The sequence below is a fragment of the Paralichthys olivaceus genome, chromosome 6, assembly GCF_024713975.1.
Source record: "Paralichthys olivaceus isolate ysfri-2021 chromosome 6, ASM2471397v2, whole genome shotgun sequence".
Classification (NCBI taxonomy): domain Eukaryota; kingdom Metazoa; phylum Chordata; class Actinopteri; order Pleuronectiformes; family Paralichthyidae; genus Paralichthys; species Paralichthys olivaceus.
The window spans coordinates 2,149,185-2,285,478 of NC_091098.1; the positions used below are offsets into that span (position 1 = coordinate 2,149,185).

Here is a 136,294-nt window from a genome sequence, read left to right on the forward strand (position 1 = left end):
AACATTGTTCATCATAATTTCGGCCGTTTCTTTGGCTGAGGGCAATTTGGGCAAAGCTATAAAGTGAACCATTTTAGCGAATGTCTACGACTGTTAAAACCGTGGTGTACAGACAAAGTCCATAGAAATTTCCGCCCACGGCCGGGACGGAATAGGAAGAGGCTGCAACAAGCCTGCGCGGGTTCTGGAGGAGTTCTTATTCCTGGCACAGACTGGACACGCCTCAACGTACTCCCGCACTTCCAGCTCCATGGACGGCCACCAGAACCGCTGTGTGATGGCGAATATGGTCGTACGCCCGGATGACAGGTGAGCAGAGACGAGTGAGCCCAGTGAATCACCTGTGGGCGCAGATCAACAGGAACATACAGACGGTTCTCAGGGCACCCACTAGGTGGCGGGGTCTCACCATTCGCTTGCTTCACCTCGGCTTCTATGTGCCAGGATACCAACCCCACCACACGGATAAGTGGAAGGATAGGCTCGGGATCCGTGGCAACAGGCTCGGGGCTGAATAGGCGGGACAGGGCGTCAGGCTTAATGTTTTTGGACCCCGGTCTGTAAGATAAGGAAAAATTTAATCTGTTAAAAAACAATGAACAGCGAGCTTGACGGGAATTTAATCGTTTAGCTCCTTTTATATACTGCAGGTTATCAGTCCAAACCAAGAACGGGTGTTGTGCCCCCTCCAGCCAATGCCGCCACTCCTCCAACGCCACCTTCACCGCCAACAGTTCACGATTTCCAACGTCGTAGTTCCGCTCAGCTGCCTTCAAGCGTCGGGACAGGAAGGCGCAGGGATGCAGCTTGTTATCCACCTCGGCTCGCTGGGATAAGACGGCCCTGATCCCCTCGTTAGATGCATCTACTTCCACCACAAACTGGTGAGAGGGATCGGGAAGCGTGAAGATAGGCGCCATGGTGAACCGCCCCTTCAGCTCTCGGAACGCTGCGTCCACGTCAGCGAACCAGCGGAATGACACCTGCGGAAAAGTGAGAGTGTGGAGAGGAGCTGCTATTGCGCTAAAGCCTCTGATAAACCGCCTGTAAAAGTTAGCGAAACCTAGGAATTGCTGCACTTTCTTGCGGCTATCAGGTGTTGGCCACTTGGCTACAGCGCTCACTTTAGCTGGGTCCATCTTAACCCTTCCAGGGGCTACGATAAAGCCCAGGAAGGAGATGGTATCGGCATGAAATTCACTCTTTTCTGCTTTCACATGTAACTTATTAGCTAGAAGATGTTGCAGAACGAGCTTAACGTGTCTCTGGTGGGTTTCCACGTCGGGAGAGTAAATAAGAATATCATCTAGATATACATAAACAAACTGATCTAAAAAGTCTCTTAAAACATCATTAATCAAAGCTTGGAACACTCCTGGGGCATTGGTGAGACCAAACGGCATCACTAAATACTCACTTGGTGTGTTGAAACCAGTTTTCCACTCATCCCCCTCCCGAATGCGGATAAGGTGGTATGCATTTCGCAGATCCAACTTGGTGAAGATCTGCACTTGTTGTATTTGATCAAACACTGACGTCATGAGGGGGAAGGGTTATCTATTCTTGACTGTGACTACGTCAGTCGGAGGTCACAAAAATCAATATTGATTTGGTGTGTACATATGCAAAGAGAATGTCGGACTCCGTAATTTTTCTCTGGACCCCTGCCTAATGTTTCCAGTGATGACATGTACAGCCACATGTCATCCTTTCACCGCTGGCTGTCAAGGTGGTGTCCAAATAACAACGTGGGCTTCGTAGATAATTGGCGCACTCTTTGGGGGAAACCTGGTCTGATTCGGAGATATTGTATTCATCCCACTTGGAATGGAGCAGCTCTCATATCTAGAAACATGACAACGTTTGTTAGACAGTCCACACCGTGACAATCCAGAGTTGAGACCAGGAGGCAGAGTCGCAGTCTTACACCTTTCTCTGCGCTTCTATTTGAACAGTCATCCTCACAATATCCTATAGAAACTGTGTCTGCCCCCGACACCCTAAATTCATTAAATCAAAAGCAAACAGGACAGGAATAATATATTCAAACCTAATAAAAGTTAACACAGCCAATATACCTGTAACAAAACACAGAATTATAAAAGGCGGTTTATTAAATATCAGGTCACTCAATCAAAAATCATTACTTATTAATGACCTGATTACCGATCACCAAATCGATCTATTATGTTTAACAGAAACCTGGCTGCAAGATGGAGAATATGTAGGCTTAAATGAAACGAAGCCCCCAACCTATACTAATACTCATACTTCTCGAAGCACAGGCAGAGGTGGAGGGGTTGCAGCAACCTCTAAATCTGACCTATCTATCAACCCTCGACCGAAAGAAAGTTATAACTCCTTTGAAAATCTTATAATCAGCCTCATCCATCCAAGCCTGAAATCACATAGAAATTCTGACTAAGGGGCAGGCGGACGATATATGATAACTAGATGAATTGGTTTATCTGAATTCTCTGAATTTCTATCAGAACTAGTTCTTAGGACAGATAAAATAATTATAGTAGGTGATTTCAACATTTATGTAGATGTTGCCAACGACAGCCTTAGTTCAGCTTTCAAATCAATAATAGCGATTGGTGTCATTCAACATGTGAATAAACTCACCCACTGTCTGAATCACACTCTTGATCTTGTTCTGACATATGTCATAGACATTGAAAATGTAATAATATTTCAACAGAACCCTCTTCTGTCCGACCATTTTTTAATTACATTTAAATTTAGAATTACTAATTACACTGATTCTGGACAGAAACTCTATTATAGTCTGTGTTTATCTGATAAAACTGAATACATTTAAGAACTGCTTCCTTCTACACTTACCTCTCAGCCATGTGTCACTACAATACAGGAAAGTTATCAAAACTTTACCCCCACACTAGTTGATAACTTAGTTAATAGTACAGCAGCTTCATTAAAAACAATCCTTGACGCTGTCGCCCCTCTAAAAAAGAAGAAGGCAAATCAGAGGAGATCAGCTCCGTGGTATAATTCTCAGACACGTGTTCTAAAACAGACATCACGGAAACTAGAGAGGAAGTGGCGTTCCACCAATAAACATGACTTTTACCTAGCCTGGAAGAATAGCTTGATATATTACAAGAAAGCACTTAGAAATGCCAGAACCTCCCAGGTTTCTCTTCAGCACTGTAGCCAGGCTGACAGAAAGTCACACCTCTACTGACCCATCTATTCCTCTAACCCTGAGAAGCAATGATTTCATGAGCTTCTTTACAAATAAAATTATAACCATCAGGGATAAAATCCACCACCTCCTCCCAATGAATAGCACATACGTAGAAACATTGTCTGGTCCTGAAACCATAGAACCAGATTTATGTTTGAACCAATTTTCTTCTATTGACCTTCCTGAAGTGACCTCATTAGTTTCATCATCTAAACCAATAACTTGTCAATTAGACTCTGTCCCAACTGGACTTTTTAAGGAAGTTGTCCCCCTGATTGACAGTTCCATATTAAATGTCTTTGTTGACAGGCTATGTACCACAAGCTTTTGAGGTAGCTGTTATTAAACCTCTGCGTAAAAAGCCTACACTTGACCCAGAGGTTTTAGCTAATTACAGAGCCATATCAAACCTGCCCTTCATTTCAAAAATCTTAGAAAAAACAGTTGCTAACCAGCTGTGTGATTACTTAGATAGTAACGATTTGTTGGACAAATTCCGGTCAGGATTCAGATGTCACAGTCAGTCACCCATCCTCCCACTTCTCAGTCAGTCTCCCATCCTTCCACCTCTCAGTACTTTTCCATGGACTCCGCCTCTGCCTCATCTGCCAGCCAAGCCACACCCTCTCACAATCCAACACAGCTGCTCCTCATCACCTGCAATCAAGCCCAGTATATATTCACCAGCTCCACTCTCAGTCAGTGCCAGATTGTTCTACGCCTTCATGCAAGACTTTCCAGCAGTTATCTCCGGACTGATTCTTCGTTGCCGACCCTGCCTGTTCCTGACTAACCTGCCTCGTCCGAAACCTGGTAATCACCTCTGCCTTCCATCCCTGACCAAGTCTTCTGCCTGTTACTATCTGACCAAGTCGTCGGCCTGTTGCTGTCTGTATTGCCTGCCACCTGATCTGCTAAGAGCTGACAATAAAGACTGTTACCAACTGTCCATGCTTGTTGTGCTGCATTTGGGTTCAAAACCATACCCGTTACATTAGAATCCATCACAGCACAGAAACAGCACTATTGAAAGACCTTTTTAAGGCATCAGATGATGGACTTGTCTCTGTGCTCGTCCTGTTGGATCTTAGTGCAGCATTTGACACCATAGATCATAAGATCCTGTTATAGAGACTAGAACAACATATAGGGATCAGAGGAACTGCACTAGACTGGTTTAAATCATATTTATCAGATAGATTTCAATTTGTTAATGTCAACAATGACCCCTCCATGCACATGCAAGTTAGTCATGGAGTTCCACAAGGTTCTGTCCTTGGACCGATATTCTTCACCTTATATATACTCCCCTTAGGCAACATCATGAGAAAGCACCACATACACTACCATTGTTACGCAGATGACACCCAGCTGTACATTTCTCTGAAGCATGATGAATCTAATCACTTAGTTCAACTTCAGGAATGTCTCAAGAACATCAAGGCCTGTAATTCCTTATTATCAGGATGCCCCAGGAAGACTGTAAAGTCTCCAGTTGGTCCAAAATGCCACAGCACGAGTGCTGACAGGAGCTCTAAGGAGAGATCATATTCCTGTCTTAGAAAATGTAGAAACAAAGAGAGATAGATTTTATGTTTTTTTACAGTATTCACTCTGGTACCTTATTCACATTAAATGAATGTCTTTATCATTGTGACTGCCTCTGCCCTCCATCAGCATAACTCTCTCTCTAGCCGAGCAGAGAACGGTTTTATCTTGAGTAAAGGTCAGCAGGTAAGCCAAGGTGAGATGTCTGACTGAGGACAGAGGCACATTTACATTTGACATCCGTTAGCTGTAATGCTAAATTATATAATTGATGCTTTGCGGCTCAGAACATCTTCACGTAATCTTTAACTCACATTTACACACCTTGCTTTTCAGCTCATGAGTTCGTCCCACTGCGTCACTTACCGGTGTGAGTTTTACTGTTTATAGAAACATATGTGCTACACATAAAGTGCATTGGTGCTAGTAGCAAATCTCTACTGGCTACCGTAAGCTAGTTTAGTTAAGTTAGCCTTGACAAGAATCCAATGCTACCTGATTTGGAAAACATACTTACCGAGGTGGCCTGTGGTAGCCCTGTGGCGGTTGCTGTTGCTGTTGCCGTCGATGTGGAAAAATTTTGGATTGCTGCCAGAACGGCTCTGCCGATATTCTCCGCTAACGCCGATTCATTCATCGACATGTTTGCAGAGCGACCATGGCCGACAGGAGAGTGTACCGGGTGGAGGCGGGCGAACATGACAGATCAGTCAAAGTGCGCCCCCTTGTGGCTGGCTATAGTGGCTACAGGTCATAAATCCCGCATTCTTCATAAAAGTGACACTAAAAACTCAAAGTACTCTTCAAATAAAGTTTCTCCAAACATGTTTGTTATTTTATGTAGTTATTAACATGATATTCCATGTCCAAGAGTCCATTTCCCCGGATAAGTTGGGTTTTATTTGTTATTTGCCACTATAAACACACTCTGACCTCCTCGAGCTTTTATTTTGGTACTTCCTGTTACCGGCATTTGAATTTGCATATTAGTTAAATATTTAGTTTCACCCGAAACATTTAGATTTAACATTTAGATTTAGATTCAGATTTAACATTCAGATTTAACATTTTGATTTAACATTTAGATTTAGATTTAACATTTAGATTTAACATTTAGATTTGGATTTAGATTTAACATTTAGATTTAGATTTAGATTTAACATTTAGATGGCAGATTTAGATTTAAATTTAACATTTAGATTTAGCATTTAGATTTAGCATTTAGATTTAGCATTTAGATTTAACATTTAACATTTAAGTGTAACATTTAACATTTGGATTTAAATATTTAAAATATCTCTAAGTTGACAAATATTGTTGTAAATGTGCAAAAAAGTGACTCTCAAAAATTCACACCAGTTTTTTAAACATGGTTTGAAGCTAAATGTGACAAAATGTTGCTGTTATTTTAAGCGTGAGCTGCTTTACAAACGGCACCCCATATCTAGAGGGGCTTGATTTTACATGCCTACAGTAGTATCAAAACTCTTCCTGTCGTAATGACAAGGTTCATGTTCTACATAACACCTGAAGGGCAAACCCTCCATCTGACCTCAGGGACCAAAGTGTATGTGTGGCTATGGCTGTGGCTGAGGAGAAGAGCGGTCGTCCTCCAACCAGAATGTCATTGGTTTGATCACAGTCTTCTCCATCTGTATGCCAAAGTGTCCTTGGGCAAGATACTGAACCCTGAATGGCCCCTCATATGAATGGGTAAAAGGCAAACTGTCCTGTAAAAGCTCTTTGAGATTGAGCCAGCTGCCGGGTTTAAACAACATATCGCGGTGTGACAATGTTTTGTGTCTGACGACAGGCTAACTGTACCGGTCAACTCAGCCAAGTTAGCTAGCTAACACTTCAGTGTCCTTACTGAACTGCTGTTAGCTACAAGTTAGCTGCTACTTCACTGATTCACACAGGCCAAAAGATATTTTAGATTAAAAATAAAGGAGATTAGGTCGTCAATTATATTCAATCTGAAGTGGTTCACCAGAGGTTAGGTTGACAGATGTGATGGTTCTTTACATGAGAGGTAAACAGCAGTGAGGAAGTGGAGCTCTAACGCAACGTAAACTTGGCAAACACTCCTGAAACACCAGCTAGCTGAGGAGCTACACTGACAGCAGTGTATAAACACGGATGAAGCTGGGTGGTTACAGACTTAATGGAGGTATACGGTGTCATGTGAGAGAACGCCACCCACTAAACCTCTACATCTGGTTTGACGGGATTTTATTGAGGCACAGTTTGAAAGCTGCTGTCAGAGATTATATTCGGAGATTACCATTTCCTGCTCTGGATGAAAATTGGCGACAGTCATAACCTAATAACTTCAGACTATTAAATTGGTTGATCTTATTTTATCAGCATGTAAACACCAAATCCAGAATGCAATCCAAGGTCTCAGTTTTGAATTAGCTGGTTTGATACTAGTCGTTCTGGAAATGATCATGTTCGAGTGTTATTGTCATGACTTTTTCTTCTAATCAGAAATGAGGCCTCACCCCACATGTTTTTTTCCATGCACTATGTTATATCATACCTATAGTGTTTCATTTGTTTTATGCCAGAAACTAATTTGAAAGTCATTGTTGGTCAGTAAAATGCTTTGGCCCTAAGTGAAACATTGTAAATATCTGGTGGAGTACACTGAAATACTGGAGCATACCCTGAATACAGTTTTTCACATGTCCATGATGCCACAACTAGATCTCTTGTACCTCTTGTCTAAAGTGCACACACATAGCAACTCGTGTTGGGGAATATCATTCGATACAATCTGACACCAGTGGCGCACACGCACATATAAATGCAGATACATTAGACAGATGAAATAGTCAAAGTTCACTGTCTGATTGGCAGATGCCCCCTCTACCTCGTTTCTCCCTGGGAGCTTCTCTTTGCAGGAACTGTTGAGTTACTCTATAATTTTGTCAGGTCTCAAACTTACTCTGTAAAGAGCCATGGCATCATCTATATTGTGAATTTGCATCATCAAGCAAACATTTCTGGTTGATATTATTTTTGTCAAAAGGAGTTTAATTCCACATATTGAAAAAGCAGGAGATGAAATGATTGTGGCCATAATAGGTTTCCAGAGTTTTGTTAAGTGTTTCCTGACAGTGTTTCATGGATCCATACCTCACACCATCTTAAAACTATCATCCTGTCCTATTTCATCATTGTGCTTGTACACCAATCAAGCTCCTCACCCTGCAGGGTTGTTTTTGCTCTGAATGCACAGAATCAATAACAGAGTACATGTCTTTCTTCATTCTTTCAAATGGCTGCAATCAGAAAGAAACTAGTGATAGTCGGTGATGGAGCCTGCGGCAAAACCTGTCTCCTCATAGTGTTCAGCAAAGATCAGTTCCCTGAGGTCTATGTGCCCACTGTGTTTGAAAACTATGTGGCAGATATTGAGGTGGATGGTAAACAGGTAAGCTGTTTATTATAATGTCACATTTCTTTCTTTTTGTCATGAGTCAATTAACACAGCATAGGGTGTGTAGACTGAGCCTCGGACCCTGAAGGTTTGTTTCATAATATAACCTGCGCTGCACTTGGTTTTTAAGGATGATACTATATTGGACAGTTAAAAACAAAAAATGCTAACAATATATCAAATGTTAGTAATATGTTTTAAACTAATGCTTGTGCAATGCTTCATCTTTTTTGTCAATGATATATGAACATAGAGACGCTATTTTTAAATGATAAACTTGTTTGTGAAATTCTGTCATTTCATCTCACTTATCTCTAAACATGTACACTGATACCAACACATCTGGAAGAAGGTAACATTGGGTTGTATATTGGCCTGGCGGATTTGTACATAGACTTAATTTCCCTTCGGGGATGAATAAAGTAATCTATGAATAAAGTAATCTATCTAGACATATATACACAGTATGTAGAATCCACATTGACCGCTGGATCGAACGTCAACGTTGCCATCCAATTGGGCGAAATATTTTCAAGAAAATGTTTTAAGATTAAAAGTGCCTCTGGATTTTAGTTTAGTTGTATTTCAAAGCTTCTCCCTCACCCAGAATCTGCCTGATGTCTGAATCTGAATACTTTTCCTGATTTTGAGCCATGGCTTTTAAACCTGATAATAAATCACCAGTTTGACATTTTGATGGATTTTTAACAAACTGAACAAAGCTCAATAATAACTTGTTTAACCTGTACATCAACAGAAATGGAAAATTGACTGTTGTGTACCGGAACAATTTTTTGTCAAACAACTGTTCTATCCAACCTTTCTGCTGTTTTCCTGGTTGTCTTTGAATCTATCTCATGTTGTCAGAATCTAGGGCACAAACCTTGTAACTGAGCCCTGTAGCATTTAATTGTGATGCAGATATGGTGGTGTTGTGAAGTATGTAAGCATTAATGTCCTCGACCCCTGTAGGTGGAGCTGGCTCTCTGGGACACAGCAGGACAGGAGGACTATGACCGGCTGAGGCCTCTCTCCTACCCAGACACAGATGTCATCCTCATGTGTTTCTCCATCGACAGCCCCGACAGCCTAGGTGAGATTTCTTTCCTGCCATTGGTTTTGACAAATGTACCATTTGCTCCACATTCAACATGGACACTTTGTGCCCGATGCAGAGAATATTCCAGAGAAGTGGACTCCAGAGGTCAAACACTTCTGTCCCAATGTGCCTATTATTCTGGTGGGAAACAAGAAAGACCTGCGGAATGATGAACACACCCGTCGAGAGTTAGCCAAGATGAAACAGGTGAGTGAGGCCTGTACTTAACTGTGCTCATTCTGCAGCTTATACAAATTCAAACCTATGGGGGTTTGTTTAGACTGAATTTCATTATAATCCCAAAGGTTACTTATCTCAAAATGCATCAAATTGACTGAGTTAATCATGGGAAACTGTTTGTGAAACTGTAAGAGTGAGGAGTCCTCCATTTTCTGCACTTTTGGTTCTCACTGCAAAGCTATACAAGATAGTAAATGTTTATCTGCACACTCTAGTAACAATCAGGTTTGACAAGGTGGAATATTCTCACCAGTCCACTTCACTCTGTATATGGATGGTCTCTCCAAACAGTTAATAGAGTTAAGGACTGGCTGTATGGTGGGGATAGCATTGTTAACCCTTAGGGCACCTTGTGGACATCTTTGGCCATTTAAGTTTTCTTTTTTTGATAATTCTCACTGTGTTAATGCATATGACTCGGGACTTTCAAAAGATGTGTATTTTCTGCAGATTTTAAAATTTGTGTAAAAAAATACAACCTTTTATCACCTTTGTGGCACAAAAAAAAGCCCCATTGGAACCCATTATAACTGCTTTTTATCTCTTTGCCATGAAACCATAAAATCATGCATTACACATTTTTATTATTTCATTCTGAAGTCCTGGCTTCAAAGTTATATTTTATATTTTGACCCATTTTCCATCATTTGGCATAAAGGTAAAATACATAGTATTTCCTGTAGTGGCACTATTTCTGTATAATGGAACCCATAAACCTAATGTATGCAAGTGAAATGATGTGTGAAACCTACATTTTGCTGTGAATATCTGTATGAGTTACAGCATGCTAAGCTTTCACTGTAACTGTGTATGTGTAAGTGTGTTTGTGCATCTGTGTGTGTGTGTTGCTAATCAGCAAAATAATTATGCAAAAATAATGTTAGTGAACATCAGTGACATATGCCAGGCTCTGTTAACCTTCCAAAAATAATGACATTATCATGTAGTCAAGGGAAAATATGACATTTTCTGTGTTTTGTTTTTATATAGTTAGCATAAAAACCGATGGTGTCAAACTGGAGTTGAAATAATAAAAATGAATGAATATTTGGTATTTATGATCAGGGCTGATGTTTAATACAATTAATTCATTAAAAGGGAAAAAAATATTTATATATATGTAAAGTTTATAACAGCATTTTTGGCCACGAAATGATTTAGTTGTCTTGTCTCCTCACAGTGCTGGTTTACAGCAACTGTACAAGCCTATGACATGTTTAAAAAGAGTGTTGGATCCAGAGACTTAATTTTCTCTCATTCTATTGAACAGGCCGAGTCCTAAAGAAAGAACCAAGTGAAATATCTAGGTCACATCATTATGAATGATTTCTGTGATTCTGACGAGGTGCAGCATCGGTGCTGTAAACTCTATGCACAAGCCAACATATTCACTGCATGTATCAGCTGCTAGAAAGATAGAAAGATGTGAAGAGATCAAACCATCAAGTCATCCCATTGAACTTATTTTCTTTTTTGATTTTGCCACACAGGAACCAGTGAAGTCTGATGAGGCGAGGGAAATGGCTAACCGGATCAATGCTTTTGGTTACTTGGAGTGCTCGGCCAAGACGAAGGATGGCGTGAGGGAGGTGTTTGAGATGGCCACCAGGGCAGCACTGCAGGCCAAGAGACGAGGCAAGAAAAGCGGCTGCTGCCTTTTATAGAGTGTCAGGTGACGCAGGATCAGGAGGGAAGGAGGGAAATAAACACGGCTAAGAAAAACATCCCTGTGGCTGTTTCCACCAAGGTAGGCACAGTTGACTGGGGAGTTGTAGGGATGAAACCAGGCTAAAGAAAAAAAGGAAGGTCAAATGCTATGGAAAAGGGGAATACATGTATATACATTTAAGTTCGACATTATAGCTTTTAGCTTTCAAATAGAAATACTGTAATCTCGAGTTTAGGACTCAATAAAGCTGAAATTAAGAGAACATGACGAGAAGGGAACATCTCTCCTGCTCATACTCTTACTCCAGTACAGTAAGCTCCTCTGTGGCTGGTGGTCGAAATCAGACGAATGCCTGCCTAACTAACTGTTGGAAGACTTCCGTGGCTTGCAGTGTGACTGTGCTTGTCTTTCATTCTGTATGTTTTTCACTCTCCTTAAATTCCAAAGTTAGAACTAACAAACTTTTTATGGACTCGCTTTTCTTTTTTATGAACCTGTGATATTTCATACAATTTTCAATTAAAAAGCAGAGTTTAATTGTTTGCAGTATAAAAACATAATGAGACCAACGACCATGAGTGTTTTATACCTGCTTGTTAATTAATAAAAGTTGACTGAGTTAACTTGGCCTTAAAGTGACAAAACTGTGATTGAAATAAATCAAAGTGTACTGTCAAATACGCTGTATTTGACTGGGGATTAAAGGGTAAATAAAATATTATTGTCCTTTAGAAAGTTACTGTAAATTCTGAAATGGTAACAGGTCTTAATTTCTAACTGCTACTGGGGCAGAGCCTTTTTTAAACAAGCGGAAAAGACTTGATTCCTAATTTCCCCCGTTTTCTGAAAATATTTCAGAATTTAAGAAGAATCCTCCCAATTTTACCATGTGATCACTTTCAATTTGCTGTTAATGCAAACTGAACCCTGTCTACCTGACAAATTCAGTATATTGCACATTTCTATAGCAAAGTATCCTATACCTATGCTATTGGGTAGTTTCTTTCAAAATAAATACTGTTTTCAGTTACTTTTTGTGAAATTGCTTTTATTTACCAATATTTTATGTTAATAGGATAAATTGCTAGCTGCCAGTAGGCTTTTAATGTGAAACATTTGCACAGGGCTTCAGTCACTTGTGGAAGTGAGTGAAAACAGTGTTTGTGTTGGAGAAGTGACACTTGAGGGATAGTTGATGGAATCAGTGCCATGGGACTGTCATCTATAGTGATGTTCATCTGCAATATACAGGACAAGTAATTCCACACCTTTGGTCTTCTCTGGAAGTTAGACATTGACAGTGTTTTTCCCCACTCTGCCACTTCACTCATGTCTACAGCTGTTATTTTCTGCTTTTTACTCTGTTGTATGTTATGTTCACTTTGTGATATTCTACTGGCTTTTGTTGTTTTATTTGCACACAACTAAAATCAAGAGGTCGGAGTGGTTAACACTTTTTAAAATATATGATGTCAGATTATTAAATCCAAAATGCAAGCAACTCCTTATGGATTGGACATTTGTAATATTCTTTTGTATACAAATGTATCCTGACATTTCTCCAGTTGTATTTTGTAATGTATTCTAAAGGAAATAAATTGTAACCGAGAATGACCAAATTCTGCCTCTGGCATCTTGTGCTTTCTCTCTTAACACCATTTCAGTTAACGAATCATGCTATTGTCCATCACTCATCCATCAAGATCCCAAAGTTTCCAAGGTACCCCATGTGTCAGGCTCATACCCATTTCCATTTAATTGTTTGGTACAGCCATATATAGCTTATGGTTATGAAAAGCTTCATTAAGTTTTGCCAGTTGATTGTTCAATTGTTTTGACCTTCATACTGTAACTGTTGGTTTTGCAGTTATACTGTTTTTATACACGTATCTCATGTGCACAAATTAATTAAAATGTGGTTACAAACAGTATCTTAGACACATGCATCAGTAGTACCAGCAGTCAATGAAGTAAAACATGGCCTCGATATATGTACTTTTCTATCTGACTCCCCCGGTGCTCTGTAGAAAAGACAGGGACTTGGATGTAAAAATAATTAACACATGGACACAGAATTAAAACTGAGAAAATGTATTTTTCATTTCATATGCAGAGGTTGGTAGAGATGGGTTAACATTCTCAGTTTTACAAGCAGCATCACAATGTTTTTAAAATCTATTAGCTGTGTTAAGAGAATTCTGTGGGCACAGATTCCTCTGTTCTGACTGAAAGATCAAAGCTCATTCTCGTAATGAGTGACAGTATGTGTGACAAGTGGCAGAGATCAAACATTTCCACCCAGGCTTTTCAAACCAGTTTTGGTGAGTGCAGTGCAGCACCAATCTATGAACCCTCTCTTCACCACTTACTGTCATGTGCAGAGTTCTTGTGTCTGTAGAGGTGAGTTGATTGAGTCTTTATATCTCTGTCACTAATTAGTACAATGTTATTTAAATTCACATTTCTAAATACTAAGTTAATATTGTAAAATTGTTAAGATCACATTATTGTGCTGACATACACGTAAATAAAACCATTTTCAGACATGACCTCTGGAGGACGTTCGCAGAATTGGGTCAGACTTTCTGCAGTTTTGTCTTTTCACATGCAGCAGATTCTCCGCTCAGACGTATTCACAACAACACATACATCTTATAGAGGATTCAGGTGAGGGGTGGAGCAGCAGGCAGACCCAGGATATAACGTTATTTTCAGTCTGTCGTGTGTTAGAAACACCATCAACACCCCCACTCACATTCGATGAATCCTGTGGACGATCTCCTGCTGTGTTCTCACATCAGTTCCTCTGGACTTTCTGCAGACTTTATACTAGGGGGCTGGCCAAAGCAACTCTGGAAAAAGTCCGGAGGCTCTCACTTGCATATTTGCATTCACACATACAGCCCCTCCGGAGGAAGTCTGGAGGATCTCCAGAGTTCAGTGCACTTCTGAAAGCAGCTAAATCTAACACAGTGGCATCACTGGCGTCAGTCCTCAGCTCCGCTCTATAGTGTCCGATGGAGTCCTGCCACTAATTCCTGATAGTATGGCTCTGAGAGGGGATGAAATACAAAGACTTTTAAAGTTGTAAACAGATTTTACAATTTACTCTCACAATGGAAATTGTCTTCAGAGTCACAAACCTGTGTCAGGCTCAATAAATGAATGTCTAATGAGGAAGTCCAAGACCACCATGGCTGAGTTGGGCTTGAAGTCATCAGTGGCCAGCAGTTCTTTCACCTGGAACCATGACAGGGTGGTCACAAAACTCTCCTCATATTTCTTCTCTGGATGTTAGACATATATATATATACATCAATTAATATATGAAATGGACTAACTTGAAATGTAATGTGAATAATACCTTGTTTAAATATTTTTCATCATTTGGACAGTGCTGTGTTGCAAAATGCGGTGATTGTGACATAACACAGTTTGCCTCTACTTGTGTTGCATGGTTGTGTTTGGGTATGAAAAGTCTGACAGGGACCAGATAACTGAACTTTGCAAAGTTGTCCACAGATTGGATCAAATCACCACTAACCTCCTTCACCACCATCACCACAATCATGAGGTGAGACCAGGACATGTGTAACATCCGGGACACGTGGGCTGTGTCTGAAATCAATCACTGATTACTAGATAGTTCACTATATGGTGAGTTTGCAATTTTGTAGTGTTGTCCCGAATTTTAAGTGAACATCTTTATACCCTATATAGTGGAATCGTTGTTTCCCACAATGCATTGAGAAAAGCAGTGTACAAACAATTGTCACTATCAAGCAAAATATACCATCATGTATGAAACGCTTTACCAGAGGATCTCAGACTGCGTCCTGGCTCGTAAGGAGATAAAAGTTCTGAAATATAGGGAGGAGAAGCCTGTCTGGCTTTTTAAAGTAATTAAAAGTATTTTTTAATCAATCCTAAAATAAACAGGCAGCCAGTACATGGGTGCTTAAATGGGGGGTGATATGGTTACATTTTTGGATTGTGTTAGAAGCCGAGCTGCAGCATTCTGGACTCACTGTAGACGGTGGATTGATTTCTGAGTAAGACCACTATAAAGGGAGTTACAGTAGTCGAGGTGAGAGGAAATAAGGGCGGGAATGAGTCTTTCCAGGTCTATGTGAGGGATACACGATTTAACCGTGGCTATGTTTCTTAAATGATAAAAACATGATTGCACAACCCTCTTAATGTTGAGACAAACCACATCCAGATTTCTAGCTGAGGACTTGGTAAATGGTTCTAGCTTACCATTTTGCCATCATATCATTCTTGCTGGAGATGGGACCAAAGACAGTTACACTGGATTTGGACAGGTTTAGTTGGAGAAAGTTGTTTCCCATCCAGTCTTTTATTTCAGCAGAATGTTTTCTCGTTTCATGTTTTTTGTATCAATCAATCACATTTTATTTTGCATAGCCAATATTCACAAATCACAATTTGTTTCATTTGGGTTAACAAGGTGCAATATCCTCCAGACTATATGAATGGACTGTATTTAGATGGAGCTTTTCTCCTCTTGATGACCACTCAAAGCATTTACAGTAAAGTTACCATTCACCCACTCACACACACATTCATACAGTGCATCTATGTGCAGCACTTCGTCTATAAGAGGGCCGACCTTATGGTTAGAGGATGGCCACTTTACCCCCTAAGCCACAGCTGCCTCACCTCTTGCTTCTTCTCAGAGAACTTCACTTCCTGCCCCGTGTTCCTCCACCTTTTGATCACCCTGATTATTTCCACCTTCTAAAAAGTAGGTAAACACAGTTATGACCATCACATTCATAGAGCCTCACTGAATGTGATAGTACACCTGTGTGTTACCTCTAGACTAGATTACTGTAATTCCTGATTATCAGGATCCCCCAGGAAGACTGTGAAAAACCTCCAGTTGGTCCAAAATGCTGCAGCATGAGTGCTGACAGGAAGTAGAAGGAGAGATCATATTACTCCTGTCTTAGCTTATCTACATTTGCTCTCTGTAAATTTCAAAATAGTTTTCAAAATCCTGCTCCTCACATTTAAAGCCCTTAACAATCAAGCCCCTTCATATATCAAAGAGTTCATAACACCATATTATCCAAACAGATCACTTCGTTCACAAAACACAGGCTCTCTTGTGGTTCCAAGAGTCTGTAAGAGTAGAACAGGAGGTAGAGCATTCAGCTACCAGGCTCCTCTCCTGTGGAACCAGCTCCCACTCTGGGTTCAGGAGGCAGACACCATCTCAGCATTTAAAGTTAAACTTAAAACGTTCCTCTTTGATAAAGCCTATAGTTAGTTCTGGATCAGGTGAGTCCTGAACCATCACTTAGTTATGCTGCTATAGGTCTAGACTGCTGGGGGAACTCCCATCATCCACTGAGGACCTCTCCACTTCTCTCTGTCTCTCTGCCCCCCCACATTCATTCATTTATTTATTATAATACATGTCAATGACTAGTTCACTTTGTACTCCCATAGTCTCTCTCTCTCCATTTTTCTCTCTCATTTCAGATATCTCTGACCCCCGAACCTTAGGACAACAACTTTACCATTATTACTATTATTAATTACAATATCTCAGTAATTCATTATAATATGAATTGTGTCTGTTATCAATAATAATTAAATGTCTTTACACTGTTGTTTACTTTTTAACTAGTCAGATCTAATACCTGATGGTGCTCAAGTGTTCCCGGTCTTTTATCGCCGCCCTCCCCACTATCCCTCTCTCTTCTCTCCCCTCTTTTCCACCCATCTCTCCTCTCCTCCTCCTTATAATTATTTATTTAATTATTAATCACAGTTCCAAATTTGTAGTCAGTAATCTCATGAGACTTATTCAATAATTTGGCGATCTTTTCCCTTCCTTTGAAGGGTGGTGCCCCTATTTATCTTTTATCAATCCAATTATTATTTAATATTAATATTTTTAATATTAATATTTATCTGATAGCCACATTTATTGAGCGCCCAAAAGCACAACATTAAATGGTGCCACGTTTAATGAGTACATAATCACAACAGTGATTAAGTGCAAGACTTTGTTTTCCTGGTTCTAATAAAGAGCCGGAGGAAACGTCTCAGCAAAGACGGTTTCTTTGATTTGCTCTCTATCACCTTCATCATCTCTTCTAGGATTGTTATTCTCCTAATCATTTCCTCGCTCCACTTTACTTTATCCTCCTCCATTGCCTCCACAGCTTGCTTAGTGGTGTTGAGAGCCTCCTGAAGTGTGGACATTTCTGACTGCCACTGGAGTCTTTCCTTCCTTCCTCCTTCCTGTTCCTGTAGCAGAGCTGCCTTGAGCCTGGAGGTTTCCTGACTATGTGTAGCCAAGATTTGGGACTTGTCATGCTCCCAAAGGCATCTTGACTTTTCCAGTTGGTCATGGGCTTGAACCAGGGAGGTTTGGAGTTTGGATGTTTCCTCAATCTCTCTGGCAAGGCATGTCTCTGCCTCCATTCTTTTTTCTCTTTCAGTGTGGACAGCTCTCTCAAGGTCGCTGACCTTTTGGCTACCACTCGACTGAAGAATCCTCAGTGCTGAAACTTCCTTCCCTAGCAAACTGTTCCTGTGGACTGAGAAGTCGATGCCTCTGCCTGTGGAGATGGAGCCTGAAACACTTTTGCCTCTTCCTCCATCCCCAGGAAAGTCTGGTCTTCAATTGTCTCTTTCCTCAGGGCAGTCTGGTCTTCAATTGTCACTGCTGACTCTGTCCTAGGGATAATCTTTCTTCATATATCTCTTCTGACTTTATACTCAGGACAATCTCGTCCTGAGTCATCTCTGCTGAGTCCACCCTAAGGACAGTCATGTTTGTTGCCTTTGTTTCCTGACATGCTGGAAATGGAAGGCTGGTGTGTACGTCCTCATGATTGAAAATGCAAGGCTTAGTTTAGTAAATTTGTCTTTGCTGCATTTGTTAGATTGGCATAGAGACTTCCAAAAATGAATTTACAGAGCCTGATAAATTATGTGACACACAGAAACAAGATCTTCTAAACAACTGACAGAAGATCTGAAAATGAATCCATTTAATGCTACAAAGCAGGGGAGAATATAATAATAATAATAATAACTGCATTTGTATAGCACTTATCTAAACAAAGTTAAACAGCTAAACATGACTTTCACCTAGCCTGGAAGGATAGCTTGATATATTACAAGAAAGCACTTAGAAATGCCAGAACCTCTTATTATTCATTATTAATAGAAGAAAATAAGAACAACACCAGGTTCCTCTTGGGGAACCTGGGAAGCTGCTCCATTCCAAGTGGGATGAATACAATCTCTCCTAATCGGACCAGGTTTCCCCCAAAATGTTTGCCAATTATCTACGAAGCCCACGTTGTTGGACACCACCTCGACAGCCAGCGGTGAAAGGATGACGTGTGGCTGTCATCACTGGAAACATTAGGCAGGGGTCCAGAGAAAATTACGGAGTCCGACATTGTCTTTGCATAAGTACACACCGAATCAATATTGATTTTTGTGACCTCCGACTACGTCAGTCGGAGGTCATTACTGCCGACATGAATAACATTCTTACTGTACTTACGCTTACCCTTAGCCAGCTGTTTTAAATAGGACTCTATGTCGCCGCGATTCAAAATGGCTGATCCTCGCCTCCATCCTGGCAAATAAGTTAAATTTAACACACATACTGTTATCGCTAAAGGAGGCAGAGGAGTGAGTGAACATCAAGCACACTGAGCAGGAGAGAGCAGGGGAGGGGGAGGGAGAAGCCATTGTTAGCTGCTAATGCTATGTTGCTAAGCTAACACGGGTAGTGTGTAAATCACAGTGATTTAGCAAATGAGTCGCTAAGAGAGGGAGAGGTGAGTGTAAGGAATAGTAAAACTGTGAGTGTGACTCAAAATTAGCTTCAGTGAGTCAGATATTAGCAGAATAGGGAGAGACGAAAAAGAGAAGAGTTCAAAACAAGGAGGTGACACAATACGCTCACCGCAATACGTCAGCACGTCAACAACGCAACACGTGTTACTTGTTATTTGAAAGTTAATGTTAGTTCTGTTAGGCTTTTCATTTTTTTTTGCATGCATCTAACTACTTTCTTTAACCTGGCACCAACACCTCACACACTCATCTCCACAAACTTAACACACACATGTGATCTCAGCCACATGGTCCCACCACTCCAGGGGGCCTTTTGTCTTCATAGTGGCCAGCTGCCATTTTGAATCTCAGTCACACACACACACACACACACACACACACACACACACACACACACACACACACACACACACACACACACACATCTGTATATAGTAAGTACACCTTTTGTTAGTTTGTGTGTTTATACTTTTATTTTTTTCATAAATGTTGCATCAGTGTGAATTTTGCCAACCTCTATACTGTCAAGAAAGAGAAGAGATACTTTATTGATCCCTCAAGGGTAAATTCTTTTTACACTCGTTTTTTTAGATGCACTTTTTTTTAACCCTGAAAAACAATCCCACACACACAAAGGGCTCATAGACATGCACATTTGGAGAGAGATGGTGGAATGATGAGAACTCCATATCCTTCAACTTTGCTAGCTATTGATGTGGTAATTTTGGTTATAGTTATTTATTTAATTATTAATCAGAGTTCCAAATTTGTAGTCAGTAATTTCATGAGACTTATTCAATAATTTGGCTATCTTTTCCCTTCCTTTGAAGGGTGGTGCCCCTATTTATCTTTTATCAATCCAATTATTATTTCATATTAATATTTTTAATATTAATATTTAATATTTCTCTGATAGCCACATTTATTGAATGCCCAAAAGCACAACTGTGGAGGTGAAGGGGCTGGGAGAGCACCGTCACCTGCACCACAGAGGATCAGTCAGCACAGGTGAGAGCTGTTAGCTGATTGATCCTCATGCTTGAAAAGGCAGCAGCAGAGCTGCCTCGTGGAACACACTGGGGAAGAGACTGGGCGAAGCTAAAGGTCCAGCAGAAAGTGCTGGACCCTTTAAGTTAAGTGTTCTGTCAGTTCTCTTTGTATTAAATGAAAAGATGTTGCTGAGCACCCAATGGTTGGACTGGTTCGTCTCTGGCTGTCATGGTGGGTACCCCGTGGCATGGTCGACTGCCACAACACCATTTAATGGTGCCACGTTTAATGAGTACATAGTCACAACAGTGATTAAGTGCAAGTGTTTGTTTTCCTGGTTCTTTTAAAGAGCTGGAAAAATCGTCTCAGCAAAGACGGCTTCTTTGATTTGCTCTCTATCACCTTCTCCTCCATTGCCTCCACAGCTTGCTTAGTGGTGTTGAGAGTCTCCTGAAGTGTGGACATTTCCGACTGCCACTGGAGTCTTTCCTTCCTTCCTCCTTCCTGTTCCTGTAGCAGAGCTGCCTTGAGCCTGGAGGTTTCCTGACTATGTGTAGCCAAGATTTGGGACTTCTCATGCTCCCAAAGGCATCTTGACTTTTCCAGTTGGTCTTGGGCTTGAACCAGGGAGGTTTGGAGTTTGGATGTTTCCTCAATCTCTCTGGCGAGGCATGTCTCTTCCTCCATTGTTTTCTCTCTTTCAGTTTGGACAGCTCTCTCAAGGTCACTGACCTTTTGGTTTCCACTTGACTGAAGCATCCTCAGTTGTGAAACTTCCTTCCCTAGACCCACTTTAGTGGCATAAATTTCTACAATTTCTCGCTCCACATCCTTTGCCTTTCTGACGAGGTCATCATTTTCATCTAACTGAGCGATCATTTTCATGTGCTTCTCATACAGGAGCTGATTCAAGAGTTCAGAGTAGGCATGTGTAGTCAAATCAATCCCACTGCCAGATTCAAACTTAGGCTCAGATGCAGACACAAATGCAGATGCCTCTGTGTGTGCAGAAACATCAGCTGTCCCAGCAAACTCTGTTCCTGTGGACTGAGAAGTCGATGCCTCTGCCTGTGGAGATGGAGGCTGAAACACTTTTGTCTCTTCCTCCATCCCCAGGACAGTCTGGTCTTCAATTGTCTCTTTCCTCAGGACAGTCTGGTCTTCAATGGTCTTTGTTGTGTCTTTCCTCAGGACAGTCTGGTCTTCAATTGTCTCTGCTGACTCTGTCCTAGGGATTATCTTTTCTTCATTCATCTCTTCTGACTTTATACTCAGGACAATCTCGTCCTTATTAATCTCTGCTGAGTCCACCCTCAGGACAGGCATGTTTGTTGCCTTTGTTTCCTGACATGCTGGAAATGGAAGGCAATTTACAACTCCCTTTTTTTTCTTTGGGGGAGACTGCACTTTCCTTTTCACTTCAAATGCAGATGCCTCTGTGTGTGCAGAAACATCAGCTGTCCCAGCAAACTGTGTTCCTGTGGACTGAGAAGTCGATGCCTCTGCCTGTGGAGATGGAGGCTGAAACACTTTTGCTTCTTCCTCCATCCCCAGGACAGTCTGGTCTTCAATTCTCTCTTTCCTCAGGACAGTCTGGTCTTCAATTGCCTTTGGTGTCTCTTTCCTCAGGACAGTCTGGTCTTCAATTGACTCTGCTGACTCTGTCCTCGGGATAATCTTTTCTTCAATTATCTCTTCTGACTTTATACTCAGGACAATCTCGTCCTTATTCATCTCTGCTGAGTCCACCCTCAGGACAGGCATGTTTGTTGCCTTTGTTTCCTGACATGCTGGAAATGAACGGTGATATACATGTCCCTTTTTTTTCTTTCGGGGAGACTGCACTTTCCTTCTCACTTCAGGTCTTAAGACGGGAATTCCATATACAACTTTTTCTATTATGTTCTTCTTCTTCTTTTTAGATGTAGTTGGCTTATTATTCTCCCTAATTTCACTTCTGTCTGGTTTATAGATCTCTCTTTGTAGTGGTGGGAAATTAATATCATACATTGATTGATTGAACGTTAGAAGCGGTCCATTGCTTTCGGTCACTTTATTCCAATTCATGCTGAGATTTCTACTCGATCCTCTTCACTGAAATGTCTCTAAGTAAATATTAATGATAAAACAATGTGAGGCATTATACCTACTATGGGGAAAATGATGCTTTGTAAACCCTAACATCAAAGCACATTGAAGGCACGAAAGAAGAATGCCTTTACATCAAAATCAAAGCCCCAGAGAATGGTGTCCTTTGCATCAAACTCAAAGGATGGAATATTGATAGAACAAATGATCATATATGTTTGTAATAAAGACATCTGTCTAAAATTGGCCTCTTACATCATTATGTGTGCAACTGTGATCTGATTTCCTGTTGAAGTTGACAAGTCTGTTAATAGTAGCACAAAGAGAAAAGAATTGGTTGCCTGGCTGAGAAAACTGAGATGTGTGGCCTGTTGACTGCACCTCTTCATCTAACAGCTCACTAGGGTTGCTCCTGACTGTTCCATTTCTCCCTGCAATATCTCTAACTAATCCCTGGTTGAAAAAATACCCCAAATAACTGTTACCTTGGTTTGTAAACATGTTACATAGAATAATGCAAATGTTAATAGTAGTGAGACAGAAAAACTCCAGGGCAACAAAAATAAAAAAAATATCGTTTGCGTGTTGGACGTAGTGTGCACAGCTTTTTATTAACAGTCTATGATGTAGTGTTACGTTTTCATTCATCCTACCTGGTTTATCTGCATAAAGATTTTATATTCAATATTTACATGAGATGAAACAGAATTTGCTTATTTACTGTTCACGTGTGTGGCTTTGAATAGGTTTGAATGATGTTATTTTTACATACATAACACTGCGGCTATTTCAGGTCTGTTAAGCCATTGACACAACCTTCAGGCCATAGTTCACAGCTTTTTGAAATTCAAACATCAAACTGCATCAAAACAAAAACATTTAGCTTTGAGGTCAAATTGATAAACAGGAAGTGATTCTGTGAATATACAGTGTCACAAAGAAATGCAATATGTCACCTTGTACTTTACATATACATTACATATATACATACCAGCCACAAAATGTTGCCTTTTTAATTCTGTGTTCAAGTGAAAAATAAAAGAGTAAAATCCATAAAATAAATGTTATTATTAAACTGTTATTAATTATTATTAAATAATTATTAAACTGAATCTCCTCTCTCTCACTTCTGTCCTGTTTGGAGATGCCTTTAGGAAGTGATGCGAAATTAATTTCATCCACCTTCGGCAAGGATTCACCCTCTGCTTGGAAATGCATTGTCTTCTGAGGGTTGACTGTTGGCAGCTCAGTTTATTTTATTTTGAAGAAATGACACCACGACTTGAAACAATACAATTGATGATCAAATATAATCTATTTAATGTGAATGTGGACAGCAGTGACATCATAGAAATCATTTTTTTAATTGGCTGGTGTGTACGTCCTCATGATTGAAAATGCAAGGATTTGTTTAGTAAATTTGTTTTTTCTGCATTTGTTAGATTGGCATAGAGACTTCCAAAAATGAATTTACAGAGCCTGATAAATTATGTGACACACAAAAACAAGATCCTCTAAACAACTGACAGAGGATCTGAAAATGAATCAATTTAATGCTACAAAGCAGGGGAGAATATAATAATAATAATAATAACTGCATTTGTATAGCACTTATCTAAACAAAGCTACAAAGTGCTTCACAGGAAAATTATAAAATCCATGGCTAGAAGAAGAATACATTTAAATTAAAAAAAAGTAATTCAGTCAAATTTTTTGAGCCACAGAACCGGTTGTGGTGGTTGTTGTAATGAAAATATTAACTTAAATTGTACCTTGGTGTAATCAAGTATTCAGGCCTATTAATCTGAACAGCGTTGAGAAAGGCTAAAAGTAAATCTGACTGGCTACTGGCAAGTATGGCAGTGCTATGAAAGCCATGTGGCCCACTCAGTAGATCAGATGTCATTACCTCAGTGCCTTTTTTATTCTCTTTATTTATTCATTTGTTTTCAAACTAAATTGAACTAAATACCTACTCTCATAGGTTGCAGAGTCAGAAGCTGCCATATTAGCCCATTGACGACTGTGGAGCTGAAAAACTCCCTCTTTAACTGGGAGAAACCTCTGGCAGAACCAGACTCAATGTGTGACAGTTTCTGACCCAACTACACATACTGTTCATGTACAACCATTACAATAACTAACATCCATAACAATAAACATTTTATTTTCATTTTCTTTTACTCTGTGTCAATCTGTTCATAAACTAATGGCCACCTTGGGCTTGCAAACCTCTGACCAGGGATGCCACGTCAGGTGTGATGGTTGTGACAGCCAGCCTAAAGTCCTGGTAGACATCGAGTCTGTTTCGGGCTTTTGTTTTTATTGTGACAAGGGCACTGCAGGCTGTCTCAGACAGGTAGGTAGTACTAAATGGGAGAATAACCTTTGTTACTGTGTGTTTGGCCAGGGTGTGAGCGACAGCGTGTCCTTTGACGATCCAAAACTGTTTGTGTCCTTTTTCCTGGAAATATTTTTTTGACACAGAATCAGCTTGCAGGTCAAAGTTCATCTTCACAGCCGAGGTACGCCACAACCTCAAGGCTGGAAATGTAGGGATCCATCACCCACATTTCCTTTGACATTTAGTCGTCGATGTCGGCAAAGCGGCTCTTAATCTCCTCACGGAGCAGCTTCATGTGCCGGGTGAACTCTATGTGTAAAGACGCACTGCGGTGCCATCAGACTGTTTCAGCAGAAGTGGAAAATGCTGCAAGTCCCCATTTGACATTTTTGCAGCTCTGTACTCCAGTTTGCGCACAAAAGCATCCAGAGTGTCTTTGCACTGCATGACGTTTGATTCGGGTCCTTGCATTCGCTTGTTCGTCTCATTGTACATTGTGAATGTGTCTGCCAGGTAAGCCGCTTTGATCCAAAACGCATCAATGAGCTGTTCACACAGTGGTTGGTTGTGATGTTGCAAGAATTCTTTTATTTTTTCTTGCAATCCCATAAAACGCACAAGCACTTGTCCACACGACAACCATCTCACCTCCGTGTGAAGCAGTAATGTTTGATGTGCCTCATCCTCACACAGTTGGGCCAAAAGTCTCTTATTAGTAGGGCGAGCTTTAATAAAATTTACAACTTTAACAACAGTTGACAGGGTGTTGCTGAGGTCTTCTGAAAGTTGTTTACTGGCCAATGCATGGCAACGCAGCATGCAGTGAAAAATCGTGCACCCTGGGGCTTTTGTTAGGCTTAGTTCTTGAGTTGGACCCCAAAGCAGACGCGGACAGGAGGTTTTGCGGTTTAACAGAGTTTATTTATACGAACACAAAACAGGAGCAGGCTGGGGTGGCAGGGTGCAGGCTGGCTCGAAGATCCAGGGTGAGACGAGGATGAATGGAGGAGCAGCGAGGCGCACGGAAAAGGCTGGGTAGAAGGAAGGAGATACGAGTTGTTAGTGAATATCCATGAAAACGAACACGGGAGTCGAGGACATCGATAGCACATGAAGATACCGGACGGGACGGAATAATCTGGCACAGGAGTGGAGTCAGGACCAGGCTTTTATTGTGGGGATGATGAGGTGATAGAGATCAGGTGCGCCTCGTCGCTGCAGCCAGGAACCAGCCACGCCCCCTTGCCACACACACAACCTGCGCTGAGAAAACAGAAAAGGGGAGGGGGAGAGACACCACAACAAAACACCAAACAGAAATCACCACAGTACCCCCCCCTCAAGAACCGCCTCTTGGCGGTCTACCTGGCTTGTCCGGGAAACGAGTATAAAAGTCAGTGAGGATAGTGGGGTCAAGAATAAAAGCACGGGAAACCCATTGACGTTCCTCCGGCCCATACCCCACCCAATCCACCAGATATTGGTAGCCCCGCCCTCGCCGACGTACATCCAAAACTGCCCTTACCGTGTAGGCCGGATGGTTATCTATTACCAGGGTGGGTGGAGGGGGCTCGGCCGGAGGGCTTAGAGGGCTAGAGGACACTGGCTTGAGGAGAGAGACGTGGAAAGCAGGGTGGATCCTTAATGAAGGGGGAAGCTTGAGTCTCACCACACATGGGTTAATGACCCGATCGACCTCATACGGTCCAATGTACCTGGGGGTCAACTTTCGGGACTCCGTCTGGAGGGGTAGATCCCGCGATGACAACCAGACCTTTTGACCTGGCAGGTACACAGGAGCAGGGGTGCGATGTCGATCGGCCAATCGCTGATTGTGGGCGGTGGTGCGGATGAGTGCTGCCCGAGCCTCGCGCCAGACCCGACGAGCGCGTCGGAGGTGTGCCTGGACGGATGGAACTGCCACGTCAGTCTCCTGGGCTGGGAAGAGTGGAGGCTGGAAGCCATTGGCAGCCATGAAGGGAGACATCCCTGTGGCAGAGCAGACCAGGGAGTTGTGGGCATATTCAACCCAGGGAAGGTGGATGGCCCAGGAAGCCGGGTGTTGTGCTGTCACGCAGCGCAGGGCCGCCCCCAGATCCTGGTTGGCCCGTTCTGTCTGGCCGTTGGTCTGTGGATGGTAACCCGACGATAGGCTAGCCGACGCCCCCAAAGCCTGGCAAAACGCCTTCCAGGTCCTGGCTGAGAACTGTGGCCCCCTGTCCGACACGATGTCCACGGGGATGCCATGTATCCGGAACACGTGACTGACTAGTAGGTTGGCGGTCTCGAGGGCGGATGGTAACTTAGCGAGCGGCATGAAGTGAGCTGATTTTGAAAAGCGGTCCACTACGGTCAGGATAACAGTGTTCCCTTCAGAGGGGGGTAGACCCGTGATAAAGTCCACCGCTATATGCGACCAAGGGCGGTGAGGGATGGGCAGGGGGCGCAGCAATCCCGCAGGAGCCTGATGAGACGCCTTACTCCGGGCGCAGACAGAACAGGCGGCGACAAACGCCTTGGTATCCGCCGCCATGGAGGGCCACCAGAAGCGTTGCTGCAGCAGGTTCAGGGTACGGCGACATCCAGGATGACAGGAGATCCGGGACGAATGTCCCCACTGAAGGACTGGAGATCTGACAGACGGGGGAACAAACAACCTGTTTGGTGGACATCCTTCTGGGACAGGCTGATCTCTCTGGGCCCCCTGGACCACACCTTCAATCTCCCATCCCGCTGCTCCCACCACACAGGAAGATGGTAGTATGGTGCTCCCAGATGTGTCCTCCACTGGCGGGGAAAACTGACGTGACAGTGCATCGGGCTTTATGTTCCTCGACCCCGGACGGTAGGTAAGGGTGAAGTCGAACCGCCCGAGGAACAACGCCCACCGAGCCTGGCGCGAGTTGAGCCTGCGGGCAGTGCGCAGGTAAGTCAGGTTCTTGTGGTCGGACCAAACAATAAACGGGTGAGTAGAACCCTCAAGCCAGTGCCTCCATTCCTGCAGGGCCAGGACGACCGCCAACAGCTCCCGGTTACCCACATCATAGTTTTTTTCCGCCGGGGAAAGCTGGCGGGAGAAAAAGGCACAAGGGTGCTGCTTCAGGTCCGTGGTAGTGCGCTGAGAGAGCACGGCCCCCACCCCGGAGTCAGAAGCATCCACCTCCACAATAAACTGCAGAGCAGGATCTGGGTGAATTAATACAGGAGCAGAGGAAAATAATGTTTTGAGTCTGGAAAACGCCCCCTCGGCTGCCTGTGACCAAACAAAAGGAACCTTCACTGATGTGAGCTTGGTGAGGGGTGTAGCAACTCTGCTGTAGTCTCGGATAAACCTACGGTAAAAATTGGCAAACCCGAGAAATCTCTGTAGTTGCTTTCTTGATGTAGGAGTGGGCCATTCGGCCACTGCCTTAACCTTGGCAGGGTCGGTCCTGATTTGCCCCTTCTCCACAATAAAACCCAAAAAGCTCACCGAGGATACATGAAAAATACATTTCTCCGCTTTGACATATAGTCTGTTTTCCAGGAGTCTTTTCAGTACAATGTTCACATGTTGAATATGCTCCTGGGTAGAACGTGAGAAAATCAGAATGTCATCAAGGTAAACAAAAACAAAACTGTTGAGCATATCTCTTAACACATCGTTAACGAGGGTCTGAAACACGGCAGGGGCATTAGTGAGGCCGAAAGGCATGACCAAATACTCAAAGTGTCCCAGGGGAGTGTTAAACCCCGTCTTCCACTCGTCCCCCTCTCTGATTCTCACTAAGTGGTAAGCGTTGCGAAGGTCCAACTTGGAGAATATAGTAGCCTTGTGCAGGGGACCGAAGGCTGAGTCAATGAGTGGGAGGGGATACTTGTTTTTGACCGTGATATCATTGAGGCCCCTAAAATCAATGCACGGGCGAAGTGATTTGTCCTTCTTCTCCACAAAAAAAAACCCTGCCCCCAATGGTGAAGAAGAAGGACGAATAAGTCCTGTAGCCAATGAGTCTGTGATATAGGTCTCCATGGCCTCTCTCTCCAGTCTAGATAAATTATATAGCTTACTGGATGGAAAGGGGGCGCCAGGTAACAAATCAATGCTGCAGTCGTAAGGTCTATGGGGAGGAAGAGCTACTGCTAACTCCTTATTAAACACTTCCTGGAGGTGATGATATTCTGCCGGAACCAAACTGAGATCCACCGGCGTGGGTGGAGAAGGTGCGGTAGTCAAAGTGGAAGGAACGGCGGAGTGTAGGCAGTGGGAATGACAAAATAAACTCCAATTAGTGATGGAGGAGGAGGACCAGTCAATGTGAGGATTGTGAAGTTTTAACCAAGGGAGACCTAAAACTACTGGGGAAACAGGAGATGGGATAACGTAAAAAGATATTGCTTCGTGATGATTTCCGGAGAGCTGAAGGGAAATGGGAATAGTGCGATGAGTAACCTTAGCTAGGAGTCTACCATCCAGGGCGAACACCCTCTTAGGCTGCGGCAGGAGCTGAGAGGGAATTTTAGACTGGGTAACCAGTTCGGAGTCAATAAAATTGTCATCTGCCCCAGAATCAACTAAAATAGACAACGGAAGGGAGGTCTGATCCCAAGACACAGTACCTTTCAGAGACAGGCGAGGAGGAGACGAAACAACAGCAGAATGGCTCACCAGTGCTCCTCTTGTGGCTGGTGAGCCCCCCCTTTTGGCCGAGATGGGCAGAGTGTAATCCGATGACTGTCCAGGCCACAGTAAAGGCAGAGTCCACGGAGATGGCGACGTTGACGCTCCGTAGGTGTGAGTTTCATCCTCCCCAGGTGCATTGGTTCCTCGATGTCGAGGAGAGCAGGTGTAGATCCCGGAGGAATCCTGTCGGAGGAGGACGGCGGCAGCGGAGAGGGCGCAAGCCCCCGATGGTGAGGGCTCCTTGTCCGCATCACGGGAGGGGTATGGCTCGCCCTACCTGATCTCTCCCTGCGCCGCTCGCGGAGACGATTATCTAGACGTATAGCTAGCGAGATCAAATCGTCTAGAGAGGTCGTCTCGTCACGAGCGGCCAGCTCATCCCTCAGCTCGTCCCTTAATCCCCGGAGAAAAACCCCTTGAAGCGCTCGCTCATCCCAGCCGCTATCGATCGCTAGAATGCGGAAGTCGATCGAGTGGTCCGCCACGGATTTCTCTCCCTGACAAAGAGAAAGGAGCCGGCTACTGGCCTCCTTACTACGCAGAGGGTGATCAAAAACTTTTAGGAATTCCTCGGTAAAAGAGGAAAAAGAAAAACAAATCGGCGAATTACTGTGGGAAATGGCAACAGCCCAAGCCGCGGCTCTCTCCGACAATAAACTCATGACGAAGGCAATCCGCGACTTGTCTGTGGAGTATGTTAACGGCTGCTGATTGAATACGAGGCTGCACTGATGGAGGAATTGTCTACCTGAGCCTAACTGCCCTGCAAACCTGGCGGGTGTGGGGATGAATGGTTCCCGGGGCTGTGTGGGAAGAGTGACCGGAGAAGCTGCTGGTGGAGATGCTGGAACTGGAGCTGGAGCGGGAGCGAGCGCCGGAGTCGTCAGCGTGGAGAGGTGAGTAGTGAGCTGTTCCATGCGGCCACCGATCAGTGCCACGTTGGAGGTAAGGTTCTGAAGAGTCTCCATAACCTCGGTCAGGGCTCTCTCGTGCTGCCCAACACGAGTTCCTTGGGACGAGAGAGCCAGTCTGAATTTTTCCGCATCCGCGGGGTCCATTTTTGGCCAGATTATTCTGTTAGGCTTAGTTCTTGAGTTGGACCCCAAAGCAGACGCGGACAGGAGGTTTTGCGGTTTAACAGAGTTTATTTATACGAACACAAAACAGGAGCAGGCTGGGGTGGCAGGGTGCAGGCTGGCTCGAAGATCCAGGGTGAGACGAGGATGAATGGAGGAGCAGCGAGGCGCACGGAAAAGGCTGGGTAGAAGGAAGGAGATACGAGTTGTTAGTGAATATCCATGAAAACGAACACGGGAGTCGAGGACATCGATAGCACATGAAGATACCGGACGGGACGGAATAATCTGGCACAGGAGTGGAGTCAGGACCAGGCTTTTATTGTGGGGATGATGAGGTGATAGAGATCAGGTGCGCCTCGTCGCTGCAGCCAGGAACCAGCCACGCCCCCTTGCCACACACACAACCTGCGCTGAGAAAACAGAAAAGGGGAGGGGGAGAGACACCACAACAAAACACCAAACAGAAATCACCACAGCTTTTTCCCTCAGGCGGGTGTTAAATCCCTTGTTTTTGCCCATCATCGCTGTGCAACACACGGCCAGGTTTTCATAGGGCAGACTGTGCGATGAGAAATATGAGTCAACGGCTAAAAATATATCCTGGCCCGTTGTTGTTGTTGTTAGATTTGTAGACCCCACCATTAATATACTGGACATACAGGATGAGCACGGACTCCTCTGCCACTGTTGTTGTTTCATCCAGCTTAATGGTGAAGGGAGAAGTCTTAAGCTTCTCATGCAGCTGGTTTTGGCAGTCGTTCGCCATTTTATCAATTCTGTCTTTGACAGTGTTGTCAGACAGCGGGACAGTTCTCACTTTATCAGCCACCTGTGGTCCACACAGCCGCTTCACAATTTTCAGGCAGGCGGGCTTGATAAGCTGTTCTCCAATATTGTGTGGCTTTTTAGCCTTGGCAATTAATAGTGAACACTCAAATGATGCCTCCGTGGCTCTGTGTAAATCACTACCTGCTCTTTCAAAAGCTCTTCTAATGTCCATAGATCTTCTTGATAGTGCCAGCTATCGTCTTTCACCAGCAGTCTCGGGGTGTTTAGTCTCCTGGTGTCGTTTGAGTTTGCTTGGCTTCAGGCTGTCATTAGCTAGCCTCTCACCACAAATGACACATTCTGGCCGAAATGTGTCCTGGCTTTCCATAAAACCCAAATCGAGGTAACTGTCCTGATATTGCCTTGTTTTTGTAACAGACTTCTTTTTTGATACAGAGGACGTATCATCACTTTTTCGTTTCCCCGACATTTTGTGTGATGCTAAACAATCGACCCGGTAACGTAGCCGGTAATCCTGACGAGACTGAATGGAAGTTCAGAGGTCACAGGCGAAAAAGAAAAAAAAAGGCGAAAAATATGTTTTAATTTTTTAAAGACTTTTAAATATCAAATTGAGTGTCTTATTGGGATTTTTAAAATTTAATACGCACAAATATATTTTTAATAACTTGACAACTTCAGAACAGACAAAGCTCTGTGTACCCCTTGCTATCTCTGGCGCCCCCCTGTGGGGGGCGCAGACCCAAGGTTGGGAACCACTGCTCTAAGGAGCAGTGTGGTTTTTCTTTTATGTTGTTTCTTTTTTGCGTATGAAAGCGTAATGGAAGTGTACCAAGTGTGTATGGGGCTTCTTACCTGGGGAAGGGGGCATACGGTTTTTTTTTTGTATGTATGTATAACTTATTATTTTGTATTAATGGATGTGGGGCAGTGTCAGCGATATCCTGTGGATGCTTTAAAAGCAGTTAATTCCCTGTCTACCTCTGATTATGGTTAATTCAGTGCTGACCAGGAGTAATGATGATATTACAGTGAACTGTATTAGTTGGAACACCAAAGGAGTCAATCACATTATCAAACGTAATAGAGTTTTATCCCATTTGAGAAGTCTCAAGGTTAATATCGCTTTCCTGCAAGAAACCCATCTCATGTCTTCTGACCATAATAGACTTTGTAAAGGGTGGGTGGGGCAACTATACCACTCCAATTATCAAAGCAAGTCTAGGGGAGCTGCAATTCTTGTTAATAAGAATACTCCTTTTATTATGCAGACTGTCACTGCAGACCAGCGAGATATGTTGTGGTCACGGGTACCCTGTATAACATACCTATAATTTTGGCTAATGTATATGCACCAAACGGAGATGATGCATAATTTCTGAAGACTTTTTTATCCTAATTACCCAACTTAATCACACACAGGCTTATTCTAGGGGGTGACTTTAATTGTGTATTACACCCAGCTTTAGACTGCTCCTCTAGCTCTACCTACAATATAACAAGATCAGCGAAGACTATTACTTCCTTCATTCAAGCATATAACATAACTGATCCCTGGCGTTTCCTGGACCCCGATCTAAGGCATTATTCTTTTTTCTCCCCTGTGCATCACTCCTACTCGTGCATTGATTATTTTTTAATTGATAGCCAATGGCTGACCTCAGTCAGAGAATGCAGGTATGAAAGTATCTTCATTTCTGATCATGGGCCTGTAGTGTTGCAATTATCCTTCCCTAATAAAGTTACTCGGTGCCCATGGCACTTTAGCAATGCTTCTCTCACTAACAAAGGGTTTGTTAACCATATAAACACACAAATAAATGTTTTCTTGTCCACGAATTATACACCAGATGTTAGCAAATCCACTATTTGGGAATCGCTTTTTGAGAGGAGAGATTATTTCATACACCACCTGGGAGGACAGGAATAGAAAACAGTGCATTAAAGATCTTACAGACCAAATTCATCAGCTGGACTATAAATATTCAACTGCTCCCACCCCTGAACTTTTAAAGGAGAGGTCAGCTCTGCAGACAGAGTTCGTCTTGACCACCACCCATTATACAGAGCAACTACTGCTTCAGTCTCGCTCTAATCTGTATGAACACTCACATAAGGCAGGCAGGACTCTTGCTCAACATATTAGGCAGTTCACAGCCTCTACCCTGATCACAAATATCCGCAAACATGACGGTCAGATCTCCAATGACGAGCAGGAGATAAATAATGAGTTTAAAGAATTTTATTCCTCTCTTTACACCTCTGAGGGGATCCATGACCCTTCTAGGCTAGAGTCATTTTTTCAGAGTATGGATTTGCATATATGGCATTTATGGAACAATTGGAAGAACCTCTGTCTTTGGAGGAAACTAGATCTGCTCTTTACAGCATGCAGAATGCTAAACCTCCAGGACCTGATGGTTTCAAGGTCGAATTCCTTAAGAAATTTGGAGATAAGTTGCTGCCAATTTTACTCACTCTTTTTGAGGAATCGTTTGTCGAGGGCCAACTTCCACCCACATTCTCTCAGGCTTCTATCTCAGTTATATTGAAAAAGGGTAAAGATCCCCTTAGTTGTGGGTCATACCGTCCGATATCACTCCTGAACGTGGACTGCAAATTGTTGGCCAAGGTCTATTAAAAATTGCCTCGCTTTCTTTAATATTTGTCGGCTTTTGAATATCATGCAGAACGCTGATCCCAATCAGCCATTACCCGAAGTAATTACGTGGTATAATTCTCAGACACGTGTTCTAAAATAGACATTGCGGAAACTAGAGAGGAAGTGGCGTTCCACCAATAAACATGACTTTCACCTAGCCTGGAAGGATAGCTTGATATATTACAAGAAAGCACTCAGAAATGCCAGAACCTCTTATTATTCATTATTAATAGAAGAAAATAAGAACAACCTCAGGTTTCTCTTCAGCACTGTAGCCAGGTTGACAGAAAGTCACACCTCTACTGACCCATCTATTCCTCTAACCCTGAGAAGCAATGATTTCATGAGCTTCTTTACAAATAAAATTATAACCATCAGGGATAAAATCCACCACCTCCTGCCAATGAATAGCACATACATAGATACATTGTCTGGTCCTGAAACCATAGAACCAGATTTATGTTTGAACCAATTTTCTTCTATTGACCTTCCTGAACTGACCTGATTAGTTTCATCATGTAAACCAACAACTTGTCAATTAGATTCTGTCCCAACTGGACTTTTTAAGGGAGTTGTCCCCCTGATTGACAGTTCCATATTAAATCAGATTTACATGTCTTTGTTAACCGGCTATGTACCTCAAGCTTTTGAGGTAGCTGTTATTAAACCTCTGCTTAAAAAGCCTACACTTGACCCAGAGGTTTTAGCTAATTAAGGAGCCATATCAAACCTGCCCTTCATTTCAAAAATCTTAGAAAAAACAGTTGCTAACCAGCTGTGTGATTACTTAGATAGTAACGATTTGTTGGACAAATTCCGGTCAGGATTTAGAATCCATCACAGCACAGAAACAGCACTATTGAAAGACCTTTTTAGGGCATCTGATGATGGACTTGTCTCTGTGCTCGTCCTGTTGGATCTTAGTGCAGCATTTGACACCATAGATCATAAGATCCTGTTATAGAGACTAGAACAACATATAGGGATCAGAGGAACTGCACTAGACTGGTTTAAATCATATTTATCAGATAGATTTCAATTTGTTAATGTCAACAATGACCCCTCCATGCACATGCAAGTTAGTCATGGAGTTCCACAAGGTTCTGTCCTTGGACCGATACTCTTCACCTTATATATACTCCCCTTAGGCAACATCATGAGAAAGCACCACATACACTACCATTGTTACGCAGATGACACCCAGCTGTACATTTCTCTGAAGCATGATGAATCTAATCACTTAGTTCAACTTCAGGAATGTCTCAAGAACATCAAGGCCTGTAATTCCTTATTATCAGGATGCCCCAGGAAGACTGTAAAGTCTCCAGTTGGTCCAAAATGCCGCAGCACAAGTGCTGACAGGAGCTCTAAGGAGAGATCATATTACTCCTGTCTTAGCTTCTCCACATTGGCTAGGCAATTTCAAAATAGTTTTCAAAATCCTGCTCCTCACATTTAAAGCCCTTAACAATCAAGCCCCTTCATATATCAAAGACCTAATAACACCATATTATCCAAATAGATCACTTCGTTCACAAAACACAGGCTCTCTTGTGGTTCCAAGAGTCTGTAAGAGTAGAACAGGAGGTAGAGCATTCAGCTACCAGGCTCCTCTCCTGTGGAACCAGCTCCCAAAAATCGTTTTAATCACCATTATATTAAATTGTTTTAATTGGTTTTGTTCATTTTTATCAGTTGTAGAACCAACACGGGACAGAGCAACCGGGTCCCGTCAGAATAACCCCGAGCCAAAACAGCAGGACTGATTCCAGGGGGCGGTGGCACTAGACACGCCACACCCCTGCCTGCATCCCTTTTCGGTGCGCCGATGGGCAAGAGTGTTGCGACCACGACACGGAGACGCTGCGGACAGAAAGCGCACCAGCGACAGTCAGCAGAGGACCCAGCGACACAACAAAACCAAACAGGCAGATAACGCCAGCCTACCTGCGGACACGAACTACAACCCCAACAGAGCTCCAAGCGGGACCGCCGATATAGTCAGCCACTTGTGGTGCTGTAAGAGTTGGAAGTCAGTGTCACCACTGTGCACATTGCGCTGATCATGGATGAAGAGGAAGTGCGCTACCGTACCTGTATGTATGGGGGATGTGCGCTTGAGCTTACCACACCACGCTGCAGCCACCACCTGAGGGATCAAAGGGTGGAAAGGAAAGAGCGTGGTGTGGCCGCTCACCTGGTTATAAGCGGTCGACTGGCGCCGCCCAGCAATTAACCTAGCGCCACACCGTGGCCGGGAGGAAGAATACAATTCATTAAAAAAGAGTGTTGGATCCAGAGGCTTAATTTTCTCTCATTCTTCTCAGTGAAATATCTAGGTCACATCATTATGAATGATTTCTGTGATTCTGACGAGGTGCAGCATCGGTGCTGTAAACTCTATGCACAAGCCAACATATTCACTGCATGTATCAGCTGCTAGAAAGATAGAAAGATGTGAAGAGATCAAACAATAAAGTCATCTCATTGAACTTATTTTCTTTTTTGATTTTGCCACACAGGAACCAGTGAAGTCTGATGAGGCGAGGGAAATGGCTAACCGGATCAATGCTTTTGGTTACTTGGAGTGCTCGGCCAAGACGAAGGATGGCGTGAGGGAGGTGTTTGAGATGGCCACCAGGGCAGCACTGCAGGCCAAGAGACGAGGCAAGAAAAGCGGCTGCTGCCTTTTATAGAGTGTCAGGTGACGCAGGATCAGGAGGGAAGGAGGGAAATAAACACGGCTAAGAAAAACATCCCTGTGCCTGTTTCCACCAAGGTAGGCACAGTTGACCGGGGAGTTGTAGGGATGAAAACCAGGCTAAAGAAAAAAAGGAAGGTCAAATGCTATGGAAAAGGGGAATACATGTATATACATTTAAGTTCGACATTATAGCTTTTAGCTTTCAAATAGAAATACTGTAATCTCGAGTTTAGGACTCAATAAAGCTGAAATTAAGAGAACATGACGAGAAGGGAACATCTCTCCTGCTCATACTCTTACTCCAGTACAGTAAGCTCCTCTGTGGCTGGTGGTCGAAATCAGACGAATGCCTGCCTAACTAACTGTTGGAAGACTTCCGTGGCTTGCAGTGTGACTGTGCTTGTCTTTCATTCTGTATGTTTTTCACTCTCCTTAAATTCCAAAGTTAGAACTAACAAACTTTTTATGGACCCGCTATTCTTTTTTATGAACCTGTGATATTTCATACAATTTTCAATTAAAAAGCAGAGTTTAATTGTTTGCAGTATAAAAACATAATGAGACCAACGACCATGAGTGTTTTATACCTGCTTGTTAATTAATAAAAGTTGACTGAGTTAACTTGGCCTTAAAGTGACAAAACTGTGATTGAAATAAATCAAAGTGTACTGTCAAATACGCTGTATGTGACTGGGGATTAAAGGGTAAATAAAATGTTATTGTCCTTTAGAAAGTTACTGTAAATTCTGAAATAGTAACAGGTCATAATTTATAACTGCTACTGGGGCAGAGCCTTTTTTAAACAAGCTGAAAAGACTTGATTCCTAATTTCCCCCGTTTTCTGAAAATATTTCAGAATTTAAGAAGAAGAATCCTCCCAATTTTACCATGTGATCACTTTCAATTTGCTGTTAATGCAAACTGAACCCTGTCTACCTGACAAATTCAGTATATTGCACATTTCTACAGCAAAGTATCCTATACTATACAGTTGGGTAGTTTCTTTCAAAATAAATACTGTGCTAGCTGCCAGTAGGCTTTTAATGTGAAACCTTTGCCCAGGGCTTCAGTCACTTGTGGAAGTGAGTGAAAACAGTGTTTGTGTTGGAGAAGTGACACTTGAGGGATAGTTGATGGAATCAGTGCCATGGGACTGTCATCTATAGTGATGTTCATCTGCAATATACAGGACAAGTAATTCCACACCTTTGGTCTTCTCTGGAAGTTAGACATTGACAGTGTTTTTCCCCACTCTGCCACTTCACTCATGTCTACAGCTGTTTTTTTCTGCTTTTTACTCTGTTGTATGTTATGTTCACTTTGTGATATTCTACTGGCTTTTGTTGTATTATTTGCACACAACTAAAATCAAGAGGTCGGTGTGGTTAACACTTTTTAAAATATATGATGTCAGCTTATTAAATCCAAAATGCAAGCAACTCCTTATGGATCGGACATTTGTAATATTCTTTTGTATACAAATGTATCCTGACATTTCTCCAGTTGTATTTTGTAATGTATTCTAAAGGAAATAAATTGTAACCGAGAATGACCAAATTCTGCCTCTGGCGTCTTGTGCTTTCTCTCTTAACACCATTTCAGTTATGACGAATCATGCTATTGTCCATCACTCGTCCATCAAGATCCCAAAGTTTCCAAGGTACCCCATGTGTCAGGCTCATACCCATTTCCATTTAATTGTTTGGTACAGCCATATATAGCTTATGGTTATGAAAAGCTTCATTAAGTTTTGCCAGTTGATTGTTCAATTGTTTTGACCTTCATACTGTAACTGTTGGTTTTGCAGTTATACTGTTTTTATACACGTATCTCATGTGCACAAATTAATTAAAATGTGGTTACAAATAGTATCTTAGACACATGCATCAGTAGTACCAGCAGTCAATGAAGTAAAACATGGCCTCGATATATGTACTTTTCTATCTGACTCCCCCAGTGCTCTGTAGAAAAGACAGGGACTTGGATGTAAAAATAATTAACACATGGACACAGAATTAAAACTGAGAAAATGTATTTTTCATTTCATATGCAGAGGTTGGTAGAGATGGGTTAACATTCTCAGTTTTACAAGCAGCTTCACAATGTTTTTAAAATCTATTAGCTGTGTTAAGAGAATTCTGTGGGCACAGATTCCTCTGTTCTGACTGAAAGATCAAAGCTCATTCTCGTAATGAGTGACAGTATGTGTGACAAGTGGTAGAGATCAAACATTTCCACCCAGGCTTTTCAAACCAGTTTTGGTGAGTGCAGTGCAGCACCAATCTATGAACCCTCTCTTCACCACTTACTGTCATGTGCTTGCAGAGTTCTTGTGTCTGTAGAGGTGAGTTGATTGAGTCTTTATATCTCTGTCACTAATTAGTACAATATAATTTAAATTCACATTTCTAAATACTAAGTTAATATTGTAAAATTGTTAAGATCACATTATTGTGCTGACATACACGTAAATAAAACCATTTTCAGACATGACCTCTGGAGGACGTTCGCAGAATTGGGTCAGACTTTCTGCAGTTTTGTCTTTTCACATGCAGCAGATTCTCCGCTCAGACGTATTCACAACAACACATACATCTTATAGAGGATTCAGGTGAGGGGTGGAGCAGCAGGCAGACCCAGGATATAACGTTATTTTCAGTCTGTCGTGTGTTAGAAACACCATCAACACCCCCACTCACATTCGATGAATCCTGTGGACGATCTCCTGCTGTGTTCTCACATCAGTTCCTCTGGACTTTCTGCAGACTTTATACTAGGGGGCTGGCCAAAGCAACTCTGGAAAAAGTCCGGAGGCTCTTACTTGCATATTTGCATTCACACATACAGCCCCTCCGGAGGAAGTCTGGAGGAGCTCCAGAGTTCAGTGCACTTCTGAAAGCAGCTAAATCTAACACAGTGGCATCACTGGCGTCAGTCCTCAGCTCCGCTCTATAGTGTCCGATGGAGTCCTGCCACTAGTTCCTGATAGTATGGCTCTGAGAGGGGATGAAATACAAAGACATTTAAAGTTGTAAACAGATTTTACAATTTACTCTCACAATGGAAATTGTCTGGAGAGTCACAAACCTGTGTCAGGCTCAATAAATGAATGTCTAATGAGGAAGTCCAAGACCACCATGGCTGAGCTGGGCTTGAAGTCATCAGTGGCCAGCAGTTCTTTCACCTGGAACCATGACAGGGTGGTCACAAAACTCTCCTCATATTTCTTCTCTGGATGTTAGACATATATATATATACATCAATTAATATATGAAATGGACTAACTTGAAATGTAATGTGAATAATACCTTGTTGTGTAAATATTTTTCATCATTTGGACAGTGCTGTGTTGCAAAATGCGGTGATTGTGACATAACACAGTTTGCCTCTACTTGTGTTGCATGGTTGTGTTTGGGTATGAAAAGTCTGACAGGGACCAGATAACTGAACTTTGCAAAGTTGTCCACAGATTGGATCAAATCACCACTAACCTCCTTCACCACCATCACCACAATCATGAGGTGAGACCAGGACATGTGTAACATCCGGGACACGTGGGCTGTGTCTGAAATCAATCACTGATTACTAGATAGTTCACTATATGGTGAGTTTGCAATTTTGTAGTGTTGTCCCGAATTTTAAGTGAACATTTTTATACCCTATATAGTGGACTCGTTGTTTCCCACAATGCATTGAGAAAAGTAGTGTACAAACAATTGTCACTATCAAGCAAAATAAACCATCATGTATGAAATGCTTTACCAGAGGATCTCAGACTGCGTCCTGGCTTGTAAGGAGATAAAAGTTCTGAAATATAGGGAGGAGAAGCCTGTCTGGCTTTTTAAAGTAATTAAAAGTATTTTTAAATCAATCCTCAAATAAACAGGCAGCCAGTACATGGGTGCTTAAATGGGGGGCGATATGGTTACATTTTTGGATTGTGTTACAAGCCGAGCTGCAGCATTCTGGACTCACTGTAGACGCTGGATTGATTTCTGAGTAAGACCACTATAAAGGGAGTTACAGTAGTCGAGGTGAGAGGAAATAAGGGCAGGAATGAGTCTTTACAGGTCTATGTGAGGGATACAAGATTTAACCGTGGCTGTTTCTTAAATGATAAAAACATGATTGTACAACCTTCTTAATGTTGAGACAAACCAAATCCAGATTTCTAGCTGAGGACTTGGTAAATGGTTCTAGCTCACCATTTTGCCATCATATCATTCTTGCTGGAGATGGGACCAAAGACAGTTACACTGGATTTGGACAGGTTTAGTTGGAGAGAGTTGTTTCCCATCCAGTCTTTTATTTCAGCAGAATGTTTTCTCGTTTCATGTTTTTTGTATCAATCAATCACATTTTATTTTGCATAGCCAATATTCACAAATCACAATTTGTTTCATTTGGGTTAACAAGGTGCAATATCCTCCAGACTATATGAATGGACTGTATTTAGATGGAGCTTTTCTCCTCTTGATGACCACTCAAAGCATTTACAGTAAAGTTACCATTCATCCACTCACACACACATTCAAACAGTGCATCTATGTGCAGCACTTCGTCTATAAGAGGGCCGACCTTATGGTTAGAGGCTGGCCACTTTACCCCCTAAGCCACAGCTGCCTCACCTCTTGTGTCTTCTCAGAGAACTTCACTTCCTGCTCTGTGTTCCTCCACCTGTTGATCACCCTGATTATTTCCACCTTCTAAAAAGTAGGTAAACACAGTTATGACCATCACATTCATAGAGCCTCACTGAATGTGATAGTACACCTGTGTGTTACCTCTAGACTAGATTACTGTAATTCCTTATTATCAGGATGCCCCAGGAAGACTGTGAAAAACCTCCAGTTGGTCCAAAATGCCACAGCATGAGTGCTGACAGGAAGTAGGAGAGATCATATTACTCCTGTCTTAGCTAATCTACATTTGCTCTCTGTAAATTTCAAAATAGTTTTCAAAATCCTGCTCCTCACATTTAAAGCCCTTAACAATCAAGCCCCTTCATATATAAAAGAGTTCATAACACCATATTATCCAAACAGATCACTTTGTTCACAAAACACAGGCTCTCTTGTGGTTCCAAGAGTCTGTAAGAGTAGAACAGGAGGTAGAGCATTCAGCTACCAGGCTCCTCTCCTGTGGAACCAGCTCCCACTCTGGGTTCAGGAGGCAGACACCATCTCTGCATTTAAAGTTAAACTTAAAACGTTCCTCTTTGATAAAGCCTATAGTTAGTTCTGGATCAGGTGAGTCCTGAACCATCACTTAGTTATGCTGCTATAGGTCTAGACTGCTGGGGGAACTCCCATGATGCACTGAGGACCTCTCCACTTCTCTCTGTCTCTCTGCCCCCCCACATTCATTCATTTATTTATTATAATACATGTCAATGACTAGTTCACTTTGTACTCCCATAGTCTCTCTCTCTCCATTTTTCTCTCTCATTTCAGATATCTCTGACCCCCGAACCTTAGGACAACAACTTTACCATTATTACTATTATTAATTACAATATCTCAGTAATTCATTATAATATGAATTGTGTCTGTTATCAATAATAATTAAATGTCTTTACACTGTTGTTTACTTTTTAACTAGTCAGATCTAATACCTGATGGTGCTCAAGTGTTCCCGGTCTTTTATCGCCGCCCTCCCCACTATCCCTCTCTCTTCTCTCCCCTCTTTTCCAACCATCTCTCCTCTCCTCCTCCTTATAATTATTTATTTAATTATTAATCACAGTTCCAAATTTGTAGTCAGTAATTTTATGAGACTTATTCAATAATTTGGCTATCTTTTCCCTTCCTTTGAAGGGTGGTGCCCCTATTTATCTTTTATCAATCCAATTATTATTTAATATTAATATTTTTAATATTAATATTTATCTGATAGCCACATTTATTGAAAGCCCAAAAGCACAACATTTAATGGTGCCACGTTTAATGAGTACATAATCACAACAGTGATTAAGTGCAAGACTTTGTTTTCCTGGTTCTAATAAAGAGCCGGAGGAATCGTCTCAGCAAAGACGGTTTCTTTGATTTGCTCTCTATCACCTTCATCATCTCTTCTAGGATTGTTATTCTCCTAATCATTTCCTCGCTCCACTTTACTTTATCCTCCTCCATTGCCTCCACAGCTTGCTTAGTGGTGTTGAGAGCCTCCTGAAGTGTGGACATTTCCGACTGCCACTGGAGTCTTTCCTTCCTTCCTCCTTCCTGTTCCTGTAGCAGAGCTGCCTTGAGCCTGGAGGTTTCCTGACTATGTGTAGCCAAGATTTGGGACTTCTCATGCTCCCAAAGGCATCTTGACTTTTCCAGTTGGTCATGGGCTTGAACCAGGGAGGTTTGGATTTTGGATGTTTCCTCAATCTCTCTGGCGAGGCATGTCTCTGCCTCCATTGTTTTCTCTCTTTCAGTGTGGACAGCTCTCTCAAGGTCGCTGACCTTTTGGCTACCACTCGACTGAAGAATCCTCAGTGCTGAAACTTCCTTCCCTAGCAAACTGTTCCTGTGGACTGAGAAGTCGATGCCTCTGCCTGTGGAGATGGAGCCTGAAACACTTTTGCCTCTTCCTCCATCCCCAGGAAAGTCTGGTCTTCAATTGTCTCTTTCCTCAGGGCAGTCTGGTCTTCAATTGTCACTGCTGACTCTGTCCTAGGGATAATCTTTCTTCATATATCTCTTCTGACTTTATACTCAGGACAATCTCGTCCTGATTCATCTCTGCTGAGTCCACCCTAAGGACAGTCATGTTTGTTGCCTTTGTTTCCTGACATGCTGGAAATGGAAGGCTGGTGTGTACGTCCTCATGATTGAAAATGCAAGGCTTAGTTTAGTAAATTTGTCTTTGCTGCATTTGTTAGATTGGCATAGAGACTTCCAAAAATGAATTTACAGAGCCTGATAAATTATGTGACACACAGAAACAAGATCTTCTAAACAACTGACAGAAGATCTGAAAATGAATCCATTTAATGCTACAAAGCAGGGGAGAATATAATAATAATAATAATAACTGCATTTGTATAGCACTTATCTAAACAAAGTTGAACAGCTAAACATGACTTTCACCTAGCCTGGAAGGATAGCTTGATATATTACAAGAAAGCACTTAGAAATGCCAGAACCTCTTATTATTCATTATTAATAGAAGAAAATAAGAACAACACCAGGTTCCTCTTGGGGAACCTGGGAAGCTGCTCCATTCCAAGTGGGATGAATACAATCTCTCCTAATCAGACCAGGTTTCCCCCAAAAAGTTTGCCAATTATCTACGAAGCCCACGTTGTTGGACACCACCTCGACAGCCAGCGGTGAAAGGATGACGTGTGGCTGTCATCACTGGAAACATTAGGCAGGGGTCCAGAGAAAATTACGGAGTCCGACATTGTCTTTGCATAAGTACACACCGAATCAATATTGATTTTTGTGACCTCCGACTGACGTAGTCGGAGGTCATTACTGCCGACATGAATAACATTCTTACTGTACTTACGCTTACCCTTAGCCAGCCGTTTTAAATAGGACTCTATGTCGCCGCGATTCAAAATGGCTGATCCTCGCCTCCATCCTGGCAAATAAGTTAAATTTAACACACATACTGTTATCGCTAAAGGAGGCAGAGGAGTGAGTGAACATCAAGCACACTGAGCAGGAGAGAGCAGGGGAGGGGGAGGGAGAAGCCATTGTTAGCTGCTAATGCTATGTTGCTAAGCTAACACGGGTAGTGTGTAAATCACAGTGATTTAGCAAATGAGTCGCTAGGAGAGGGAGAGGTGAGTGTAAGGAATAGTAAAACTGTGAGTGTGACTCAAAATTAGCTTCAGTGAGTCAGATATTAGCAGAATAGGGAGAGACGAAAAAGAGAAGAGTTCAAAACAAGGAGGTGACACAACACGCTCACCGCAATACGTCAGCACGTCAACAACACAACACGTGTTACTTGTTATTTGAAAGTTAATGTTAGTTCTGTTAGGCTTTTCATTTTCTTTGCATGCATCTAACTACTTTCTTTAACCTGGCACCAACACCTCACACACTCATCTCCACAAACTTAACACATACATGTGATCTCAGCCACATGGTCCCACCACTCCAGGGGGCCTTTTGTCTTCATAGTGGCCAGCTGCCATTTTGAATCTCAGTCTCACACACACACACACACACACACACACACACACACACACACACACACACACACACACACACACACACACACACATCTGTATATAGTAAGTACACCTTTTGTTAGTTTGTGTGTTTATACTTTTATTTTTTTCATAAATGTTGCATTAGTGTGAATTTTGCCAACCTCTATACTGTCAAGAAAGAGAAGAGATACTTTATTGATCCCTCAAGGGTAAATTCTTTTTACACTCGTTTTTTTAGATGCACTTTTTTTTAACCCTGAAAAACAATCCCACACACACAAAGGGCTCATAGACATGCACATTTGGAGAGAGATGGTGGAATGATGAGAACTCCATATCCTTCAACTTTGCTAGCTATTGATGTGGTAATTTTGGTTATAGTTATTTATTTAATTATTAATCAGAGTTCCAAATTTGTAGTCAGTAATTTCATGAGACTTATTCAATAATTTGGCTATCTTTTCCCTTCCTTTGAAGGGTGGTGCCCCTATTTATCTTTTATCAATCCAATTATTATTTCATATTAATATTTTTAATATTAATATTTAATATTTCTCTGATAGCCACATTTATTGAATGCCCAAAAGCACAACTGTGGAGGTGAAGGGGCTGGGAGAGCACCGTCACCTGCACCACAGAGGATCAGTCAGCACAGGTGAGAGCTGTTAGCTGATTGATCCTCATGCTTGAAAAGGCAGCAGCAGAGCTGCCTCGTGGAACACACTGGGGAAGAGACTGGGCGAAGCTAAAGGTCCAGCAGAAAGTGCTGGACCCTTTAAGTTAAGTGTTCTGTCAGTTCTCTTTGTATTAAATGAAAAGATGTTGCTGAGCACCCAATGGTTGGACTGGTTCGTCTCTGGCTGTCGTGGTGGGTACCCCGTGGCATGGTCGACTGCCACAACACCATTTAATGGTGCCACGTTTAATGAGTACATAGTCACAACAGTGATTAAGTGCAAGTGTTTGTTTTCCTGGTTCTTTTAAAGAGCTGGAAAAATCGTCTCAGCAAAGACGGCTTCTTTGATTTGCTCTCTATCACCTTCTCCTCCATTGCCTCCAGAGCTTGCTTAGTGGTGTTGAGAGCCACCTGAAGTGTGGACATTTCCGACTGCCACTGGAGTCTTTCCTTCCTTCCTCCTTCCTGTTCCTGTAGCAGAGCTGCCTTGAGCCTGGAGGTTTCCTGACTATGTGTAGCCAAGATTTGGGACTTCTCATGCTCCCAAAGGCATCTTGACTTTTCCAGTTGGTCTTGGGCTTGAACCAGGGAGGTTTGGAGTTTGGATGTTTCCTCAATCTCTCTGGCGAGGCATGTCTCTTCCTCCATTGTTTTCTCTCTTTCAGTTTGGACAGCTCTCTCAAGGTCACTGACCTTTTGGTTTCCACTTGACTGAAGCATCCTCAGTTGTGAAACTTCCTTCCCTAGACCCACTTTAGTGGCATAAATTTCTACAATTTCTCGCTCCACATCCTTTGCCTTTCTGACGAGGTCATCATTTTCATGTAACTGAGCGATCATTTTCATGTGCTTCTCATACAGGAGCTGATTCAAGAGTTCAGAGTAGGCATGTGTAGTCAAATCAATCCCACTGCCAGATTCAAACTTAGGCTCAGATGCAGACACAAATGCAGATGCCTCTGTGTGTGCAGAAACATCAGCTGTCCCAGCAAACTCTGTTCCTGTGGACTGAGAAGTCGATGCCTCTGCCTGTGGAGATGGAGGCTGAAACACTTTTGTCTCTTCCTCCATCCCCAGGACAGTCTGGTCTTCAATTGTCTCTTTCCTCAGGACAGTCTGGTCTTCAATGGTCTTTGTTGTGTCTTTCCTCAGGACAGTCTGGTCTTCAATTGTCTCTGCTGACTCTGTCCTAGGGATTATCTTTTCTTCATTCATCTCTTCTGACTTTATACTCAGGACAATCTCGTCCTTATTAATCTCTGCTGAGTCCACCCTCAGGACAGGCATGTTTGTTGCCTTTGTTTCCTGACATGCTGGAAATGGAAGGCAATTTACAACTCCCTTTTTTTTCTTTGGGGGAGACTGCACTTTCCTTTTCACTTCAAATGCAGATGCCTCTGTGTGTGCAGAAACATCAGCTGTCCCAGCAAACTGTGTTCCTGTGGACTGAGAAGTCGATGCCTCTGCCTGTGGAGATGGAGGCTGAAACACTTTTGCTTCTTCCTCCATCCCCAGGACAGTCTGGTCTTCAATTCTCTCTTTCCTCAGGACAGTCTGGTCTTCAATTGCCTTTGGTGTCTCTTTCCTCAGGACAGTCTGGTCTTCAATTGACTCTGCTGACTCTGTCCTCGGGATAATCTTTTCTTCAATTATCTCTTCTGACTTTATACTCAGGACAATCTCGTCCTTATTCATCTCTGCTGAGTCCACCCTCAGGACAGGCATGTTTGTTGCCTTTGTTTCCTGACATGCTGGAAATGAACGGTGATATACATGTCCCTTTTTTTTCTTTCGGGGAGACTGCACTTTCCTTCTCACTTCAGGTCTTAAGACGGGAATTCCATATACAACTTTTTCTATTATGTTCTTCTTCTTCTTTTTAGATGTAGTTGGCTTATTATTCTCCCTAATTTCACTTCTGTCTGGTTTATAGATCTCTCTTTGTAGTGGTGGGAAATTAATATCATACATTGATTGATTGAACGTTAGAAGCGGTCCATTGCTTTCGGTCACTTTATTCCAATTCATGCTGAGATTTCTACTCGATCCTCTTCACTGAAATGTCTCTAAGTAAATATTAATGATAAAACAATGTGAGGCATTATACCTACTATGGGGAAAATGATGCTTTGTAAACCGTAACATCAAAGCACATTGAAGGCACGAAAGAAGAATGCCTTTACATCAAAATCAAAGCCCCAGAGAATGGTGTCCTTTGCATCAAACTCAAAGGATGGAATATTGATAGAACAAATGATCATATATGTTTGTAATAAAGACATCTGTCTAAAATTGGCCTCTTACATCATTATGTGTGCAACTGTGATCTGATTTCCTGTTGAAGTTGACAAGTCTGTTAATAGTAGCACAAAGAGAAAAGAATTGGTTGCCTGGCTGAGAAAACTGAGATGTGTGGCCTGTTGACTGCACCTCTTCATCTAACAGCTCACTAGGGTTGCTTCTGACTGTTCCATTTCTCCCTGCAATATCTCTAACTAATCCCTGGTTGAAAAAATACCCCAAATAACTGTTACCTTGGTTTGTAAACATGTTACATAGAATAATGCAAATGTTAATAGTAGTGAGACAGAAAAACTCCAGGGCAACAAAAATAAAAAAAATATCGTTTGCGTGTTGGACGTAGTGTGCACAGCTTTTTATTAACAGTCTATGATGTAGTGTTACGTTTTCATTCATCCTACCTGGTTTATCTGCATAAAGATTTTATATTCAATATTTACATGAGATGAAACAGAATTTGCTTATTTACTGTTCACGTGTGTGGCTTTGAATAGGTTTGAATGATGTTATTTTTACATACATAACACTGCGGCTATTTCAGGTCTGTTAAGCCATTGACACAACCTTCAGGCCATAGTTCACAGCTTTTTGAAATTCAAACATCAAACTGCATCAAAACAAAAACATTTAGCTTTGAGGTCAAATTGATAAACAGGAAGTGATTCTGTGAATATACAGTGTCACAAAGAAATGCAATATGTCACCTTGTACTTTACATATACATTACATATATACATACCAGCCACAAAATGTTGCCTTTTTAATTCTGTGTTCAAGTGAAAAATAAAAGAGTAAAATCCATAAAATAAATGTTGTTATTATTAAACTGTTATTAATTATTATTAAATAATTATTAAACTGAATCTCCTCTCTCTCACTTCTGTCCTGTTTGGAGATGCCTTTAGGAAGTGATGCGAAATTAATTTCATCCACCTTCGGCAAGGATTCACCCTCTGCTTGGAAATGCATTGTCTTCTGAGGGTTGACTGTTGGCAGCTCAGTTTATTTTATTTTGAAGAAATGACACCACGACTTGAAACAATACAATTGATGATCAAATATAATCTATTTAATGTGAATGTGGACAGCAGTGACATCATAGAAATCCTTTTTTTAATTGGCTGGTGTGTACGTCCTCATGATTGAAAATGCAAGGATTTGTTTAGTAAATTTGTTTTTGCTGCATTTGTTAGATTGGCATAGAGACTTCCAAAAATGAATTTACAGAGCCTGATAAATTATGTGACACACAAAAACAAGATCCTCTAAACAACTGACAGAGGATCTGAAAATGAATCAATTTAATGCTACAAAGCAGGGGAGAATATAATAATAATAATAATAACTGCATTTGTATAGCACTTATCTAAACAAAGCTACAAAGTGCTTCACAGGAAAATTATAAAATCCATGGCTAGAAGAAGAATACATTTAAATTAAAAAAAAGTAATTCAGTCAAATTTTTTGAGCCACAGAACCGGTTGTGGTGGTTGTTGTAATGAAAATATTAACTTAAATTGTACCTTGGTGTAATCAAGTATTCAGGCCTATTAATCTGAACAGCGTTGAGAAAGGCTAAAAGTAAATCTGACTGGCTACTGGCAAGTATGGCAGTGCTATGAAAGCCATGTGGCCCACTCAGTAGATCAGATGTCATTACCTCAGTGCCTTTTTTATTCTCTTTATTTATTCATTTGTTTTCAAACTAAATTGAACTAAATACCTACTCTCATAGGTTGCAGAGTCAGAAGCTGCCATATTAGCCCATTGACGACTGTGGAGCTGAAAAACTCCCTCTTTAACTGGGAGAAACCTCTGGCAGAACCAGACTCAATGTGTGACAGTTTCTGACCCAACTACACATACTGTTCATGTACAACCATTACAATAACTAACATCCATAACAATAAACATTTTATTTTCATTTTCTTTTACTCTGTGTCAATCTGTTCATAAACTAATGGCCACCTTGGGCTTGCAAACCTCTGACCAGGGATGCCACGTCAGGTGTGATGGTTGTGACAGCCAGCCTAAAGTCCTGGTAGACATCGAGTCTGTTTCAGGCTTTTGTTTTTATTGTGACAAGGGCACTGCAGGCTGTCTCAGACAGGTAGGTAGTACTAAATGGGAGAATAACCTTTGTTACTGTGTGTTTGGCCAGGGTGTGAGCGACAGCGTGTCCTTTGACGATCCAAAACTGTTTGTGTCCTTTTTCCTGGAAATATTTTTTTGACACAGAATCAGCTTGCAGGTCAAAGTTCATCTTCACAGCCGAGGTACGCCACAACCTCAAGGCTGGAAATGTAGGGATCCATCACCCACATTTCCTTTGACATTTAGTCGTCGATGTCGGCAAAGCGGCTCTTAATCTCCTCACGGAGCAGCTTCATGTGCCGGGTGAACTCTATGTGTAAAGACGCACTGCGGTGCCATCAGACTGTTTCAGCAGAAGTGGAAAATGCTGCAAGTCCCCATTTGACATTTTTGCAGCTCTGTACTCCAGTTTGCGCACAAAAGCATCCAGAGTGTCTTTGCACTGCATGACGTTTGACTCGGGTCCTTGCATTCGCTTGTTCGTCTCATTGTACAGTGTGAATGTGTCTGCCAGGTAAGCCGCTTTGATCCAAAACGCATCAATGAGCTGTTCACACAGTGGTTGGTTGTGATGTTGCAAGAATTCTTTTATTTTTTCTTGCAATTCCATAAAACGCACAAGCACTTGTCCACACGACAACCATCTCACCTCCGTGTGAAGCAGTAATGTTTGATGTGCCTCATCCTCACACAGTTGGGCCAAAAGTCTCTTATTAGTAGGGCGAGCTTTAATAAAATTTACAACTTTAACAACAGTTGACAGGGTGTTGCTGAGGTCTTCTGAAAGTTGTTTACTGGCCAATGCATGGCAACGCAGCATGCAGTGAAAAATCGTGCACCCTGGGGCTTTTTCCTTCAGGAGGGTGTTAAATCCCTTGTTTTTGCCCATCATCGCTGTGCAACACACGGCCAGGTTTTCATAGGGCAGACTGTGCGATGAGAAATATGAGTCCACGGCTAAAAATATATCCTGGCCCGTTGTTGTTGTTGTTAGATTTGTAGACCCCACCATTAATATACTGGACATACAGGATGAGCACGGACTCCTCTGCCACTGTTGTTGTTTCATCCAGCTGAATGGTGAAGGGAGAAGTCTTAAGCTTCTCATGCAGCTGGTTTTGGCAGTCGTTCGCCATTTTATCAATTCTGTCTTTGACAGTGTTGTCAGACAGCGGGACAGTTCTCACTTTATCAGCCACCTGTGGTCCACACAGCCGCTTCACAATTTTCAGGCAGGCGGGCTTGATAAGCTGTTCTCCAATATTGTGTGGCTTTTTAGCCTTGGCAATTAATAGTGAACACTCAAATGATGCCTCCGTGGCTCTGTGTAAATCACTACCTGCTCTTTCAAAAGCTCTTCTAATGTCCATAGATCTTCTTGATAGTGCCAGCTGCTTCTTCCTCTCAAAATATTCTCTTTCACCAGCAGTCTCGGGGTGTTTAGTCTCCTGGTGTCGTTTGAGTTTGCTTGGCTTCAGGCTGTCATTAGCTAGCCTCTCACCACAAATGACACATTCTGGCCGAAATGTGTCCTGACTTTCCATAAAACCCAAATCGAGGTAACTGTCCTGATATTGCCTTGTTTTTTTGTAACAGACTTCTTTTTTGATACAGAGGACGTATCATCACTTTTTCGTTTCCCCGACATTTTGTGTGATGCTAAACAATCAACTGAATGGAAGTTCAGAGGTCACAGGCGAAAAAGAAAAAAAAAGAAGAAAAATATGTTTTAATTTCTGTGGGGGGCGCGGACCCAAGGTTGGGAACCACTGCTCTAAGGAGCAGTGTGGTTTTTCTTTTATGTTGTTTCTTTTTTGCGTATGAAAGCGTAATGGAAGTGTACCAAGTGTGTATGGGGCTTCTTACCTGGGGAAGGGGGCATACGTTTTTTTTTTGTATGTATGTATAACTTATTATTTTGTATTAATGGATGTGGGGCAGTGTCAGCGATATCCTGTGGATGCTTTAAAAGCAGTTAATTCCCTGTCTACCTCTGATTATGGTTAATTCAGTGCTGACCAGGAGTAATGACGATATTACAGTGAACTGTATTAGTTGGAACACCAAAGGAGTCAATCACATTATCAAACGTAATAGAGTTTTATCCCATTTGAGAAGTCTCAAGGTTAATATCGCTTTCCTGCAAGAAACCCATCTCATGTCTTCTGACCATAACAGACTTTGTAAAGGGTGGGTGGGGCAACTATACCACTCCAATTATCAAAGCAAGTCTAGGGGAGCTGCAATTCTTGTTAATAAGAATACTCCTTTTATTATGCAGACTGTCACTGCAGACCACCGAGATATGTTGTGGTCACGGGTACCCTGTATAACATACCTATAATTTTGGCTAATGTATATGCGCCAAACGGAGATGATGCATAATTTCTGAAGACTTTTTTATCCTAATTACCCAACTTAATCACACACAGGCTTATTCTAGGGGGTGACTTTAATTGTGTATTACACCCAGCTTTAGACTGCTCCTCTAGCTCTACCTACAATATAACAAGATCAGCGAAGACTATTACTTCCTTCATTCAAGCATATAACTACATAACTGATCCCTGGCGTTTCCTGGACCCCAATCTAAGGCATTTTTCTTTTTTCTCCCCTGTGCATCACTCCTACTCGTGGATTGATTATTTTTTAATTAATAGCCAATGGCTGACCTCAGTCAGAGAATGCAGGTATGAAAGTATCGTCATTTCTGATTATGGGCCTGTAGTGTTGCAATTATCCTTCCCTAATAAAGTTACTCGGCGCCCGTGGCACTTTAGCAATGCTTCTCTCACTAACAAAGGGTTTGTTAACCATATAAACACACAAATAAATGTTTTCTTGTCCACGAATTATACACCAGATGTTAGCAAATCCACTATTTGGGAATCGCTTTTTGAGAGGAGAGATTATTTCATACACCACCTGGGAGGACAGGAATAGAAAACAGCGCATTAAAGATCTTACAGACCAAATTCATCAGCTGGACTATAAATATTCAACTGCTCCCACCCCTGAACTTTTAAAGGAGAGGTCAGCTCTGCAGACAGAGTTCGTCTTGACCACCACCTATTATACAGAGCAACTACTGCTTCAGTCTCGCTCTAATCTGTATGAACACTCACATAAGGCAGGCAGGACTCTTGCTCAACATATTAGGCAGTTCACAGCCTCTACCCTGATCACAAATATCCGCAAACACGACGGTCAGATCTCTAATGACGAGCAGGAGATAAATAATGAGTTTAAAGTATTTTATTCCTCTCTTTACACCTCTGAGGGGATCCATGACCCTTCTAGGCTAAAGTCATTTTTTCAGAGTATGGATTTGCATATATGGCATTTATGGAACAATTGGAAGAACCTCTGTCTTTGGAGGAAACTAGATCTGCTCTTTACAGCATGCAGAATGCTAAACCTCCAGGACCTGATGGTTTCAAGGTCGAATTCCTTAAGAAATTTGGAGATAAGTTGCTGCCAATTTTACTCACTCTTTTTGAGGAATCGTTTGTCGAGGGCCAACTTCCACCCACATTCTCTCAGGCTTCTATCTCAGTTATATTGAAAAAGGGTAAAGATCCCCTTAGTTGTGGGTCATACCGTCCGATATCACTCCTGAACGTGGACTGCAAATTGTTGGCCAAGGTCCTGACTCACCGCCTAGAAGGTACCCCGCCCTCGATTATCTCTCCATATCAAATTGGTTTTATTAAAAATCGCCTCGCTTTCTTTAATATTTGTCGGCTTTAGAATATCATGCAGAACGCTGATCCCAATCAGCCATTACCCGAAGTAATTATGTCCGTGGTATAATTCTCAGACACGTGTTCTAAAACAGACATTGCGGAAACTAGAGAGGAAGTGGCGTTCCACCAATAAACATGACTTTCACCTAGCCTGGAAGAATAGCTTGATATATTACAAAAAGCCACTTAGAAATGCCAGAACCTCTTATTATTCATTATTAATAGAAGAAAATAAGAACAACCCCAGGTTTCTCTTCAGCACTGTAGCCAGGCTGACAGAAAGTCACACCTCTACTGACCCATCTATTCCTCTAACCCTGAGAAGCAATGATTTCATGAGCTTCTTTACAAATAAAATTATAACCATCAGGGATAAAATCCACCACCTCCTCCCAATGAATAGCACATACATAGATACATTGTCTGGTCCTGAAACCATAGAACCAGATTTATGTTTGAACCAATTTTCTTCTATTGACCTTCCTGAACTGACCTCATTAGTTTCATCATGTAAACCAACAACTTGTCAATTAGACTCTGTCCCAACTGGACTTTTTAAGGGAGTTGTCCCCCTGATTGACAGTTCCATATTAAATCAGATTTACATGTCTTTGTTAACCGGCTATGTACCTCAAGCTTTTGAGGTAGCTGTTATTAAACCTCTGCTTAAAAAGCCTACACTTGACCCAGAGGTTTTAGCTAATTAAGGAGCCATATCAAACCTGCCCTTCATTTCAAAAATCTTAGAAAAAGCAGTTGCTAACCAGCTGTGTGATCACTTAGATAGTAACGATTTGTTGGACAAATACCGGTCAGGATTTAGAATCCATCACAGCACAGAAACAGCACTATTGAAAGACCTTTTTAAGGCATCAGATGATGGACTTGTCTCTGTGCTCGTCCTGTTGGATCTTAGTGCAGCATTTGACACCATAGATCATAAGATCCTGTTATAGAGACTAGAACAACATATAGGGATCAGAGGAACTGCACTAGACTGGTTTAAATCATATTTATCAGATAGATTTCAATCTGCTAATGTCAACAATGACCCCTCCATGCACATGCAAGTTAGTCATGGAGTTCCACAAGGTTCTGTCCTTGGACCGATACTCTTCACCTTATATATACTCCCCTTAGGCAACATCATGAGAAAGCACCACATACACTACCATTGTTACACAGATGACACCCAGCTGTACATTTCTCTGAAGCATGATGAATCTAATCACTTAGTTCAACTTCAGGAATGTCTCAAGAACATCAAGGCCTGTAATTCCTTATTATCAGGATGCCCCAGGAAGACTGTAAAGTCTCCAGTTGGTCCAAAATGCCGCAGCACAAGTGCTGACAGGAGCTCTAAGGAGAGATCATATTACTCCTGTCTTAGCTTCTCCACATTGGCTAGGCAATTTCAAAATAGTTTTCAAAATCCTGCTCCTCACATTTAAAGCCCTTAACAATCAAGCCCCTTCATATATCAAAGACCTGATAACACCATATTATCCAAATAGATCAATTCGTTCACAAAACACAGGCTCTCTTGTGGTTCCAAGAGTCTGTAAGAGTAGAACAGGAGGTAGAGCATTCAGCTACCAGGCTCCTCTCCTGTGGAACCAGCTCCCAAACATCGTTTTAATCACCATTATATTAAATTGTTTTAATTGGTTTTGTTCATTTTTATCAGTTGTAGAACCAACACGGGACGGAGCAACCGGGTCCCGTCAGAATAACCCCGAGCCAAAACAGCAGGACTGATTCCAGGGGGCGGTGGCACTAGACACGCCACACCCCTGCCTGCATCCCTTTTCGGTGCGCCGATGGGCAAGAGTGTTGCGCCCACGACACGGAGACGCTGCGGACAGAAAGCGCACCAGCGACAGTCAGCAGAGGACCCAGCGACACAACAAAACCAAACAGGCAGATAACGCCAGCCTACCTGCGGACACGAACTACAACCCCAACAGAGCTCCAAGCGGGACCGCCGATATAGTCAGCCACTTGTGGTGCTGTAAGAGTTGGAAGTCAGTGTCACCACTGTGCACATTGCGCTGATCATGGATGAAGAGTAAGTGCGCTACCGTACCTGTATGTATGGGGGATGTGCGCTTGAGCTTACCACACCACGCCACAGCCACCACCCGAGGGATCAAAGGGTGGAAAGGAAAGAGCGTGGTGTGGCCGCTCACCCGGTTATAAGTGGTCGACTGGCGCCGCCCAGCACTTAACCTAGCGCCACACCGTGGCCGGGAGGAAGAATACAATTCATTAAAAAAGAGTGTTGGATCCAGAGGCTTAATTTTCTCTCATTCTTCTCAGTGAAATATCTAGGTCACATCATTATGAATGATTTCTGTGATTCTGACGAGGTGCAGCATCGGTGCTGTAAACTCTATGCACAAGCCAACATATTCACTGCATGTATCAGCTGCTAGAAAGATAGAAAGATGTGAAGAGATCAAACAATGAAGTCATCTCATTGAACTTATTTTCTTTTTTGATTTTGCCACACAGGAACCAGTGAAGTCTGATGAGGCGAGGGAAATGGCTAACCGGATCAATGCTTTTGGTTACTTGGAGTGCTCGGCCAAGACGAAGGATGGCGTGAGGGAGGTGTTTGAGATGGCCACCAGGGCAGCACTGCAGGCCAAGAGAAGAGGCAAGAAAAGCGGCTGCTGCCTTTTATAGAGTGTCAGGTGACGCAGGATCAGGAGGGAAGGAGGGAAATAAACACGGCTAAGAAAAACATCCCTGTGCCTGTTTCCACCAAGGTAGGCACAGTTGACTGGGGAGTTGTAGGGATGAAACCAGGCTAAAGAAAAAAAGGAAGGTGAAATGCTATGGAAAAGGGGAATACATGTATATACATTTAAGTTCGACATTATAGCTTTTAGCTTTCAAATAGAAATACTGTAATCTCGAGTTTAGGACTCAATAAAGCTGAAATTAAGAGAACATGACGAGAAGGGAACATCTCTCCTGCTCATACTCTTACTCCAGTACAGTAAGCTCCTCTGTGGCTGGTGGTCGAAATCAGACGAATGCCTGCCTAACTAACTGTTGGAAGACTTCCGTGGCTTGCAGTGTGACTGTGCTTGTCTTTCATTCTGTATGTTTTTCACTCTCCTTAAATTCCAAAGTTAGAACTAACAAACTTTTTATGGACTCGCTTTTCTTTTTTATGAACCTGTGATATTTCATACAATTTTCAATTAAAAAGCAGAGTTTAATTATTTGCAGTTAAGTATAAAAACATAATGAGACCAACGACCATGAGTGTTTTATACCTGCTTGTTAATTAATAAAAGTTGACTGAGTTAACTTGGCCTTAAAGTGACAAAACTCTGTAAAATTCAGAATAGAATTCAAGATCCTGCTCCTCACATTTAAAGCCCTTAACAATCAAGCCCCTTCATATATAAAAGAGTTCATAACACCATATTATCCAAACAGATCACTTCGTTCACAAAACACAGGCTCTCTTGTGGTTCCAAGAGTCTGTAAGAGTAGAACAGGAGGTAGAGCATTCAGTTACCAGGCTCCTCTCCTGTGGAACCAGCTCCCACTCTGGGTTCAGGAAGCAGACACCATCTCTTACAGTTAAACTTAAAACGTTCCTCTTTGACAAAGCCTATAGTTAGTTCTGGATCAGGTGAGTCCTGAACCATCACTTAGTTATGCTGCTATAGGTCTAGACTGCTGGGGGAACTCCCATCATGCACTGAGGACCTCTCCACTTCTCTCTGTCTCTCTGCCCCCCCACATTCATTCATTTATTTATTTTAATACATGTCAATGACTAGTTCACTTTGTACTCCCATAGTCTCTCTCTCTCTTTCTCTCTCTCATTTCAGATGTCTCTGACCCCGGAACCTCAGGACAACAACTTTACCATTATTACTATTATTAATTACAATATCTCAGTAATTAATTATGATATGAATTGTGTCTGTTATCAATAATAATTAAATGTCTTAACACTGTTGTTTACATTTTAACTAGTCAGATCTAATACCTGATGGTGCTCAAGTGTTCCCGGTCTTTTATCGCTGCCGTTATTGCAGTTATTATTATTATTATATTCTCCCCTGCTTTGTAGCATTAAATGGATTCATTTTCAGATCCTCTGTCAGTTGTTTAGAGGATCTTGTTTTTGTGTGTCACATAATTTATCAGGCTCTGTAAATTCATTTTTGGAAGTCTCTATGCCAATCTAACAAATGCAGCAAAAACAAATTTACTAAACAAATCCTTGCATTTTCAATCATGAGGACGTACACACCAGCCAATTAAAAACATATTACTATAATGTCACTGCTGTCCACATTCACATTAAATAGATTATATTTGATCATCAATTGTATTGTTTCAAGTAGTGGTGTCATTTCTTCAAAATAAAATAAACTGAGCTGCCAACAGTCAACCCTCAGAAGACAATGCATTTCAAGCAGAGGTTGAATCCTTGCCGAAGGTGGATGAAATTTCGCATCACTTCCTAAAGGCATCTCCAAACAGGACAGAAGTGAGAGAGAGGAGATTCAGTTTAATAATTATTTAATAATAATTAATAACAGTTTAATAATAATAACATTTATTTTATGGATTTTACTCTATTTTATTTTTCACTTGAACACAGAGTTAAAAAGGCAACATTTTGTGGCTGGTATGTATATATGTAATGTATATGTAAAGTACAAGGTGACATATTGCATTTCTTTGTGACACTGTATATTCACAGAATCACTTCCTGTTTATCAATTTGACCTCAAAGCTAAATGTTTTTGTTTTGATGCAGTTTGATGTTTGAATTTCAAAAAGCTGTGAACTATGGCCTGAAGGTTGTGTCAATGGCTTAACAGACCTGAAATAGCCGCAGTGTTATGTATGTAAAAATAACATCATTCAAACCTATTCAAAGCCACACACGTGAACAGTAAATAAGCAAGTTCTGTTTCATCTCATGTAAATATTGAATATAAAATCTTTATGCAGATAAACCAGGTAGGATGAATGAAAACGTAACACTACATCCTAGACTGTTAATAAAAAGCTGTGCACACTACGTCCAACACGCAAACGATAAAAAGGCCTGGAGTTTTTCTGTTTCACTACTATTAACATTTGCATTATTCTATGTAACATGTTTACAAACCAAGGTAACAGTTATTTGGGGTATTTTTTCGACAAGGGATTAGTTAGAGATATTGCAGGGAGAAATGGAACAGTCAGGAGCAACCCTAGTGAGCTGTTAGATGAAGAGGTGCAGTCAACAGGCCACACATCTCAGTTTTCTCAGCCAGGCAACCAATTCTTTTCACTTTGTGCGACTATTAACAGACTTGTCAACTTCAACAGGAAATCAGATCACAGTTGGACACATAAATGGTAAATGGTTGTACCACTCAAAGCGCTTTACACTACAGTTTTCCATTCACCCATTCACACACACATTCATACAGAAATCTCAGCATGAATAGGAATAAAGTGACCGAAAGCAATGGACCGCTTCTAACGTTCAATCAATCAATGGATGATATTAATTTCCCACCACTACAAAGAGAGATCTATAAACCAGACAGAAGTGAAATTGGGGAGAATAATAAGACAACTACATCTAAAAAGAAGAAGAAGAACATAATAGCAAGAGTTGTATATGGAATTCCCGTCATTAGACCTGAAGTGAAAAGGAAAGTGCAGTCTCCCCCAAAGAGAAAAAAGGGACTTGTATATCACCGTTCATTTCCAGCATGTCAGGAAACAAAGGCAACAAACATGCCTGTCCTGAGGGTGGACTCAGCAGAGATGAATAAGGACGAGATTGTCCTGAGGAAAGAGACAACAAAGACAATTGAAGACCAGACTGTCCTGAGGAAAGAGACAATTGAAGACCAGACTGTCCTGGGGATGGAGGAAGAGGCAAAAGTGTTTCAGCCTCCATCTCCACAGGCAGAGGCATCGACTTCTCAGTCCACAGGAACACAGTTTGCTGGGACAGCTGATGTTTCTGCACACACAGAGGCATCTGCATTTGAAGTGAAAAGGAAAGTGCAGTCTCCCCCAAAGAAAAAAAAAGGAAGTTGTATATTGCCTTCCATTTCCAGCATGTCAGGAAACAAAGGCAACAAACATGACTGTCCTGAGGGTGGACTCAGCAGAGATGAATAAGGACGAGATTGTCCTGAGTATAAAGTCAGAAGAGATATATGAAGAAAAGATTATCCCGGTGACAGAGTCAGCAGAGACAATTGAAGACGAGACTGTCCTGATGAAAGAGACAATTGAAGACCAGACTGTCCTGGGGATGGAGCAAGAAGCAAAAGAGTTTTAGCCTCCATCTCCACAGGCAGAGGCATCGACTTCTCAGTCCACAGGAACACAGTTTGCTGGGACAGCTGATGTTTCTTCACACACAGAGGCATCTGCATTTGAAGTGAAAAGGAAAGTGCAGTCTCACCCAAAGAAAAAAAGGGAAGTTGTAAATTGCCTTCCATTTCCAGCATGTCAGGAAACAAAGGCAACAAACATGCCTGTCCTGAGGGTGGACTCAGCAGAAATGAATAAGGACGAGATTGTCCTGAGTATAAAGTCAGAAGAGATATATGAAGAAAAGATTATCCCTAGGACAGAGTCCGCAGAGACAATTGAAGACCAGACTGTCCTGAGGGAAGAGACAACAAAGACAATTGAAGACCAGACTGTCCTGAGGAAAGAGACAATTGAAGACCAGACTGTCCTGGGGATGGAGGAAGAGGCAAAAGTGTTTCAGCCTCCATCTCCACAGGCAGAGGCATCGACTTCTCAGTCCACAGAAACAGAGTTTGCTGGGACAGCTGATGTTTCTGCACACACAGAGGCATCTGCATTTGTGTCTGCATCTGTGCCTAAGTTTGAATCTGGCAGTGGGGTTGATTTGACTACACATGCCTACTCTGAACTCTTGAATCGGCTCCTGTATGAGAAGCACATGAAAATGATCGCTCAGGTACATGAAAATGATGACCTCGTCAGAAAGGCAAAGGATATGGAGCGAAAAATTGTATATATTTATGCCACTAAAGTGGGTCTAGGGAAGGAAGTTTCACAACTGAGGATGCTTCAGTCAAGTGGTAGCCAAAAGGTCAGTGACCTTGAGAGAGCTGTCCAAACTGAAAGAGAGAAAACAATGGAGAAAGAGACATGCCTCGCCAGAGAGATTGAGGAAACATCCAAAATCCAAACCTCCCTGGTTCAAGCCCATGACCAACTGGAAAAGTCAAGATGCCTTTGGGAGCATGAGAAGTCCCAAATCTTGGCTACACATAGTCAGGAAACCTCCAGGCTCAAGGCAGCTCTGCTACAGGAACAGGAAGGAGGAAGGAAGGAAAGACACCAGTGGCAGTCGGAAATGTCCACAATTCAGGTGGCTCTCAACACCACTAAGGAAGCTCTGGAGGCAATGGAGGAGGATAAAGTAAAGTGGAGCGAGGAAATGATTAGGAGAATAACAATCCTAGAAGAGATGATAAAGGTGAAAGAGAGCAAATCAAAGAAACCGTCTTTGCTGAGACGATTTTTCCAGCTCTTTAAAAGAACCAGTAAAACAAACACTTGCACTTAATCACTGTTGTGACTATGTACTCATTAAACGTGGCACCATTAAATGGTGTTGTGGCAGTCGACCATGCCACGGGGTACCCACCACGACAGCCAGAGACGAACCAGTCCAACCATTGGGTGCTCAGCAACATCTTTTTATTTAATACAAAGAGAACTGACAGAACACTTAACTTAAAGGGTCCAGCACTTTCTGCTGGACCTTTAGCTTCGCCCAGTCTCTTCCCCAGTGTGTTCCACGAGGCAGCTCTGCTGCTGCCTTTTCAAGCATGAGGATCAATCAGCTAACAGCTCTCACCTGTGCTGACTGATCCTCTGTGGTGCAGGTGAAGGTGCTCTCCCAGCCCCTTCACCTCCACATACCTCCACTGTCAGATTCAGGACCGGGAGCTATCCGGCCTGAACTGCTCCCCCCCTTCCATCCGCCCAGGGGAGGAACCCACCCCACCAAAGGAGGCGCTCCGGGCGTCGAGCAGGTGGGCATCGCGGGATGCGGCGTCTCTCTGGCGGCCTGGAAGGTGGGCGCCGCCGCACAGGCACCTTGGACCCCGGAACAGGAGTGCGCCGCCGTCTGGGGGACCAATCCATAGAAGCAGGGTCGGCAGGCGTCGGCCTTTGTGTGTGTGGGATTGTGTTTCAGGGTTAAAAAAAAGTGCATCTAAAAAAATGAGTGTAAAAAGAATTTACCCTTGAGGGATCAATAAAGTATCTCTTCTCTTTCTTGACAGTATAGAGGTTGGCAAAATTCACACTTATGCAACATTAATAAAGACGTGTTTTAAAGAAAAACATTTATTATGAAAAAAATAAAAGTATAAACACACAAACTAACAAAAGGTGTACTTACTATATACAGATGTGTGTGTGTGTGTGTGTGTGTGTGTGTGTGTGTGTGTGTGTGTGGAGTGGTGGGACCATGTGGCTGAGATCACATGTATGTGTTAAGTTTGTGGAGATGAGTGTGTGAGGTGTTGGTGCCAGGTTAAAGAAAGTAGTTAGATGCATGCAAAGAAAATGAAAAGCCTAACAGAACTAACATTAACTTTCAAATAATAAATAACACGTGTTGTGTTGTTGACGTGCTGACGTATTGCGGTGAGCGTATTGTGTCACCTCCTTGTTTTGAACTCTTCTCTTTTTCGTCTCTCCCTATTCTGCTAATATCTGACTCACTGAAGCTAATTTTGAGTCACACTCACAGTTTTACTATTCCTTACACTCACCTCTCCCTCTCTTAGCGACTCATTTGCTAAATCACTGTGATTTACACACTACCCGTGTTAGCTTAGCAACTTAGCATTAGCAGCTAACAATGGCTTCTAATAAGTGCTATACAAATGCAGTTATTATTATTATTATTATATTCTCCCCTGCTTTGTACCATTAAATGGATTCATTTTCAGATCTTCTGTCAGTTGTTTAGAAGATCTTGTTTCTGTGTGTCACATAATTTATCAGGCTCTGTAAATTCATTTTTGGAAGTCTCTATGCCAATCTAACAAATTGGCCCCCCTCTATGGCCAAATACCAGATGGCCCTGGAATGTCTGGATGTTCTTTATTAAAGTCACTGATAAGATCCAAGTCCATAATAAAACTGTCCGGAACCCACTGGCGTTCTTCAGGTCCATACCCCACCCAGTCCACCAGGAGTTTCCTGCCCTGGCCCCTTTTACGCACCGCCAGCATGGTGTACACCGGCCCTCCATCGACCATACGGGGAGAAGGGGGTGATTTGGTAGCTGGAAACAGAGCACTCTCCTTGACCGGCTTAATTTTGCTGACGTGGAATGTGGGATGTACTCGGAGGGACCGAGGCAGACGAAGACGCACAGCCTCTGGATTGATAATCCTGGTGATGGGGAACGGACCGACGAAGCGTGGAGCCAGTTTGCGCAACTCCACCTGAAGAGGCAGTTCTTTGGCCGCGAGCCAGACTCGCTGGCCAGGCTGGTAGACAGGAGCCGGTCTCCTGCTGCGATCTGCAGCTCTCTTAACTCTGTCCCCTTGACGTATAAGAGTCTGTTGCGCTGCAGCCCAGATAGGGCATGGGCTGATGGGACAGACACCTCAGGTTCGGACTCAGAAAAGGTCGGGGGTTGGTAACCAAAAACACACTTAAAAGGGGACATACTGGTGGCTGAGGTGGGAAGGGAATTATGGGCGTACTCGACCCATGTCAGGTTGAGTACGCCCATAATTCGCCCATAACTCCATGACGCGGGGGTTTTCCCTGCGTCATGGAGTGGCACCGATGACACCGATGGTGTTACGCCCCGTTGCCGGGGAAAATATAAAGTAAAAAAGGTGGAAAGAAACTACACAAGCACGACGAGTTAGCAGCCAGTGTGTATTCGTCAGTCAGCCATCCTGCTTCTCCTTCAACACGGGAACAGACATCAACAATCAATCGCCGTGCAGCACATTCGCCACGGACTTAATAAAAGAAAATAAAACACAATTGCAGTTACAGAAATACTTATGCAAGTCATATTTGATCAAAGGTAAGTACAAAGTTGTAAACAAAAATGATATAAAATAAAGTGTTTTATCTATAAGTGCAGTCCTGTCTCTGTTGTTGTTTCAATACCTGCGAGGCAAAAGCAGTTGAACACTGAATAGATGATCGATCATCATTTTAACCTCTTTTAACTCAAGACACTTGAAAACAATTAATTATTATTCTTTTTTAACTCACTCTTTCTAATGAACTGCTATCTTAGCATATGAAAATCATGAACATGAATTATTATTATTTTCATTCATTTTATCCTATTTTAAACACATGAAACATTTTATTATCCGGTATTATAATCATGACAGTCTTTTTAAACACATTTTGCCATTAATTATTATTATTCTACTCAGTCATAAGCTCTTGGTTAACCAATGTTCACTATTACAACCATGACAATGGCACCGATGAGTTTACAGATCTCCTTCCAGAACCGCGAGATAAACTGGGGCCCCCCGATCTGACACGATGTCCTGTCAGAATCTGTGAATCTTAAAAACATTGTTCATCATAATTTCGGCCGTTTCTTTGGCTGAGGGCAATTTGGGCAAAGCTATAAAGTGAACCATTTTAGCGAATGTCTACGACTGTTAAAACCGTGGTGTACAGACAAAGTCCATAGAAATTTCCGCCCACGGCCGGGACGGAATAGGAAGAGGCTGCAACAAGCCTGCGCGGGTTCTGGAGGAGTTCTTATTCCTGGCACAGACTGGACACGCCTCAACGTACTCCCGCACTTCCAGCTCCATGGACGGCCACCAGAACCGCTGTGTGATGGCGAATATGGTCCGTCGTACGCCCGGATGACAGGTGAGCAGAGACGAGTGAGCCCAGTGAATCACCTGTGGGCGCAGATCAACAGGAACATACAGACGGTTCTCAGGGCACCCACTAGGTGGCGGGGTCTCACCATTCGCTTGCTTCACCTCGGCTTCTATGTGCCAGGATACCAACCCCACCACACGGATAAGTGGAAGGATAGGCTCGGGATCCGTGGCAACAGGCTCGGGGCTGAATAGGCGGGACAGGGCGTCAGGCTTAGTGTTTTTGGACCCCGGTCTGTAAGATAAGGAAAAATTTAATCTGTTAAAAAACAATGAACAGCGAGCTTGACGGGAATTTAATCGTTTAGCTCCTTTTATATACTGCAGGTTATCAGTCCAAACCAAGAACGGGTGTTGTGCCCCCTCCAGCCAATGCCGCCACTCCTCCAACGCCACCTTCACCGCCAACAGTTCACGATTTCCAACGTCGTAGTTCCGCTCAGCTGCCTTCAAGCGTCGGGACAGGAAGGCGCAGGGATGCAGCTTGTTGTCCACCTCGGCTCGCTGGGATAAGACGGCCCTGATCCCCTCGTTAGATGCATCTACTTCCACCACAAACTGGTGAGAGGGATCGGGAAGCGTGAAGATAGGCGCCATGGTGAACCGCCCCTTCAGCTCTCGGAACGCTGCGTCCACGTCAGCGAACCAGCGGAATGACACCTGCGGAAAAGTGAGAGCGTGGAGAGGAGCTGCTATTGCGCTAAAGCCTCTGATAAACCGCCTGTAAAAGTTAGCGAAACCTAGGAATTGCTGCACTTTCTTGCGGCTATCAGGTGTTGGCCACTTGGCTACAGCGCTCACTTTAGCTGGGTCCATCTTAACCCTTCCAGGGGTTACGATAAAGCCCAGGAAGGAGATGGTATCGGCATGAAATTCACTCTTTTCTGCTTTCACATGTAACTTATTAGCTAGAAGATGTTGCAGAACGAGCTTAACGTGTCTCTGGTGGGTTTCCACGTCGGGAGAGTAAATAAGAATATCATCTAGATATACATAAACAAACTGATCTAAAAAGTCTCTTAAAACATCATTAATCAAAGCTTGGAACACTCCTGGGGCATTGGTGAGACCAAACGGCATCACTAAATACTCACTTGGTGTGTTGAAACCAGTTTTCCACTCATCCCCCTCCCGAATGCGGATAAGGTGGTATGCGTTTCGCAGATCCAACTTGGTGAAGATCTGCACTTGTTGTATTTGATCAAATACTGACATCATGAGGGGGAAGGGTTATCTATTCTTGACTGTGACTACGTCAGTCGGAGGTCACAAAAATCAATATTGATTTGGTGTGTACATATGCAAAGAGAATGTCGGACTCCGTAATTTTTCTCTGGACCCCTGCCTAATGTTTCCAGTGATGACATGTACAGCCGCATGTCATCCTTTCACCGCTGGCTGTCAAGGTGGTGTCCAAATAACAACGTGGGCTTCGTAGATAATTGGCGCACTCTTTGGGGGAAACCTGGTCTGATTCGGAGATATTGTATTCATCCCACTTGGAATGGAGCAGCTCTCATATCTAGAAACATGACAACGTTTGTTAGACAGTCCACACCGTGACAATCCAGAGTTGAGACCAGGAGGCAGAGTCGCAGTCTTACACGCTTCTCTGCGCTTCTATTTGAACAGTCATCCTCACAATATCCTATAGAAACTGTGTCTGCCCCCGACACCCTAAATTCATTAAATCAAAAGCAAACAGGACAGGAATAATATATTCAAACCTAATAAAAGTTAACACAGCCAATATACCTGTAACAAAACACAGAATTATAAAAGGCGGTTTATTAAATATCAGGTCACTCAATCAAAAATCATTACTTATTAATGACCTGATTACCGATCACCAAATCGATCTATTATGTTTAACAGAAACCTGGCTGCAAGATGGAGAATATGTAGGCTTAAATGAAACGAAGCCCCCAACCTATACTAATACTCATACTTCTCGAAGCACAGGCAGAGGTGGAGGGGTTGCAGCAACCTCTAAATCTGACCTATCTATCAACCCTCGACCGAAAGAAAGTTATAACTCCTTTGAAAATCTTATAATCAGCCTCATCCATCCAAGCCTGAAATCACATAGAAATTCTGACTAAGGGGCAGGCGGACGATATATGATAACTAGATGAATTGGTTTATCTGAATTCTCTGAATTTCTATCAGAACTAGTTCTTAGGACAGATAAAATAATTATAGTAGGTGATTTCAACATTTATGTAGATGTTGCCAACGACAGCCTTAGTTCAGCTTTCAAATCAATAATAGCGATTGGTGTCATTCAACATGTGAATAAACTCACCCACTGTCTGAATCACACTCTTGATCTTGTTCTGACATATGTCATAGACATTGAAAATGTAATAATATTTCAACAGAACCCTCTTCTGTCCGACCATTTTTTAATTACATTTAAATTTAGAATTACTAATTACACTGATTCTGGACAGAAACTCTATTATAGTCTGTGTTTATCTGATAAAACTGAATACATTTAAGAACTGCTTCCTTCTACACTTACCTCTCAGCCATGTGTCACTACAATACAGGAAAGTTATCAAAACTTTACCCCCACACTAGTTGATAACTTAGTTAATAGTACAGCAGCTTCATTAAAAACAATCCTTGACGCTGTCGCCCCTCTAAAAAAGAAGAAGGCAAATCAGAGGAGATCAGCTCCGTGGTATAATTCTCAGACACGTGTTCTAAAACAGACATCACGGAAACTAGAGAGGAAGTGGCGTTCCACCAATAAACATGACTTTTACCTAGCCTGGAAGAATAGCTTGATATATTACAAGAAAGCACTTAGAAATGCCAGAACCTCCCAGGTTTCTCTTCAGCACTGTAGCCAGGCTGACAGAAAGTCACACCTCTACTGACCCATCTATTCCTCTAACCCTGAGAAGCAATGATTTCATGAGCTTCTTTACAAATAAAATTATAACCATCAGGGATAAAATCCACCACCTCCTCCCAATGAATAGCACATACGTAGAAACATTGTCTGGTCCTGAAACCATAGAACCAGATTTATGTTTGAACCAATTTTCTTCTATTGACCTTCCTGAACTGACCTCATTAGTTTCATCATCTAAACCAATAACTTGTCAATTAGACTCTGTCCCAACTGGACTTTTTAAGGAAGTTGTCCCCCTGATTGACAGTTCCATATTAAATGTCTTTGTTGACAGGCTATGTACCACAAGCTTTTGAGGTAGCTGTTATTAAACCTCTGCGTAAAAAGCCTACACTTGACCCAGAGGTTTTAGCTAATTACAGAGCCATATCAAACCTGCCCTTCATTTCAAAAATCTTAGAAAAAACAGTTGCTAACCAGCTGTGTGATTACTTAGATAGTAACGATTTGTTGGACAAATTCCGGTCAGGATTCAGATGTCACAGTCAGTCACCCATCCTCCCACTTCTCAGTCAGTCTCCCATCCTTCCACCTCTCAGTACTTTTCCATGGACTCCGCCTCTGCCTCATCTGCCAGCCAAGCCACACCCTCTCACAATCCAACACAGCTGCTCCTCATCACCTGCAATCAAGCCCAGTATATATTCACCAGCTCCACTCTCAGTCAGTGCCAGATTGTTCTACGCCTTCATGCAAGACTTTCCAGCAGTTATCTCCGGACTGATTCTTCGTTGCCGACCCTGCCTGTTCCTGACTAACCTGCCTCGTCCGAAACCTGGTAATCACCTCTGCCTTCCATCCCTGACCAAGTCTTCTGCCTGTTACTATCTGACCAAGTCGTCGGCCTGTTGCTGTCTGTATTGCCTGCCACCTGATCTGCTAAGAGCTGACAATAAAGACTGTTACCAACTGTCCATGCTTGTTGTGCTGCATTTGGGTTCAAAACCATACCCGTTACATTAGAATCCATCACAGCACAGAAACAGCACTATTGAAAGACCTTTTTAAGGCATCAGATGATGGACTTGTCTCTGTGCTCGTCCTGTTGGATCTTAGTGCAGCATTTGACACCATAGATCATAAGATCCTGTTATAGAGACTAGAACAACATATAGGGATCAGAGGAACTGCACTAGACTGGTTTAAATCATATTTATCAGATAGATTTCAATTTGTTAATGTCAACAATGACCCCTCCATGCACATGCAAGTTAGTCATGGAGTTCCACAAGGTTCTGTCCTTGGACCGATATTCTTCACCTTATATATACTCCCCTTAGGCAACATCATGAGAAAGCACCACATACACTACCATTGTTACGCAGATGACACCCAGCTGTACATTTCTCTGAAGCATGATGAATCTAATCACTTAGTTCAACTTCAGGAATGTCTCAAGAACATCAAGGCCTGTAATTCCTTATTATCAGGATGCCCCAGGAAGACTGTAAAGTCTCCAGTTGGTCCAAAATGCCACAGCACGAGTGCTGACAGGAGCTCTAAGGAGAGATCATATTCCTGTCTTAGAAAATGTAGAAACAAAGAGAGATAGATTTTATGTTTTTTTACAGTATTCACTCTGGTACCTTATTCACATTAAATGAATGTCTTTATCATTGTGACTGCCTCTGCCCTCCATCAGCATAACTCTCTCTCTAGCCGAGCAGAGAACGGTTTTATCTTGAGTAAAGGCCAGCAGGTAAGCCAAGGTGAGATGTCTGACTGAGGACAGAGGCACATTTACATTTGACATCCGTTAGCTGTAATGCTAAATTATATAATTGATGCTTTGCGGCTCAGAACATCTTCACGTAATCTTTAACTCACATTTACACACCTTGCTTTTCAGCTCATGAGTTCGTCCCACTGCGTCACTTACCGGTGTGAGTTTTACTGTTTATAGAAACATATGTGCTACACATAAAGTGCATTGGTGCTAGTAGCAAATCTCTACTGGCTACCGTAAGCTAGTTTAGTTAAGTTAGCCTTGACAAGAATCCAATGCTACGTGATTTGGAAAACATACTTACCGAGGTGGCCTGTGGTAGCCCTGTGGCGGTTGCTGTTGCTGTTGCTGTTGCCGTCGATGTGGAAAAATTTTGGATTGCTGCCAGAACGGCTCTGCCGATATTCTCCGCTAACGCCGATTCATTCATCGACATGTTTGCAGAGCGACCATGGCCGACAGGAGAGTGTACTGGGTGGAGGCGGGCGAACATGACAGATCAGTCAAAGTGCGCCCCCTTGTGGCTGGCTATAGTGGCTACAGGTCATAAGTCCCGCATTCTTCATAAAAGTGACACTAAAAACTCAAAGTACTCTTCAAATAAAGTTTCTGCATACGTGTTTGTTATTTTATGTAGTTATTAACACGATATTCCATGTCCAAGAGTCCATTTCCCCGGATAAGTTGGGTTTTATTTGTTATTTGCCACTATAAACACACTCTGACCTCCTCAAGCTTTTATTTTGGTACTTCCTGTTACCGGCATTTGAATTTGCATATTAGTTAAATATTTAGTTTCACCCGAAACATTTAGATTTAACAATTTAGATTTAGATTCAGATTTAACATTTAGATTTAACATTTTGATTTAACATTTAGGTTTAGATTTAACATTTAGATTTAACATTTAGTGTTGGATTTAGATTTAACATTTAGATTTAGATTTAACATTTAGATTTAGATTTAACATTTAGATTTAGATTTAACATTTAGATGTCAGATTTAGATTTAAATTTAACATTTAGATTTAGCATTTAGATTTAACATTTAACATTTAAGTGTAACATTTAACATTTGGATTTAAATATTTAAAATATCTCTAGTTGACAAATATTGTTGTAAATGTGCAAAAAAGTGACTCTCAAAAATTCACACCAGTTTTTTAAACATGGTTTGAAGCTAAATGTGACAAAATGTTGCTGTTATTTTCAGCGTGAGCTGCTTTACAAACGGCACCCCATATCTAGAGGGGCTTGATTTTACATGCCTACAGTAGTATCAAAACTCTTCCTGTCGTAATGACAAGGTTCATGTTCTACATAACACCTGAAGGGCAAACCCTCCATCTGACCTCAGGGACCAAAGTGTATGTGTGGCTATGGCTGTGGCTGAGGAGAAGAGCGGTCGTCCTCCAACCAGAATGTCATTGGTTCGATCACAGTCTTCTCCATCTGTATGCCAAAGTGTCCTTGGGCAAGATACTGAACCCTGAATGGCCCCTCATATGAATGGGTAAAAGGCAAACTGTCCTGTAAAAGCTCTTTGAGATTGAGCCAGCTGCTGGGTTTAAACAACATATCGCAGTGTGACAATGTTTTGTGTCTGACGACAGGCTAGCTGTCCCGGTCAACTCAGCCAAGTTAGCTAGCTAACACTTCAGTGTCCTTACTGAACTGCTGTTAGCTACAAGTTAGCTGCTACTTCACTGATTCACACAGGCCAAAAGATATTTTAGATTAAAAATAAAGGAGATTAGGTCGTCAATTATATTCAATCTGAAGTGGTTCACCAGAGGTTAGGTTGACAGATGTGATGGTTCTTTACATGAGAGGTAAACAGCAGTGAGGAAGTGGAGCTCTAACGCAACGTAAACTTGGCAAACACTCCTGAAACACCAGCTAGCTGAGGAGCTAACACTGACAGCAGTGTATAAACACGGATGAAGCTGGGTGGTTACAGACTTAATGGAGGTATACGGTGTCATGTGAGAGAAAGCCACCCACTAAACCTCTACATCTGGTTTGACGGGATTTTATTCAGGCACAGTTTGAAAGCTGCTGTCAGAGATTATATTCGGAGATTACCATTTCCTGCTCTGGATGAAAATTGGCGACAGTCATAACCTAATAACTTCCGACTATTAAATTGGTTGATCTTATTTTATCAGCATGTAAACACCAAATCCAGAATGCAATCCAAGGTCTCAGTATTGAATTAGCTGGTTTGAGACTAGTCGTTCTGGAAATGATCATGTTCGAGTGTTATTGTCATGGGTTTGACTTTTTCTTCTAATCAGAAATGAGGCCTCATCCCACATGTTTTTTTCCATGCACTATGTTATATCATACCTATAGTGTTTCATTTGTTTTATGCCAGAAACTAATTTGAAAGTCATTGTTGGTCAGTAAAATGCTTTGGCCCTAAGTGAAACATTGTAAATATCTGGTGGAGTACACTGAAATACTGGAGCATACCCTGAATACAGTTTTTCACATGTCCATGATGCCACAACTAGATCTCTTGTACCTCTTGTCATAAGTGCACACACATAGCAACTCGTGTTGGGGAATATCATTTGATACAATCTGACACCAGTGGCGCACACGCACATATAAATGCAGATACATTAGACAGATGAAATAGTCAAAGTTCACTGTCTGATTGGCAGATGCCCCCTCCACCTCGTTTCTCCCTGTGAGCTTCTCTTTGCAGGAACTGTTGAGTTACTCTATAATTTTGTCAGGTCTCAAACTTACTCTGTAAAGAGCCATGGCATAATCTATATTGTTAATTTGCATCATCAAGCAAACATTTCTGGTTGATATTATTTTTGTCAAAAAGAGTTTAATTCCACATATTGAAAAAGCAGGAGATGAAATGATTGTGGCCATAATAGGTTTCCAGAGTTTTGTTAAGTGTTTCCTGACAGTGTTTCATGGATCCATACCTCACACCATCTTAAAACTCTCATCCTGTCCTATTTCATCATTGTGCTTGTACACCAATCAAGCTCCTCACCCTGCAGGGTTGTTTTTGCTCTGAATGCACAGAATCAATAACAGAGTACATGTCTTTCTTCATTCTTTCAGATGGCTGCAATCAGAAAGAAACTAGTGATAGTCGGTGATGGAGCCTGCGGCAAAACCTGTCTCCTCATAGTGTTCAGCAAAGATCAGTTCCCTGAGGTCTATGTGCCCACTGTGTTTGAAAACTATGTGGCAGATATTGAGGTGGATGGTAAACAGGTAAGCTGTTTATTATAATGTCACATTTCTTTCTTTTTGTCATGAGTCAATTAACACAGCATAGGGTGTGTAGACTGAGCCTCGGACCCTGAAGGTTTGTTTCATAATATAACCTGAGCAGCACTTGGTTTTTAAGGATGATACTATGTTGGACAGTTAAAAACAAAAAATGCTAACAATATATCAAATGTTAGTAATATGTTTTAAACTAATGCTTGTGCAATGCTTCATCTTTTTTGTCCATGATAAATGAACATAGAGACGCTATTTTTAAATGATAAACTTGTTTGTGAAATTCTGTCATTTCATCTCACTTATCTCTAAACATGTACACTGATACCAACACATCTGGAAGAAGGTAACATTGGGTTGTATATTGGCCTGGCGGATTTGTCCATAGACTTAATTTCCCTTTGGGGATGAATAAAGTAATCTATGAATAAAGTAATCTATCTAGACATATATACACAGTATGTAGAATCCACATTGACCGCTGGATCGAACGTCAACGTTGCCATCCAATTGGGCGAAATATTTTCAAGAAAATGTTTTAAGATTAAAAGTGCCTCTGGATTTTAGTTTAGTTGTATTTCAAAGCTTCTCCCTCACCCAGAATCTGCCTGATGTCTGAATCTGAATACTTTTCCTGATTTTGAGCCAAAGCTTTTAAACCTGATAATAGATCACCAGTTTGACATTTTGATGGATTTTTAACAAACTGAACAAAGCTCAATAATAACTTGTTTAACCTGTACATCAACAGAAATGGAAAATTGACTGTTGTGTACCGGAACAATTTTTTGTCAAACAACTGTTCTATCCAACCTTTCTGCTGTTTTCCTGGTTGTCTTTGAATCTATCTCATGTTGTCAGAATCTAGGGCACAAACCTTGTAACTGAGCCCTGTAGCATTTAATTGTGATGCAGATATGGTGGTGTTGTGAAGTATGTAAGCATTAATGTCCTCGACCCCTGTAGGTGGAGCTGGCTCTCTGGGACACAGCAGGACAGGAGGACTATGACCGGCTGAGGCCTCTCTCCTACCCAGACACAGATGTCATCCTCATGTGATTCTCCATCGACAGCCCCGACAGCCTAGGTGAGATTTCTTTCCTGCCATTGGTTTTGACAAATGTACCATTTGCTCCACATTCAACATGGACACTTTGTGCCCGATGCAGAGAATATTCCAGAGAAGTGGACTCCAGAGGTCAAACACTTCTGTCCCAATGTGCCTATTATTCTGGTGGGAAACAAGAAAGACCTGCGGAATGATGAACACACCCGTCGAGAGTTAGCCAAGATGAAACAGGTGAGTGAGGCCTGTACTTAACTGTGCTCATTCTGCAGCTTATACAAATTCAAACCTATGGGGGTTTGTTTAGACTGAATTTCATTATAATCCCAAAGGTTACTTATCTCAAAATGCATCAAATTGACTGAGTTAATCATGGGAAACTGTTTGTGAAACTGTAAGAGCGAGGAGTCCTCCATATTCTGCACTTTTGGTTCTCACTGCAAAGCTATACAAGATAGTAAATGTTTATCTGCACACTCTAGTAACAATCAGGTTTGACAAGGTGGAATATTCTCACCAGTCCACTTCACTCTGTATATGGATGGTCTCTCCAAACAGTTAATAGAGTTAAGGACTGGCTGTATGGTGGGGATAGCATTGTTAACCCTTAGGGCACCTTCTGGACATCTTTGGCCATTTAAGTTTCTTTTTTTGATAATTCTGTCTGTGTTAATGCATATGACTCGGGACTTTCAAAAGATGTGTATTTTCTGCAGATTTTTAAAATTTGTGTAAAAAAAATACAACCTTTTATCACATTTGTAGCACAAAAAAAGCCCCATTGGAACCCATTATAACTGCTTTTTATCTCTTTGCCAAAATAAAATCATGCATTACACATTTTTATTATTTCATTCTGAAGTCCTGGCTTCAAAGTTATATTTTTTATATTGACCCATTTTCCCACATTTGGCATAAAGGTAAAATACATAGTATTTCCTGTAGTGGCACTATTTCTGTATAATGGAACCCATAAACCTAATGTATGCAAGTGAAATGATGTGTGAAACCTACATTTTGCTGTGAATATCTGTATGAGTTACAGCATGCTAAGCTTTCACTGTAACTGTGTATGTGTAAGTGTGTTTGTGCATCTGTGTGTGTTTGTTGCTAATCAGCAAAATAATTACGCAAAAATAATGTTAGTGATCATCAGTGACATATGCCAGGCTCTGTTAACCTTCCAAAAATAATGACATTATCATGTAGTAAAGGGAAAATATGACATTTTCTGTGTTTTGTTTTTATATAGTTAGCATAAAAACCAATGGTGTCAAACTGGAGTTGAAATAATAAAAATGAATGAATATTTGGTATTTATGATCAGGGCTGATGTTTAATACAATGAATTCATTAAAAGGGAAAAAAATATTTATATATATGTAAAGTTTATTACAGCAGATTTAGGGAGTGGACATTGTTGTCCACGAAGGAGCCGAGAGGGTAGTGTTTTTTAAATATGACACTACACGAATGACACATGCCATGCTGTGTTCACCCTCAAAAAATAATGTCATTGCCATGTAAAATTAGCATTTAAAGCATTCATATACTTAAAATGAATACATATATTTGGTATTTATGATCAGGACTGAGGTTGGTTAAAAAAAAAAAAAGTTATTAAAAGTGAAAAATAAAGAATAACATTAACTTGTTTAATAGTTTTACAGAGTGGCTATTTTTGGCCACGAAATGATTTAGTTGTCTTGTCTCCTCACAGTGCTGGTTTACAGCAACTGTACAAGCCTATGACATGTTTAAAAAGAGTGTTGGATCCAGAGACTTAATTTTCTCTCATTCTATTGAACAGGCCGAGTCCTAAAGAAAGAACCAAGTGAAATATCTAGGTCACATCATTATGAATGATTTCTGTGATTCTGACGAGGTGCAGCATCGGTGCTGTAAACTCTATGCACAAGCCAACATATTCACTGCATGTATCAGCGGCTAGAAAGATAGAAAGATGTGAAGAGATCAAACCATCAAGTCATCCCATTGAACTTATTTTCTTTTTTGATTTTGCCACACAGGAACCAGTGAAGTCTGATGAGGCGAGGGAAATGGCTAACCGGATCAATGCTTTTGGTTACTTGGAGTGCTCGGCCAAGACGAAGGATGGCGTGAGGGAGGTGTTTGAGATGGCCACCAGGGCAGCACTGCAGGCCAAGAGACGAGGCAAGAAAAGCGGCTGCTGCCTTTTATAGAGTGTCAGGTGACGCAGGATCAGGAGGGAAGGAGGGAAATAAACACGGCTAAGAAAAACATCCCTGTGGCTGTTTCCACCAAGGTAGACACAGTTGACTGGGGAGTTGTAGGGATGAAACCAGGCTAAAGAAAAAAAGGAAGGTCAAATGCTATGGAAAAGGGGAATACATGTATATACATTTAAGTTCGACATTATAGCTTTTAGCTTTCAAATAGAAATACTGTAATCTCGAGTTTAGGACTCAATAAAGCTGAAATTAAGAGAACATGACGAGAAGGGAACATTTCTCCTGCTCATACTCTTACTCCAGTACAGTAAGCTCCTCTGTGGCTGGTGGTCGAAATCAGACGAATGCCTGCCTAACTAACTGTTGGAAGACTTCCGTGGCTTGCAGCGTGACTGTGCTTGTCTTTCATTCTGTATGTTTTTCACTCTCCTTAAATTCCAAAGTTAGAACTAACAAACTTTTTATGGACTCGCTTTTCTTTTTTATGAACCTGTGATATTTCATACAATTTTCAATTAAAAAGCAGAGTTTAATTGTTTGCAGTTAAGTATAAAAACATAATGAGACCAACGACCATGAGTGTTTTATACCTGCTTGTTAATTAATAAAAGTTGACTGAGTTAACTTGGCCTTAAAGTGACAAAACTGTGATTGAAATAAATCAAAGTGTACTGTCAAATACGCTGTATGTGACTGGGGATTAAAGGGTAAATAAAATGTTATTGTCCTTTAGAAAGTTACTGTAAATTCTGAAATAGTAACAGGTCTTAATTTCTAACTGCTACTGGGGCAGAGCCTTTTTTAAACAAGCTGAAAAGACTTGATTCCTAATTTCCCCCGTTTTCTGAAAATATTTCAGAATTTAAGAAGAAGAATCCTCCCAATTTTACCATGTGATCACTTTCAATTTGCTGTTAATGCAAACTGAACCCTGTCTACCTGACAAATTCAGTATATTGCACATTTCTATAGCAAAGTATCCTATACTATACAGTTGGGTAGTTTCTTTCAAAATAAATACTATGCTAGCTGCCAGTAGGCTTTTAATGTGAAACCTTTGCCCAGGGCTTCAGTCACTTGTGGAAGTGAGTGAAAACAGTGTTTGTGTTGGAGAAGTGACACTTGAGGGATAGTTGATGGAATCAGTGCCATGGGACTGTCATCTATAGTGATGTTCATCTGCAATATACAGGACAAGTAATTCCACACCTTTGGTCTTCTCTGGAAGTTAGACATTGACAGTGTTTTTCCCCACTCTGCCACTTCACTCATGTCTACAGCTGTTTTTTTCTGCTTTTTACTCTGTTGTATGTTATGTTCACTTTGTGATATTCTACTGGCTTTTGTTGTATTATTTGCACACAACTAAAATCAAGAGGTCGGTGTGGTTAACACTTTTTAAAATATATGATGTCAGCTTATTAAATCCAAAATGCAAGCAACTCCTTATGGATCGGACATTTGTAATATTCTTTTGTATACAAATGTATCCTGACATTTCTCCAGTTGTATTTTGTAATGTATTCTAAAGGAAATAAATTGTAACCGAGAATGACCAAATTCTGCCTCTGGCGTCTTGTGCTTTCTCTCTTAACACCATTTCAGTTATGACGAATCATGCTATTGTCCATCACTCGTCCATCAAGATCCCAAAGTTTCCAAGGTACCCCATGTGTCAGGCTCATACCCATTTCCATTTAATTGTTTGGTACAGCCATATATAGCTTATGGTTATGAAAAGCTTCATTAAGTTTTGCCAGTTGATTGTTCAATTGTTTTGACCTTCATACTGTAACTGTTGGTTTTGCAGTTATACTGTTTTTATACACGTATCTCATGTGCACAAATTAATTAAAATGTGGTTACAAATAGTATCTTAGACACATGCATCAGTAGTACCAGCAGTCAATGAAGTAAAACATGGCCTCGATATATGTACTTTTCTATCTGACTCCCCCAGTGCTCTGTAGAAAAGACAGGGACTTGGATGTAAAAATAATTAACACATGGACACAGAATTAAAACTGAGAAAATGTATTTTTCATTTCATATGCAGAGGTTGGTAGAGATGGGTTAACATTCTCAGTTTTACAAGCAGCTTCACAATGTTTTTAAAATCTATTAGCTGTGTTAAGAGAATTCTGTGGGCACAGATTCCTCTGTTCTGACTGAAAGATCAAAGCTCATTCTCGTAATGAGTGACAGTATGTGTGACAAGTGGTAGAGATCAAACATTTCCACCCAGGCTTTTCAAACCAGTTTTGGTGAGTGCAGTGCAGCACCAATCTATGAACCCTCTCTTCACCACTTACTGTCATGTGCTTGCAGAGTTCTTGTGTCTGTAGAGGTGAGTTGATTGAGTCTTTATATCTCTGTCACTAATTAGTACAATGTTATTTAAATTCACATTTCTAAATACTAAGTTAATATTGTAAAATTGTTAAGATCACATTATTGTGCTGACATACATGTAAATAAAACCATGACCTCTGGAGGACGTTTGCAGAATTGGGTCAGACTTTCTGCAGTTTTGTCTTTTCACATGCAGCAGATTCTCCGCTCAGACGTATTCACAACAACACATACATCTTATAGAGGATTCAGGTGAGGGGTGGAGCAGCAGGCAGACCCAGGATATAACGTTATTTTCAGTCTGTCGTGTGTTAGAAACACCATCAACACCCCCACTCACATTCGATGAATCCTGTGGACGATCTCCTGCTGTGTTCTCACATCAGTTCCTCTGGACTTTCTGCAGACTTTATACTAGGGGGCTGGCCAAAGCAACTCTGGAAAAAGTCCGGAGGCTCTCACTTGCATATTTGCATTCACACATACAGCCCCTCCGGAGGAAGTCTGGAGGAGCTCCAGACTTCAGTGCACTTCTGAAAGCAGCTAAATCTAACACAGTGGCATCACTGGCGTCAGTCCTCAGCTCCGCTCTATAGTGTCCGATGGAGTCCTGCCACTAGTTCCTGATAGTATGGCTCTGAGAGGGGATGAAATACAAAGACATTTAAAGTTGTAAACAGATTTTACAATTTACTCTCACAATGGAAATTGTCTGGAGAGTCACAAACCTGTGTCAGGCTCAATAAATGAATGTCTAATGAGGAAGTCCAAGACCACCATGGCTGAGTTGGGCTTGAAGTCATCAGTGGCCAGCAGTTCTTTCACCTGGAACCATGACAGGGTGGTCACAAAACTCTCCTCATATTTCTTCTCTGGATGTTAGACATATATATATACATCAATTAATATATGAAATGGACTAACTTGAAATGTAATGTGAATAATACCTTGTTTAAATATTTTTCATCATTTGGACAGTGCTGTGTTGCAAAATGCGGTGATTGTGACATAACACAGTTTGCCTCTACTTGTGTTGCATGGTTGTGTTTGGGTATGAAAAGTCTGACAGGGACCAGATAACTGAACTTTGCAAAGTTGTCCACAGATTGGATCAAATCACCACTAACCTCCTTCACCACCATCACCACAATCATGAGGGGAGACCAGGACATGTGTAACATCCGGGACACGTGGGCTGTGTCTGAAATCAATCACTGATTACTAGATAGTTCACTATATGGTGAGTTTGCAATTTTGTAGTGTTGTCCCGAATTTTAAGTGAACATTTTTATACCCTATATAGTGGACTCGTTGTTTCCCACAATGCATTGAGAAAAGCAGTGTACAAACAATTGTCACTATCAAGCAAAATATACCATCATGTATGAAACGCTTTACCAGAGGATCTCAGACTGCGTCCTGGCTCGTAAGGAGATAAAAGTTCTGAAATATAGGGAGGAGAAGCCTGTCTGGCTTTTTAAAGTAATTAAAAGTATTTTTAAATCAATCCTCAAATAAACAGGCAGCCAGTACATGGGTGCTTAAATGGGGGGTGATATGGTTACATTTTTGGATTGTGTTAGAAGCCGAGGGGCAGCATTCTGGACTCACTGTAGACGCTGGATTGATTTCTGAGTAAGACCACTATAAAGGGAGTTACAGTAGTCGAGGTGAGAGGAAATAAGGGCGGGAATGAGTCTTTCCAGGTCTATGTGAGGGATACAAGATTTAACCGTGGCTATGTTTCTTAAATGATAAAAACATGATTGCACAACCTTCTTAATGTTGAGACAAACCAAATCCAGATTTCTAGCTGAGGACTTGGTAAATGGTTCTAGCTCACCATTTTGCCATCATATCATTCTTGCTGGAGATGGGACCAAAGACAGTTACACTGGATTTGGACAGGTTTAGTTGGAGAAAGTTGTTTCCCATCCAGTCTTTTATTTCAGCAGAATGTTTTCTCGTTTCATGTTTTTTGTATCAATCAATCACATTTTATTTTGTATAGCCAATATTCACAAATCACAATTTGTTTCATTTGGGTTAACAAGGTGCAATATCCTCCAGACTATATGAATGGACTGTATTTAGATGGAGCTTTTCTCCTCTTGATGACCACTCAAAGCATTTACAGTAAAGTTACCATTCATCCACTCACACACACATTCAAACAGTGCATCTATGTGCAGCACTTCGTCTATAAGAGGGCCGACCTTATGGTTAGAGGATGGCCACTTTACCCCCTAAGCCACAGCTGCCTCACCTCTTGTGTCTTCTCAGAGAACTTCACTTCCTGCCCCGTGTTCCTCCACCTGTTGATCACCCTGATTATTTCCACCTTCTAAAAAGTAGGTAAACACAGTTATGACCATCACATTCATAGAGCCTTACTGAATGTGATAGTACACCTGTGTGTTACCTCTAGACTAGATTACTGTAATTCCTTATTATCAGGATGCCCCAGGAAGACTGTGAAAAACCTCCAGTTGGTCCAAAATGCTGCAGCATGAGTGCTGACAGGAAGTAGAAGGAGAGATCATATTACTCCTGTCTTAGCTTATCTACATTGGCTCTCTGTAAAATTCAGAATAGAATTCAAAATCCTGCTCCTCACATTTAAAGCCCTTAACAATCAAGCCCCTTCATATATAAAAGAGTTCATAACACCATATTAACCCAACAGATCACTTCGTTCACAAAACACAGGCTCTCTGTGGTTCCAAGAGACTGTAAGAGTAGAACAGGAGGTAGAGCATTCAGCTACCAGGCTCCTCTCCTGTGGAACCAGCTCCCACTCTGGGTTCAGGAGGCAGACACCATCTCTGCATTTAAAGTTAAACTTAAAACGTTCCTCTTTGATAAAGCCTATAGTTAGTTCTGGATCAGGTGAGTCCTGAACCATCACTTAGTTATGCTGCTATAGGTCTAGACTGCTGGGGGAACTCCCATGATGCACTGAGGACCTCTCCACTTCTCTCTGTCTCTCTGCACCCCCCACATTCATTCATTTATTTATTTTAATACATGTCAATGACTAGTTCACTTTGTACTCCCATAGTCTCTCTCTCTCCATTTTTCTCTCTCATTTCAGATATCTCTGACCCCGGAACCTCAGGACAACAACTTTACCATTATTACTATTATTAATTACAATATATCAGTAATTCATTATAATATGAATTGTGTCTGTCATCAATAATAATTAAATGTCTTTACACTGTTGTTTACTTTTTAACTAGTCAGATCTAATACCTGATGGTGCTCAAGTGTTCCCGGTCTTTTATCGCTGCCGTTATTGCAGTTATTATTATTATTATATTCTCCCCTGCTTTGTAGCATTAAATTGATTCATTTTCAGATCCTCTGTCAGTTGTTTAGAGGATCTTGTTTTTGTGTGTCACATAATTTATCAGGCTCTGTAAATTCATTTTTGGAAGTCTCTATGCCAATCTAACAAATGCAGCAAAAACAAATTTACTAAACAAATCCTTGCATTTTCAATCATGAGGACGTACACACCAGCCAATTAAAAACATATTACTATAATGTCACTGCTGTCCACATTCACATTAAATAGATTATATTTGATCATCAATTGTATTGTTTCAAGTCGTGGTGTCATTTCTTCAAAATAAAATAAACTGAGCTGCCAACAGTCAACCCTCAGAAGACAATGCATTTCAAGCAGAGGTTGAATCCTTGCCAAAGGTGGATGAAATTAATTTCGCATCACTTCCTAAAGGCATCTCCAAACAGGACAGAAGTGAGAGAGAGGAGATTCAGTTTAATAATTATTTAATAATAATTAATAACAGTTTAATAATAATAACATTTATTTTATGGATTTTACTCTATTTTATTTTTCACTTGAACACAGAGTTAAAAAGGCAACATTTTGTGGCTGGCATGTATATATGTAATGTATATGTAAAGTACAAGGTGACATATTGCATTTCTTTGTGACACTGTATATTCACAGAATCACTTCCTGTTTATCAATTTGCCCTCAAAGCTTAATGTTTTTGTTTTGATGCAGTTTGATGTTTGAATTTCAAAAAGCTGTGAACTATGGCCTGAAGGTTGTGTCAATGGCTTAACAGACCTGAAATAGCCGCAGTGTTATGTATGTAAAAATAACATCATTCAAACCTATTCAAAGCCACACACGTGAACAGTAAATAAGCAAGTTCTGTTTCATCTCATGTAAATATTGAATATAAAATCTTTATGCAGATAAACCAGGTAGGATGAATGAAAACGTAACACTACATCATAGACTGTTAATAAAAAGCTGTGCACACTACGTCCAACACGCAAATGATAAAAAGGCCTGGAGTTTTTCTGTTTCACTACTATTAACATTTGCTTTATTCTATGTAACATGTTTACAAACCAAGGTAACAGTTATTTGGGGTATTTTTTCAACCAGGGATTAGTTGGAGATATTGCAGGGAGAAATGGAACAGTCAGGAGCAACCCTAGTGAGCTGTTAGATGAAGAGGTGCAGTCAACAGGCCACACATCTCAGTTTTCTCAGCCAGGCAACCAATTCTTTTCTCTTTGTGCTACTATTAACAGACTTGTCAACTTCAACAGGAAATCAGATCACAGTTGCACACATAAATGGTAAATGGTTGTATTTATATAGCGCTTTTCTAGTCTTGAAGACCACTCAAAGCGCTTTACACTACAGTTTTCCATTCACCCATTCACACACACATTCATACAGAAATCTCAGCATGAATAGGAATAAAGTGACCGAAAGCAATGGACCGCTTCTAACGTTCAATCAATCAATGGATGATATTAATTTCCCACCACTACAAAGAGAGATCTATAAACCAGACAGAAGTGGAATTGGGGAGAATAATAAGACAACTACATCTAAAAAGAAGAAGAAGAACATAATAGCAAGAGTTGTATATGGAATTCCCGTCATTAGACCTGAAGTGAAAAGGAAAGTGCAGTCTCCCCCAAAGAGAAAAAAGGGACTTGTATATCACCGTTCATTTCCAGCATGTCAGGAAACAAAGGCAACAAACATGCCTGTCCTGAGGGTGGACTCAGCAGAGATGAATAAGGACGAGATTGTCCTGAGTATAAAGTCAGAAGAGATATATGAAGAAAAGATTATCCCTAGGACAGAGTCCGCAGAGACAATTGAAGACCAGACTGTCCTGAGGGAAGAGACAACAAAGACAATTGAAGACCAGACTGTCCTGAGGAAAGAGACAATTGAAGACCAGACTGTCCTGGGGATGGAGGAAGAGACAAAAGTGTTTCAGCCTCCATCTCCACAGGCAGAGGCATCGACTTCTCAGTCCACAGGAACACAGTTTGCTGGGACAGCTGATGTTTCTGCACACACAGAGGCATCTGCATTTGAAGTGAAAAGGAAAGTGCAGTCTCCCCCAAAGAAAAAAAAGGGAGTTGTAAATTGCCTTCCATTTCCAGCATGTCAGGAAACAAAGGCAACAAACATGCCTGTCCTGAGGGTGGACTCAGCAGAGATTAATAAGGACGAGATTGTCCTGAGTATAAAGTCAGAAGAGATGAATGAAGAAAAGATAATCCCTAGGACAGAGTCCGCAGAGACAATTGAAGACCAGACTGTCCTGAGGGAAGAGACAACAAAGACAATTGAAGACCAGACTGTCCTGAGGAAAGAGACAATTGAAGACCAGACTGTCCTGGGGATGGAGGAAGAGACAAAAGTGTTTCAGCCTCCATCTCCACAGGCAGAGGCATCGACTTCTCAGTCCACAGAAACAGAGTTTGCTGGGACAGCTGATGTTTCTGCACACACAGAGGCATCTGCATTTGTGTCTGCATCTGAGCCTAAGTTTGAATCTGGCAGTGGGGTTGATTTGACTACACATGCCTACTCTGAACTCTTGAATCGGCTCCTGTATGAGAAGCACATGAAAATGATCGCTCAGGTACATGAAAATGATGACCTCGTCAGAAAGGCAAAGGATATGGAGCGAAAAATTGTATATATTTATGCCACTAAAGTGGGTCTAGGGAAGGAAGTTTCACGACTGAGGATGCTTCAGTCAAGTGGTAGCCAAAAGGTCAGTGACCTTGAGAGAGCTGTCCAAACTGAAAGAGAGAAAACAATGGAGAAAGAGACATGCCTCGCCAGAGAGATTGAGGAAACATCCAAAATCCAAACCTCCCTGGTTCAAGCCCATGACCAACTGGAAAAGTCAAGATGCCTTTGGGAGCATGAGAAGTCCCAAATCTTGGCTACACATAGTCAGGAAACCTCCAGGCTCAAGGCAGCTCTGCTACAGGAACAGGAAGGAGGAAGGAAGGAAAGACACCAGTGGCAGTCGGAAATGTCCACAATTCAGGAGACTCTCAACACCACTAAGGAAGCTCTGGAGGCAATGGAGGAGGATAAAGTAAAGTGGAGCGAGGAAATGATTAGGAGAATAACAATCCTAGAAGAAATGATGGAGGTGAAAGAGAGCAAATCAAAGAAACCGTCTTTGCTGAGACGATTTTTCCAGCTCTTTAAAAGAACCAGGAAAACAAACACTTGCACTTAATCACTGTTGTGACTATGTACTCATTAAACGTGGCACCATTAAATGGTGTTGTGGCAGTCGACCATGCCACGGGGTACCCACCACGACAGCCAGAGACGAACCAGTCCAACCATTGGGTGCTCAGCAACATCTTTTTATTTAATACAAAGAGAACTGACAGAACACTTAACTTAAAGGGTCCAGCACTTTCTGCTGGACCTTTAGCTTCGCCCAGTCTCTTCCCCAGTGTGTTCCACGAGGCAGCTCTGCTGCTGCCTTTTCAAGCATGAGGATCAATCAGCTAACAGCTCTCACCTGTGCTGACTGATCCTCTGTGGTGCAGGTGAAGGTGCTCTCCCAGCCCCTTCACCTCCACATACCTCCACTGTCAGATTCAGGACCGGGAGCTATCCGGCCTGAACTGCTCCCCCCCTTCCATCCGCCCAGGGGAGGAACCCACCCCACCAAAGGAGGCGCTCCGGGCGTCGAGCAGGTGGGCATCGCGGGATGCGGCGTCTCTCTGGCGGCCTGGAAGGTGGGCGCCGCCGCACAGGCACCTTGGACCCCGGAACAGGAGTGCGCCGCCGTCTGGGGGACCAATCCATAGAAGCAGGGTCGGCAGGCGTCGGCCTTTGTGTGTGTGGGATTGTGTTTCAGGGTTAAAAAAAAGTGCATCTAAAAAAATGAGTGTAAAAAGAATTTACCCTTGAGGGATCAATAAAGTATCTCTTCTCTTTCTTGACAGTATAGAGGTTGGCAAAATTCACACTTATGCAACATTAATAAAGACGTGTTTTAAAGAAAAACATTTATTATGAAAAAAATAAAAGTATAAACACACAAACTAACAAAAGGTGTACTTACTATATACAGATGTGTGTGTGTGTGTGTGTGTGTGTGTGACTGAGATTCAAAATGGCAGCTGGCCACTATGAAGACAAAAGGCCCCCTGGAGTGGTGGGACCATGTGGCTGAGATCACATGTATGTGTTAAGTTTGTGGAGATGAGTGTGTGAGGTGTTGGTGCCAGGTTAAAGAAAGTAGTTAGATGCATGCAAAGAAAATGAAAAGCCTAACAGAACTAACATTAACTTTCAAATAACAAGTAACACGTGTTGCGTTGTTGACGTGCTGACGTATTGCGGTGAGCGTATTGTGTCACCTCCTTGTTTTGAACTCTTCTCTTTTTCGTCTCTCCCTATTCTGCTAATATCTGACTCACTGAAGCTAATTTTGAGTCACACTCACAGTTTTACTATTCCTTACACTCACCTCTCCCTCTCTTAGCGACTCATTTGCTAAATCACTGTGATTTACACACTACCCGTGTTAGCTTAGCAACTTAGCATTAGCAGCTAACAATGGCTTCTAATAAGTGCTATACAAATGCAGTTATTATTATTATTATTATATTCTCCCCTGCTTTGTACCATTAAATGGATTCATTTTCAGATCTTCTGTCAGTTGTTTAGAAGATCTTGTTTCTGTGTGTCACATAATTTATCAGGCTCTGTAAATTCATTTTTGGAAGTCTCTATGCCAATCTAACAAATTGGCCCCCCTCTATGGCCAAATACCAGATGGCCCTGGAATGTCTGGATGTTCTTTATTAAAGTCACTGATAAGATCCAAGTCCATAATAAAACTGTCCGGAACCCACTGGCGTTCTTCAGGTCCATACCCCACCCAGTCCACCAGGAGTTTCCTGCCCTGGCCCCTTTTACGCACCGCCAGCATGGTGTACACCGGCCCTCCATCGACCATACGGGGAGAAGGGGGTGATTTGGTAGCTGGAAACAGAGCACTCTCCTTGACCGGCTTAATTTTGCTGACGTGGAATGTGGGATGTACTCGGAGGGACCGAGGCAGACGAAGACGCACAGCCTCTGGATTGATAATCCTGGTGATGGGGAACGGACCGACGAAGCGTGGAGCCAGTTTGCGCAACTCCACCTGAAGAGGCAGTTCTTTGGCCGCGAGCCAGACTCGCTGGCCAGGCTGGTAGACAGGAGCCGGTCTCCTGCTGCGATCTGCAGCTCTCTTAACTCTGTCCCCTTGACGTATAAGAGTCTGTTGCGCTGCAGCCCAGATAGGGCATGGGCTGATGGGACAGACACCTCAGGTTCGGACTCAGAAAAGATCGGGGGTTGGTAACCAAAAACACACTTAAAAGGGGACATACTGGTGGCTGAGGTGGGAAGGGAATTATGGGCGTACTCGACCCATGTCAGGTCGAGTACGCCCATAATTCGCCCATAACTCCATGACGCGGGGAAAACCCCCGCGTCATGGAGTGGCACCGATGACACCGATGGTGTTACGCCCCGTTGCCGGGGAAAATATAAAGTAAAAAAGGTGGAAAGAAACTACACAAGCACGACGAGTTAGCAGCCAGTGTGTATTCGTCAGTCAGCCATCCTGCTTCTCCTTCAACACGGGAACAGACATCAACAATCAATCGCCGTGCAGCACATTCGCCACGGACTTAATAAAAGAAAATAAAACACAATTGCAGTTACAGAAATACTTATGCAAGTCATATTTGATCAAAGGTAAGTACAAAGTTGTAAACAAAAATGATATAAAATAAAGTGTTTTATCTATAAGTGCAGTCCTGTCTCTGTTGTTGTTTCAATACCTGCGAGGCAAAAGCAGTTGAACACTGAATAGATGATCGATCATCATTTTAACCTCTTTTAACTCAAGACACTTGAAAACAATTAATTATTATTCTTTTTTAACTCACTCTTTCTAATGAACTGCTATCTTAGCATATGAAAATCATGAACATGAATTATTATTATTTTCATTCATTTTATCTTATTTTAAACACATGAAACATTTTATTATCCGGTATTATAATCATGAAAGTCTTTTTAAACACATTTTGCCATTAATTATTATTATTCTACTCAGTCATAAGCTCTTGGTTAACCCATGTTCACTATTACAACCATGACAATGGCACCGATGAGTTTACAGATCTCCTTCCAGAACCGCGAGATAAACTGGGGCCCCCCGATCTGACACGATGTCCTGTCAGAATCTGTGAATCTTAAAAACATTGTTCATCATAATTTCGGCCGTTTCTTTGGCTGAGGGCAATTTGGGCAAAGCTATAAAGTGAACCATTTTAGCGAATGTCTACGACTGTTAAAACCGTGGTGTACAGACAAAGTCCATAGAAATTTCCGCCCACGGCCGGGACGGAATAGGAACAGGCTACAACAAGCCTGCGCGGGTTCTGGAGGAGTTCTTATTCCTGGCACAGACTGGACACGCCTCAACGTACTCCCGCACTTCCAGCTCCATGGACGGCCACCAGAACCGCTGTGTGATGGCGAATATGGTCCGTCGTACGCCCGGATGACAGGTGAGCAGAGACGAGTGAGCCCAGTGAATCACCTGTGGGCGCAGATCAACAGGAACATACAGACGGTTCTCAGGGCACCCACTAGGTGGCGGGGTCTCACCATTCGCTTGCTTCACCTCGGCTTCTATGTGCCAGGATACCAACCCCACCACACGGATAAGTGGAAGGATAGGCTCGGGATCCGTGGCAACAGGCTCGGGGCTGAATAGGCGGGACAGGGCGTCAGGCTTAGTGTTTTTGGACCCCGGTCTGTAAGATAAGGAAAAATTTAATCTGTTAAAAAACAATGAACAGCGAGCTTGACAGGAATTTAATCGTTTAGCTCCTTTTATATACTGCAGGTTATCAGTCCAAACCAAGAACGGGTGTTGTGCCCCCTCCAGCCAATGCCGCCACTCCTCCAACGCCACCTTCACCGCCAACAGTTCACGATTTCCAACGTCGTAGTTCCGCTCAGCTGCCTTCAAGCGTCGGGACAGGAAGGCGCAGGGATGCAGCTTGTTGTCCACCTCGGCTCGCTGGGATAAGACGGCCCTGATCCCCTCGTTAGATGCATCTACTTCCACCACAAACTGGTGAGAGGGATCGGGAAGCGTGAAGATAGGCGCCATGGTGAACCGCCCCTTCAGCTCTCGGAACGCTGCGTCCACGTCAGCGAACCAGCAGAATGACACCTGCGGAAAAGTGAGAGCGTGGAGAGGAGCTGCTATTGCGCTAAAGCCTCTGATAAACCGCCTGTAAAAGTTAGCGAAACCTAGGAATTGCTGCACTTTCTTGCGGCTATCAGGTGTTGGCCACTTGGCTACAGCGCTCACTTTAGCTGGGTCCATCTTAACCCTTCCAGGGGCTACGATAAAGCCCAGGAAGGAGATGGTATCGGCATGAAATTCACTCTTTTCTGCTTTCACATGTAACTTATTAGCTAGAAGATGTTGCAGAACGAGCTTAACGTGTCTCTGGTGGGTTTCCACGTCGGGAGAGTAAATAAGAATATCATCTAGATATACATAAACAAACTGATCTAAAAAGTCTCTTAAAATATCATTAATCAAAGCTTGGAACACTCCTGGGGCATTGGTGAGACCAAACGGCATCACTAAATACTCACTTGGTGTGTTGAAACCAGTTTTCCACTCATCCCCCTCCCGAATGCGGATAAGGTGGTATGCGTTTCGCAGATCCAACTTGGTGAAGATCTGCACTTGTTGTATTTGATCAAACACTGACGTCATGAGGGGGAAGGGTTATCTATTCTTGACTGTGACTACGTCAGTCGGAGGTCACAAAAATCAATATTGATTTGGTGTGTACATATGCAAAGAGAATGTCGGACTCCGTAATTTTTCTCTGGACCCCTGCCTAATGTTTCCAGTGATGACATGTACAGCCGCATGTCATCCTTTCACCGCTGGCTGTCGAGGTGGTGTCCAAATAACAACGTGGGCTTCGTAGATAATTGGCGCACTCTTTGGGGGAAACCTGGTCTGATTAGGAGAGATTGTATTCATCCCACTTGGAATGGAGCAGCTCTCATATCTAGAAACATGACAACGTTTGTTAGACAGTCCACACCGTGACAATCCAGAGTTGAGACCAGGAGGCAGAGTCGCAGTCTTACACGCTTCTCTGCGCTTCTCTGCGCTTCTATTTGAACAGTCATCCTCACAATATCCTATAGAAACTGTGTCTGCCCCCGACACCCTAAATTCATTAAATCAAAAGCAAACAGGACAGGAATAATATATTCAAACCTAATAAAAGTTAACACAGCCAATATACCTGTAACAAAACACAGAATTATAAAAGGCGGTTTATTAAATATCAGGTCACTCAATCAAAAATCATTACTTATTAATGACCTGATTACCGATCACCAAATCGATCTATTATGTTTAACAGAAACCTGGCTGCAAGATGGAGAATATGTAGGCTTAAATGAAACGAAGCCCCCAACCTATACTAATACTCATACTTCTCGAAGCACAGGCAGAGGTGGAGGGGTTGCAGCAACCTCTAAATCTGACCTATCTATCAACCCTCGACCGAAAGAAAGTTATAACTCCTTTGAAAATCTTATAATCAGCCTCATCCATCCAAGCCTGAAATCACATAGAAATTCTGACTAAGGGGCAGGCGGACGATATATGATAACTAGATGAATTGGTTTATCTGAATTCTCTGAATTTCTATCAGAACTAGTTCTTAGGACAGATAAAATAATTATAGTAGGTGATTTCAACATTTATGTAGATGTTGCCAACGACAGCCTTAGTTCAGCTTTCAAATCAATAATAGCGATTGGTGTCATTCAACATGTGAATAAACTCACCCACTGTCTGAATCACACTCTTGATCTTGTTCTGACATATGTCATAGACATTGAAAATGTAATAATATTTCAACAGAACCCTCTTCTGTCCGACCATTTTTTAATTACATTTAAATTTAGAATTACTAATTACACTGATTCTGGACAGAAACTCTATTATAGTCTGTGTTTATCTGATAAAACTGAATACATTTTAAGAACTGCTTCCTTCTACACTTACCTCTCAGCCATGTGTCAGTACAATACAGGAAAGTTATCAAAACTTTACCCCCACACTAGTTGATAACTTAGTTAATAGTACAGCAGCTTCATTAAAAACAATCCTTGACGCTGTCGCCCCTCTAAAAAAGAAGAAGGCAAATCAGAGGAGATCAGCTCCGTGGTATAATTCTCAGACACGTGTTCTAAAACAGACATCACGGAAACTAGAGAGGAAGTGGCGTTCCACCAATAAACATGACTTTTACCTAGCCTGGAAGAATAGCTTGATATATTACAAGAAAGCACTTAGAAATGCCAGAACCTCCCAGGTTTCTCTTCAGCACTGTAGCCAGGCTGACAGAAAGTCACACCTCTACTGACCCATCTATTCCTCTAACCCTGAGAAGCAATGATTTCATGAGCTTCTTTACAAATAAAATTATAACCATCAGGGATAAAATCCACCACCTCCTCCCAATGAATAGCACATACATAGAAACATTGTCTGGTCCTGAAACCATAGAACCAGATTTATGTTTGAACCAATTTTCTTCTATTGACCTTCCTGAACTGACCTCATTAGTTTCATCATGTAAACCAACAACTTGTCAATTAGACTCTGTCCCAACTGGACTTTTTAAGGGAGTTGTCCCCCTGATTGACAGTTCCATATTAAATGTCTTTGTTGACAGGCTATGTACCACAAGCTTTTGAGGTAGCTGTTATTAAACCTCTGCGTAAAAAGCCTACACTTGACCCAGAGGTTTTAGCTAATTACAGAGCCATATCAAACCTGCCCTTCATTTCAAAAATCTTAGAAAAAACAGTTGCTAACCAGCTGTGTGATTTCTTAGATAGTAACGATTTGTTGGACAAATTCCGGTCAGGATTTAGAAGTCACAGTCAGTCACCCATCCTCCCACTTCTCAGTCAGTCTCCCATCCTTCCACCTCTCAGTACTTTTCCATGGACTCCGCCTCTGCCTCATCTGCCAGCCAAGCCACACCCTCTCACAATCCAACACAGCTGCTCCTCATCACCTGCAATCAAGCCCAGTATATATTCACCAGCTCCACTCTCAGTCAGTGCCAGATTGTTCTACGCCTTCATGCAAGACTTTCCAGCAGTTATCTCCGGACTGATTCTTCGTTGCCGACCCTGCCTGTTCCTGACTAACCTGCCTCGTCCGAAACCTGGTAATCACCTCTGCCTTCCGTCCCTGACCAAGTCTTCTGCCTGTTGCTATCTGACCAAGTCGTCGGCCTGTTGCTGTCTGTATTGCCTGCCACCTGATCTGCTAAGAGCTGACAATAAAGACTGTTACCAACTGTCCATGCTTGTTGTGCTGCATTTGGGTTCAAAACCATACCCGTTACATTAGAATCCATCACAGCACAGAAACAGCACTATTGAAAGACCTTTTTAAGGCATCAGATGATGGACTTGTCTCTGTGCTCGTCCTGTTGGATCTTAGTGCAGCATTTGACACCACAGATCATAAGATCCTGTTATAGAGACTAGAACAACATATAGGGATCAGAGGAACTGCACTAGACTGGTTTAAATCATATTTATCAGATAGATTTCAATTTGTTAATGTCAACAATGACCCCTCCATGCACATGCAAGTTAGTCATGGAGTTCCACAAGGTTCTGTCCTTGGACCGATATTCTTCACCTTATATATACTCCCCTTAGGCAACATCGTGAGAAAGCACCACATACACTACCATTGTTACGCAGATGACACCCAGCTGTACATTTCTCTGAAGCATGATGAATCTAATCACTTAGTTCAACTTCAGGAATGTCTCAAGAACATCAAGGCCTGTAATTCCTTATTATCAGGATGCCCCGGGAAGACTGTAAAGTCTCCAGTTGGTCCAAAATGCCACAGCACGAGTGCTGACAGGAGCTCTAAGGAGAGATCATATTCCTGTCTTAGAAAATGTAGAAACAAAGAGAGATAGATTTTATGTTTTTTTACAGTATTCACTCTGGTACCTTATTCACATTAAATGAATGTCTTTATCATTGTGACTGCCTCTGTCCTCCATCAGCATAACTCTCTCTCTAGCCGAGCAGAGAACGGTTTTATCTTGAGTAAAGGCCAGCAGGTAAGCCAAGGTGAGATGTCTGACTGAGGACAGAGGCACATTTACATTTGACATCCGTTAGCTGTAATGCTAAATTATATAATTGATGCTTTGCGGCTCAGAACATCTTCACGTAATCTTTAACTCACATTTACACACCTTGCTTTTCAGCTCATGAGTTCGTCCCACTGCGTCACTTACCGGTGTGAGTTTTACTGTTTATAGAAACATATGTGCTACACATAAAGTGCATTGGTGCTAGTAGCAAATCTCTACTGGCTACCGTAAGCTAGTTTAGTTAAGTTAGCCTTGACAAGAATCCAATGCTATGTGATTTGGAAAACAGACTCACCGAGGTGGCATGTGGTAGCCCTGTGGCGGTTGCTGTTGCTGTTGCCGTCGATGTGGAAAAATTTTGGATTGCTGCCAGAACGGCTCTGCCGATATTCTCCGCTAACGCAGATTCACTCATCGACATGTTTGCAGAGCGACCATGGCCGACAGGAGAGTGTACCGGGTGGAGGCGGGCGAACATGACAGATCAGTCAAAGTGCGCCCCCTTGTTGCTGGCTATAGTGGCTACAGGTCATAAATCCCGCATTCTTCATAAAAGTGACACTAAAAACTCAAAGTACTCTTCAAATAAAGTTTCTGCATACGTGTTTGTTATTTTATGTAGTTATTAACACGATATTCCATGTCCAAGAGTCCATTTCCCCGGATAAGTTGGGTTTTATTTGTTATTTGCCACTATAAACACACTCTGACCTCCTCGAGCTTTTATTTTGGTACTTCCTGTTACCGGCATTTGAATTTGCATATTAGTTAAATATTTAGTTTCACCCGAAACATTTAGATTTAACATTTAGATTTAGATTCAGATTTAACTTTTAGATTTAACATTTTGATTTAACATTTAGATTTTGATTTAACATTTAGATTTAACATTTAGATTTAGATTCTGATTTAACATTTAGATTTAACATTTAGATTTAGATTTAACATTTAGATTTAACATTTAGATTTGGATTTAGATTTAACATTTAGATTTAGATTTAACATTTAGATTTAACATTTAGATTTAACATTTAGGTTGCAGATTTAGATTTAAATTTAACATTTAGATTTAGCATTTAGATTTAGCATTTAGATTTAACATTTAACATTTAAGTGTAACATTCAACATTTGGATTTAAATATTTAAAATATCTCTAAGTTGACAAATATTGTTGTAAATGTGCAAAAAAGTGACTCTCAAAAATTCACACCAGTTTTTTAAACATGGTTTGAAGCTAAATGTGACAAAATGTTGCTGTTATTTTCAGCGTGAGCTGCTTTACAAACGGCACCCCATATCTAGAGGGGCTTGATTTTACATGCCTACAGTAGTATCAAAACTCTTCCTGTCGTAATGACAAGGTTCATGTTCTACATAACACCTGAAGGGCAAACCCTCCATCTGACCTCAGGGACCAAAGTGTATGTGTGGCTGTGGCTGTGGCTGAGGAGAAGAGCGGTCGTCCTCCAACCAGAATGTCATTGGTTCGATCACAGTCTTCTCCATCTGTATGCCAAAGTGTCCTTGGGCAAGATACTGAACCCTGAATGGCCCCTCATATGAATGGGTAAAAGGCAAACTGTCCTGTAAAAGCTCTTTGAGATTGAGCCAGCTGCTGGGTTTAAACAACATATCGCAGTGTGACAATGTTTTGTGTCTGACGACAGGCTAGCTTTCCCGGTCAACTTAGCCAAGTTAGCTAGCTAACACTTCAGTGTCCTTACTGAACTGCTGTTAGCTACAAGTTAGCTGCTACTTCACTGATTCACACAGGCCAAAAGATATTTTAGATTAAAAATAAAGGAGATTAGGTCGTCAATTATATTCAATCTGAAGTGGTTCACCAGAGGTTAGGTTGACAGATGTGATGGTTCTTTACATGAGAGGTAAACAGCAGTGAGGAAGTGGAGCTCTAACGCAACGTAAACTTGGCAAACACTCCTGAAACATCAGCTAGCTGAGGAGCTAACACTGACAGCAGTGTATAAACACGGATGAAGCTGGGTGGTTACAGACTTAATGGAGGTATACGGTGTCATGTGAGAGAACGCCACCCACTAAACCTTTACATCTGGTTTGACGGGATTTTATTCAGGCACAGTTTGAAAGCTGCTGTCAGAGATTATATTCGGAGATTACCATTTCCTGCTCTGGATGAAAATTGGCGACAGTCATAACCTAATAACTTCAGACTATTAAATTGGTTGATCTTATTTTATCAGCATGTAAACACCAAATCCAGAATGCAATCCAAGGTCTCAGTATTGAATTAGCTGGTTTGATACTAGTCGTTCTGGAAATGATCACGTTCGAGTGTTATTGTCATGACTTTTTCTTCTAATCAGAAATGAGGCCTCACCCCACATGTTTTTTTCCATGCACTATGTTATATCATACCTATAGTGTTTCATTTGTTTTATGCCAGAAACTAATTTGAAAGTCATTGTTGGTCAGTAAAATGCTTTGGCCCTAAGTGAAACATTGTAAATATCTGGTGGAGTACACTGAAATACTGGAGCATACCCTGAATACAGTTTTTCACATGTCCATGATGCCACAACTAGATCTCTTGTACCTCTTGTCTAAAGTGCACACACATAGCAACTCGTGTTGGGGAATATCATTCGATACAATCTGACACCAGTGGCGCACACGCACATATAAATGCAGATACATTAGACAGATGAAATAGTCAAAGTTCACTGTCTGATTGGCAGATGCCCCCTCCACCTCGTTTCTCCCTGTGAGCTTCTCTTTGCAGGAACTGTTGAGTTACTCTATAATTTTGTCAGGTCTCAAACTTACTCTGTAAAGAGCCATGGCATCATCTATATTGTGAATTTGCATCATCAAGCAAACATTTCTGGTTGATATTATTTTTTTCAAAAAGAGTTTAATTCCACATATTGAAAAAGCAGGAGATGAAATGATTGTGGCCATAATAGGTTTCCAGAGTTTTGTTAAGTGTTTCCTGACAGTGTTTCATGGATCCATACCTCACACCATCTTAAAACTCTCATCCTGTCCTATTTCATCATTGTGCTTGACAAGCACTGCTTGTACACCAATCAAGCTCCTCACCCTGCAGGGTTGTTTTTGCTCTGAATGCACAGAATCAATAACAGAGTACATGTCTTTCTTCATTCTTTCAGATGGCTGCAATCAGAAAGAAACTAGTGATAGTCGGTGATGGAGCCTGCGGCAAAACCTGTCTCCTCATAGTGTTCAGCAAAGATCAGTTCCCTGAGGTCTATGTGCCCACTGTGTTTGAAAACTATGTGGCAGATATTGAGGTGGATGGTAAACAGGTAAGCTGTTTATTATAATGTCACATTTCTTTCTTTTTGTCATGAGTCAATTAACACAGCATAGGGTGTGTAGACTGAGCCTCGGACCCTGAAGGTTTGTTTCATAATGTAACCTGAGCAGCACTTGGTTTTTAAGGATGATACTATGTTGGACAGTTAAAAACAAAAAATGCTAACAATATATCAAATGTTAGTAATATGTTTTAAACTAATGCTTGTGCAATGCTTCATCTTTTTTGTCCATGATAAATGAACATAGAGACGCTATTTTTAAATGATAAACTTGTTTGTGAAATTCTGTCATTTCATCTCACTTATCTCTAAACATGTACACTGATACCAACACATCTGGAAGAAGGTAACATTGGGTTGTATATTGGCCTGGCGGATTTGTCCATAGACTTAATTTCCCTTCGGGGATGAATAAAGTAATCTATGAATAAAGTAATCTATCCAGACATATATACACAGTATGTAGAATCCACATTGACCGCTGGATCAAACGTCCACGTTGCCATCCAATTGGGCGAAATATTTTCAAGAAAATGTTTTAAGATTAAAAGTGCCTCTGGATTTTAGTTTAGTTGTATTTCAAAGCTTCTCCCTCACCCAGAATCTGCCTGATGTCTGAATCTGAATACTTTTCCTGATTTTGAGCCATGGCTTTTAAACCTGATAATAAATCACCAGTTTGACATTTTGATGGATTTTTAACAAATTGAACAAAGCTCAATAATAACTTGTTTAACCTGTACATCAACAGAAATGAAAAATTGACTGTTGTGTACTGGAACAATTTTTTGTCAAACAACTGTTCTATCCAACCTTTCTGCTGTTTTCCTGGTTGTCTTTGAATCTATCTCATGTTGTCAGAATCTAGGGCACAAACCTTGTAACTGAGCCCTGTAGCATTTAATTGTGATGCAGATATGGTGGTGTTGTGAAGTATGTAAGCATTAATGTCCTCGACCCCTGTAGGTGGAGCTGGCTCTCTGGGACACAGCAGGACAGGAGGACTATGACCGGCTGAGGCCTCTCTCCTACCCAGACACAGATGTCATCCTCATGTGTTTCTCCATCGACAGCCCCGACAGCCTAGGTGAGATTTCTTTCCTGCCATTGGTTTTGACAAATGTACCATTTGCTCCACATTCAACATGGACACTTTGTGCCCGATGCAGAGAATATTCCAGAGAAGTGGACTCCAGAGGTCAAACACTTCTGTCCCAATGTGTCTATTATTCTGGTGGGAAACAAGAAAGACCTGCGGAATGATGAACACACCCGTCGAGAGTTAGCCAAGATGAAACAGGTGAGTGAGGCCTGTACTTAACTGTGCTCATTCTGCAGCTTATACAAATTCAAACCTATGGGGGTTTGTTTAGACTGAATTTCATTATAATCCCAAAGGTTACTTATCTCAAAATGCATCAAATTGACTGAGTTAATCATGGGAAACTGTTTGTGAAACTGTAAGAGTGAGGAGTCCTCCATATTCTGCACTTTTGGTTCTCACTGCAAAGCTATACAAGATAGTAAATGTTTATCTGCACACTCTAGTAACAATCAGGTTTGACAAGGTGGAATATTCTCACCAGTCCACTTCACTCTGTATATGGATGGTCTCTCCAAACAGTTAATAGAGTTAAGGACTGGCTGTATGGTGGGGATAGCATTGTTAACCCTTAGGGCACCTTCTGGACATCTTTGGCCATTTAAGTTTTCTTTTTTTGATAATTCTCACTGTGTTAATGCATATGACTCGGGACTTTCAAAAGATGTGTATTTTCTGCAGATTTTAAAATTTGTGTAAAAAAATACAACCTTTTATCACCTTTGTGGCACAAAAAAAAGCCCCATTGGAACCCATTTTAACTGCTTTTTATCTCTTTGCCATGAAACCATAAAATCATGCATTACACATTTTTATTATTTCATTCTGAAGTCCTGGCTTCAAAGTTATATTTTATATATTGACCCATTTTCCATCATTTGGCATAAAGGTAAAATACATAGTATTTCCTGTAGTGGCACTATTTCTGTATAATGGAACCCATAAACCTAATGTATGCAAGTGAAATGATGTGTGAAACCTACATTTTGCTGTGAATATCTGTATGAGTTACAGCATGCTAAGCTTTCACTGTAACTGTGTATGTGTAAGTGTGTTTGTGCATCTGTGTGTTGCTAATCAGCAAAATAATTATGCAAAAATGATGTTAGTGAACATCAGTGACATATGCCAGGCTCTGTTAACCTTCCAAAAATAATGACATTATCATGTAGTCAAGGGAAAATATGACATTTTCTGTGTTTTGTTTTTATATAGTTAGCATAAAAACCGATGGTGTCAAACTGGAGTTGAAATAATAAAAATGAATGAATATTTGGTATTTATGATCAGGGCTGATGTTTAATACAATTAATTCATTAAAAGGGAAAAAAATATTTATATATATGTAAAGTTTATAACAGCATTTTTGGCCACGAAATGATTTAGTTGTCTTGTCTCCTCACAGTGCTGGTTTACAGCAACTGTACAAGCCTATGACATGTTTAAAAAGAGTGTTGGATCCAGAGACTTAATTTTCTCTCATTCTATTGAACAGGCCGAGTCCTAAAGAAAGAACCAAGTGAAATATCTAGGTCACATCATTATGAATGATTTCTGTGATTCTGACGAGGTGCAGCATCGGTGCTGTAAACTCTATGCACAAGCCAACATATTCACTGCATGTATCAGCTGCTAGAAAGATAGAAAGATGTGAAGAGATCAAACCATCAAGTCATCCCATTGAACTTATTTTCTTTTTTGATTTTGCCACACAGGAACCAGTGAAGTCTGATGAGGCGAGGGAAATGGCTAACCGGATCAATGCTTTTGGTTACTTGGAGTGCTCGGCCAAGACGAAGGATGGCGTGAGGGAGGTGTTTGAGATGGCCACCAGGGCAGCACTGCAGGCCAAGAGAAGAGGCAAGAAAAGCGGCTGCTGCCTTTTATAGAGTGTCAGGTGACGCAGGATCAGGAGGGAAGGAGGGAAATAAACACGGCTAAGAAAAACATCCCTGTGCCTGTTTCCACCAAGGTAGGCACAGTTGACTGGGGAGTTGTAGGGATGAAACCAGGCTAAAGAAAAAAAGGAAGGTGAAATGCTATGCTCGAAAAGGGGAATACATGTATATACATTTAAGTTCGACATTATAGCTTTTAGCTTTCAAATAGAAATACTGTAATCTCGAGTTTAGGACTCAATAAAGCTGAAATTAAGAGAACATGACGAGAAGGGAACATCTCTCCTGCTCATACTCTTACTCCAGTACAGTAAGCTCCTCTGTGGCTGGTGGTCGAAATCAGACGAATGCCTGCCTAACTAACTGTTGGAAGACTTCCGTGGCTTGCAGTGTGACTGTGCTTGTCTTTCATTCTGTATGTTTTTCACTCTCCTTAAATTCCAAAGTTAGAACTAACAAACTTTTTATGGACCCGCTTTTCTTTTTTATGAACCTGTGATATTTCATACAATTTTCAATTAAAAAGCAGAGTTTAATTGTTTGCAGTTAAGTATAAAAACATAATGAGACCAACGACCATGAGTGTTTTATACCTGCTTGTTAATTAATAAAAGTTGACTGAGTTAACTTGGCCTTAAAGTGACAAAACTCTGTAAAATTCAGAATAGAATTCAAGATCCTGCTCCTCACATTTAAAGCCCTTAACAATCAAGCCCCTTCATATATAAAAGAGTTCATAACACCATATTATCCAAACAGATCACTTTGTTCACAAAACACAGGCTCTCTTGTGGTTCCAAGAGTCTGTAAGAGTAGAACAGGAGGTAGAGCATTCAGCTACCAGGCTCCTCTCCTGTGGAACCAGCTCCCACTCTGGGTTCAGGAAGCAGACACCATCTCTTACAGTTAAACTTAAAACGTTCCTCTTTGACAAAGCCTATAGTTAGTTCTGGATCAGGTGAGTCCTGAACCATCACTTAGTTATGCTGCTATAGGTCTAGACTGCTGGGGGAACTCCCATCATGCACTGAGGACCTCTCCACTTCTCTCTGTCTCTCTGCCCCCCCACATTCATTCATTTATTTATTTTAATACATGTCAATGACTAGTTCACTTTGTACTCCCATAGTCTCTCTCTCTCTTTCTCTCTCTCATTTCAGATGTCTCTGACCCCGGAACCTCAGGACAACAACTTTACCATTATTACTATTATTAATTACAATATCTCAGTAATTAATTATGATATGAATTGTGTCTGTTATCAATAATAATTAAATGTCTTAACACTGTTGTTTACATTTTAACTAGTCAGATCTAATACCTGATGGTGCTCAAGTGTTCCCGGTCTTTTATCGCTGCCGTTATTGCAGTTATTATTATTATTATATTCTCCCCTGCTTTGTAGCATTAAATTGATTCATTTTCAGATCCTCTGTCAGTTGTTTAGAGGATCTTGTTTTTGTGTGTCACATAATTTATCAGGCTCTGTAAATTCATTTTTGGAAGTCTCTATGCCAATCTAACAAGTGCAGCAAAAACAAATTTACTAAACAAATCCTTGCATTTTCAATCATGAGGACGTACACACCAGCCAATTAAAAACATATTACTATAATGTCACTGCTGTCCACATTCACATTAAATAGATTATATTTGATCATCAATTGTATTGTTTCAAGTAGTGGTGTCATTTCTTCAAAATAAAATAAACTGAGCTGCCAACAGTCAACCCTCAGAAGACAATGCATTTCAAGCAGAGGTTGAATCCTTGCCGAAGGTGGATGAAATGAATTTCGCATCACTTCCTAAAGGCATCTCCAAACAGGACAGAAGTGAGAGAGAGGAGATTCAGTTTAATAATTATTTAATAATAATTAATAACAGTTTAATAATAATAACATTTATTTTATGGATTTTACTCTATTTTATTTTTCACTTGAACACAGAGTTAAAAAGACAACATTTTTTGGCTGGTATGTATATATGTAATGTATATGTAAAGTACAAGGTGACATATTGCATTTCTTTGTGACACTGTATATTCACAGAATCACTTCCTGTTTATCAATTTGACCTCAAAGCTAAATGTTTTTGTTTTGATGCAGTTTGATGTTTGAATTTCAAAAAGCTGTGAACTATGGCCTGAAGGTTGTGTCAATGGCTTAACAGACCTGAAATAGCCGCAGTGTTATGTATGTAAAAATAACATCATTCAAACCTATTCAAAGCCACACACGTGAACAGTAAATAAGCAAGTTCTGTTTCATCTCATGTAAATATTGAATATAAAATCTTTATGCAGATAAACCAGGTAGGATGAATGAAAACGTAACACTACATCCTAGACTGTTAATAAAAAGCTGTGCACACTACGTCCAACACGCAAACGATAAAAAGGCCTGGAGTTTTTCTGTTTCACTACTATTAACATTTGCTTTATTCTATGTAACATGTTTACAAACCAAGGTAACAGTTATTTGGGGTATTTTTTCAACCAGGGATTAGTTAGAGATATTGCAGGGAGAAATGGAACAGTCAGGAGCAACCCTTATGAGCTGTTAGATGAAGAGGTGCAGTCAACAGGCCACACATCTCAGTTTTCTCAGCCAGGCAACCAATTCTTTTCTCTTTGTGCTACTATTAACAGACCTGTCAACTTCAACAGGAAATCAGATCACAGTTGCACACATAAATGGTAAATGGTTGTATTTATATAGCGCTTTTCTAGTCTTGAAGACCACTCAAAGCGCTTTACACTACAGTTTTCCATTCACCCATTCACACACACATTCATACAGAAATCTCAGCATGAATAGGAATAAAGTGACCGAAAGCAATGGACCGCTTCTAACGTTCAATCAATCAATGGATGATATTAATTTCCCACCACTACAAAGAGAGATCTATAAACCAGACAGAAGTGGAATTGGGGAGAATAATAAGCCAACTACATCTAAAAAGAAGAAGAAGAACATAATAGCAAGAGTTGTATATGGAATTCCCGTCTTAAGACCTGAAGTGAAAAGGAAAGTGCAGTCTCCCCCAAAGAGAAAAAAGGGACTTGTATATCACCGTTCATTTCCAGCATGTCAGGAAACAAAGGCAACAAACATGCCAGTCCTGAGGGTGGACTCAGCAGAGATGAATAAGGACGAGATTGTCCTGAGGAAAGAGACAACAAAGACAATTGAAGACCAGACTGTCCTGGGGATGGAGCAAGAAGCAAAAGAGTTTCAGCCTCCATCTCCACAGGCAGAGGCATCGACTTCTCAGTCCACAGGAACACAGTTTGCTGGGACAGCTGATGTTTCTGCACACACAGAGGCATCTGCATTTGAAGTGAAAAGGAAAGTGCAGTCTCCCCCAAAGAAAAAAAGGGAAGTTGTAAATTGCCTTCCATTTCCAGCATGTCAGGAAACAAAGGCAACAAACATGCCTGTCCTGAGGGTGGACTCAGCAGAAATGAATAAGGACGAGATTGTCCTGAGTATAAAGTCAGAAGAGATAAATGAAGAAAAGATAATCCCTAGGACAGAGTCCGCAGAGACAATTGAAGACCAGACTGTCCTGAGGGAAGAGACAACAAAGACAATTGAAGACCAGACTGTCCTGAGGAAAGAGACAATTGAAGACCAGACTGTCCTGGGGATGGAGGAAGAGACAAAAGTGTTTCAGCCTCCATCTCCACAGGCAGAGGCATCGACTTCTCAGTCCACAGAAACAGAGTTTGCTGGGACAGCTGATGTTTCTGCACACACAGAGGCATCTGCATTTGTGTCTGCATCTGTGCCTAAGTTTGAATCTGGCAGTGGGGTTGATTTGACTACACATGCCTACTCTGAACTCTTGAATCGGCTCCTGTATGAGAAGCACATGAAAATGATCGCTCAGGTACATGAAAATGAAGACCTCGTCAGAAAGGCAAAGGATATGGAGCGAAAAATTGTATATATTTATGCCACTAAAGTGGGTCTAGGGAAGGAAGTTTCACGACTGAGGATGCTTCAGTCAAGTGGTAGCCAAAAGGTCAGTGACCTTGAGAGAGCTGTCCAAACTGAAAGAGAGAAAACAATGGAGAAAGAGACATGCCTCGCCAGAGAGATTGAGGAAACATCCAAAATCCAAACCTCCCTGGTTCAAGCCCATGACCAACTGGAAAAGTCAAGATGCCTTTGGGAGCATGAGAAGTCCCAAATCTTGGCTAAACATAGTCAGGAAACCTCCAGGCTCAAGGCAGCTCTGCTACAGGAACAGGAAGGAGGAAGGAAGGAAAGACACCAGTGGCAGTCGGAAATGTCCACAATTCAGGAGACTCTCAACACCACTAAGGAAGCTCTGGAGGCAATGGAGGAGGATAAAGTAAAGTGGAGCGAGGAAATGATTAGGAGAATAACAATCCTAGAAGAGATGATGAAGGTGATAGAGAGCAAATCAAAGAAACCGTCTTTGCTGAGACGATTTTTCCAGCTCTTTAAAAGAACCAGAAAAAAACAAACACTTGCACTTAATCACTGTTGTGACTATGTACTCATTAAACGTGGCACCATTAAATGGTGTTGTGGCAGTCGACCATGCCACGGGGTACCCACCACGACAGCCAGAGACGAACCAGTCCAACCATTGGGTGCTCAGCAACATCTTTTTATTTAATACAAAGAGAACTGACAAAACACTTAACTTAAAGGGTCCAGCACTTTCTGCTGGACCTTTAGCTTCGCCCAGTCTCTTCCCCAGTGTGTTCCACGAGGCAGCTCTGCTGCTGCCTTTTCAAGCATGAGGATCAATCAGCTAACAGCTCTCACCTGTGCTGACTGATCCTCTGTGGTGCAGGTGAAGGTGCTCTCCCAGCCCCTTCACCACATACCTCCACTGTCAGATTCAGGACCGGGAGCTATCCGGCCTGAACTGCTCCCCCCCTTCCATCCGCCCAGGGGAGGAACCCACCCCACCAAATAAGGCGCTCCGGGCGTCGAGCAGGTGGGCATCGCGGGATGCGGCGTCTCTCTGGCGGCCTGGAAGGTGGGCGCCGCCGCACAGGCACCTTGGACCCCGGAACAGGAGTGCGCCGCCGTCTGGGGGACCAATCCATAGAAGCAGGGTCGGCAGGCGTCGGCCTTTGTGTGTGTGGGATTGTGTTTCAGGGTTAAAAAAAAGTGCATCTAAAAAAATGAGTGTAAAAAGAATTTACCCTTGAGGGATCAATAAAGTATCTCTTCTCTTTCTTGACAGTGTAGAGGTTGGCAAAATTCACACTTATGCAACATTAATAAAGACGTGTTTTAAAGAAAAACATTTATTATGAAAAAAATAAAAGTATAAACACACAAACTAACAAAAGGTGTACTTACTATATACAGATGTGTGTGTGTGTGTGTGTGTGTGACTGAGATTCAAAATGGCAGCTGGCCACTATGAAGACAAAAGGCCCCCTGGAGTGGTGGGACCATGTGGCTGAGATCACATGTATGTGTTAAGTTTGTGGAGATGAGTGTGTGAGGTGTTGGTGCCAGGTTAAAGAAAGTAGTTAGATGCATGCAAAGAAAATGAAAAGCCTAACAGAACTAACATTAACTTTCAAATAACAAGTAACACGTGTTGCGTTGTTGACGTGCTGACGTATTGCGGTGAGCGTATTGTGTCACCTCCTTGTTTTGAACTCTTCTCTTTTTCGTCTCTCCCTATTCTGCTAATATCTGACTCACTGAAGCTAATTTTGAGTCACACTCACAGTTTTACTATTCCTTACACTCACCTCTCCCTCTCTTAGCGACTCATTTGCTAAATCACTGTGATTTACACACTACCCGTGTTAGCTTAGCAACTTAGCATTAGCAGCTAACAATGGCTTCTAATAAGTGCTATACAAATGCAGTTATTATTATTATTATTATATTCTCCCCTGCTTTGTACCATTAAATGGATTCATTTTCAGATCTTCTGTCAGTTGTTTAGAAGATCTTGTTTCTGTGTGTCACATAATTTATCAGGCTCTGTAAATTCATTTTTGGAAGTCTCTATGCCAATCTAACAAATTGGCCCCCCTCTATGGCCAAATACCAGATGGCCCTGGAATGTCTGGATGTTCTTTATTAAAGTCACTGATAAGATCCAAGTCCATAATAAAACTGTCCGGAACCCACTGGCGTTCTTCAGGTCCATACCCCACCCAGTCCACCAGGAGTTTCCTGCCCTGGCCCCTTTTACGCACCGCCAGCATGGTGTACACCGGCCCTCCATCGACCATACGGGGAGAAGGGGGTGATTTGGTAGCTGGAAACAGAGCACTCTCCTTGACCGGCTTAATTTTGCTGACGTGGAATGTGGGATGTACTCGGAGGGACCGAGGCAGACGAAGACGCACAGCCTCTGGATTGATAATCCTGGTGATGGGGAACGGACCGACGAAGCGTGGAGCCAGTTTGCGCAACTCCACCTGAAGAGGCAGTTCTTTGGCCGCGAGCCAGACTCGCTGGCCAGGCCAAAAGACAGGAGCCGGTCTCCTGCTGCGATCTGCAGCTCTCTTAACTCTGTCCCCTTGACGTATAAGAGTCTGTTGCGCTGCAGCCCAGATAGGGCATGGGCTGATGGGACAGACACCTCAGGTTCGGACTCAGAAAAGGTCGGGGGTTGGTAACCAAAAACACACTTAAAAGGGGACATACTGGTGGCTGAGGTGGGAAGGGAATTATGGGCGTACTCGACCCATGTCAGGTTGAGTACGCCCATAATTCGCCCATAACTCCATGACGCGGGGGTTTTCCCTGCGTCATGGAGTGGCACCGATGACACCGATGGTGTTACGCCCCGTTGCCGGGGAAAATATAAAGTAAAAAAGGTGGAAAGAAACTACACAAGCACGACGAGTTAGCAGCCAGTGTGTATTCGTCAGTCAGCCATCCTGCTTCTCCTTCAACACGGGAACAGACATCAACAATCAATCGCCGTGCAGCACATTCGCCACGGACTTAATAAAAGAAAATAAAACACAATTGCAGTTACAGAAATACTTATGCAAGTCATATTTGATCAAAGGTAAGTACAAAGTTGTAAACAAAAATGATATAAAATAAAGTGTTTTATCTATAAGTGCAGTCCTGTCTCTGTTGTTGTTTCAATACCTGCGAGGCAAAAGCAGTTGAACACTGAATAGATGATCGATCATCATTTTAACCTCTTTTAACTCAAGACACTTGAAAACAATTAATTATTATTCTTTTTTAACTCACTCTTTCTAATGAACTGCTATCTTAGCATATGAAAATCATGAACATGAATTATTATTATTTTCATTCATTTTATCCTATTTTAAACACATGAAACATTTTATTATCCGGTATTATAATCATGACAGTCTTTTTAAACACATTTTGCCATTAATTATTATTATTCTACTCAGTCATAAGCTCTTGGTTAACCAATGTTCACTATTACAACCATGACAATGGCACCGATGAGTTTACAGATCTCCTTCCAGAACCGCGAGATAAACTGGGGCCCCCCGATCTGACACGATGTCCTGTCAGAATCTGTGAATCTTAAAAACATTGTTCATCATAATTTCGGCCGTTTCTTTGGCTGAGGGCAATTTGGGCAAAGCTATAAAGTGAACCATTTTAGCGAATGTCTACGACTGTTAAAACCGTGGTGTACAGACAAAGTCCATAGAAATTTCCGCCCACGGCCGGGACGGAATAGGAAGAGGCTGCAACAAGCCTGCGCGGGTTCTGGAGGAGTTCTTATTCCTGGCACAGACTGGACACGCCTCAACGTACTCCCGCACTTCCAGCTCCATGGACGGCCACCAGAACCGCTGTGTGATGGCGAATATGGTCCGTCGTACGCCCGGATGACAGGTGAGCAGAGACGAGTGAGCCCAGTGAATCACCTGTGGGCGCAGATCAACAGGAACATACAGACGGTTCTCAGGGCACCCACTAGGTGGCGGGGTCTCACCATTCGCTTGCTTCACCTCGGCTTCTATGTGCCAGGATACCAACCCCACCACACGGATAAGTGGAAGGATAGGCTCGGGATCCGTGGCAACAGGCTCGGGGCTGAATAGGCGGGACAGGGCGTCAGGCTTAGTGTTTTTGGACCCCGGTCTGTAAGATAAGGAAAAATTTAATCTGTTAAAAAACAATGAACAGCGAGCTTGACAGGAATTTAATCGTTTAGCTCCTTTTATATACTGCAGGTTATCAGTCCAAACCAAGAACGGGTGTTGTGCCCCCTCCAGCCAATGCCGCCACTCCTCCAACGCCACCTTCACCGCCAACAGTTCACGATTTCCAACGTCGTAGTTCCGCTCAGCTGCCTTCAAGCGTCGGGACAGGAAGGCGCAGGGATGCAGCTTGTTGTCCACCTCGGCTCGCTGGGATAAGACGGCCCTGATCCCCTCGTTAGATGCATCTACTTCCACCACAAACTGGTGAGAGGGATCGGGAAGCGTGAAGATAGGCGCCATGGTGAACCGCCCCTTCAGCTCTCGGAACGCTGCGTCCACGTCAGCGAACCAGCGGAATGACACCTGCGGAAAAGTGAGAGCGTGGAGAGGAGCTGCTATTGCGCTAAAGCCTCTGATAAACCGCCTGTAAAAGTTAGCGAAACCTAGGAATTGCTGCACTTTCTTGCGGCTATCAGGTGTTGGCCACTTGGCTACAGCGCTCACTTTAGCTGGGTCCATCTTAACCCTTCCAGGGGTTACGATAAAGCCCAGGAAGGAGATGGTATCGGCATGAAATTCACTCTTTTCTGCTTTCACATGTAACTTATTAGCTAGAAGATGTTGCAGAACGAGCTTAACGTGTCTCTGGTGGGTTTCCACGTCGGGAGAGTAAATAAGAATATCATCTAGATATACATAAACAAACTGATCTAAAAAGTCTCTTAAAACATCATTAATCAAAGCTTGGAACACTCCTGGGGCATTGGTGAGACCAAACGGCATCACTAAATACTCACTTGGTGTGTTGAAACCAGTTTTCCACTCATCCCCCTCCCGAATGCGGATAAGGTGGTATGCGTTTCGCAGATCCAACTTGGTGAAGATCTGCACTTGTTGTATTTGATCAAATACTGACATCATGAGGGGGAAGGGTTATCTATTCTTGACTGTGACTACGTCAGTCGGAGGTCACAAAAATCAATATTGATTTGGTGTGTACATATGCAAAGAGAATGTCGGACTCCGTAATTTTTCTCTGGACCCCTGCCTAATGTTTCCAGTGATGACATGTACAGCCGCATGTCATCCTTTCACCGCTGGCTGTCAAGGTGGTGTCCAAATAACAACGTGGGCTTCGTAGATAATTGGCGCACTCTTTGGGGGAAACCTGGTCTGATTCGGAGATATTGTATTCATCCCACTTGGAATGGAGCAGCTCTCATATCTAGAAACATGACAACGTTTGTTAGACAGTCCACACCGTGACAATCCAGAGTTGAGACCAGGAGGCAGAGTCGCAGTCTTACACGCTTCTCTGCGCTTCTATTTGAACAGTCATCCTCACAATATCCTATAGAAACTGTGTCTGCCCCCGACACCCTAAATTCATTAAATCAAAAGCAAACAGGACAGGAATAATATATTCAAACCTAATAAAAGTTAACACAGCCAATATACCTGTAACAAAACACAGAATTATAAAAGGCGGTTTATTAAATATCAGGTCACTCAATCAAAAATCATTACTTATTAATGACCTGATTACCGATCACCAAATCGATCTATTATGTTTAACAGAAACCTGGCTGCAAGATGGAGAATATGTAGGCTTAAATGAAACGAAGCCCCCAACCTATACTAATACTCATACTTCTCGAAGCACAGGCAGAGGTGGAGGGGTTGCAGCAACCTCTAAATCTGACCTATCTATCAACCCTCGACCGAAAGAAAGTTATAACTCCTTTGAAAATCTTATAATCAGCCTCATCCATCCAAGCCTGAAATCACATAGAAATTCTGACTAAGGGGCAGGCGGACGATATATGATAACTAGATGAATTGGTTTATCTGAATTCTCTGAATTTCTATCAGAACTAGTTCTTAGGACAGATAAAATAATTATAGTAGGTGATTTCAACATTTATGTAGATGTTGCCAACGACAGCCTTAGTTCAGCTTTCAAATCAATAATAGCGATTGGTGTCATTCAACATGTGAATAAACTCACCCACTGTCTGAATCACACTCTTGATCTTGTTCTGACATATGTCATAGACATTGAAAATGTAATAATATTTCAACAGAACCCTCTTCTGTCCGACCATTTTTTAATTACATTTAAATTTAGAATTACTAATTACACTGATTCTGGACAGAAACTCTATTATAGTCTGTGTTTATCTGATAAAACTGAATACATTTAAGAACTGCTTCCTTCTACACTTACCTCTCAGCCATGTGTCACTACAATACAGGAAAGTTATCAAAACTTTACCCCCACACTAGTTGATAACTTAGTTAATAGTACAGCAGCTTCATTAAAAACAATCCTTGACGCTGTCGCCCCTCTAAAAAAGAAGAAGGCAAATCAGAGGAGATCAGCTCCGTGGTATAATTCTCAGACACGTGTTCTAAAACAGACATCACGGAAACTAGAGAGGAAGTGGCGTTCCACCAATAAACATGACTTTTACCTAGCCTGGAAGAATAGCTTGATATATTACAAGAAAGCACTTAGAAATGCCAGAACCTCCCAGGTTTCTCTTCAGCACTGTAGCCAGGCTGACAGAAAGTCACACCTCTACTGACCCATCTATTCCTCTAACCCTGAGAAGCAATGATTTCATGAGCTTCTTTACAAATAAAATTATAACCATCAGGGATAAAATCCACCACCTCCTCCCAATGAATAGCACATACGTAGAAACATTGTCTGGTCCTGAAACCATAGAACCAGATTTATGTTTGAACCAATTTTCTTCTATTGACCTTCCTGAAGTGACCTCATTAGTTTCATCATCTAAACCAATAACTTGTCAATTAGACTCTGTCCCAACTGGACTTTTTAAGGAAGTTGTCCCCCTGATTGACAGTTCCATATTAAATGTCTTTGTTGACAGGCTATGTACCACAAGCTTTTGAGGTAGCTGTTATTAAACCTCTGCGTAAAAAGCCTACACTTGACCCAGAGGTTTTAGCTAATTACAGAGCCATATCAAACCTGCCCTTCATTTCAAAAATCTTAGAAAAAACAGTTGCTAACCAGCTGTGTGATTACTTAGATAGTAACGATTTGTTGGACAAATTCCGGTCAGGATTCAGATGTCACAGTCAGTCACCCATCCTCCCACTTCTCAGTCAGTCTCCCATCCTTCCACCTCTCAGTACTTTTCCATGGACTCCGCCTCTGCCTCATCTGCCAGCCAAGCCACACCCTCTCACAATCCAACACAGCTGCTCCTCATCACCTGCAATCAAGCCCAGTATATATTCACCAGCTCCACTCTCAGTCAGTGCCAGATTGTTCTACGCCTTCATGCAAGACTTTCCAGCAGTTATCTCCGGACTGATTCTTCGTTGCCGACCCTGCCTGTTCCTGACTAACCTGCCTCGTCCGAAACCTGGTAATCACCTCTGCCTTCCGTCCCTGACCAAGTCTTCTGCCTGTTGCTATCTGACCAAGTCGTCGGCCTGTTGCTGTCTGTATTGCCTGCCACCTGATCTGCTAAGAGCTGACAATAAAGACTGTTACCAACTGTCCATGCTTGTTGTGCTGCATTTGGGTTCAAAACCATACCCGTTACATTAGAATCCATCACAGCACAGAAACAGCACTATTGAAAGACCTTTTTAAGGCATCAGATGATGGACTTGTCTCTGTGCTCGTCCTGTTGGATCTTAGTGCAGCATTTGACACCACAGATCATAAGATCCTGTTATAGAGACTAGAACAACATATAGGGATCAGAGGAACTGCACTAGACTGGTTTAAATCATATTTATCAGATAGATTTCAATTTGTTAATGTCAACAATGACCCCTCCATGCACATGCAAGTTAGTCATGGAGTTCCACAAGGTTCTGTCCTTGGACCGATATTCTTCACCTTATATATACTCCCCTTAGGCAACATCGTGAGAAAGCACCACATACACTACCATTGTTACGCAGATGACACCCAGCTGTACATTTCTCTGAAGCATGATGAATCTAATCACTTAGTTCAACTTCAGGAATGTCTCAAGAACATCAAGGCCTGTAATTCCTTATTATCAGGATGCCCCGGGAAGACTGTAAAGTCTCCAGTTGGTCCAAAATGCCACAGCACGAGTGCTGACAGGAGCTCTAAGGAGAGATCATATTCCTGTCTTAGAAAATGTAGAAACAAAGAGAGATAGATTTTATGTTTTTTTACAGTATTCACTCTGGTACCTTATTCACATTAAATGAATGTCTTTATCATTGTGACTGCCTCTGTCCTCCATCAGCATAACTCTCTCTCTAGCCGAGCAGAGAACGGTTTTATCTTGAGTAAAGGCCAGCAGGTAAGCCAAGGTGAGATGTCTGACTGAGGACAGAGGCACATTTACATTTGACATCCGTTAGCTGTAATGCTAAATTATATAATTGATGCTTTGCGGCTCAGAACATCTTCACGTAATCTTTAACTCACATTTACACACCTTGCTTTTCAGCTCATGAGTTCGTCCCACTGCGTCACTTACCGGTGTGAGTTTTACTGTTTATAGAAACATATGTGCTACACATAAAGTGCATTGGTGCTAGTAGCAAATCTCTACTGGCTACCGTAAGCTAGTTTAGTTAAGTTAGACTTGACAAGAATCCAATGCTATGTGATTTGGAAAACAGACTCACCGAGGTGGCATGTGGTAGCCCTGTGGCGGTTGCTGTTGCTGTTGCCGTCGATGTGGAAAAATTTTGGATTGCTGCCAGAACGGCTCTGCCGATATTCTCCGCTAACGCAGATTCACTCATCGACATGTTTGCAGAGCGACCATGGCCGACAGGAGAGTGTACCGGGTGGAGGCGGGCGAACATGACAGATCAGTCAAAGTGCGCCCCCTTGTGGCTGGCTATAGTGGCTACAGGTCATAAATCCCGCATTCTTCATAAAAGTGACACTAAAAACTCAAAGTACTCTTCAAATAAAGTTTCTGCATACGTGTTTGTTATTTTATGTAGTTATTAACACGATATTCCATGTCCAAGAGTCCATTTCCCCGGATAAGTTGGGTTTTATTTGTTATTTGCCACTATAAACACACTCTGACCTCCTCGAGCTTTTATTTTGGTACTTCCTGTTACCGGCATTTGAATTTGCATATTAGTTAAATATTTAGTTTCACCCGAAACATTTAGATTTAACATTTAGATTTAGATTCAGATTTAACTTTTAGATTTAACATTTTGATTTAACATTTAGATTTTGATTTAACATTTAGATTTAACATTTAGATTTAGATTCTGATTTAACATTTAGATTTAACATTTAGATTTAGATTTAACATTTAGATTTAACATTTAGATTTGGATTTAGATTTAACATTTAGATTTAGATTTAACATTTAGATTTAACATTTAGATTTAACATTTAGGTTGCAGATTTAGATTTAAATTTAACATTTAGATTTAGCATTTAGATTTAGCATTTAGATTTAACATTTAACATTTAAGTGTAACATTCAACATTTGGATTTAAATATTTAAAATATCTCTAAGTTGACAAATATTGTTGTAAATGTGCAAAAAAGTGACTCTCAAAAATTCACACCAGTTTTTTAAACATGGTTTGAAGCTAAATGTGACAAAATGTTGCTGTTATTTTCAGCGTGAGCTGCTTTACAAACGGCACCCCATATCTAGAGGGGCTTGATTTTACATGCCTACAGTAGTATCAAAACTCTTCCTGTCGTAATGACAAGGTTCATGTTCTACATAACACCTGAAGGGCAAACCCTCCATCTGACCTCAGGGACCAAAGTGTATGTGTGGCTGTGGCTGTGGCTGAGGAGAAGAGCGGTCGTCCTCCAACCAGAATGTCATTGGTTCGATCACAGTCTTCTCCATCTGTATGCCAAAGTGTCCTTGGGCAAGATACTGAACCCTGAATGGCCCCTCATATGAATGGGTAAAAGGCAAACTGTCCTGTAAAAGCTCTTTGAGATTGAGCCAGCTGCTGGGTTTAAACAACATATCGCAGTGTGACAATGTTTTGTGTCTGACGACAGGCTAGCTTTCCCGGTCAACTTAGCCAAGTTAGCTAGCTAACACTTCAGTGTCCTTACTGAACTGCTGTTAGCTACAAGTTAGCTGCTACTTCACTGATTCACACAGGCCAAAAGATATTTTAGATTAAAAATAAAGGAGATTAGGTCGTCAATTATATTCAATCTGAAGTGGTTCACCAGAGGTTAGGTTGACAGATGTGATGGTTCTTTACATGAGAGGTAAACAGCAGTGAGGAAGTGGAGCTCTAACGCAACGTAAACTTGGCAAACACTCCTGAAACATCAGCTAGCTGAGGAGCTAACACTGACAGCAGTGTATAAACACGGATGAAGCTGGGTGGTTACAGACTTAATGGAGGTATACGGTGTCATGTGAGAGAACGCCACCCACTAAACCTCTACATCTGGTTTGACGGGATTTTATTCAGGCACAGTTTGAAAGCTGCTGTCAGAGATTATATTCGGAGATTACCATTTCCTGCTCTGGATGAAAATTGGCGACAGTCATAACCTAATAACTTCAGACTATTAAATTGGTTGATCTTATTTTATCAGCATGTAAACACCAAATCCAGAATGCAATCCAAGGTCTCAGTATTGAATTAGCTGGTTTGATACTAGTCGTTCTGGAAATGATCACGTTCGAGTGTTATTGTCATGACTTTTTCTTCTAATCAGAAATGAGGCCTCACCCCACATGTTTTTTTCCATGCACTATGTTATATCATACCTATAGTGTTTCATTTGTTTTATGCCAGAAACTAATTTGAAAGTCATTGTTGGTCAGTAAAATGCTTTGGCCCTAAGTGAAACATTGTAAATATCTGGTGGAGTACACTGAAATACTGGAGCATACCCTGAATACAGTTTTTCACATGTCCATGATGCCACAACTAGATCTCTTGTACCTCTTGTCTAAAGTGCACACACATAGCAACTCGTGTTGGGGAATATCATTCGATACAATCTGACACCAGTGGCGCACACGCACATATAAATGCAGATACATTAGACAGATGAAATAGTCAAAGTTCACTGTCTGATTGGCAGATGCCCCCTCCACCTCGTTTCTCCCTGTGAGCTTCTCTTTGCAGGAACTGTTGAGTTACTCTATAATTTTGTCAGGTCTCAAACTTACTCTGTAAAGAGCCATGGCATCATCTATATTGTGAATTTGCATCATCAAGCAAACATTTCTGGTTGATATTATTTTTTTCAAAAAGAGTTTAATTCCACATATTGAAAAAGCAGGAGATGAAATGATTGTGGCCATAATAGGTTTCCAGAGTTTTGTTAAGTGTTTCCTGACAGTGTTTCATGGATCCATACCTCACACCATCTTAAAACTCTCATCCTGTCCTATTTCATCATTGTGCTTGACAAGCACTGCTTGTACACCAATCAAGCTCCTCACCCTGCAGGGTTGTTTTTGCTCTGAATGCACAGAATCAATAACAGAGTACATGTCTTTCTTCATTCTTTCAGATGGCTGCAATCAGAAAGAAACTAGTGATAGTCGGTGATGGAGCCTGCGGCAAAACCTGTCTCCTCATAGTGTTCAGCAAAGATCAGTTCCCTGAGGTCTATGTGCCCACTGTGTTTGAAAACTATGTGGCAGATATTGAGGTGGATGGTAAACAGGTAAGCTGTTTATTATAATGTCACATTTCTTTCTTTTTGTCATGAGTCAATTAACACAGCATAGGGTGTGTAGACTGAGCCTCGGACCCTGAAGGTTTGTTTCATAATGTAACCTGAGCAGCACTTGGTTTTTAAGGATGATACTATGTTGGACAGTTAAAAACAAAAAATGCTAACAATATATCAAATGTTAGTAATATGTTTTAAACTAATGCTTGTGCAATGCTTCATCTTTTTTGTCCATGATAAATGAACATAGAGACGCTATTTTTAAATGATAAACTTGTTTGTGAAATTCTGTCATTTCATCTCACTTATCTCTAAACATGTACACTGATACCAACACATCTGGAAGAAGGTAACATTGGGTTGTATATTGGCCTGGCGGATTTGTCCATAGACTTAATTTCCCTTTGGGGATGAATAAAGTAATCTATGAATAAAGTAATCTATCCAGACATATATACACAGTATGTAGAATCCACATTGACCGCTGGATCAAACGTCCACGTTGCCATCCAATTGGGCGAAATATTTTCAAGAAAATGTTTTAAGATTAAAAGTGCCTCTGGATTTTAGTTTAGTTGTATTTCAAAGCTTCTCCCTCACCCAGAATCTGCCTGATGTCTGAATCTGAATACTTTTCCTGATTTTGAGCCATGGCTTTTAAACCTGATAATAAATCACCAGTTTGACATTTTGATGGATTTTTAACAAATTGAACAAAGCTCAATAATAACTTGTTTAACCTGTACATCAACAGAAATGAAAAATTGACTGTTGTGTACTGGAACAATTTTTTGTCAAACAACTGTTCTATCCAACCTTTCTGCTGTTTTCCTGGTTGTCTTTGAATCTATCTCATGTTGTCAGAATCTAGGGCACAAACCTTGTAACTGAGCCCTGTAGCATTTAATTGTGATGCAGATATGGTGGTGTTGTGAAGTATGTAAGCATTAATGTCCTCGACCCCTGTAGGTGGAGCTGGCTCTCTGGGACACAGCAGGACAGGAGGACTATGACCGGCTGAGGCCTCTCTCCTACCCAGACACAGATGTCATCCTCATGTGTTTCTCCATCGACAGCCCCGACAGCCTAGGTGAGATTTCTTTCCTGCCATTGGTTTTGACAAATGTACCATTTGCTCCACATTCAACATGGACACTTTGTGCCCGATGCAGAGAATATTCCAGAGAAGTGGACTCCAGAGGTCAAACACTTCTGTCCCAATGTGCCTATTATTCTGGTGGGAAACAAGAAAGACCTGCGGAATGATGAACACACCCGTCGAGAGTTAGCCAAGATGAAACAGGTGAGTGAGGCCTGTACTTAACTGTGCTCATTCTGCAGCTTATACAAATTCAAACCTATGGGGGTTTGTTTAGACTGAATTTCATTATAATCCCAAAGGTTACTTATCTCAAAATGCATCAAATTGACTGAGTTAATCATGGGAAACTGTTTGTGAAACTGTAAGAGTGAGGAGTCCTCCATTTTCTGCACTTTTGGTTCTCACTGCAAAGCTATACAAGATAGTAAATGTTTATCTGCACACTCTAGTAACAATCAGGTTTGACAAGGTGGAATATTCTCACCAGTCCACTTCACTCTGTATATGGATGGTCTCTCCAAACAGTTAATAGAGTTAAGGACTGGCTGTATGGTGGGGATAGCATTGTTAACCCTTAGGGCACCTTCTGGACATCTTTGGCCATTTAAGTTTTCTTTTTTTGATAATTCTCACTGTGTTAATGCATATGACTCGGGACTTTCAAAAGATGTGTATTTTCTGCAGATTTTAAAATTTGTGTAAAAAAATACAACCTTTTATCACCTTTGTGGCACAAAAAAAAGCCCCATTGGAACCCATTTTAACTGCTTTTTATCTCTTTGCCATGAAACCATAAAATCATGCATTACACATTTTTATTATTTCATTCTGAAGTCCTGGCTTCAAAGTTATATTTTATATATTGACCCATTTTCCATCATTTGGCATAAAGGTAAAATACATAGTATTTCCTGTAGTGGCACTATTTCTGTATAATGGAACCCATAAACCTAATGTATGCAAGTGAAATGATGTGTGAAACCTACATTTTGCTGTGAATATCTGTATGAGTTACAGCATGCTAAGCTTTCACTGTAACTGTGTATGTGTAAGTGTGTTTGTGCATCTGTGTGTTGCTAATCAGCAAAATAATTATGCAAAAATGATGTTAGTGAACATCAGTGACATATGCCAGGCTCTGTTAACCTTCCAAAAATAATGACATTATCATGTAGTCAAGGGAAAATATGACATTTTCTGTGTTTTGTTTTTATATAGTTAGCATAAAAACCGATGGTGTCAAACTGGAGTTGAAATAATAAAAATGAATGAATATTTGGTATTTATGATCAGGGCTGATGTTTAATACAATTAATTCATTAAAAGGGAAAAAAATATTTATATATATGTAAAGTTTATAACAGCATTTTTGGCCACGAAATGATTTAGTTGTCTTGTCTCCTCACAGTGCTGGTTTACAGCAACTGTACAAGCCTATGACATGTTTAAAAAGAGTGTTGGATCCAGAGACTTAATTTTCTCTCATTCTATTGAACAGGCCGAGTCCTAAAGAAAGAACCAAGTGAAATATCTAGGTCACATCATTATGAATGATTTCTGTGATTCTGACGAGGTGCAGCATCGGTGCTGTAAACTCTATGCACAAGCCAACATATTCACTGCATGTATCAGCTGCTAGAAAGATAGAAAGATGTGAAGAGATCAAACCATCAAGTCATCCCATTGAACTTATTTTCTTTTTTGATTTTGCCACACAGGAACCAGTGAAGTCTGATGAGGCGAGGGAAATGGCTAACCGGATCAATGCTTTTGGTTACTTGGAGTGCTCGGCCAAGACGAAGGATGGCGTGAGGGAGGTGTTTGAGATGGCCACCAGGGCAGCACTGCAGGCCAAGAGAAGAGGCAAGAAAAGCGGCTGCTGCCTTTTATAGAGTGTCAGGTGACGCAGGATCAGGAGGGAAGGAGGGAAATAAACACGGCTAAGAAAAACATCCCTGTGCCTGTTTCCACCAAGGTAGGCACAGTTGACTGGGGAGTTGTAGGGATGAAACCAGGCTAAAGAAAAAAAGGAAGGTGAAATGCTATGCTCGAAAAGGGGAATACATGTATATACATTTAAGTTCGACATTATAGCTTTTAGCTTTCAAATAGAAATACTGTAATCTCGAGTTTAGGACTCAATAAAGCTGAAATTAAGAGAACATGACGAGAAGGGAACATCTCTCCTGCTCATACTCTTACTCCAGTACAGTAAGCTCCTCTGTGGCTGGTGGTCGAAATCAGACGAATGCCTGCCTAACTAACTGTTGGAAGACTTCCGTGGCTTGCAGTGTGACTGTGCTTGTCTTTCATTCTGTATGTTTTTCACTCTCCTTAAATTCCAAAGTTAGAACTAACAAACTTTTTATGGACTCGCTTTTCTTTTTTATGAACCTGTGATATTTCATACAATTTTCAATTAAAAAGCAGAGTTTAATTGTTTGCAGTTAAGTATAAAAACATAATGAGACCAACGACCATGAGTGTTTTATACCTGCTTGTTAATTAATAAAAGTTGACTGAGTTAACTTGGCCTTAAAGTGACAAAACTCTGTAAAATTCAGAATAGAATTCAAGATCCTGCTCCTCACATTTAAAGCCCTTAACAATCAAGCCCCTTCATATATAAAAGAGTTCATAACACCATATTATCCAAACAGATCACTTCGTTCACAAAACACAGGCTCTCTTGTGGTTCCAAGAGTCTGTAAGAGTAGAACAGGAGGTAGAGCATTCAGCTACCAGGCTCCTCTCCTGTGGAACCAGCTCCCACTCTGGGTTCAGGAAGCAGACACCATCTCTTACAGTTAAACTTAAAACGTTCCTCTTTGACAAAGCCTATAGTTAGTTCTGGATCAGGTGAGTCCTGAACCATCACTTAGTTATGCTGCTATAGGTCTAGACTGCTGGGGGAACTCCCATCATGCACTGAGGACCTCTCCACTTCTCTCTGTCTCTCTGCCCCCCCACATTCATTCATTTATTTATTTTAATACATGTTAATAACTGTCACTTTTTCTCTCCCATAGTCTCTCTTTATCTTTCTCTCTCTCATTGCAGATATCTTTGACTCCAGAACTGCAGGACAACAACTATTATTATTAGTATTAACAACAATACTTCAGTAATTCATTATGATATGAATTGTGTCTGTTATCAATAATAATTAAATGTCTTTACACTGTTGTTTACTTTTTAACTAGTCAGATCTAATACCTGATGGTGCTCAAGTGTTCCCGGTCTTTTATCGCTGCCGTTATTGCAGTTATTATTATTATTATATTCTCCCCTGCTTTGTAGCATTAAATTGATTCATTTTCAGATCCTCTGTCAGTTGTTTAGAGGATCTTGTTTTTGTGTGTCACATAATTTATCAGGCTCTGTAAATTCATTTTTGGAAGTCTCTATGCCAATCTAACAAATGCAGCAAAAACAAATTTACTAAACAAATCCTTGCATTTTCAATCATGAGGACGTACACACCAGCCAATTAAAAACATATTACTATAATGTCACTGCTGTCCACATTCACATTAAATAGATTATATTTGATCATCAATTGTATTGTTTCAAGTAGTGGTGTCATTTCTTCAAAATAAAATAAACTGAGCTGCCAACAGTCAACCCTCAGAAGACAATGCATTTCAAGCAGAGGTTGAATCCTTGCCGAAGGTGGATGAAATGAATTTCGCATCACTTCCTAAAGGCATCTCCAAACAGGACAGAAGTGAGAGAGAGGAGATTCAGTTTAATAATTATTTAATAATAATTAATAACAGTTTAATAATAATAACATTTATTTTATGGATTTTACTCTATTTTATTTTTCACTTGAACACAGAGTTAAAAAGACAACATTTTTTGGCTGGTATGTATATATGTAATGTATATGTAAAGTACAAGGTGACATATTGCATTTCTTTGTGACACTGTATATTCACAGAATCACTTCCTGTTTATCAATTTGACCTCAAAGCTAAATGTTTTTGTTTTGATGCAGTTTGATGTTTGAATTTCAAAAAGCTGTGAACTATGGCCTGAAGGTTGTGTCAATGGCTTAACAGACCTGAAATAGCCGCAGTGTTATGTATGTAAAAATAACATCATTCAAACCTATTCAAAGCCACACACGTGAACAGTAAATAAGCAAGTTCTGTTTCATCTCATGTAAATATTGAATATAAAATCTTTATGCAGATAAACCAGGTAGGATGAATGAAAACGTAACACTACATCCTAGACTGTTAATAAAAAGCTGTGCACACTACGTCCAACACGCAAACGATAAAAAGGCCTGGAGTTTTTCTGTTTCACTACTATTAACATTTGCTTTATTCTATGTAACATGTTTACAAACCAAGGTAACAGTTATTTGGGGTATTTTTTCAACCAGGGATTGGTTAGAGATATTGCAGGGAGAAATGGAACAGTCAGGAGCAACCCTTATGAGCTGTTAGATGAAGAGGTGCAGTCAACAGGCCACACATCTCAGTTTTCTCAGCCAGGCAACCAATTCTTTTCTCTTTGTGCTACTATTAACAGACCTGTCAACTTCAACAGGAAATCAGATCACAGTTGCACACATAAATGGTAAATGGTTGTATTTATATAGCGCTTTTCTAGTCTTGAAGACCACTCAAAGCGCTTTACACTACAGTTTTCCATTCACCCATTCACACACACATTCATACAGAAATCTCAGCATGAATAGGAATAAAGTGACCGAAAGCAATGGACCGCTTCTAACGTTCAATCAATCAATGGATGATATTAATTTCCCACCACTACAAAGAGAGATCTATAAACCAGACAGAAGTGGAATTGGGGAGAATAATAAGCCAACTACATCTAAAAAGAAGAAGAAGAACATAATAGCAAGAGTTGTATATGGAATTCCCGTCTTAAGACCTGAAGTGAAAAGGAAAGTGCAGTCTCCCCCAAAGAGAAAAAAGGGACTTGTATATCACCGTTCATTTCCAGCATGTCAGGAAACAAAGGCAACAAACATGCCAGTCCTGAGGGTGGACTCAGCAGAGATGAATAAGGACGAGATTGTCCTGAGGAAAGAGACAACAAAGACAATTGAAGACCAGACTGTCCTGGGGATGGAGCAAGAAGCAAAAGAGTTTCAGCCTCCATCTCCACAGGCAGAGGCATCGACTTCTCAGTCCACAGGAACACAGTTTGCTGGGACAGCTGATGTTTCTGCACACACAGAGGCATCTGCATTTGAAGTGAAAAGGAAAGTGCAGTCTCCCCCAAAGAAAAAAAGGGAAGTTGTAAATTGCCTTCCATTTCCAGCATGTCAGGAAACAAAGGCAACAAACATGCCTGTCCTGAGGGTGGACTCAGCAGAAATGAATAAGGACGAGATTGTCCTGAGTATAAAGTCAGAAGAGATAAATGAAGAAAAGATAATCCCTAGGACAGAGTCCGCAGAGACAATTGAAGACCAGACTGTCCTGAGGGAAGAGACAACAAAGACAATTGAAGACCAGACTGTCCTGAGGAAAGAGACAATTGAAGACCAGACTGTCCTGGGGATGGAGGAAGAGACAAAAGTGTTTCAGCCTCCATCTCCACAGGCAGAGGCATCGACTTCTCAGTCCACAGAAACAGAGTTTGCTGGGACAGCTGATGTTTCTGCACACACAGAGGCATCTGCATTTGTGTCTGCATCTGTGCCTAAGTTTGAATCTGGCAGTGGGGTTGATTTGACTACACATGCCTACTCTGAACTCTTGAATCGGCTCCTGTATGAGAAGCACATGAAAATGATCGCTCAGGTACATGAAAATGAAGACCTCGTCAGAAAGGCAAAGGATATGGAGCGAAAAATTGTATATATTTATGCCACTAAAGTGGGTCTAGGGAAGGAAGTTTCACGACTGAGGATGCTTCAGTCAAGTGGTAGCCAAAAGGTCAGTGACCTTGAGAGAGCTGTCCAAACTGAAAGAGAGAAAACAATGGAGAAAGAGACATGCCTCGCCAGAGAGATTGAGGAAACATCCAAAATCCAAACCTCCCTGGTTCAAGCCCATGACCAACTGGAAAAGTCAAGATGCCTTTGGGAGCATGAGAAGTCCCAAATCTTGGCTACACATAGTCAGGAAACCTCCAGGCTCAAGGCAGCTCTGCTACAGGAACAGGAAGGAGGAAGGAAGGAAAGACACCAGTGGCAGTCGGAAATGTCCACAATTCAGGAGACTCTCAACACCACTAAGGAAGCTCTGGAGGCAATGGAGGAGGATAAAGTAAAGTGGAGCGAGGAAATGATTAGGAGAATAACAATCCTAGAAGAGATGATGAAGGTGATAGAGAGCAAATCAAAGAAACCGTCTTTGCTGAGACGATTTTTCCAGCTCTTTAAAAGAACCAGAAAAAAACAAACACTTGCACTTAATCACTGTTGTGACTATGTACTCATTAAACGTGGCACCATTAAATGGTGTTGTGGCAGTCGACCATGCCACGGGGTACCCACCACGACAGCCAGAGACGAACCAGTCCAACCATTGGGTGCTCAGCAACATCTTTTTATTTAATACAAAGAGAACTGACAAAACACTTAACTTAAAGGGTCCAGCACTTTCTGCTGGACCTTTAGCTTCGCCCAGTCTCTTCCCCAGTGTGTTCCACGAGGCAGCTCTGCTGCTGCCTTTTCAAGCATGAGGATCAATCAGCTAACAGCTCTCACCTGTGCTGACTGATCCTCTGTGGTGCAGGTGAAGGTGCTCTCCCAGCCCCTTCACCACATACCTCCACTGTCAGATTCAGGACCGGGAGCTATCCGGCCTGAACTGCTCCCCCCCTTCCATCCGCCCAGGGGAGGAACCCACCCCACCAAATAAGGCGCTCCGGGCGTCGAGCAGGTGGGCATCGCGGGATGCGGCGTCTCTCTGGCGGCCTGGAAGGTGGGCGCCGCCGCACAGGCACCTTGGACCCCGGAACAGGAGTGCGCCGCCGTCTGGGGGACCAATCCATAGAAGCAGGGTCGGCAGGCGTCGGCCTTTGTGTGTGTGGGATTGTGTTTCAGGGTTAAAAAAAAGTGCATCTAAAAAAATGAGTGTAAAAAGAATTTACCCTTGAGGGATCAATAAAGTATCTCTTCTCTTTCTTGACAGTGTAGAGGTTGGCAAAATTCACACTTATGCAACATTAATAAAGACGTGTTTTAAAGAAAAACATTTATTATGAAAAAAATAAAAGTATAAACACACAAACTAACAAAAGGTGTACTTACTATATACAGATGTGTGTGTGTGTGTGTGTGTGTGACTGAGATTCAAAATGGCAGCTGGCCACTATGAAGACAAAAGGCCCCCTGGAGTGGTGGGACCATGTGGCTGAGATCACATGTATGTGTTAAGTTTGTGGAGATGAGTGTGTGAGGTGTTGGTGCCAGGTTAAAGAAAGTAGTTAGATGCATGCAAAGAAAATGAAAAGCCTAACAGAACTAACATTAACTTTCAAATAACAAGTAACACGTGTTGCGTTGTTGACGTGCTGACGTATTGCGGTGAGCGTATTGTGTCACCTCCTTGTTTTGAACTCTTCTCTTTTTCGTCTCTCCCTATTCTGCTAATATCTGACTCACTGAAGCTAATTTTGAGTCACACTCACAGTTTTACTATTCCTTACACTCACCTCTCCCTCTCTTAGCGACTCATTTGCTAAATCACTGTGATTTACACACTACCCGTGTTAGCTTAGCAACTTAGCATTAGCAGCTAACAATGGCTTCTAATAAGTGCTATACAAATGCAGTTATTATTATTATTATTATATTCTCCCCTGCTTTGTACCATTAAATGGATTCATTTTCAGATCTTCTGTCAGTTGTTTAGAAGATCTTGTTTCTGTGTGTCACATAATTTATCAGGCTCTGTAAATTCATTTTTGGAAGTCTCTATGCCAATCTAACAAATTGGCCCCCCTCTATGGCCAAATACCAGATGGCCCTGGAATGTCTGGATGTTCTTTATTAAAGTCACTGATAAGATCCAAGTCCATAATAAAACTGTCCGGAACCCACTGGCGTTCTTCAGGTCCATACCCCACCCAGTCCACCAGGAGTTTCCTGCCCTGGCCCCTTTTACGCACCGCCAGCATGGTGTACACCGGCCCTCCATCGACCATACGGGGAGAAGGGGGTGATTTGGTAGCTGGAAACAGAGCACTCTCCTTGACCGGCTTAATTTTGCTGACGTGGAATGTGGGATGTACTCGGAGGGACCGAGGCAGACGAAGACGCACAGCCTCTGGATTGATAATCCTGGTGATGGGGAACGGACCGACGAAGCGTGGAGCCAGTTTGCGCAACTCCACCTGAAGAGGCAGTTCTTTGGCCGCGAGCCAGACTCGCTGGCCAGGCTGGTAGACAGGAGCCGGTCTCCTGCTGCGATCTGCAGCTCTCTTAACTCTGTCCCCTTGACGTATAAGAGTCTGTTGCGCTGCAGCCCAGATAGGGCATGGGCTGATGGGACAGACACCTCAGGTTCGGACTCAGAAAAGGTCGGGGGTTGGTAACCAAAAACACACTTAAAAGGGGACATACTGGTGGCTGAGGTGGGAAGGGAATTATGGGCGTACTCGACCCATGTCAGGTTGAGTACGCCCATAATTCGCCCATAACTCCATGACGCGGGGGTTTTCCCTGCGTCATGGAGTGGCACCGATGACACCGATGGTGTTACGCCCCGTTGCCGGGGAAAATATAAAGTAAAAAAGGTGGAAAGAAACTACACAAGCACGACGAGTTAGCAGCCAGTGTGTATTCGTCAGTCAGCCATCCTGCTTCTCCTTCAACACGGGAACAGACATCAACAATCAATCGCCGTGCAGCACATTCGCCACGGACTTAATAAAAGAAAATAAAACACAATTGCAGTTACAGAAATACTTATGCAAGTCATATTTGATCAAAGGTAAGTACAAAGTTGTAAACAAAAATGATATAAAATAAAGTGTTTTATCTATAAGTGCAGTCCTGTCTCTGTTGTTGTTTCAATACCTGCGAGGCAAAAGCAGTTGAACACTGAATAGATGATCGATCATCATTTTAACCTCTTTTAACTCAAGACACTTGAAAACAATTAATTATTATTCTTTTTTAACTCACTCTTTCTAATGAACTGCTATCTTAGCATATGAAAATCATGAACATGAATTATTATTATTTTCATTCATTTTATCCTATTTTAAACACATGAAACATTTTATTATCCGGTATTATAATCATGACAGTCTTTTTAAACACATTTTGCCATTAATTATTATTATTCTACTCAGTCATAAGCTCTTGGTTAACCAATGTTCACTATTACAACCATGACAATGGCACCGATGAGTTTACAGATCTCCTTCCAGAACCGCGAGATAAACTGGGGCCCCCCGATCTGACACGATGTCCTGTCAGAATCTGTGAATCTTAAAAACATTGTTCATCATAATTTCGGCCGTTTCTTTGGCTGAGGGCAATTTGGGCAAAGCTATAAAGTGAACCATTTTAGCGAATGTCTACGACTGTTAAAACCGTGGTGTACAGACAAAGTCCATAGAAATTTCCGCCCACGGCCGGGACGGAATAGGAAGAGGCTGCAACAAGCCTGCGCGGGTTCTGGAGGAGTTCTTATTCCTGGCACAGACTGGACACGCCTCAACGTACTCCCGCACTTCCAGCTCCATGGACGGCCACCAGAACCGCTGTGTGATGGCGAATATGGTCCGTCGTACGCCCGGATGACAGGTGAGCAGAGACGAGTGAGCCCAGTGAATCACCTGTGGGCGCAGATCAACAGGAACATACAGACGGTTCTCAGGGCACCCACTAGGTGGCGGGGTCTCACCATTCGCTTGCTTCACCTCGGCTTCTATGTGCCAGGATACCAACCCCACCACACGGATAAGTGGAAGGATAGGCTCGGGATCCGTGGCAACAGGCTCGGGGCTGAATAGGCGGGACAGGGCGTCAGGCTTAGTGTTTTTGGACCCCGGTCTGTAAGATAAGGAAAAATTTAATCTGTTAAAAAACAATGAACAGCGAGCTTGACGGGAATTTAATCGTTTAGCTCCTTTTATATACTGCAGGTTATCAGTCCAAACCAAGAACGGGTGTTGTGCCCCCTCCAGCCAATGCCGCCACTCCTCCAACGCCACCTTCACCGCCAACAGTTCACGATTTCCAACGTCGTAGTTCCGCTCAGCTGCCTTCAAGCGTCGGGACAGGAAGGCGCAGGGATGCAGCTTGTTGTCCACCTCGGCTCGCTGGGATAAGACGGCCCTGATCCCCTCGTTAGATGCATCTACTTCCACCACAAACTGGTGAGAGGGATCGGGAAGCGTGAAGATAGGCGCCATGGTGAACCGCCCCTTCAGCTCTCGGAACGCTGCGTCCACGTCAGCGAACCAGCGGAATGACACCTGCGGAAAAGTGAGAGCGTGGAGAGGAGCTGCTATTGCGCTAAAGCCTCTGATAAACCGCCTGTAAAAGTTAGCGAAACCTAGGAATTGCTGCACTTTCTTGCGGCTATCAGGTGTTGGCCACTTGGCTACAGCGCTCACTTTAGCTGGGTCCATCTTAACCCTTCCAGGGGTTACGATAAAGCCCAGGAAGGAGATGGTATCGGCATGAAATTCACTCTTTTCTGCTTTCACATGTAACTTATTAGCTAGAAGATGTTGCAGAACGAGCTTAACGTGTCTCTGGTGGGTTTCCACGTCGGGAGAGTAAATAAGAATATCGTCTAGATATACATAAACAAACTGATCTAAAAAGTCTCTTAAAACATCATTAATCAAAGCTTGGAACACTCCTGGGGCATTGGTGAGACCAAACGGCATCACTAAATACTCACTTGGTGTGTTGAAACCAGTTTTCCACTCATCCCCCTCCCGAATGCGGATAAGGTGGTATGCGTTTCGCAGATCCAACTTGGTGAAGATCTGCACTTGTTGTATTTGATCAAATACTGACATCATGAGGGGGAAGGGTTATCTATTCTTGACTGTGACTACGTCAGTCGGAGGTCACAAAAATCAATATTGATTTGGTGTGTACATATGCAAAGAGAATGTCGGACTCCGTAATTTTTCTCTGGACCCCTGCCTAATGTTTCCAGTGATGACATGTACAGCCGCATGTCATCCTTTCACCGCTGGCTGTCAAGGTGGTGTCCAAATAACAACGTGGGCTTCGTAGATAATTGGCGCACTCTTTGGGGGAAACCTGGTCTGATTCGGAGATATTGTATTCATCCCACTTGGAATGGAGCAGCTCTCATATCTAGAAACATGACAACGTTTGTTAGACAGTCCACACCGTGACAATCCAGAGTTGAGACCAGGAGGCAGAGTCGCAGTCTTACACGCTTCTCTGCGCTTCTATTTGAACAGTCATCCTCACAATATCCTATAGAAACTGTGTCTGCCCCCGACACCCTAAATTCATTAAATCAAAAGCAAACAGGACAGGAATAATATATTCAAACCTAATAAAAGTTAACACAGCCAATATACCTGTAACAAAACACAGAATTATAAAAGGCGGTTTATTAAATATCAGGTCACTCAATCAAAAATCATTACTTATTAATGACCTGATTACCGATCACCAAATCGATCTATTATGTTTAACAGAAACCTGGCTGCAAGATGGAGAATATGTAGGCTTAAATGAAACGAAGCCCCCAACCTATACTAATACTCATACTTCTCGAAGCACAGGCAGAGGTGGAGGGGTTGCAGCAACCTCTAAATCTGACCTATCTATCAACCCTCGACCGAAAGAAAGTTATAACTCCTTTGAAAATCTTATAATCAGCCTCATCCATCCAAGCCTGAAATCACATAGAAATTCTGACTAAGGGGCAGGCGGACGATATATGATAACTAGATGAATTGGTTTATCTGAATTCTCTGAATTTCTATCAGAACTAGTTCTTAGGACAGATAAAATAATTATAGTAGGTGATTTCAACATTTATGTAGATGTTGCCAACGACAGCCTTAGTTCAGCTTTCAAATCAATAATAGCGATTGGTGTCATTCAACATGTGAATAAACTCACCCACTGTCTGAATCACACTCTTGATCTTGTTCTGACATATGTCATAGACATTGAAAATGTAATAATATTTCAACAGAACCCTCTTCTGTCCGACCATTTTTTAATTACATTTAAATTTAGAATTACTAATTACACTGATTCTGGACAGAAACTCTATTATAGTCTGTGTTTATCTGATAAAACTGAATACATTTAAGAACTGCTTCCTTCTACACTTACCTCTCAGCCATGTGTCACTACAATACAGGAAAGTTATCAAAACTTTACCCCCACACTAGTTGATAACTTAGTTAATAGTACAGCAGCTTCATTAAAAACAATCCTTGACGCTGTCGCCCCTCTAAAAAAGAAGAAGGCAAATCAGAGGAGATCAGCTCCGTGGTATAATTCTCAGACACGTGTTCTAAAACAGACATCACGGAAACTAGAGAGGAAGTGGCGTTCCACCAATAAACATGACTTTTACCTAGCCTGGAAGAATAGCTTGATATATTACAAGAAAGCACTTAGAAATGCCAGAACCTCCCAGGTTTCTCTTCAGCACTGTAGCCAGGCTGACAGAAAGTCACACCTCTACTGACCCATCTATTCCTCTAACCCTGAGAAGCAATGATTTCATGAGCTTCTTTACAAATAAAATTATAACCATCAGGGATAAAATCCACCACCTCCTCCCAATGAATAGCACATACGTAGAAACATTGTCTGGTCCTGAAACCATAGAACCAGATTTATGTTTGAACCAATTTTCTTCTATTGACCTTCCTGAAGTGACCTCATTAGTTTCATCATCTAAACCAATAACTTGTCAATTAGACTCTGTCCCAACTGGACTTTTTAAGGAAGTTGTCCCCCTGATTGACAGTTCCATATTAAATGTCTTTGTTGACAGGCTATGTACCACAAGCTTTTGAGGTAGCTGTTATTAAACCTCTGCGTAAAAAGCCTACACTTGACCCAGAGGTTTTAGCTAATTACAGAGCCATATCAAACCTGCCCTTCATTTCAAAAATCTTAGAAAAAACAGTTGCTAACCAGCTGTGTGATTACTTAGATAGTAACGATTTGTTGGACAAATTCCGGTCAGGATTCAGATGTCACAGTCAGTCACCCATCCTCCCACTTCTCAGTCAGTCTCCCATCCTTCCACCTCTCAGTACTTTTCCATGGACTCCGCCTCTGCCTCATCTGCCAGCCAAGCCACACCCTCTCACAATCCAACACAGCTGCTCCTCATCACCTGCAATCAAGCCCAGTATATATTCACCAGCTCCACTCTCAGTCAGTGCCAGATTGTTCTACGCCTTCATGCAAGACTTTCCAGCAGTTATCTCCGGACTGATTATTCGTTGCCGACCCTGCCTGTTCCTGACTAACCTGCCTCGTCCGAAACCTGGTAATCACCTCTGCCTTCCGTCCCTGACCAAGTCTTCTGCCTGTTGCTATCTGACCAAGTCGTCGGCCTGTTGCTGTCTGTATTGCCTGCCACCTGATCTGCTAAGAGCTGACAATAAAGACTGTTACCAACTGTCCATGCTTGTTGTGCTGCATTTGGGTTCAAAACCATACCCGTTACATTAGAATCCATCACAGCACAGAAACAGCACTATTGAAAGACCTTTTTAAGGCATCAGATGATGGACTTGTCTCTGTGCTCGTCCTGTTGGATCTTAGTGCAGCATTTGACACCACAGATCATAAGATCCTGTTATAGAGACTAGAACAACATATAGGGATCAGAGGAACTGCACTAGACTGGTTTAAATCATATTTATCAGATAGATTTCAATTTGTTAATGTCAACAATGACCCCTCCATGCACATGCAAGTTAGTCATGGAGTTCCACAAGGTTCTGTCCTTGGACCGATATTCTTCACCTTATATATATACTCCCCTTAGGCAACATCATGAGAAAGCACCACATACACTACCATTGTTACGCAGATGACACCCAGCTGTACATTTCTCTGAAGCATGATGAATCTAATCACTTAGTTCAACTTCAGGAATGTCTCAAGAACATCAAGGCCTGTAATTCCTTATTATCAGGATGCCCCAGGAAGACTGTAAAGTCTCCAGTTGGTCCAAAATGCCACAGCACGAGTGCTGACAGGAGCTCTAAGGAGAGATCATATTCCTGTCTTAGAAAATGTAGAAACAAAGAGAGATAGATTTTATGTTTTTTTACAGTATTCACTCTGGTACCTTATTCACATTAAATGAATGTCTTTATCATTGTGACTGCCTCTGTCCTCCATCAGCATAACTCTCTCTCTAGCCGAGCAGAGAACGGTTTTATCTTGAGTAAAGGCCAGCAGGTAAGCCAAGGTGAGATGTCTGACTGAGGACAGAGGCACATTTACATTTGACATCCGTTAGCTGTAATGCTAAATTATATAATTGATGCTTTGCGGCTCAGAACATCTTCACGTAATCTTTAACTCACATTTACACACCTTGCTTTTCAGCTCATGAGTTCGTCCCACTGCGTCACTTACCGGTGTGAGTTTTACTGTTTATAGAAACATATGTGCTACACATAAAGTGCATTGGTGCTAGTAGCAAATCTCTACTGGCTACCGTAAGCTAGTTTAGTTAAGTTAGCCTTGACAAGAATCCAATGCTATGTGATTTGGAAAACAGACTCACCGAGGTGGCCTGTGGTAGCCCTGTGGCGGTTGCTGTTGCTGTTGCCGTCGATGTGGAAAAATTTTGGATTGCTGCCAGAACGGCTCTGCCGATATTCTCCGCTAACGCCGATTCATTCATCGACATGTTTGCAGAGCGACCATGGCCGACAGGAGAGTGTACCGGGTGGAGGTGGGCGAACATGACAGATCAGTCAAAGTGCGCCCCCTTGTGGCTGGCTATAGTGGCTACAGGTCATAAATCCTGCATTCTTCATAAAAGTGACACTAAAAACTCAAAGTACTCTTCAAATAAAGTTTCTGCATACGTGTTTGTTATTTTATGTAGTTATTAACACGATATTCCATGTCCAAGAGTCCATTTCCCCGGATAAGTTGGGTTTTATTTGTTATTTGCCACTATAAACACACTCTGACCTCCTCGAGCTTTTATTTTGGTACTTCCTGTTACCGGCATTTGAATTTGCATATTAGTTAAATATTTAGTTTCACCCGAAACATTTAGATTTAACATTTAGATTTAGATTCAGATTTAACATTTAGATTTAACATTTTGATTTAACATTTAGATTTAGATTTAACATTTAGATTTAACATTTAGATTTAGATTCAGATTTAACATTTAGATTTAACATTTTGATTTAACATTTAGATTTAGATTTAACATTTAGATTTAACATTTAGATTTAACATTTTGATTTAACATTTAGGTTTAGATTTAACATTTAGATTTAACATTTAGTGTTGGATTTAGATTTAACATTTAGATTTAGATTTAACATTTAGTTTAGATTTAACATTTAGATTTAGATTTAACATTTAGATGTCAGATTTAGATTTAAATTTAACATTTAGATTTAGCATTTAGATTTAACATTTAACATTTAAGTGTAACATTTAACATTTGGATTTAAATATTTAAAATATCTCTAAGTTGACAAATATTGTTGTAAATGTGCAAAAAAGTGACTCTCAAAAATTCACACCAGTTTTTTAAACATGGTTTGAAGCTAAATGTGACAAAATGTTGCTGTTATTTTCAGCGTGAGCTGCTTTACAAACGGCACCCCATATCTAGAGGGGCTTGATTTTACATGCCTACAGTAGTATCAAAACTCTTCCTGTCGTAATGACAAGGTTCATGTTCTACATAACACCTGAAGGGCAAACCCTCCATCTGACCTCAGGGACCAAAGTGTATGTGTGGCTATGGCTGTGGCTGAGGAGAAGAGCGGTCGTCCTCCAACCAGAATGTCATTGGTTCGATCACAGTCTTCTCCATCTGTATGCCAAAGTGTCCTTGGGCAAGATACTGAACCCTGAATGGCCCCTCATATGAATGGGTAAAAGGCAAACTGTCCTGTAAAAGCTCTTTGAGATTGAGCCAGCTGCTGGGTTTAAACAACATATCGCAGTGTGACAATGTTTTGTGTCTGACGACAGGCTAGCTTTCCCGGTCAACTTAGCCAAGTTAGCTAGCTAACACTTCAGTGTCCTTACTGAACTGCTGTTAGCTACAAGTTAGCTGCTACTTCACTGATTCACACAGGCCAAAAGATATTTTAGATTAAAAATAAAGGAGATTAGGTTGTCAATTATCTTCAATCTGAAGTGGTTCACCAGAGGTTAGGTTGACAGATGTGATGGTTCTTTACATGAGAGGTAAACAGCAGTGAGGAAGTGGAGCTCTAACGCAACGTAAACTTGGCAAACACTCCTGAAACACCAGCTAGCTGAGGAGCTAACACTGACAGCAGTGTATAAACACGGATGAAGCTGGGTGGTTACAGACTTAATGGAGTTATACGGTGTCATGTGAGAGAAAGCCACCCACTAAACCTTTACATCTGGTTTGACGGGATTTTATTCAGGCACAGTTTGAAAGCTGCTGTCAGAGATTATATTCGGAGATTACCATTTCCTGCTCTGGATGAAAATTGGCGACAGTCATAACCTAATAACTTCCGACTATTAAATTGGTTGATCTTATTTTATCAGCATGTAAACACCAAATCCAGAATGCAATCCAAGGTCTCAGTATTGAATTAGCTGGTTTGATACTAGTCGTTCTGGAAATGATCACGTTCGAGTGTTATTGTCATGACTTTTTCTTCTAATCAGAAATGAGGCCTCACCCCACATGTTTTTTTCCATGCACTATGTTATATCATACCTATAGTGTTTCATTTGTTTTATGCCAGAAACTAATTTGAAAGTCATTGTTGGTCAGTAAAATGCTTTGGCCCTAAGTGAAACATTGTAAATATCTGGTGGAGTACACTGAAATACTGGAGCATACCCTGAATACAGTTTTTCACATGTCCATGATGCCACAACTAGATCTCTTGTACCTCTTGTCTAAAGTGCACACACATAGCAACTCGTGTTGGGGAATATCATTCGATACAATCTGACACCAGTGGCGCACACGCACATATAAATGCAGATACATTAGACAGATGAAATAGTCAAAGTTCACTGTCTGATTGGCAGATGCCCCCTCCACCTCGTTTCTCCCTGTGAGCTTCTCTTTGCAGGAACTGTTGAGTTACTCTATAATTTTGTCAGGTCTCAAACTTACTCTGTAAAGAGCCATGGCATCATCTATATTGTGAATTTGCATCATCAAGCAAACATTTCTGGTTGATATTATTTTTGTCAAAAAGAGTTTAATTCCACATATTGAAAAAGCAGGAGATGAAATGATTGTGGCCATAATAGGTTTCCAGAGTTTTGTTAAGTGTTTCCTGACAGTGTTTCATGGATCCATACCTCACACCATCTTAAAACTCTCATCCTGTCCTATTTCATCATTGTGCTTGTACACCAATCAAGCTCCTCACCCTGCAGGGTTGTTTTTGCTCTGAATGCACAGAATCAGTAACAGAGTACATGTCTTTCTTCATTCTTTCAGATGGCTGCAATCAGAAAGAAACTAGTGATAGTCGGTGATGGAGCCTGCGGCAAAACCTGTCTCCTCATAGTGTTCAGCAAAGATCAGTTCCCTGAGGTCTATGTGCCCACTGTGTTTGAAAACTATGTGGCAGATATTGAGGTGGATGGTAAACAGGTAAGCTGTTTATTATAATGTCACATTTCTTTCTTTTTGTCATGAGTCAATTAACACAGCATAGGGTGTGTAGACTGAGCCTCGGACCCTGAAGGTTTGTTTCATAATATAACCTGCGCAGCACTTGGTTTTTAAGGATGATACTATGTTGGACAGTTAAAAACAAAAAATGCTAACAATATATCAAATGTTAGTAATATATTTTAAACTAATGCTTGTGCAATGCTTCATCTTTTTTGTCCATGATAAATGAACATAGAGACGCTATTTTTAAATGATAAACTTGTTTGTGAAATTCTGTCATTTCATCTCACTTATCTCTAAACATGTACACTGATACCAACACATCTGGAAGAAGGTAACATTGGGTTGTATATTGGCCTGGCGGATTTGTCCATAGACTTAATTTCCCTTCGGGGATGAATAAAGTAATCTATGAATAAAGTAATCTATCTAGACATATATACACAGTATGTAGAATCCACATTGACCGCTGGATCGAACGTCAACGTTGCCATCCAATTGGGTGAAATATTTTCAAGAAAATGTTTTAAGATTAAAAGTGCCTCTGGATTTTAGTTTAGTTGTATTTCAAAGCTTCTCCCTCACCCAGAATCTGCCTGATGTCTGAATCTGAATACTTTTCCTGATTTTGAGCCATGGCTTTTAAACCTGATAATAAATCACCAGTTTGACATTTTGATGGATTTTTAACAAATTGAACAAAGCTCAATAATAATTTGTTTAACCTGTATATCAACAGAAATGGAAAATTGACTGTTGTGTACTGGAACAATTTTTTTGTCAAACAACTGTTCTATCCAACCTTTCTGCTGTTTTCCTGGTTGTCTTTGAATCTATCTCATGTTGTCAGAATCTAGGGCACAAACCTTGTAACTGAGCCCTGTAGCATTTAATTGTGATGCAGATATGGTGGTGTTGTGAAGTATGTAAGCATTAATGTCCTCGACCCCTGTAGGTGGAGCTGGCTCTCTGGGACACAGCAGGACAGGAGGACTATGACCGGCTGAGGCCTCTCTCCTACCCAGACACAGATGTCATCCTCATGTGTTTCTCCATCGACAGCCCCGACAGCCTAGGTGAGATTTCTTTCCTGCCATTGGTTTTGACAAATGTACCATTTGCTCCACATTCAACATGGACACTTTGTGCCTGATGCAGAGAATATTCCAGAGAAGTGGACTCCAGAGGTCAAACACTTCTGTCCCAATGTGCCTATTATTCTGGTGGGAAACAAGAAAGACCTGCGGAATGATGAACACACCCGTCGAGAGTTAGCCAAGATGAAACAGGTGAGTGAGGCCTGTACTTAACTGTGCTCATTCTGCAGCTTATACAAATTCAAACCTATGGGGGTTTGTTTAGACTGAATTTCATTATAATCCCAAAGGTTACTTATCTCAAAATGCATCAAATTGACTGAGTTAATCATGGGAAACTGTTTGTGAAACTGTAAGAGTGAGGAGTCCTCCATTTTCTGCACTTTTGGTTCTCACTGCAAAGCTATACAAGATAGTAAATGTTTATCTGCACACTCTAGTAACAATCAGGTTTGACAAGGTGGAATATTCTCACCAGTCCACTTCACTCTGTATATGGATGGTCTCTCCAAACAGTTAATAGAGTTAAGGACTGGCTGTGTGGTAGGGATAGCATTGTTAACCCTTAGGGCACCTTCTGGACATCTTTGGCCATTTAAGTTTTCTTTTTTTGATATTTCTCACTGTGTTAATGCATATGACTCGGGACTTTCAAAAGATGTGTATTTTCTGCAGATTTTAAAATTTGTGTAAAAAAATACTACCTTTTATCACCTTTGTGGCACAAAAAAAAGCCCCATTGGAACCCATTATAACTGCTTTTTATCTCTTTGCCATGAAACCATAAAATCATGCATTACACATTTTTATTATTTCATTCTGAAGTCCTGGCTTCAAAGTTATATTTTATATATTGACCCATTTTCCATCATTTGGCATATAGGTAAAATACATAGTGTTTCCTGTAGTGGCACTATTTCTGTATAATGGAACCCATAAACCTAATGTATGCAAGTGAAATGATGCTGTGAATATCTGTATGAGTTACAGCATGCTAAGCTTTCACTGTAACTGTGTATGTGTAAGTGTGTTTGTGCATCTGTGTGTGTGTGTGTTGCTAATCAGCAAAACAATTATGCAAAAATAATGTTACTGCTCATCAGTGACATATGCCAGGCTCTGTTAACCTTCCAAAAATAATGACATTATCATGTAGTAAAGGGAAAATATGACATTTTCTGTGTTTTGTTTTTATATAGTTAGCATAAAAACCAATGGTGTCAAACTGGAGTTGAAATAATAAAAATTAATGAATATTTGGTATTTATGATCAGGGCTGATATTTAATACAATTAATTCATTAAAAGGGAAAAAAATATTTATATATATGTAAAGTTTATTACAGCAGATTTAGGGAGTGGACATTGTTGTCCACAAAGAGGGTAGTGTTTTTTAAATATGACACTACACGAATGACACATGCCATGCTGTGTTCACCCTCAAAAAATAATGTCATTGCCATGTAAAACTAGCATTTAAAGCATTCATATACTGAAAATGAATACATATATTTGGTATTTATGATCAGGACTGAGGTTGGTTAAAAAAAAAAAGTTATTAAAAGTGAAAAATAAAGAATAATGTTAACTTGTTTAATAGTTTTACAGAGTGGCTATTTTTGGCCACGAAATGATTTAGTTGTCTTGTCTCCTCACAGTGCTGGTTTACAGCAACTGTACAAGCCTATGACATGTTTAAAAA

The 136,294-nt window shown here is 41.6% G+C and overlaps 4 protein-coding genes, 2 long non-coding RNA genes and 1 pseudogene across 6 annotated transcripts in view; 6 read left to right on the top strand and 1 right to left on the bottom strand.

Moving 5' to 3' along the window:
• The first annotated feature begins 8,024 nt into the window (after positions 1–8,024).
• On the top strand, positions 8,025–11,638 carry LOC138410449 (rho-related GTP-binding protein RhoA-C). The gene is made up of 4 exons (XM_069526189.1): positions 8,025–8,198; positions 9,177–9,297; positions 9,380–9,510; positions 11,034–11,638. The coding sequence occupies exons 1-4, from the start codon at positions 8,043–8,045 to the stop codon at positions 11,205–11,207; spliced, it is 582 nt and encodes a 193-aa protein (XP_069382290.1). The 5' UTR covers positions 8,025–8,042; the 3' UTR covers positions 11,208–11,638.
• Positions 11,639–55,876: 44,238 nt separating this feature from the next.
• On the top strand, positions 55,877–98,839 carry LOC138410452 (uncharacterized). Its single transcript, XR_011243159.1, has 3 exons — positions 55,877–56,056; positions 75,476–75,550; positions 98,816–98,839. It is a non-coding gene; the product is annotated as an uncharacterized lncRNA (long non-coding RNA).
• LOC138410451 (rho-related GTP-binding protein RhoA-C-like) lies at positions 72,003–75,486 on the top strand (annotated as a pseudogene).
• On the bottom strand, positions 77,495–79,892 carry LOC138410589 (uncharacterized). Its single transcript, XR_011243297.1, has 2 exons — positions 78,557–79,892; positions 77,495–78,465 (listed from the first exon to the last, which is right to left on the bottom strand). It is a non-coding gene; the product is annotated as an uncharacterized lncRNA (long non-coding RNA).
• LOC138410450 (rho-related GTP-binding protein RhoA-C-like) lies at positions 95,338–98,751 on the top strand. The gene is made up of 4 exons (XM_069526191.1): positions 95,338–95,729; positions 96,708–96,828; positions 96,911–97,041; positions 98,559–98,751. Exons 1-4 carry the CDS (start codon positions 95,574–95,576, stop codon positions 98,730–98,732), a joined length of 582 nt encoding a protein of 193 aa, XP_069382292.1. The 5' UTR covers positions 95,338–95,573; the 3' UTR covers positions 98,733–98,751.
• Positions 98,840–114,183: 15,344 nt separating the features above from the next.
• Positions 114,184–117,636, top strand: LOC138410562 (rho-related GTP-binding protein RhoA-C). Its single transcript, XM_069527297.1, has 4 exons — positions 114,184–114,575; positions 115,554–115,674; positions 115,757–115,887; positions 117,405–117,636. Exons 1-4 carry the CDS (start codon positions 114,420–114,422, stop codon positions 117,576–117,578), a joined length of 582 nt encoding a protein of 193 aa, XP_069383398.1. The 5' UTR covers positions 114,184–114,419; the 3' UTR covers positions 117,579–117,636.
• Positions 117,637–133,316: 15,680 nt separating this feature from the next.
• LOC138410518 (rho-related GTP-binding protein RhoA-C) overlaps positions 133,317–136,294 on the top strand; it is a 4,925-nt gene continuing 1,947 nt past the window's right edge. The window contains exons 1-3 of the mRNA XM_069526921.1: positions 133,317–133,472; positions 134,452–134,572; positions 134,655–134,785. Of these exons, the coding sequence (XP_069383022.1) occupies positions 133,317–133,472; positions 134,452–134,572; positions 134,655–134,785 (408 nt within the window). The remainder of the gene's footprint in view (positions 133,473–134,451; positions 134,573–134,654; positions 134,786–136,294) is intronic.

Coding starts and splice junctions, on each gene's coding strand:
- LOC138410562 (XM_069527297.1), top strand. CDS start 114,420: ATGGCTGCAATCAGAAAGAAACTAGTGATAGTCGGTGATGGAGCCTGC. Junction 114,576..115,553: donor TTGAGGTGGATGGTAAACAG/GTAAGCTGTTTA, acceptor CGACCCCTGTAG/GTGGAGCTGGCTCTCTGGGA. Junction 115,888..117,404: donor AGTTAGCCAAGATGAAACAG/GTGAGTGAGGCC, acceptor TTTGCCACACAG/GAACCAGTGAAGTCTGATGA.
- LOC138410450 (XM_069526191.1), top strand. CDS start 95,574: ATGGCTGCAATCAGAAAGAAACTAGTGATAGTCGGTGATGGAGCCTGC. Junction 95,730..96,707: donor TTGAGGTGGATGGTAAACAG/GTAAGCTGTTTA, acceptor CGACCCCTGTAG/GTGGAGCTGGCTCTCTGGGA. Junction 97,042..98,558: donor AGTTAGCCAAGATGAAACAG/GTGAGTGAGGCC, acceptor TTTGCCACACAG/GAACCAGTGAAGTCTGATGA.
- LOC138410449 (XM_069526189.1), top strand. CDS start 8,043: ATGGCTGCAATCAGAAAGAAACTAGTGATAGTCGGTGATGGAGCCTGC. Junction 8,199..9,176: donor TTGAGGTGGATGGTAAACAG/GTAAGCTGTTTA, acceptor CGACCCCTGTAG/GTGGAGCTGGCTCTCTGGGA. Junction 9,511..11,033: donor AGTTAGCCAAGATGAAACAG/GTGAGTGAGGCC, acceptor TTTGCCACACAG/GAACCAGTGAAGTCTGATGA.